At 42.9% G+C, this 144,179-nt stretch overlaps 3 protein-coding genes and 1 long non-coding RNA gene across 6 annotated transcripts in view; 3 read left to right on the forward strand and 1 right to left on the reverse strand.

Moving 5' to 3' along the window:
* LOC139754709 (neuroglobin-like) overlaps positions 1-17,233 on the forward strand; it is a 408,931-nt gene extending 391,698 nt beyond the window's left edge. The window contains exons 2-3 of the mRNA XM_071672280.1: positions 11,779-12,010; positions 15,346-17,233. Of these exons, the coding sequence (XP_071528381.1) occupies positions 11,779-12,010; positions 15,346-15,555 (442 nt within the window). The 3' untranslated portion in view covers positions 15,556-17,233. The remainder of the gene's footprint in view (positions 1-11,778; positions 12,011-15,345) is intronic.
* An 8,959-nt stretch (positions 17,234-26,192) lies between these two features.
* On the forward strand, positions 26,193-33,495 carry LOC139754710 (uncharacterized). Its single transcript, XR_011713931.1, has 2 exons — positions 26,193-26,330; positions 27,003-33,495. It is a non-coding gene; the product is annotated as an uncharacterized lncRNA (long non-coding RNA).
* Positions 33,496-41,218: 7,723 nt separating this feature from the next.
* On the forward strand, positions 41,219-88,358 carry Sf3a1 (splicing factor 3a subunit 1). Its single transcript, XM_071672281.1, has 5 exons — positions 41,219-41,390; positions 61,512-61,679; positions 61,979-62,166; positions 74,184-74,411; positions 83,071-88,358. Exons 1-5 carry the CDS (start codon positions 41,312-41,314, stop codon positions 84,886-84,888), a joined length of 2,481 nt encoding a protein of 826 aa, XP_071528382.1. The 5' UTR covers positions 41,219-41,311; the 3' UTR covers positions 84,889-88,358.
* A 35,680-nt stretch (positions 88,359-124,038) lies between these two features.
* The window catches only part of LOC139754712 (uncharacterized), a 77,737-nt gene continuing 57,596 nt past the window's right edge, over positions 124,039-144,179 (reverse strand). Inside the window, exons 7-11 of one of the 3 annotated variants that reach the window (XR_011713932.1) lie at positions 141,571-141,768; positions 135,617-135,769; positions 133,775-134,051; positions 128,560-128,634; positions 124,902-124,964 (exon numbers count right to left, since the gene is read on the reverse strand). Coding sequence is in view for 1 of the 3 variants with exons in the window: in XM_071672282.1 (XP_071528383.1) it covers positions 124,692-124,964; positions 128,560-128,634; positions 135,617-135,769; positions 141,571-141,768 (699 nt within the window). In the remaining 2 variants the exon portion in view is untranslated. Of the gene's footprint in view, positions 124,965-128,559; positions 128,635-133,774; positions 134,321-135,616; positions 135,770-141,570; positions 141,769-144,179 lie in introns of all 3 variants that reach the window. The other 2 variants (XR_011713933.1, XM_071672282.1) reach the window with 2 other exon arrangements.

Raw genomic sequence — 144,179 nt, forward strand, 5'->3', positions numbered from 1 at the left:
CGCTCCCTCCCCTTTTAGTCGCCTTCTACGACACGCAGGGAATACGTGGGAAGTATTCTTTCTCCCCTATCCCCACCCAGGTATAATATATATATATATATATATATATATATATATATATATATATATATATATATATATATATATATATATATATATATATATAACATGTGAGGGAACTTTTTGAGCCCCCCAACTTGCCATATATAACATTAACAAATTCGAGGACATTTGTTAGACGTGATATATAGGTATAGTGGAAGCCATACTGGTCGTCTGCTATTGTATCTCGACCTCGAGAGAGAGAGAGAGAGAGAGGGAGAGAGAGAGAGGGGGGGAGAGAGAGAGAGAGAGGGAGGGAGAGAGAGAGAGAGAGAGGGAGGGAGAGAGAGAGGGTTCGTAAGCGACCACCACCTTCTGGCGATGGTCTCTGCTGGCTAAGTATGGAAGACGCCAAGCAGCAGGATGTGGCCCGAACACACACACACACACACACACACACACACACACACACACATACACACACACACACACACACACACACACACACGACCATTGTCTGGTCCCTCCCTCCCTCCTTCCCTCCTTCCCTCCCTCCCTCTTGCCTTCTCTCAGCGATGGCCCGTTGGCGCCAGCAGCCAACCCCGCCTCCCTCTCGCTTTCTCTCTCTCTCCTCCCTCCTCCCTCTCGCTTCCTCTCTCTCCTCCCTCCCTCCCTCTCGCTTCCTCTCTCTCCTCCCTCCCTCCCTCTCGCTTCCTTTCTCTCCTCCCTCCCTCCCTCTCGCTTCCTTTCTCTCCTCCCTCCCTCCCTCCCTCCATCTCCATCCCCGCGCCCCGCCTCCCTCTCGCTTCCTCTCTCTCTCCTCCCTCCATCCCTCTCCATCACCAACCCCGCGCCCCTCCACACACACACACCCTCTAGCGAGCGAACAGACCGCCCACCTCCCTCCCTCCCTCCCTCCCTCCATCCCTCCTTCCCTCCCTCACACCCCATCCCTCCTTCCCTCTCACACCCCATCCCTCCTTCTCTCTCTCACACCCCATCCCTCCTTCCCTCACACACCCCATCCCTCCTTCCCTCTCACACTCCTCCCTCCTTCCCTCTCACACTCCTCATCCCTCCTTCCCTACCTCACACACCCCCTCCCACCTCATTACCTCACGACCGGTCGTATGGGATGTTATATTTAGCGGAGTTATGAGGAAATGAACCCAACCACCCACCGTCCCAGGCTCTCGTATCCCAGTGGGTTACATCCCAGGCTCTCGTATCCCAGTGGGTTACATCCCAGGCTCTCGTATCCCAGTGGGTTACGTCCCAGGCTCTCGTATCCCAGTGGGTTACGTCCCAGGCTCTCGTATCCCAGTGGGTTACGTCCCAGGCTCTCGTATCCCAGTGGGTTACATCCCAGGCTCTCGTATCCCAGTGGGTTACATCCCAGGCTCTCGTATCCCAGTGGGTTACATCCCAGGCTCTCGTATCCCAGTGGGTTACGTCCCAGGCTCTCGTATCCCAGTGGGTTACGTCCCAGGCTCTCGTATCCCAGTGGGTTACGTCCCAGGCTCTCGTATCCCAGTGGGTTACGTCCCAGGCTCTCGTATCCCAGTGGGTTACGTCCCAGGCTCTCGTATCCCAGTGGGTTACAGTCCCAGGCTCTCGTATCCCAGTGGGTTACGTCCCAGGCTCTCGTATCCCAGTGGGTTACGTCCCAGGCTCTCGTATCCCAGTGGGTTACGTCCCAGGCTCTCGTATCCCAGTGGGTTACGTCCCAGGCTCTCGTATCCCAGTGGGTTACGTCCCAGGCTCTCGTATCCCAGTGGGTTACGTCCCAGGCTCTCGTATCCCAGTGGGTTACGTCCCAGGCTCTCGTATCCCAGTGGGTTACGTCCCAGGCTCTCGTATCCCAGTGGGTTACATCCCAGGCTCTCGTATCCCAGTGGGTTACGTCCCAGGCTCTCGTATCCCAGTGGGTTACGTCCCAGGCTCTCGTATCCCAGTGGGTTACGTCCCAGGCTCTCGTATCCCAGTGGGTTACGTCCCAGGCTCTCGTATCCCAGTGGGTTACGTCCCAGGCTCTCGTATCCCAGTGGGTTACGTCCCAGGCTCTCGTATCCCAGTGGGTTACGTCCCAGGCTCTCGTATCCCAGTGGGTTACGTCCCAGGCTCTCGTATCCCAGTGGGTTACGTCCCAGGCTCTCGTATCCCAGTGGGTTACGTCCCAGGCTCTCGTATCCCAGTGGGTTACGTCCCAGGCTCTCGTATCCCAGTGGGTTACGTCCCAGGCTCTCGTATCCCAGTGGGTTACGTCCCAGGCTCTCGTATCCCAGTGGGTTACGTCCCAGGCTCTCGTATCCCAGTGGGTTACGTCCCAGGCTCTCGTATCCCAGTGGGTTACGTCCCAGGCTCTCGTATCCCAGTGGGTTACGTCCCAGGCTCTCGTATCCCAGTGGGTTACGTCCCAGGCTCTCGTATCCCAGTGGGTTACGTCCCAGGCTCTCGTATCCCAGTGGGTTACGTCCCAGGCTCTCGTATCCCAGTGGGTTACGTCCCAGGCTCTCGTATCCCAGTGGGTTACGTCCCAGGCTCTCGTATCCCAGTGGGTTACGTCCCAGGCTCTCGTATCCCAGTGGGTTACATCCCAGGCTCTCGTATCCCAGTGGGTTACGTCCCAGGCTCTCGTATCCCAGTGGGTTACGTCCCAGGCTCTCGTATCCCAGTGGGTTACGTCCCAGGCTCTCGTATCCCAGTGGGTTACGTCCCAGGCTCTCGTATCCCAGTGGGTTACGTCCCAGGCTCTCGTATCCCAGTGGGTACGTCCCAGGCTCTCGTATCCCAGTGGGTAGCATCCCAGGCTCTCGTATCCCAGTGGGTTACGTCCCAGGCTCTCGTATCCCAGTGGGTTACGTCCCAGTCTCTCGTATCCCAGTGGGTTACGTCCCAGGCTCTCGTATCCCAGTGGGTTACGTCCCAGGCTCTCGTATCCCAGTGGGTTACGTCCCAGGCTCTCGTATCCCAGTGGGTTACGTCCCAGGCTCTCGTATCCCAGTGGGTTACATCCCAGGCTCTCGTATCCCAGTGGGTAGCATCCCAGGCTCTCGTATCCCAGTGGGTTACGTCCCAGGCTCTCGTATCCCAGTGGGTTACGTCCCAGGCTCTCGTATCCCAGTGGGTTACGCCCCAGGCTCTCGTATCCCAGTGGGTTACGTCCCAGGCTCTCGTATCCCAGTGGGTTACGTCCCAGGCTCTCGTATCCCAGTGGGTTACGTCCCAGGCTCTCGTATCCCAGTGGGTTACATCCCAGGCTCTCGTATCCCAGTGGGTTACGTCCCAGGCTCTCGTATCCCAGTGGGTTACGTCCCAGGCTCTCGTATCCCAGTGGGTACGTCCCAGGCTCTCGTATCCCAGTGGGTTACGTCCCAGGCTCTCGTATCCCAGTGGGTTACGTCCCAGGCTCTCGTATCCCAGTGGGTTACGTCCCAGGCTCTCGTATCCCAGTGGGTTACGTCCCAGGCTCTCGTATCCCAGTGGGTTACATCCCAGGCTCTCGTATCCCAGTGGGTTACGTCCCAGGCTCTCGTATCCCAGTGGGTAGCGTCCCAGGCTCTCGTATCCCAGTGGGTAGCATCCCAGGCTCTCGTATCCCAGTGGGTTACGTCCCAGGCTCTCGTATCCCAGTGGGTTACATCCCAGGCTCTCGTATCCCAGTGGGTTACATCCCAGGCTCTCGTATCCCAGTGGGTTACGTCCCAGGCTCTCGTATCCCAGTGGGTTACATCCCAGGCTCTCGTATCCCAGTGGGTTACATCCCAGGCTCTCGTATCCCAGTGGGTTACGTCCCAGGCTCTCGTATCCCAGTGGGTTACGTCCCAGGCTCTCGTATCCCAGTGGGTTACATCCCAGGCTCTCGTATCCCAGTGGGTAGCGTCCCAGGCTCTCGTATCCCAGTGGGTTACGTCCCAGGCTCTCGTATCCCAGTGGGTTACTTCCCAGGCTCTCGTATCCCAGTGGGTTACATCCCAGGCTCTCGTATCCCAGTGGGTTACATCCCAGGCTCTCGTATCCCAGTGGGTTACGTCCCAGGCTCTCGTATCCCAGTGGGTTACGTCCCAGGCTCTCGTATCCCAGTGGGTTACATCCCAGGCTCTCGTATCCCAGTGGGTAGCGTCCCAGGCTCTCGTATCCCAGTGGGTTACATCCCAGGCTCTCGTATCCCAGTGGGTAGTGTCCCAGGCTCTCGTATCCCAGTGGGTTACGTCCCAGGCTCTCGTATCCCAGTGGGTTACGTCCCAGGCTCTCGTATCCCAGTGGGTTACGTCCCAGGCTCTCGTATCCCAGTGGGTTACGTCCCAGGCTCTCGTATCCCAGTGGGTTACATCCCAGGCTCTCGTATCCCAGTGGGTAGCATCCCAGGTTCTCGTATCCCAGTGGGTTACGTCCCAGGCTCTCGTATCCCAGTGGGTAGCATCCCAGGCTCTCGTATCCCAGTGGGTTACGTCCCAGACTCTCGTATCCCAGTGGGTTACGTCCCCGGCTCTCGTATCCCAGTGGGTTACGCCCCAGGTTCTCGTATCCCAGTGGGTTACGTCCCAGGCTCTCATATCCCAGTGGGTTACGTCCCAGGCTCTCGTATCCCAGTGGGTTACGTCCCAGGCTCTCGTATCCCAGTGGGTAGCATCCCAGGCTCTCGTATCCCAGTGGGTTACGTCCCAGGCTCTCGTATCCCAGTGGGTTACGTCCCAGGCTCTCGTATCCCAGTGGGTTACGTCCCAGGCTCTCGTATCCCAGTGGGTTACGTCCCAGGCTCTCGTATCCCAGTGGGTTACGTCCCAGGCTCTCGTATCCCAGTGGGTAGTGTCCCAGGCTCTCGTATCCCAGTGGGTTACGTCCCATGCTCTCGTATCCCAGTGGCTTACATCCCAGGCTCTCGTATCCCAGTGGGTAGCGTCCCAGGCTCTCGTATCCCAGTGGGTAGTGTCCCAGGCTCTCGTATCCCAGTGGGTAGCGTCCCAGGTTCTCGTATCCCAGTGGGTTACGTCCCAGGCTCTCGTATCCCAGTGGGTTACGTCCCAGGCTCTCGTATCCCAGTGGGTTACCACCCTCAGCCCTCACCTCACACCACCTTAACCCAGTGGGTTAAGGTGGTGTGAGGTGAGGGCTGAGGGTGAGGTTAAGTTGTGGTCAGAAGTGAGGACTGAAGTTGTGTGGCTGGTCTGCTAGTGTGACATTGTTTTCCCTCTCTCACACACACACACACACACACACACACACACACACACACACACACACACACACACACACACACACACACTCCACTACACCTGCTAGAGTATCATTATAATGTCTTCACCAGGCGACTCAGTCGGGTTTGACCGTGTTCCACCTTTCCGAGCCGTGTTCACCACTCATCCACCCCGAGCTCACACTAGCCACTAACTTATCTACCTCAGTCGTCCATAAATCACAAATATATCCACTCCAGGCGCTGAATAAGCCTTCAGAATCTCCAGTGCTTATCATATAAGCCTAAATTGTCGAATCCAATCCATGCAAATCGAAACCCCCACACACGGGGCACTAGGATTCAATAAGCACGCTAAACGTGTGTGTGTGTGTGTGTGTGTCTTTTATTTTCCTTCAGTTGTACCTCCGCGGTGTGGGGGACTGGCTGTGTTGTGGAGGCAACCTCCAAGCATCCACCCACACCCCCACACACCACAGCGGAGGTGTGGTATGTCGGCCAGGACGAACCGACCACGGTGAACAATGAGATACAAAAGACGCTGGACTGGCTCACCCTCCACTCGTCTTTGTCAGCGAGGGAGATCCATGATGTGTTGTGTGGTCTCTTGTGTCAAGGGATGAGGGGTCGTGTGTGTGTGTGTGTACCAGGGGAGGAGGGGTTTGTATGTGTATGTGTGTGTGTGTGTGTAAGACAGGCTATAGAATAGCCATTGGACCATGTCTGTCTAGGTTATCTGTTTTTAAGGACATGAATCTAATTCTGTCAGTTTCTATACTCAGTGGATGAGGTAAGGTTAGAACAGCAAAGGAACCTCGTATTTTCTTTCTTTTTACCAGGTCAATATTACGTGTTTCAGCCTTCCTGTGTCTCTTCCATTTCTCCCAGTAACTGCATTCTCTTGTCCTTCAAATCTTCCTCATTTATGCAGTTTTCGAAAACTTGTATTAGGCCACCGCAGTGTTAATGTTTTTCTTCTTTTTTGAAGACCAAAGATTTCTAAACTTCTATGTAGCCTTTTCTAACAGCTCTTAACCATCTCGCTTTGTGTCGTCCATAAATTTGGAGACTGTATTTGCGAAACCCAATTCCCGATTGTGAAATGTATGTCATGAAAAGAATAAGTCTGAGATGTGATTCATGTGGTACAACGCTTGACACATCCAGCCAGGCTGAGGTGTGATTCATGTGGTACAACACTTGACACGTCCAGCCAGGCTGAGGTGTGATTCATGTGGTACAACACTTGACACGTCCAGCCAGGCTGAGGTGTGATTCATGTGGTACAACACTTGACACGTCCAGCCAGGCTGAGATGTGATTCATGTGGTACAACACTAGACACGTCCAGCCAGGCTAGTGAGGTAGGGAGGAAGCTATGCACATGGGTCGTTCCCTGTGATGTCAAATTCATAACTTTCTCGTCCGTGTTGCACTCCATCAAATGCTTCGTGAAAGTCCAATTATATATTACATCACAGGGTAATTTTGAGCCCCAGTGAGCATCCTTGTGAGACAAGATGTTTTCTAGCAGATGCCTTGTTGATAGTCTGATACCATTTTGAGATAAAGATCACAACATTTTTTTATTTGTGATTTTAATCACCTTCCGTTAATGATGTGTTTGATATCCACATTATGCAAGATATTAATTAACTGGTCGTTTGACCTGCCTCCCCCAAAATGTTAATTGCTGGGTCATTAAGATCAACAGTTCATTTGGGTTTCACTAAACTTAGTATCTGTTACAACTTCGTAAGTCTGAATTCCCTTTACTTTTGTTTCTCTCATATCAGACCCTCGGCTGTCTTATTCATCCATGTTTGTGTACTTCCCCCTCCCAAAAGACCTCTTTCTAAGGGCCTTGAAGTTTATCTAGGCCACATTCCACAGGCGCCAGCCTAACCCAAACTAAGAGCTACGCTACCTTCCAGTAGCAGGGTAAGTGTGGAGAGCTGCGCTACCTTCCAGTAGCAGGGTAAGTGTGGAGCGCTAAGGTACCTTCCAGTAGCAGGGGAAGTATGGAGAGCTGCGCTACCTTCCAGTAGCAGGGGAAGTGTGGAGAGCTACGCTACCTTCCAGTAGCAGGGTAAGTGTGGAGAGCTAAGCTACATTCCAGTAGCAGGGTAAGTGTGGAGAGCTAAACTACCTTCCAGTAGCAGGGTAAGTGTGGAGAGCTACGCTACCTTCTAGTAGCAGGGGAAGTGTGGAGAGCTAAGCTACATTCCAGTAGCAGGGTAAGTGTGGAGCGCTAAGGTACTTTCCAGTAGCAGGGGAAGTGTAGAGAGCTGCGCTACCTTCCAGTAGCAGGGTAAGTGTGGATTACTTCTTCGAAGTGTGAAGATCTCTCACGAAGCTCTGTACTCTTTAATATTACAGTCTGACCAAAGGGCGACCATCTTCACTCGCGCTGACACCAGTAACACCAACTGTGTGTATAAATATACAGAGGATGTATATATATACATTGGTGGATGTATACTATACGTACTTTAACACGGTCGGGTTATGAGTGATGCTATTTTGTCTTTTACATTCTTCCTCTGTCTTACATTAACTGAAGAATTCATTACAGTTCATTGTTAACATTGAACGAAGTTCTTGTTCTACCATGTTTCTCTCTCTTTCGTGGATGAGTTCTTCTGTTCTACAGCGCCCTATACTCGTTCTATTTATCATCCTTGGACTGTGTTTACTTTCACTAATAAACAATTGGAGTTTTAGAAACACTTCAGATCCCTTTATACTCTATGAGCATCAAGGAGGTTTTAATCCCCTTCATGTGGTGGGTTTCTATGTCTTATTGTCTCAAGAAGTGCTCGTCTGTGATCTAGGTATAAGGGTATGTTGTCATTCATATTATATATATCTTGTATCTGTCTCTATATCATGTTTGCCAGCGCCCCGTCTACCTCATAAGAGGTGATCGAATCTCTTTAGTGAGGACAAAGATATAGTGTCCTCCAGTTGGTTTATTTAATGAACTTCTTAAGAATAATGTTTTCAAGTGAATTCGTCTGTTTTGCCTCTCGACCATCCCGTGGGGGTTCGCATTCCAATGTATACTTTAGAGTGTTCAAATCACCGTTTTTAGAGTGTTCAAGTCACCTTCAGTGATAGGATTTTGTTGTTCACAGTCGATTTCTTTTCGTCATGTATTGCATATTCTTTTCCCCCGATCCCCTTTTCCTTAAAGAGGCTTTGGATCCGACGCCATTAAAACAGTTTACACTGATCCATGTCGACCATCTTAATAGAAGGAGGATCATAGAGCACGGAGTCTCATTTGCATATATTACCTGTGCCTAGGATGTTTTGAATATGGATCAAGACACCAGTTCCTGTCTGTTTAAAATTACCTTTTTCGTAAATAGATTCTTGTCAGCTACTGTTAATTCCGCGAGTAAAAAACAAGGGAGGTTCATATGTGAACCAGAAGATGTTCAAGTGGTTAATCTAGTTCATGTGTCGCACATCTTCAGCCCATGTGTCCCACATCTTCAGCCCATGTGTCCCACATCTTCAGCCCATGTGTCCCACATCTTCAGCCCATGTGTCCCACATCTTCAGCTCATGTGTCCCACATCTTCAGCCCATGTGTCCCACATCTTCAGCCCATGTGTCCCACATCTTCAGCCCATGTGTCCCACATCTTCAGCCCATGTGTCCCTGGTATAGGGAGGAATCCAGGCTGGGTTAAACCAGGCGGGGGCTAATCCAGGTTGGAGGAGACTGGAGGAACTGGATCCAAAAATTCTCCTTCTGACGAAGTGAGGCGTGAGGGGAAATGAGAGCCGAGCAGAGGCTGCTCACACACGACCCCGAAAGGAACCATCTGTACGAAAGAGGTGGTGCTGGAAGGCGGCGCCCCACGAGGCACAGGTCTTAGCTAGCTGTACATTTCAAGGTTCCTGAGAGTAACCAGTCTTTGACTTGCTTCCTCAACAACACTCCCCAGACAGGTTAGGGACTGTCATTCTTCCAGGTCGCTTCCGCACACAAACGTATTACAGACTCGAACCCAGACATTCCGTGAATGCGTCAAGGTCAGCAAACTCTTAACCGCTACCTACGCCACGGGGGTCTGTGATCAACTCTTAACCCATCTGTGCAGTTTGTCCAAGACCCTGTGTTAAGAAGATGCATTCTTCCTTTCTACTTCCTCTATCCCCAAAACCTTCGGCATCATCTGCAAACTGAAGAATGGATACCACCCAACTAGCAAGGGTTATAATTAGCTCAGACCAGGAGGAAATGTTGGGAGAGGCTTGGGGGGGCTGGAGATGCTGGCTGGGGCTGGAGATGCTGGCTGGGGCTGGAGGCTGCTGGGGCTGGAGGCTTCTGGGGCTGGAGGCTGCTGGGGTGAAGATGCTGGGCTGGAGGCTGCTGGGGCTGGAGGTTGCTAGGGCTGGAGATGCTGGGGCTGGAGATGCTGGGCTGGAGGCTGCTGGGGCTGGGGGATGGGGCTGAACCCTCCTTCCAACCCCCCCAACCCACCTCTCTCTCTCTCTCTCTCAATCTCTCTCTCTCTCTCTCTCTCTCTCTCTCTCTCTCTCTCTCTCTCTCTCTCTCTCTCTCTCTCTCTCCCTCCCCAGAACTCCCTTGCAAGTTTGTGTTGACCAGCCTCCAGGGCTGGCCCTCCGCCAAGCACATCATCCACTAAGGGTCTCATGGGGCGCCGCGCCCCCCTAGACACCACTAGAATTGTCCAGTCCAATCTTGCCTCCCTGTGCCACACCAGAACGATGAATGAAGGTGGAGGGAACGCGTCGAATCCACCACCATCAGGTCCTCCAGCTATCGTCTCCATGAGTTCAGTGCAGTTTGGACAACCTATTCCTGAACTCAAGGACGATCACTCGACTCTTTTCATCTTCCCAGTCACCTTATTTCCTTCCCCTTGCTTTGGACTTCCTCCCTGCTCACCACACGACAGGGGATACTAGAAAAGGTGCAAAAAAAAGGGTGTACAGGATCATTCTCACTCTCTCGTATCCTCTAACTTAAGATTTAGTGACATAGCAGTCTTCTGGGATGACAGTCCACTGGTGATGATTGGTAATTAGACACTTAATGACTGTAATTTGACGTTGACGGCTTTTTAATGATCCTAGCAGTCCATGGGCCTCACTAAACCTACTCGCTTAAAGATTGGAATCGTGGTGGACGTTCCCGCGCCAGTGTTGTCGAGGGTAACTCAAGGGTAGGCCGTTTTGATAACTGTTTCTTCACCTACGCGTCAAAGCCTTGGATCTCTCTACCTTCTCATGTCCTTCCCAGTACCTATGCCCTGGCACATTTTAAAAGACAGGCTCACCTCCAAAATTCGTATATACTTTCCCTCGTCTTTTCCTTTTACTGTTTCATAATCATCTCTGTATTTCAGTTGAGACACAAGATACTCTTGTGAAATATGTATAAAAAAAAAAAGAGTAACCCATCCCACCCGCTACTGTCGCGTCCGCCAAGCCATTTGGCTAACAGTGCGAATAACCACAAGTGTTCTGTGCATGAGAAGGACTTTGGACGAAATATTGTGTGCTTTTGATGTCTGGCGTCTGGGTGTGGCCCACCCTGAGCTACAGGGTCAGTGAAAAGCCATCTTCTCACTTCAAAGGAGTCTCCATTCCCCTGCTACTGGGTGTAGCGCACCTTTGGACTGCAAGGTCGTTTAGAAAGGTCCTGGCATATCACCAGGGCACTCATTCATAGATATTGCTCTTGAGATGAGTTTGAATAAATAGATGAATGATAATGATACGTGTGTGTGGGGGTGTGTGTGTGTGTGTGTGTGTGTGTGTGAAGTGTTGTCTGATGTAGAACACGGGTGTTAATTGGTAATGAACTTTGTCATTTAGGCAATCGACATACGTAAATACTAATATATTTCGTAATGTAAACATTTCGTTTCTGAGTGTGTATCAAACGTGTTGTGATCCATAGAAACAAAACATGTTGGATTTGGACATAATATTTATATTTCATTATTCCATATATTTTTTTTTTAATTTACAATTTATTTACAATTTATCCTCCGTCTATCATATGGTTTGAATAACGTCAAAACGTAAGTGGGTCATGAACGTTCTTCTGTTCTTCTCACGTTCTCCTGTTCTACATACCATTCTTCTGTTCTTCTATTCACTGTTCTTCTGTTCTACTCACCATTCTTCAGTTCTTCTATTCACCGTTCTCCTGTTCTTCTATTCACCGTTCTCCTGTTCTTCTATTCACCATTCTCCTGTTCTACTCACCGTTTTTCTGTTCTACTCACCGTTCTTCTGTTCTTTTATTCACCATTCTTCTGTTCTACTGACCGTTCTTCTGTTCTACACACTGTCCCGCTTGTTCTACTCCCCATTCTTCTGTTCTACTCCCCATTCTTCTGTTCTACACACTGTCCCCCTTGTTCTACTCACCGTTCTCCTGTTCTACTCACCGTTCTTCTGTTCTACTCACCGTTCTTATGTTCTACACACTGTCCCCCTTGTTCTACTGACTGTTCTCCTGTTCTACTCACCGTCCCCCCTCCTCCACAGGTTGTTCGAGAACCACTCGGAGCTGATCGGGTTGTTCACCAAGTTCAAGCAGCTGCACACCCGGGATGAACAGGCCGAGTCACTGGAGCTGGCCGAACACGCCACCATTGTGATGAACTCCATTGATGAAGGCATCAAAGCCATGGACAACGTCGACTTCTTCTTCGACCTCCTCCACCAGATCGGGGCCTCCCACCGTCGCATCCCAGGCTTCAAGAAGGAGTATTTCTGGGTAAGGAAGACCTGGTGATGGGAGGGAAGAGGAGGAGGTGGTGGTGATGGGAGGGAAGAGGAGGAGGTGGTGGAGGTGGTGGTGATGGGAGGGAAGAGGAGGAGGTGGTTGAGGTGGTGGTGATGGGAGGGAAGAGGAGGAGGTGGTGGTGATGGGAGGGAAGAGGAGGAGGTGGTTGAGGTGGTGGTGATGGGAGGGAAGAGGAGGAGGTGGTTGAGGTGGTAGTGATGGGAGGTGGTGGTGATGGGAGGGAAGAGGAGGAGGTGGTGGTGGTGATGGGAGAAGCCCTTGGCCACCTACCTCTGGCCTGCCCATCTTCTGGTTAAGGAAGAGGAGGTGGTGATGGGAGGGAAGAGGAGGTGGTGGTGATGGGAGGGAAGAGGAGGAGGTGGTTGAGGTGGTGGTGATGGGAGGGAAGAGGAGGAGGTGGTGGAGGTGGTGGTGATGGGAGGGAAGAGGAGGAGGTGGTGGAGGTGGTGGTGATGGGAGGGAAGAGGAGGAGGTGGTTGAGGTGGTGGTGGTGATGGGAGGGAAGAGGAGGAGGTGGTGGAGGTGGTGGTGATGGGAGGAGCCCTTGGCCACCTACCTCTGGCCTGCCCATCTTCTGGGTAAGGAAGAGGTTGTGGTGGTGATGGGAGGGAAGAGAAGGTGGTGATGGGAGGCAGGTTACCAGGCCACTTACCTCTGGCCTGCCCATCATCTGGTTAAGGAAGAGGAGGAGGAGGATGGAAGAGGTGGAGGTGGTGATGGGAGGGAAGAGGAGGTGGTGGTGATGGGAGGGAAGAGGTTGTGGTGGTGATGGGAGGGAAGAGGAGGTGGTGGTGATGGGAGGGAAGAGGAGGTGGTGGTGATGGGAGGGAAGAGGAGGTGGTGATGATGGGAGGGAAGAGGAAGTGGTGGTGATGGGAGGGAAGAGGAGGTGGTGGTGATGGGAGGGAAGAGGTGGAGGTGGTGATGGGAGGGAGAGGAGGTGGTGGTGATGGGAGGGAAGAGGAGGTGGTGGTGATGGGAGGCAGGTACCAACCACTTTTGGCCACCTACCTCTGACCTGCCCATTCTATGTCCGAAGTGGGACATAATGGTTTTTGTGAGAGGAGAGGGTTTTCAGTGAGAGGGAAGTGCCTATTGTGTGAGAGAAGAGGAGCTTGAGTGAGAGGAAGGTGGCTTGTGTGAGAGGAAGGTGACTTGTGTGAGAGGAAGGTGGCTTGTGTGAGAGGAAGGTGGCTAGTGTGAGAGGAAGGTGGCTTGTGTGAGAGGAAGGTGGCTTGTGTGAGAGGAAGGTGGCTTGTGTGAGAGGAAGGTGGCTTGTGTGAGAGGAGAGGGTTTTGTGTGAGAGGAGAGGGGTTTGAGTGAGAGGAAAGTGGCTAGTGTGAGAGGAGAGGGTTTTGTGTGAGAGGAGAGGGGTTTGAGTGAGAGGAAAGTGGCTAGTGTGAGAGGAGAGGGTTTTGTGTGAGAGGAGAGGGGTTTGAGTGAAAGTGGCTCCTGTGTGAGAGGAAAGTGGCTCGTTGGCTTGTGTGAGAGGAAAGTGGCTATTGTGTGAGACGGAAGTGGCTTGTGTGAGATGGAAGTGGCTTGTGTGAGATGGAAGTGGTTTGTGTGAGAGGGAAGTGGTTTGTGTGAGAAGAAAGTGGCTATTTTGTGAGAGGAAAGTAGCTTCTGTGAGAGGAGAGTGGCTTGTGTGAGAGGAAAGTGGTTTATGTGAGAGGAAAGTAGCTTGTGTGAGAGGAAAGTGGTTTATGTGAAGGGGAAGTTGTTTGTGTGAGAGGGAAGTGGCTGGTGTGAGAGTAAAGTAGCTGGTGTGAGAGGAAAGTAGCTGGTGTGAGAGGAAAGTGGCTTGTGTGAGAGGGAAGTAGTTTGTACGAGGAGAAAGTAGCTGGTGCTGAAAGGAAATAGTTTGAAAACCTGCTTTAAAAAGTATGATAGGTAAAAAAAAAAAAAAAGTATTGCTTCTTATTCCTCATCTCATTCTGGCACATCTCGATCACTCGCAGGCTCAGAGAGCTGTGAGAAGATGTGTTCCCTATTGGTCAAATGATTCAGACTCGAACCCATCCCTCCAATTTTCATGTCAGTCGAAACGGGACGGATTTGATGGCCTAGTCAGCCTATGTAGGGGTAGAATTTTGACCTTTATAGAGTCATTTGTCATCCTCATTCCCAATATATCTTGTCCAATGCTCCTCTCTACCCACAGCCCGCCCCCCATGTACCTCAACTCCAGCTTATCTTTTTTTCTCACATTTTTTTCTAACCGATCGTTGAGCCGGAGGGAGAGGTGGGTAGGGAGGTGCTTTCTATTTTGTTATCCAGCTTCCACCATTACATTTAGTTATATTTTCTTCAGATGAACCTCATTATTGATCATCAGGTGTCATGTCGTTATGTATTCCAATGTATGTGGGCAACCTGCCACCACTTATCTATTACCTACCACTCCACATTTGCTTGCAGCGGCTCATCTATTATCCATAAGTCCACCTTTGTTGTCATGTGTCGCTCCATCATCAATCAACTTCATTGGCATAAGTACATAAAAAAAACACACACTTCTCACAACCCCTTCCCATATTCAAGTCAATTCTAAACCTCACAAGTACTCAACATATTAGATCATTTCTTATTCCACCCCCTTCTATCGACACACACACACACACACACACACACACACACACACACACACACACACACACACACACACACACACCTCACACCATTGGGGTACAAACACCACCACGGCTCATAAGCAAACCTCACCATCTATATGTGTCATTCCTTATTCCTCCCCCTTCTACCCATACACACACACACACACACACACACACACACACACACACACACACACACACACACACACACACACACCTCACACCATTGGAGTACAAACACCACCACGGCTCATAAGCAAACCTCAACATCTATATGTGTCATTCCTTATTCCACCCCCTTCTACCCACACACACACACACACACACACACACACACACACACACACACACACACACACACACACCTCACACCATTGGGGTACAAACACCACCACGGCTCATAAGCAAACCTCAATATCTATATGTATCATTCCTTATTCCAACCCCTTCTACCCACACACACACACCTCACACCATTGGGGTACAAACACCACCACGGCTCATAAGCAAACCTCAATATCTATATGTATCATTCCTTATTCCAACCCCTTCTACCCACACACACACACCTCACACCATTGGGGTAGAAACACCACCACGGCTCATAAGCAAACCTCAACACATCTCTATGCGTATGTCTCCAGCTCCTCCTCCTCCACACTACCTGACCCTCTCGTATCTCTCCTGCAGAAGATCGAACACCCGTTCCTGGAGGCCGTCCGCTTAACCCTAGGCGACCGCTACACAGACAACATGGACAACATCTACAGAATCACCATCAAGTTCTTGATCGAGACGGTGGTCAAGGGTTACGAACTGGCGGAGGAGCGCGAACCCAACGACAATGTCAAGGCTTCCATGAACTCGGCCGAGGGGAGCAAGGCGGCCAAGGGCTCCTGAAGAAGGCACCGAAGTGCATAAGAAGATGAAGAACCACTGATAGAAATATATATATATATATATATATATATATATATATATATATATATATATATATATATATATATATATATATATATATATATATATATGCCTATGAGTCCATGGGGACTCATAGGAATATCTTGATCACGCGCAAAATTGTGATCCTTTCCAATATATATATATATATATATATATATATATATATATATATATATATATATATATATATATATATATATATGCTAGCTACACTGCCATTGTGGCTTGTACTAGATATGTATTCTTGTCATTCACTAGAACATAAGTTAAAAGAGATTTATAAGATAGCAGCAGTGTCCAATCTCTCGTAGTGGAGAAGGGAAATGAGGATGATGATATATATATATACACACAAAATGGTCTGCTTCTCTGTCGCCCATTTGCTGTCCCATGTACCTTTCTGTTGAGAATCGAATTCTATCCTAGGAGGATAAGAACTAAAAAAAAAAAATATATATATAAGATTTGTAATGACCAAATATTTATTATTACATGTGTACAAAAAAAATATTCAAAAAAAAATTAGATTTTCTTTTTTAGGGAAGATTTTTTTGTTTTGTTTTGAAGTCATAGAGATCTACTTTTAAGGCAGATAGTTAAGATAATTTTTTTTCCATTTAGTAGTTAAGATATGAATAATGTTTTCCATGTTGTTAATATATTTTTTTCTGTTTTTTCAAATTGCACTTTCTGTATTTTTGACACGAGTGGGGGAAAAAAAGGAGTATTTTTCAAAAAAGGGGAAAATGTATCCACAAGTGTGTGTGAATATTCCATATTATACATGTTGGTTGTGTTGTTGGGAAAACACACACACACACACACACACACACGTACACACACACAAGATATGCTGAAGGGCAAATATTGTACAATGTCATGAAGGACTTTGTCATTCATTACACATGTGTTGTACGTGTATATATATATATATATATATATATATATATATATATATATATATATATATATATATATTCCTGTGAGTCCAGGGGGAAAATGAAACACGGTAAGTTCCCAAGTGCACTTTCGTGTCATAATCACATCATCAGGGGGATACATAGAGAGAGAGAGAGGGGGGGGCTGATGGTGATATTATGTGCTTTTTTATTTGTTTGTTTGTTTGTTTTTTGGGGGGTTGTCAGCCAGTCGGGTGAAAATACAGTGTTGTGTGTTACAGTTATTACAGAAATGGAAGGTGACAGTGGCATGTGTTTCGTGGGTCCTGATGTCCATGTCAAACACCATTTTATTTCGCCTTTGCAAACACCTTTGTAATATATATATATATGTATATATATATAAATTTTAGGGAGAATAAAAAGATGTTCTGGAAGGAGGTAAATAGGGTGCGTAAGACAAGGGAGCAAATGGGAACTTCAGTGAAGGGCGTAAATGGGGAGGTGATAACAAGTAGCGGTGATGTGAGAAGGAGATGGAATGAGTATTTTGAAGGTTTGTTGAATGTGTCTGATGACAGAGTGGCAGATATAGGGTGTTTTGGTCGAGGTGGTGTGCAAAGTGAGAGGGTTAGGGAAAATGATTTGGTAAACAGAGAAGAGGTAGTAAAAGCTTTGCGGAAGATGAAAGCCGGCAAGGCAGCAGGTTTGGATGGTATTGCAGTGGAATTTATTAAAAAAGGGGGTGACTGTATTGTTGACTGGTTGGTAAGGTTATTTAATGTATGTATGACTCATGGTGAGGTGCCTGAGGATTGGCGGAATGCGTGCATAGTGCCATTGTACAAAGGCAAAGGGGATAAGAGTGAGTGCTCAAATTACAGAGGTATAAGTTTGTTGAGTATTCCTGGTAAATTATATGGGAGGGTATTGATTGAGAGGGTGAAGGCATATACAGAGCATCAGATTGGGGAAGAGCAGTGCGGTTTCAGAAGTGGTAGAGGATGTGTGGATCAGGTGTTTGCTTTGAAGAATGTATGTGAGAAATACTTAGAAAAGCAAATGGATTTGTATGTAGCATTTATGGATCTGGAGAAGGCATATGATAGAGTTGATAGAGATGCTCTGTGGAAGGTATTAAGAATATATGGTGTTGGAGGCAAGTTGTTAGAAGCAGTGAAAAGTTTTTATCGAGGATGTAAGGCATGTGTACGTGTAGGAAGAGAGGAAAGTGATTGGTTCTCAGTGAATGTAGGTTTGCGGCAGGGGTGTGTGATGTCTCCATGGTTGTTTAATTTGTTTATGGATGGGGTTGTAAGGGAGGTAAATGCAAGAGTCCTGGAAAGAGGGGCAAGTATGAAGTCTGTTGGGGATGAGAGAGCTTGGGAAGTGAGTCAGTTGTTGTTCGCTGATGATACAGCGCTGGTGGCTGATTCATGTGAGAAACTGCAGAAGCTGGTGACTGAGTTTGGTAAAGTGTGTGGAAGAAGAAAGTTGAGAGTAAATGTGAATAAGAGCAAGGTTATTAGGTACAGTAGGGGTGAGGGTCAAGTCAATTGGGAGGTGAGTTTGAATGGAGAAAAACTGGAGGAAGTGAAGTGTTTTAGATATCTGGGAGTGGATCTGTCAGCGGATGGAACCATGGAAGCGGAAGTGGATCATAGGGTGGGGGAGGGGGCGAAAATTTTGGGAGCCTTGAAAAATGTGTGGAAGTCGAGAACATTATCTCGGAAAGCAAAAATGGGTATGTTTGAGGGAATAGTGGTTCCAACAATGTTGTATGGTTGCGAGGCGTGGGCTATGGATAGAGATGTGCGCAGGAGGATGGATGTGCTGGAAATGAGATGTTTGAGGACAATGTGTGGTGTGAGGTGGTTTGATCGAGTAAGTAACGTAAGGGTAAGAGAGATGTGTGGAAATAAAAAGAGCGTGGTTGAAAGAGCAGAAGAGGGTGTTTTGAAATGGTTTGGGCACATGGAGAGAATGAGTGAGGAGAGATTGACCAAGAGGATATATGTGTCAGAGGTGGAGGGAACGAGGAGAAGAGGGAGACCAAATTGGAGGTGGAAAGATGGAGTGAAAAAGATTTTGTGTGATCGGGGCCTGAACATGCAGGAGGGTGAAAGGAGGGCAAGGAATAGAGTGAATTGGAGTCATATGGTATACAGGGGTTGACGTGCTGTCAGTGGATTGAATCAGGGCATGTGAGGCGTCTGGGGTGAACCATGGAGAGCTGTGTGGGTATGTATATTTGCGTGTGTGGACGTGTGTATGTACATGTGTATGGGGGGGGGGGGTTGGGCCATTTCTTTCGTCTGTTTCCTTGCGCTACCTCGCAAACGCGGGAGACAGCGACAAAGTATAAAAAAAAAAAAAAAAAAAAAAAATATATATATATATATATATATATATATATATATATATATATATATATATATATATGCAGTACGATAGTGCAGTAAAGGCCCATTGAAACCAAAATAAAAGGCCATAGAGCAGTGGTTATGAATAGATAGTGGAGTAAAAGGCCACTAAAAAAATGGCCAGAGAGTTAATGGGTTTGATGGTAGAAGAGATGGCTCACTTTTATGAGAGATGTGAGTATGGTTGATGATGAGGGGGGGGAGGGGTTGTGGTGGGCAAACAGGAGCTTGTGAGCTGGATGGGTTGTGAGTTAGAAAATGATTCTGTTCATTGTTCTAACAAATGGCCTTCCTTTGTAGTCGTCAAAGAAAAGGAGTTGAAACGAAGGCGTCCGTGATTGTAAGGGATGTTTTGAGAGTATGAGGGACCTCATGACTCACAACCAGACGCACACATAACTCATAACCAGACGCACACATAACTCATAACCAGACCCACACAAAACCAGACGAATACGTAACTCATAAGCAGACGCACACATAACTCACAACCAGACCCACACATAACTCATAACCAGACCCACACATAACTCACAACCAGACCTACACATAACTCACAACCAGACCCACACATAACTCACAACCAGACCCACACATAACTCATAACCAGACGCACACATAACTCATAACCAGACGCAGACATAACTCACAACCAGACCCACACATAACTCATAACCAGACGCAGACATAACTCACAACCAGACGGACACATAACTCATAACCAGACCCACACATAACTCATAACCAGACGCACACATAACTCACAACCAGACCTACACATAACTCATAACCAGACGCACACATAACTCACAACCAGACCCACACATAACTCAACCAGACCCACACATAACTCATAACCAGACGCACACATAACTCACAACCAGACCCACACATAACTCACAACCAGACGCACACATAACTCACAACCAGACCCACACATAACTCACAACCAGACCCACACATAACTCATAACCAGACGCACACATAACTCACAACCAGACCCACACATAACTCACAACCAGACGCACACATAACTCACAACCAGACCCACACATAACTCACAACCAGACCCACACATAACTCACAACCAGACCCACACATAACTCATAACCAGACCCACACATAACTCACATACAGACGCACACATAACTCATAACCAGACCCACACATAACTCATAACCAGACGCACACATAACTCATAACCAGACGCACACATAACTCACATACAGACGCACACATAACTCATAACCAGACCCACACATAACTCATAACCAGACGCACACATAACTCACATACAGACGCACACATAACTCACATACAGACGCACACATAACTCATAACCAGACCCACACATAACTCACAGACGCACACATAACTCATAACCAGACCCACACATAACTCATAACCAGACCCACACATAACTCATAACCAGACGCACACATAACTCATAACCAGACCCACACATAACTCACAACCAGACCCACACATAACTCACAACCAGACCCACACATAACTCACATACAGACGCACACATAACTCATAACCAGACCCACACATAACTCATGACCAGACCCACACATAACTCATAACCAGACCCACACATAACTCATAACCAGACCCACACATAACTCATAACCAGACCCACACATAACTCACAACCAGACCCACACATAACTCATAACCAGACCCACACATAACTCACAACCAGACCCACACATAACTCATAACCAGACGCACACATAACTCACAACCAGACCCACACATAACTCATAACCAGACCCACACATAACTCACAACCAGACCCACACATAACTCATAACCAGACCCACACATAACTCACAACCAGACCCACACATAACTCACAACCAGACCCACACATAACTCACAACCAGACCCACACATAACTCACAACCAGACCCACACATAACTCATAACCAGACCCACACATAACTCACAACCAGACCCACACATAACTCACAACCAGACCCACACATAACTCACAACCAGACCCACACATAACTCACAACCAGACCCACACATAACTCATAACCAGACCCACACATAACTCACAACCAGACCCACACATAACTCATAACCAGACCCACACATAACTCACAACCAGACCCACACATAACTCATAACCAGACCCACACATAACTCACAACCAGACGAAGCCAATACTGTGTCACTCAAAGATGTGTTTCAGTGTTGGGTCACGCTGTCTTAACACACACACACAATTACCAATACGTTATAGTGCCGACAAACGGCTCGCTGAACGCTTTCTTACTGACATGTCACGTATGACAGGTTCATGACCCCCCCCCCCCCCCAAAAAAAAAAAAAAAACATCGGCCGTGGGTCAGTCACGAAGAGCGGTGGTCCACAGATCAAGTCCCTGTGGCACGCCACTTCTCACCCTCCACCCATTTTGGAAAAGACGGTGGTCCACAGATCAAGTCCCTGTGGCACGCCACTTCTCACCCTCCACCCATTTGGAAAAGACGGTGGTTCACACATCAAGTTCCTGTGGCACGCCACTTCTCACCCTCCACCCATTTTGGAAAAGACGGTGGTCCACAGATCAAGTCCCTGTGGCACGCCACTTCTCACCCTCCACCCATTTGGAAAAGACGGTGGTCCACAGATCAAGTCCCTGTGGCACGCCACTTCTCACCCTCCACCCATTTTGGAAAAGACGGTGGTCCACAGATCAAGTCCCTGTGGCACGCCACTTCTCACCCTCCACCCATTTTGGAAAAGACGGTGGTCCACAGATCAAGTCCCTGTGGCACGCCACTTCTCACCCTCCACCCATTTGGAAAAGACGGTGGTCCACAGATCAAGTCCCTGTGGCACGCCACTTCTCACCCTCCACCCATTTGGAAAAGACGGTGGTTCACACATCAAGTCCCTGTGGCACGCCACTTCTCACCCTCCACCCATTTTGGAAAAGACGGTGGTCCACAGATCAAGTCCCTGTGGCACGCCACTTCTCACCCTCCACCCATTTTGGAAAAGACGGTGGTCCACAGATCAAGTCCCTGTGGCACGCCACTTCTCACCCTCCACCCATTTGGAAAAGACGGTGGTCCACAGATCAAGTCCCTGTGGCACGCCACTTCTCACCCTCCACCCATTTTAAAAAAGACGGTAGTTCACACATCAGGTCCCTGTGGCACGCCACTTCTCACCCTCCACCCATTTTGGAAAAGACGGTGGTCCACAGATCAAGTCCCTGTGGCACGCCACTTCTCACCCTCCACCCATTTTGGAAAAGACGGTGGTCCACAGATCAAGTCCCTGTGGCACGCCACTTCTCACCCTCCACCCATTTTGGAAAACGCAGATCTTTGAACATATATTCTTTGTCTCCGCTCCACTGATTTCTTAGCGAAGACCACATTCCCCAGGGTCGTGTATGTATACACCCTGTTCGCACCCCACCCTCTTGCCTGTGGTCTATGCTAGTTGATGGGGGGTCTTTATTAAGAATAGATTTGATAAGGATAATGAAGAATTTATTTGATATGAATCACACAGCCAAAGACAGAATGTACAAAGTAGAGCGATCAAAGACGCGGGTCTGTACCAAAAGATGGTGGGTCTGTTGCTGTGGTGGTCAATACGAGGGTTGGTGATGGGTCTGTTGCTGTGGTGGTCAATACGAGGGTTGGTGATGGGTCTGTTGCTGTGGTGGTCAATACTGGGATGGGTCTGTTGCTGTGGTGGTCAATACTGGGATGGGTCTGTTGCTGTGGTGGTCAATACTGGGATGGGTCTGTTGCTGTGGTGGTCAATACTGGGATGGGTCTGTTGCTGTGGTGGTCAATACTGGGATGGGTCTGTTGCTGTGGTGGTCAATACGAGGGTTGGTGATGGGTCTGTTGCTGTGGTGGTCAATACTGGGATGGGTCTGTTGCTGTGGTGGTCAATACGAGGGTTGGTGATGGTCTGTTGCTGCGGTGGTCAATACTGGGATGGGTCTGTTGCTGTGGTGGTCAATACGAGGGTTGGTGATGGTCTGTTGCTGTGGTGGTCAATACTGGGATGGGTCTGTTGCTGTGGTGGTCAATACGAGGGTTGGTGATGGGTCTGTTGCTGTGGTGGTCAATACGAGGGTTGGTGATGGGTCTGTTGCTGTGGTGGTCAATACGAGGGTTGGTGATGGGTCTGTTGCTGTGGTGGTCAATACGAGGGTTGGTGATGGGTCTGTTGCTGTGGTGGTCAATACGAGGGTTGGTGATGGTCTGTTGCTGTGGTGGTCAATACGAGGGTTGGTGATGGGTCTGTTGCTGTGGTGGTCAATACGAGGGTTGGTGATGGGTCTGTTGCTGTGGTGGTCAATACGAGGGTTGGTGATGGGTCTGTTGCTGTGGTGGTCAATACGAGGGTTGGTGATGGGTCTGTTGCTGTGGTGGTCAATACGAGGGTTGGTGATGGGTCTGTTGCTGTGGTGGTCAATACGAGGGTTGGTGATGGTCTGTTGCTGTGGTGGTCAATACGAGGGTTGGTGATGGGTCTGTTGCTGTGGTGGTCAATACGAGGGTTGGTGATGGGTCTGTTGCTGTGGTGGTCAATACGAGGGTTGGTGATGGGTCTGTTGCTGTGGTGGTCAATACGAGGGTTGGTGATGGTCTGTTGCTGTGGTGGTCAATACAAGGGTAGTGATGGGTCTGTTGCTGTGGTGGTCAATACGAGGGTTGGGATGGGTCTGTTGCTGTGGTGGTCATAGCGAGGGTTGGTGATGGGTCTGTTGCTGTGGTGGTCAATACGAGGGTTGGGATGGGTCTGTTGCTGTGGTGGTCAATACAAGGGTTGGGATGGGTCTGGTGCTGTGGTGGTCAATACGAGGGTTGGTGATGGGTCTGTTGCTGTGGTGGTTCAATACGTGGGTTGGTTGATGGGTCTGTTGCTGTGGTGGTCAATACGAGGGTTGGTGATGGGTCTGTTGCTGTGGTGGTCAATACAAGGGTTGGGATGGGTCTGTTGCTGTGGTGGTCAATACAAGGGTTGGGATGGGTCTGTTGCTGTGGTGGTCAATACGAGGGTTGGTGATGGGTCTGTTGCTGTGGTGGTCAATACGAGGGTTGGTGATGGGTCTGTTGCTGTGGTGGTCAATACAAGGGTTGGGATGGGTCTGTTGCTGTGGTGGTCAATACGAGGGTTGGGATGGGTCTGTTGCTGTGGTGGTCAATACGAAGGGTTGGGATGGGTCTGTTGCTGTGGTGGTCAATACAAGGGTTGGGATGGATCTGTTGCTGTGGTGGTCAATACGAGGGTTGGTGATGGGTCTGTTGCTGTGGTGGTCAATACGAGGGTTGGGATGGGTCTGTTGCTGTGGTGGTCAATACAAGGGTTGGGATGGGTCTGTTGCTGTGGTGGTCAATACAAGGGTTGGGATGGGTTTGTTGCTGTGGTGGTCAATACGAGGGTTGGTGATGGGTCTGTTGCTGTGGTGGTCAATACGAGGGTTGGTGTGGGTCTGTTGCTGTGGTGGTCAATACGAGGGTTGAGATGGGTCTGTTGCTGTGGTGGTCAATACGAGGGTTGGGATGGGTCTGTTGCTGTGGTGGTCAATACAAGGGTTGGGATGGGTCTGTTGCTGTGGTGGTCAATACGAGGGTTGGTGATGGGTCTGTTGCTGTGGTGGTCAATACGAGGGTTGGTGTGGGTCTGTTGCTGTGGTGGTCAATACGAGGGTTGAGATGGGTCTGTTGCTGTGGTGGTCAATACGAGGGTTGGTGATGGGTCTGTTGCTGTGGTGGTCAATACGAGGGTTGGTGATGGGTCTGTTGCTGTGGTGGTCAATACGAGGGTTGAGATGGGTCTGTTGCTGTGGTGGTCAATACGAGGGTTGAGATGGGTCTGTTGCTGTGGTGGTCAATACAAGGGTTGGGATGGGTCTGTTGCTGTGGTGGTCAATACGAGGGTTGGTGATGGGTCTGTTGCTGTGGTGGTCAATACGAGGGTTGGGATGGGTCTGTTGCTGTGGTGGTCAATACGAGGGTTGATGATGCGTCTGTTGCTGTGGTGGTCAATACGAGGGTTGGTGATGGGTCTGTTGCTGTGGTGGTCAATACGAGGGTTGGTGATGGGTCTGTTGCTGTGGTGGTCAATTCGAGGGTTGGTGATGGGTCTGTTGCTGTGGTGGTCAATACGAGGGTTGGGATGGGTCTGTTGCTGTGGTGGTCAATACTGGGATGGGTCTGTTGCTGTGGTGGTCAATACTAGGATGGGTCTGTTGCTGTGGTGGTCAATACTGGGATGGGTCTGTTGCTGTGGTGGTCAATACTAGGATGGGTCTGTTGCTGTGGTGGTCAATACGAGGGTTGGTGATGGGTCTGTTGCTGTGGTGGTCAATACGAGGGTTGAGATGGGTCTGTTGCTGTGGTGGTTAATACGAGGGTTGGTGATGGGTCTGTTGCTGTGGTGGTCAATTCGAGGGTTGGTGATGGTCTGTTGCTGTGGTGGTCAATACGAGGGTTGGGATGGGTCTGTTGCTGTGGTGGTCAATACGAGGGTTGATGATGCGTCTGTTGCTGTGGTGGTCAATACGAGGGTTGGTGATGGGTCTGTTGCTGTGGTGGTCAATACGAGGGTTGGTGATGGGTCTGTTGCTGTGGTGGTCAATTCGAGGGTTGGTGATGGGTCTGTTGCTGTGGTGGTCAATACGAGGGTTGGGATGGGTCTGTTGCTGTGGTGGTCAATACTGGGATGGGTCTGTTGCTGTGGTGGTCAATACTAGGATGGGTCTGTTGCTGTGGTGGTCAATACTGGGATGGGTCTGTTGCTGTGGTGGTCAATACTAGGATGGGTCTGTTGCTGTGGTGGTCAATACGAGGGTTGGTGATGGGTCTGTTGCTGTGGTGGTCAATACTAGGATGGGTCTGTTGCTGTGGTGGTCAATACGAGGGTTGGGATGGGTCTGTTGCTGTGGTGGTCAATACTAGGATGGGTCTGTTGCTGTGGTCAATACGAGGGTTGGTGATGGGTCTGTTGCTGTGGTGGTCAATACTGGGATGGGTCTGTTGCTGTGGTGGTCAATACTGGGATGGGTCTGTTGCTGTGGTGGTCAATACTAGGATGGGTCTGTTGAACGGTTGGTGATGGTCAGTAGCTGAGGTGGTCAATACTGGGATGGGTCTGTTGCTGTGGTGGTCAATACGGTGGGATGGGTCTGTTGCTGTGTGTGGTCAAAACTAGGATGGGTCTGTTGCTGTGGTGGTCAAACTAGGGTGGTGATGGTCTGTTGCTGTGGTGGTCAATACGAGGGTTGGTGATGGGTCTGTTGCTGTGGTGGTCAATACGAGGGTTGGGATGGGTCTGTTGCTGTGGTGGTCAATACGAGGGTTGGTGATGGGTCTGTTGCTGTGGTGGTCAATACGAGGTTGGTGATGGGTCTGTTGCTGTGGTGGTCAATACTGGGATGGGTCTGTTGCTGTGGTGGTCAATACTGGGATGGGTCTGTTGCTGTGGTGGTCAATACGAGGGTTGGTGATGGGTCTGTTGCTGTGGTGGTCAATACGAGGGTTGGTGATGGGTCTGTTGCTGTGGTGGTCAATACTGGGATGGGTCTGTTGCTGTGGTGGTCAATACGAGGGTTGGGATGGGTCTGTTGCTGTGGTGGTCAATACGAGGATTGGTGATGGGTCTGTTGCTGTGGTGGTCAATACGAGGATTGGTGATGGTCTGTTGCTGTGGTGGTCAATACGAGGGTTGGTGATGGTCTGTTGCTGTGGTGGTCAATACGAGGATTGGTGATGGGTCTGTTGCTGTGGTGGTCAATACGAGGGTTGGTGATGGTCTGTTGCTGTGGTGGTCAATACGAGGATTGGTGATGGTCTGTTGCTGTGGTGGTCAATACGAGGGTTGGTGATGGTCTGTTGCTGTGGTGGTCATTACGAGGGTTGGTGATGGGTCTGTTGCTGTGGTGGTCAATACGAGGATTGGTGATGGGTCTGTTGCTGTGGTGGTCAGTACGAGGATTGGTGATGGTCTGTTGCTGTGGTGGTCAATACGAGGGTTGGGATGGGTCTGTTGCTGTGGTGGTCAATACTAGGATGGGTCTGTTGGGTGGTCAATACAGATGGGACTCATCATCAAGTGGTCTGTACGAGCTGGGATCGCCTTGATAAGGTAATAGTGCCGAACTGCAACAAGGGGACGAGGGATCTCCGGTGAGAGAGAGTGGCGGTGATGGTGGCGGGGTCGGGATAGTCGCTATTGTCTAGAATGTCTCATTAGGAGTAGGGAATGGTCGTTAAGAGCTGGGGAATGGTAATGGGAATGGAGGACCAGTACGGGAGACACCCATTTAACGACCAGTCCCAAAAAGACGAGGAGGAGGGTAATGAGGAAGACCAGATGGAAGGGTAGCATAGTCCACCCTCCTTCTGATCTCCGTTTTCTGTCGTTCGAGGTTATTCAAAAGCCTCACCTGGTTTTTTTTTTATATATATATATACCTTTTAAGACCCAGTGTCGCCTGATGGCTGCCCATTAGGACTATTAACAATGGAATCAGTCTTACGTGGAAGTGAACCAAGAACAATTTTAAATTGAATATAGCCATAGGTTTTATTCCCGTTTTCTGTCATCTCTTTACACACATACACAATTTCCAGTCCACATACACTCACTTATTTAATCTGATTTACGAAAGAAAAAGAAATAATTAGCAAACATAATAGCTGATAAATTCTCTTATAAAAATCTTCCTTCTCTCATATAGAAATCTTCTTTCTGATAAATTCTCATATAGAAATCTTCTCTCTGATAAATTCTCATGTAGAAATCTCCTTTCTGATAAATTCTCATATAGAAATCTCTCTGATAAATTCTCAGACAGAAATCTTCTCTGATAAATTCTCATATAGAAATCTCTCTGATAAATTCTCATATAGAAATCTTTCTTATAGAAATCTTCTCTGATAAATTCTCATATAGAAATCTTCTTTCTGATAAATTCTCATATAGAAATCTTCCTTCTGATAAATTCTCATATAGAAATCTTCTTTCTGATAAATTCTCATATAGAAATCTTCCTTCTGATAAATTCTCATATAGAAATCTTTCTGATAGATTCTCATATAGAAATCTTCTTTCTGATAAATTCTCATAGAAATCTTCCTTCTGATAAATTCTCATATAAAAATCTTCTTTCTGATAAATTCTCATATAGAAATCTTCTTTCTGATAAATTCTCATATAGAAATCTTCCTTCTGATAAATTCTCATATAGAAATCTTCTTTCTGATAAATTCTCATATAGAAATCTTCCTTCTGATAAATTCTCATAAAGAAATCTTTCTGATAAATTCTCATATAGAAATCTTCTTTCTGATAAATTCTCATATAGAAATCTTCCATCTGATAAATTCTCATATAGCAATCTTCTTTCTGATAAATTCTCATATAGAAATCTTCTCTGATAAATTCTCATATAGAAATCTTTCTGATAAATTCTCATATAGAAATCTTCCTTCTGATAAATTCCCATATAGAAATCTTCCCTCTGATAAATTCATATAGAAATCTTCTCTCTGATAAATTCTCATATAGAAATCTGTCTGATAAATTCTCATATAGAAATCTTCTTTCTGATAAATTCTCATATAGAAATCATCTTTCTGATAAATTCTCATATAGAAATCTCTCTGATAAATTCTCATATAGAAATCTTCTCTCTGATAAATTCTCATATAGAACTCTTCTCTCTGATAAATTCTCATATAGAAATCTTCCTTCTGATAAATTCTCATATAGAAATCTTCCTTCTGATAAATTCTCATATAGAAATCTTCCTTCTGATAAATTCTCATGTAGAAATCTTCCTTCTGATAAATTCTCATATAGAAATCTTCCTTCTGATAAATTCTCATATAGAAATCTTATTTCTGATAAATTCTCATATAGAAATCTTATTTCTGATAAATTCTCATATAGAAATCTTCCTTCTGATAAATTCTCATATAGAAATCTCTTTCTCATATAGAAATCTTTGATAAATTCTCATATAGAAATCTTCTCTCTGATAAATTCTCATATAGAAATCTTATTTCTGATAAATTCTCATATAGAAATCTTATTTCTGATAAATTCTCATATAGAAATCTTCCTTCTGATGAATTCTCATATAGAAATCTTCTTTCTGATAAATTCTCATATAGAAATCTTATTTCTGATAAATTCTCATATAGAAATCTTTGATAAATTCTCATATAGAAATCTTTTTTCTGATAAATTCTCATATAGAAATCTTCCTTCTGATAAATTCTCATAGAAATCTTCTTTCTGATAAATTCTCATATAGAAATCTTCTTTCATATAGAAATCTTTCTGATAAATTCTCATATAGAAATCTTCCTTCTGATAAATTCTCATATAGAAATCATCTTTCATCTTCTCCTTGGAATTATGGTAAGTATTAATACACACAAGACTCTGGTATTTCATTCATACGACATCCAATATTGACCAACTGGATACACAAGGTTTGGTTTGCATTAAGGTCAAGGTGGATGAGCATTTGTTGAGTATTTGTTGAGCATTAATACATTTACGAAGGTCCTCCATATTACCATGTACCCTCCCACTTGGAGAGAGGGTGGAGGAGACATGGCCTAGGACGACCAAAACCAATGACTGAGGACTTATCCAAACTTAAGATTTATATATATATATATATATATATATATATATATATATATATAGCAGAGGATGCCACTATAGGTTCGGTAATATACATACATTTCCACCAGTAATAATAATCTCTCTCTTTTTAAGGTCTTTGTAACAAAGAAAAAATTCATCAACAAAGTTTTGAAAGAGTTTGTTGACCGCGACCTCGAATTCACGAGGCTCGTTGTTGGAACCACTTGTATACGTGAGGCTTATTCTGGCAGCCCTTTGCCGCTTCGCTGTAAATACTTTTAGAATAAGTCGTACAACTCATCCTCGGATACTTTTAAGGATTCGCCCAAGTCCCCTCGGTGTTTGAATGTTAACATTAGCCTCGTCTTAGGTATTGCATGTGATTTAAACGCGTAAAAGCATAATGAAAACGCAGGGAACGCCACCAGTGGTCGAATGCACCTAGACTATCGTAGAATGAGCCCAACCTGCGCACACGGCTGGTAGGAGACGTGTAATGTGTGCGCAGCTTATAGTGTGTTGTTTCCCGCCAAAAACTAATTCAAAAAAAAAAAAAAAATAAAAAAGGACATAAAAGTAATGAAAGTGGAACACTGCAAGTAGAGTTGCCCATAAGGATTTCAGTGACATATTTATAAACGCGTAGACACACGGAAGGGTAACGTGTATCAAAGCAACGATACGGCAATGTTCCACAGTCATAGATGAAAGCATTGGATCCTATTGGTATCTCGTACTAAGGTTTAGGATTTTAGACTTAAGATGTGGTAACGATCCTCAGCTGTTACTAAAGTTAGATTCATATCAGAGAGCTGGCATCCCCTTTACCTTAATACAAATCCAAAGTTGTTGTATCGTACAAAATAACATTTTGTTATTTTTTTTATCTTGACTACATCATATCGGCCATTATCAGGAGAAGGCAGAAGAAATTATACATATAATTATCTCTCTAACAAAAGAAATTTTCATTTAGGTGACTAGAGTAAAGGCATTACTGTATACGTATTGTAACTAGACTGCAATAAAGAATTTACTGTATCATCACTATAACTGGACTAGTAACATTATAACTGTATCATCACTATAACTGGACTAGTAACATTATAACTGTATCATCACTACAACTGGACTAGTAACATTATAACTGTAGACGACACTTCCATTCCCTCAGTATCTCTCCCACACTTGCGCTACTGTATCTTCACTACAGGCCATACCTGTCTGACCTCCTATGGACATTCCTGCATGACAAATGACATGGGTGAGGGGGGAGGTCAGCCTCCTCTTGTATGACCCTCCCACACGAAGTTTGAGGTCACAGCCAAATAACAGCACCTAAAAGACCCTTCACAGTTGCATTTGAATGGAGCCTAGAACTCGGCCCTTTCATTCAGTCAAAATAGACACGTTTGGCATTGTCTTCAGCCTATGATGAATAGGAACATCTTATATCTATGTTTTCCTAACCATCTATCAAGGTTACATTTGAGGACTGGGTGATGTATATATAGGATTACTGTAGCGTGAGGCAGGGTTGTAAACTACATCATTTGCATACAGATTTCTGGGGTCTTGGGCATGGCTTTGGGTGGAGGAGGTGATGGGTGGTTTGGTGACGTTGCATAGCATTGGCTTGGCCCATCTCAGTGATGTGGGGATTGTACTGGTAAGTGTTATAGTCCCATTGTGTAGTTCCTGTATGCCTGAATTGTGAGGGACTTGAAGAGGATGATGGTGTGTGTGAAGAGCTTAGATACAGGTGTAGTTATGATGAAACATTAGCAGTGTTATGATCCATGGTGCCATGCCAAGTTTCCCTTCCTTCCTCTCCCAGATGCAGGCTCATTGGCGTGGTCCACTGTTGACGTAGGGGAAGTCCTGACCCGCTATCAGTAGCCAAGAAGAGAGGGAAGAGCTATTGAGATAAGCTGGAGGGAAGAGCCATTAAGATAAGCTGGAGGGAAGAGCCATTAAGATAAGCTGGAGGGAAGAGCCATTGAGAGCTATTGAGGTAGCTGGGAGGGAAGAGACACTGAGGTAGCTGGAGGGAAGAGCCATTGAGATAAGCTGAAGGGAAGAGCCATTGAAATAAGCTGGAGGGAAGAGCCATTGAGATAAGCTGGAGGGAAGAGCCATTGAAATAAGCTGGAGGGAAGAGCCATTAAGATAAGCTGGAGGGAAGAGCCATTAAGATAAGCTGGAGGGAAGAGCCATTGAGATAAGCTGGAGGGAAGAGCCATTGATGTAGCTGGAGGGAAAAGCCATTGGAGTAAGCTGGAGGGAAGAGCCATTTAGATAAGCTGAAGGGAAGAGCCATTGAGATAAGCTGGAGGGAAGAGCCATTGATGTAGCTGGAGGGAAGAGCCATTGAGATAAGCTGGAGGGAAGAGCCATTGAGATAAGCTGAAGGGAAGAGCCATTGAGATAAGCTGGAGGGAAGAGCCATTGAGGTAGCTGGGGGGAAAAGCCATTGGGGTAAGCTGGAGAAAAGAACCATTAGGGTAGCTGGAGGGAAAAAGCTATTGAGGTAGCTGGAGAGGAAGAGCCATTGAGGTAGCTGGAGGGAAAAGCTATTGAGGTAGCTGAAGAGGAAGAGCCATTGAGGTAACTGAAGGGAACATCCATTGGGGTAAGCTGGAGGGAAGAAGCTATTGAGGTAGCTGGAGAGGAAGAGCCATCGAGGTAGCTGGAGGGAAAAGCTATTGAGGTAGCTGAAGGGAAGACTCATTGAGATAGCTGGAGGGAACAGATATATATATATATATATATATATATATATATATGTATATACCAATGACGTCTTAGCTGCGTCTCTTCCTTCTATATCAACTGACTGTTTTCCCTCTCTTGTGTCTCCCCTGATGATGTGATCATCACACGAAAGTGCACTTGGGAACTTGTTTCATTTTCTAGTGGATTTATCAGCATTCAACGAGATCACGCACACTTTGTGATTTCTTGCAATATATATATATATATATATATATATATATATATATATATATATATATATATATATATATATATATATATGCTCTCAAAATGTCTTAACATCCAACACAAACACGCAGACCTAAACACACCCTCCTACCGCCTTCTCTGAATAGAAATTAAGATGTATCTATTCATATATATATATATATATATATATATATATATATATATATATATATATATATATATATATGTATATATATGTTCATGTCTGGGCTTTCGTCTTCGTCAACACCACTAATCTATATACATCATAAACACCGACTTAACCTATTCCATTTATATAAGTCCACCATGCAACAGCCACACATCAAGACGTCAAACGCTGAAATGCTCAGATCCCAACCCCTCCTGGGGTCGAACGGGAGCCCATATATATATATATATATATATATATATATATATATATATATATATATATATATATATATATACACAAGCAACTAAATGTCATTGGAAGCTCATTAATCATTTAATATGTATTGTATTATTTTTTGGGGGTGGGCTTGCCAACTGGAGACTAGGTTTTGTATCACCCACAAGAGTTCATTGTCTTTGTAATTTTGCTGCACAGTCTATCCTTCGTTCTAAAGCTCCATCTCTTGTCTATCTTGTGTTCGATGGTACTTCACTAGCCATTTTCAATGTGTTGTAGGGTCTTACGTAGCTTAGTCTATCAATATCTTTTTTTGGGTCAAGGTTAAGTCTGTCTTTGATTATTTTTCCCTTTTTTTTTCGCCTCACACGTGTACGTACTTGTATGCAGCTTGGGCTGCTGACTGAGCCTTTGTACTGCCGTCGCTCACTGAGGAAAGTGGAAAAAAAGAAAGACGTGGTAGGAGTATTCCGGCAAACGTCTGACTGTGAGCTAATGGAGCATGTATTAAAGGATGATAAGTGTAGCAACCTGTGTTTGATTAACCTTTCTCTATTCAGGAGGCGATCCAACTCCCCAAGCAGAAAAATCGACCTCCAGGAATATATATGTACATATATATATGATTTATGTACACGTATATATATGTATATGCCTTTGTATGTATGTATTTGTATATGTACGTGTGTGGACGTGTATGTATAGACATGTGTATGTGGGTGGGTTAGAAAATTCTTTCGTCTGTTTGTATATATATATATATATATATATATATATATATCCTCCCTGGGGATAGGGGAGAAAGAATACTTCCCACGTATTCCCTGCGTGTCGTAGAAGGCGACTAAAAGGGAAGGGAGCGGAGGGCTGGAAATCTTCCCCTCTCATTTTTCTTCCCAAAAGAAGGAACAGAGAAGGGGGCCAGGTGAGGATATTCACTCAAAGGCCCAGTCCTCTGTTCTTAACGCTACCTCGCTAATGCGGGAAATGGCGAATAGTATGAAAGAAAGATATATATAGTGGATCATAGGGTGGGGGAGGGGGCGAAAATTTTGGGAGCCTTGAAAAATGTGTGGAAGTCGAGAACATTATCTCGGAAAGCAAAAATGGGTATGTTTGAGGGAATAGTGGTTCCAACAATGCTGTATGGTTGCGAGGCGTGGGCTATGGATAGAGATGTGCGCAGGAGGATGGATGTGCTGGAAATGAGATGTTTGAGGACAATGTGTGGTGTGAGGTGGTTTGATCGAGTAAGTAACGTAAGGGTAAGAGAGATGTGTGGAAATAAAAAGAGCGTGGTTGAGAGAGCAGAAGAGGGTGTTTTGAAATGGTTTGGGCACATGGAGAGAATGAGTGAGGAGAGATTGACCAAGAGGATATATGTGTCGGAGGTGGAGGGAACGAGGAGAAGAGGGAGACCAAATTGGAGGTGGAAAGATGGAGTGAAAAAGATTTTGTGTGATCGGGGCCTGAACATGCAGGAGGGTGAAAGGAGGGCAAGAAATAGAGTGAATTGGAGTCATGTGGTATACAGGGGTTGACGTGCTGTCAGTGGATTGAAGCAAGGCATGTGAAGCGTCTGGGGTAAACCATGGAAAGCTGTGTAGGTATGTATATTTGCGTGTGTGGACGTGTGTATGTACATGTGTATGGGGGGGGGGGGGTTGGGCCATTTCTTTCGTCTGTTTCCTTGCGCTACCTCGCAAACGCGGGAGACAGCGACAAAGTATAAAAAAAAAAAAAAAATATATATATATATATATATATATATATATATATATATATATATATATATATATATATATATATCTGTTCCTTCTTTTGGAAAATTCCCTCAAAGGCCCAGTCCTCTGTTCTTAATGCTACCTCGCTAACGCGGGAAATGGCGAATAGTTTAAAAGAAAAAAAAATATATACATAGAGAGAGACTTTTGGATGTTAATGTGCTGAGAGGTGCAACTGGAGGGATGTCTCATGATCAATATCTTGTGGCGGCGAAGGTGAAGATTTGTAGAGGTTTTAAGAGAAGAGAGAATGTTGGGGTTAAGAGAGTGGTGCGAGTAAGTGAGCTTAAGAAGGAGACTTGTGTGAGGAAGCACCAGGAGAGATTGAGTGCAGAAAGGAAAAAGATGAGAACAAAGGAGGTAAGGGGAGTGGGGGAGGAATGGGATGTTTTTAGGGAAGCAGTGATGGCTTGCGCAAAAGATGCTTGTGGCATGAGAATCGTGGGAGGTGGGCAGATTAAAAAGGGTTGTGAGTGGTGGGATGAAGAAGTAAGATTATAAGTGAAAGAGAAGAGAGAGGCGTTTGGACGATTTTTGCAGGGAAGTAATGTATATGACTGGGAAATGTATAAAAGAAAGATACAGGAAGTCAAGAGAAAGGTGCAAGGGGTGAAAAAAAGGGCAAATGAGAGTTGGGGTGAGAGAGTATCATTAAATTTTAGGGAGAATAAAAAGATGTTCTGGAAGGAGGTAAATAAAGTGCGTAAGACAAGGGAGCAAATGGGAACTTCAGTGAAGGGGGCTAATGGGGAGGTGATAACACTACAGTAGTGGTGATGTGAGAAGGAGATGGAGTGAGTATTTTGAAGGTTTGTTGAATGTGTTAGATGATAGAGTGGCAGATATAGGGTGTTTTGGTCGAGGTGGTGTGCGAAGTGAGAGGGGTCAGGGAGCTTTGCGGAAGATGAAAGCCGGCAAGGCAGCGGGTTTGGATGGTATTACTGTGGAATTTATTAAAAAAGGGGGTGACTGTATTGTTGACTGGTTGGTAAGGTTATTTAATGTATGTATGACTCATGGTGAGGTGCCTGAGGATTGGCGGAATGCTTGCATAGTGCCATTGTACAAAGGCAAAGGGGATAAAAGTGAGTGCTCAAATTACAGAGGTATAAGTTTGTTGAGTATTCCTGGTAAATTATATGGGAGGGTATTGATTAAGAGGGTGAAGGCATGTACAGAGCATCAGATTGGGTAAGAGCAGTGTGGTTTCAGAAGTGGTAGAAGATATGTGGATCAGGTGTTTGCTTTGAAGAATGTACGGGAGAAAAACTTAAAAAACAGATCGATATGTATGTAGCATTTAAGGATCTGGAGAGGGCATATGATAGAGTTGATAGAGATGCTCTGTGGAAGGTATTAAGAATATATGGTGTGGGTGGCAAGTTGTTAGAAGCAGTGAAAAGTTTTTATCGAGGATGTAAGGCATGTGTACGTGTAGGAAGAGAGGAAAGTGATTGGTTCTCAGTGAATGTAGGTTTGCGGCAGGGGTGTGCGATGTCTCCATGGTCGTTTGATTTGTTTATGGATGAGGTTGTTAGGGAGGTAAATGCAAGAGTTTTGGAGAGAGGGGCAAGTATGTAGTCCGTTGTGGATGAGAGAGCTTGGGAAGTGAGTCAGTTGTTAGCTGATGATACAGCGCTGGTGGCTGATTCATGTGAGAAACTGCAGAAGCTGGTGACTGAGTTTGGTAGTGTGTGAAAGAAGAAAGTTGAAAGTAAATGTGAATAAGAGCAAGGTTATTAGGTACAGTAGAGTTGAGGGGCATGTTGATTGGGAAGTAAGTTTGAATGGAGAAAAACTAGAGGAAGTTAAGTGCTTTAGATACCTGGGAGTGGATTTGGCAGCGGATGGAACCATGGAAGTGGAAGTGAGTCACACGGTGGGGGAGGGGTCGAAAGTTCTGGGAACGTTGAAAAATGTGAGGAAGGCGAGAACGTTATCTCGGAAAGCAAAAATGGGTATGTTTGAAGGAATAGTGGTTCCAACAATGTTATATCGTTGTGAGGCATGGGCTATAGACAGGGTTGTGCGGAGGAGGATGGATGTTTTAGAAATGAGATGTTTGAGGACAATATGTGGTGTGAGGTGGTTTGATCGAGTAAGTAATAATAGGGTAAGAGAGATGTATGGAAATAAAAAGAGTGTGGTTAAGAGAACAGAAGAGGGTGTTTTGAAATGGTTTGGTCATATGGAGAGAATGAGTGAGGAAAGATTAACCAAGACAATATATGTGTTAGAGGTGGAGGGAACGAGAGAGAAGTGGGAGACCAAATTGGAGGTGGAAAGATGTAGTGAAAAAAATTTTGAGTGATCGGGGCCTGAACATGCAGGAGGGTGAAAGGCGAGCAAGGAATAGAGTGAATTGGAACGATGTGGTATACCAGGGTCGACGTGCTGTCGATGGATTGAACCAGGGCATGTGAAGCGTCTAAAGTAAACCTTGGAAAGTTTTGTGGGGCCTGGCTGTGGAAAGGGAGCTGTGGTTTCGGTGCATTATACATGACAGCTAGAGACTGAGTGTGAATGTATGTGGCCTTTGTTGTCTTTTCCTAGCGCTACCTCGCCCGCGTGGGGAGGGGGGGGCGGGTGCTGTTTTTCATATGTGGCGGGGTGGCGACTGAAATGGATGAAGGCAGCAAGTATGAATTATGTACATGTGTATATAGGTATATGTCCGTGTATGTATACGTTGAAAAGTATAGGCATGTATATGTGCGTGTGTGGGCGTTTATGTATATACATGTGTATGTGGGTGGGTTCAATAGATAAATGAAATATATATATACATATATATATGTATGTGGTATGGGAGGAAAGGTATTGCAAGCAGTGAGTACTTTAAAAAGGATGAGTAAAGCGTATGTGTGAAATTTGGGAGGGAGGAAAAGGCTGGACATTTATTTTTAGTGTAGTTCACCATCATCAATGGACGAAAATGGAGATTGAATTTCTTCAGCGGAGACGAAAGGAAATGAAGTATTTTCATCTCTTGTTGTCTATGATAATAATTATGATAATAATGATAATGACAATAATGAAAATGATGAAGATTATAATAAAAGTAATAATAAAGGCAATGATGATTATAATAATAATAATGATTGATGATAATATTAATAATGATAATAAGACGACGACGAAGAAGAAGAGGAAGAAGAAGAAGAAGAGGAAGAGGAAGAAGAAGAAGAAGAAGAGGAAGAAGAGGAAGAAGAAGAAGAAGAAGAGGAAGAAAATAATGAGAATCATGAGGTTTGTGAGACACCACGACGCGAGAGAGGGATGAGGACTGATTTAGAAAAATAAATAAGAAATCTTTCGTTTTTCTTTTTAAAAATTGTGAGGGAGGAAGAAGTCCACTTTGATTGGTCAGGAATGGACGAGATGAGATGGTGGTGATCAGACAGAAGTGGAGGGACTGAGATGTGTTGTTGTCATGATTGGAAATGAGGGAGAAAAGGAAAATGTTTAGGAGGAACATGAGAAGGGGGCAAGTGAGGATATTCCCCCATAAGGCTCAGTCCTCTGTTCTTGGCGCTACTTTGCTAACGCGGGAAATGGTGAATAGTATGAAAAAGATATAAACGAAAGAGGTGAAGGATTTTAGAGTGGAAGGGAAAACAGGATGGGAAAGGAGGTCGGTGGGAGAGATGGGAAATACAGTGGAAGGGAAGATAACAAACACTATGGGAAAGGGAGATGTGTATGGGGAAAGGAAGAGGGGTAGAATGGAATGGGGGTGATGGGAGAGATTCTCCCATTCCTACCCCACCCATCCCCCAACCCATCACCCACCCATCACCCCCCTCCCTTTTCCCCCTTCCCCCTAACACCTCCCCAGGTTAGGGGGATCCTACAGAGAAAGGGGGAGGGAGGGAAGGGGAGGGGACGAACATGACGTCAGAGATGGGGGAGGGGACGAACATGACGTCAGAGATGGGGCGGCGAACATGACGTCAGAGATGGGGGAGGGGACGAACATGACGTCAGAGATGGGGGCGGCGAACATGACGTCAGAGACGGGGGGCCAACATGACGTCAGAGATGGAGATAAACACGTATGGTCGATCTGGTCGAGAGACACCAACACACACACACACACACACACACACACACACAAGCCCGACCTGGCCTTTTCGAAGGGGAGGGGAAAAAATAATAAAAATGTCCACATTCTCATCCCTGGCATGTAAACTAAGTCAATAAATGACTTATCAAAGTCACTTACTGTTAAAAAGGCTCACGTCCTGGTTGATCCTCCGCCCAGATAAATGATAAATGGCTCTGGAGACGTTAAATAACCAATTATTTATCTCTGGCTTCTCCTACTTGGCCATGAACTGTCCATTATTATGTATCATTATTATGTATCATTCAGCTTACAAAATACAGTTACAGGCCAACACAGAACAGAGACTCCACTAATACAGTGCTGGACTGCACACCCAAGTTCTTGGTGTTACAAAATAACTGTAACTAATTTCAGGTCTTGTGTATGGCTATGATTCAATATGGCTTCCTTTACTGTACTATATATATATATATATATATATATATATATATATATATATATATATATATATATATATATATATACACACACATGGAATGTTAAACAATAAAGATAAAGGAGAATATTTCTTGTATTTTATTGATAAACCCAAAAATGAACATATATAGCTTGTCGTAAGCAGTTATCATATATCTGTGAAAGAGATATAAATAAAAAACACTCCCCACACACGCCTCTCTCTCATCTCTTTTTTGACATGACGAGAATAGCTAAGTGTGCCCCTAAGAAAATGGGGTGTCCTGTTTGAATGTGGGAAACTTCATCTCTTTGGAACAGTTGCTCCATTTATATAAAGGGATGGATTGGTCCTTATTTAGAACACTGCTCTTACATTTCACACTTTATAAACTGTCCAAGGCTAATTTCCAAACTTGATTCCCCTCCCTTTTCCCCTACGCCACAATGTTGGTTCATTTCCCCCTCTTCTCTAGGTATGACTTCGGTGTTTTTTTCAGCTCCCGAGTGTTGGCTGCCTGTGTGCCCCCCACCACCACTAGCTAGGCCACGCAATACTCATCAAACTGCTGTGGTTGAGTCACATGATTACTGTGTGGCCATTGGTAACTCAAGGATGGGCCGCTTTGATACCTGTTTCTTTCCCTACATGTCCAAGCTTTGGAAATCTCTCGCTCTCTCTCTCCCTTCTCATGTCTTTCCCCATTAACTATAACCTGGACCATTTCAACAGACAAGGTTTTTGCTCCTCTCTCTCTCTCTCTCTCTCTCTCTCTCTCTCTCTCTCTCTCTCTCTCTCTCTCTCTCTCTCTATTCCACTGAAGGCCCGGCCCTGATGTAGGGAGCATAATTGGACAGATGTATACCGTTTGAAACAGAATAGGCAAAGATTTAAGGTACAACCTAAGACATGGAGGCCTGTCATATACTAGCCCATCAGAGGCCCATCATACACCAGCCCATCAGAGGTCCTTCGTGATGTAATCCAATCAGATCAATTGTGGAGGAGATAAACATATACATCAACGGATTTAATACAAATCGTCGCTTTAATGTAGATGCTGATGAAGGAACCCTTTATTCATGATTAATTTGATGAATATACATTATAATTTCAGCAGGGACAGCACAGAGAATATGATTACAATTATCTATTTCCACTTCGGTTCACATGTCCAGGATTTGGGTTGATGTAAATAGAAAATAGAATGACGTCATAATGACGGCAAAAATTTAATCTAGAATAGATTGAGTATAGTTACTAGACCAAGATAGAACCATTAGATGATTAGTTACATACTCAATGAGGTCATTAGTGCTTCATTCGTATCCATAAAAACGATTTCATTTGGTTATCAATTACGTCTTTAACGAAATGCATACGGTCGTTTTATTGGAGTATGTTATGAGTTAATTATCTTTGAGTGTATGTAGGTAATTTTGAACTCTTCTACATTGGTTTAGCGCCTGTTTTCAACTCTTTCAAACTAGTTTTTTGGGGACATATTGAAATCATGCCATGTTGAAATCAGTTGTACTTTATACTCACTTAATATTGTTCCTTTATCCTCAATCTTTCCTCTGAAAATATTTCCGGCCCATATATTATTATTTTATTATTATTATTATTGTTTTCATTAGTATTATGTTAATCATTATTATTATTGATTTAATTATTATTATTATCATCAGTTATATTAATGCTATCTCGAATATTTTCCTCTCGCTCCCAGTCTAGAAAATCGAGAAATTGCGCTTCCGGAACAATGAACTTTCTTTCGCCTAAGAATTAATCCCAGAAGGAGAAATCATGCTAAGAATCCTTTGCATTTTATAAAAAAAATATTTCTTTTATGTTAATAATAATATATTATGCTTTAATTCATTATTTTGGGTCAGGTGATTAAATTCGAGCAACATTCCTGAATACTGTAAGGGTCGTCCACGCCAGTTATCGGATCCTCGTCTTGGGAAGGTTGTGTCCTATGTCGCTTGCCGGCCCCGGCATTTAACGTCAAATCTACCTCTTCACAATGCCGCCCGTCGAGGCACCGGCCACCGACGAGAAGAAAAATGTAGTGGGGTTCATCTACCCGCCACCTGAAGTGAGGAGTATCCTTTTAATGCCAGAAATTCTCTTTATTATGTAAGTGACTCGATCCCCCTCACCCCCCAACTCCCAAGGTTACCGTCGGATGTAAATAAATCGTGGAAATGGCTTCTTCCTCCTCCTCCTCCTCCTCCTTTTTTTTTTTTTAGCATTAAACATACCGGTAGAGGTGGTTGCAGTGCCTTGACGGCTCTGGTTAAGGAAGTGTGGTCATAACTTGAACACACCCCAAACCAGCTAGGAAAGGTCGGTAGTGTCATACGCATATACGCACGTTGGGTTCCATGTTTACTGAACGCATCTGTGATGCGTCGAGTGAACATGGGAGCCAATCCGACGTGTGGTCTGTGGTGCCCTAACCTGCACGTGGTGATGTGAAGGGATATTTGTAGTTACTGGAGAATGCATATTTGAAAAGAACGTGCCAATTTGCGTTTCTTTGACGCCTAATTAGGTAGGTAAACTACCACTTTGTACGTGTGTGTGTGTGCACGATATGGCTTGGGTTTGTGTGTGAAAATCTTAATCTGTGGACACCATGTACTTTGTGGATGTAAGTTAATCAGCTGGACCAGCACTTGCATGATTAGGAACATTATTATATTGGAGGATTATTATGGTAGTGGGGAGGGCCATGTAGGCCGAGGAGAATGTTGGGTTTGTGGTCAGGTTTTTATGGTTACGAGACATGACACAAAATAACTCTTGGAATTACATGAAATGCATTGGTCTATGACGTAGAATAGAGAGTTTGATTTACACGCGTTAATTTGCGATTATAACTTTAAGGAGCAAGGTTATTAGGTACAGTAGGGTTGAGGGTCAATTCAGTCGGGAGGTGAGTTTGAATGGAGAAAAACTGGAGGAAGTGAAGTGTTTTAGATATCTGGGAGTGGATCTGGCAGCGGATGGAACCATGGAAGCGGAAGTGGATCATAGGGTGGGGGAGGGGGCGAAAATTCTGGGGGCCTTGAAGAATGTGTGTAAGTCGAGAACATTATCTCGGAAAGCAAAAATGGGTATGTTTGAAGGAATAGTGGTTCCAACGATGTTGTATGGTTGCGAGGTGTGGACTATGGATAGAGTTGTGCGCAGGAGGATGGATGTGCTGGAAATGAGATGTTTGAGGACAATGTGTGGTGTGAGGTGGTTTGATCGAGTAAGTAACGTAAGGGTAAGAGAGATGTGTGGAAATAAAAAGAGCGTGGTTGAGAGAGCAGAAGAGGGTGTTTTGAAATGGTTTGGTCACATGGAGAGAATGAGTGAGGAAAGATTGACCAAGAGGATATATGTGTCGGAGGTGGAGGGAACGAGGAGAAGAGGGAGACCAAATTGGAGGTGGAAAGATGGAGTGAAAAAGATTTTGTGTGATCGGGGCCTGAACATGCAGGAGGGTGAAAGGAGGGCAAAGAATAGAGTGAATTGGAGCGATGTGGTATACCGGGGTTGACGTGCTGTCAGTGGATTGAATCAAGGCATGTGAAGCGTCTGGGGTAAACCATGGAAAGCTGTGTAGGTATGTATATTTGCGTGTGTGGACGTGTGTATGTACGTGTGTATGGGGTTGGGCCATTTCTTTCGTCTGTTTTCCTCGCGCTAACCTCTCGCAAACGCGGGAGACAGCGACAAAGTATAAAAAAAAAAAAAAAAAAAAAAAAAAAAAAATATATACGTACAGAAGGCTCAGACTGGGGTGTCTAAATGTGTGTGGATGTAACCAAGATGTGAAAAAAGGAGAGATAGGTAGTATGTTTGAGGAAAGGAACCTGGATGTTTGGCTCTTAGTGAAACGAAGCTCAAGGGTAAAGGGAAGAGTGGTTTGGGAATGTCTTGGGAGTAAAGTCAGGGGTTAGTGAGAGGACAAGAGCAAGGAAGGAGTAGCAGTACTCCTGAAACAAGAGTTTGTTGGAGTATGTGATAGAATGTAAGAAAGTAAATTCTCGATTAATAATGGGTAAAACTGAAAGTTGATGGAGAGAGATGGGTGATTATTGGTGCATATGCACCTGGCATGAGAAGAAAGATCATGAGAGGCAAGTGTTTTGGGAGCAGCTGAATGAATGTGTTAGTGGTTTTGATGCACGAGACCGTTTAATAGTGATGGGTGATTTGAATGCAAAGGTGAGTAATGTGGCAGTTGAGGAATAATTGGTATACATGGGGTGTTCAGTGTTGTAAATGGAAATGGTGAAGAGCTTGTAGATTTATGTGCTGAAAAAGGACTGGTGATTGGGAATACCTGGTTTAAAAAGCGAGATATACGTAGTATACGTATGTAATAGGGGAGATGGCCAGAGAGCAATTATTGGATTACGTGTTAATTGACAGCGCGCGAAAGAGAGACTTTTGGATGTTAACGTCCTGAGAGGTGCAACTGGAGGGATGTCTGATCAATTTTGTTGTGGAGGCTAAGGTGAAGATTTGTATGGGTTTTCAGAAAAGAGGGGTGAATGTTGGGGTGAAGAGGGTGGTGAGAGTAAGTGAGCTTGGAAGGAGACTTGGTGAGGAAGTACCAGGGAGAGAGGTACAGAATGGAAAAGGTGAGAACAATGGAAGTAAGGGGAGTGGGGGAGGAATGGATGTATTTAGGGAATCAGTGATGGATTGCGCAAAAGATGCTTGTGGCATGAGAAGAGTGGGAGGTGGGCTGTTTAGAAAGGGTAGTGAGTGGTGGGATGAAGAAGTAAGAGTATTAGTGAAAGAGAAGAGAGAGGCATTTGGACGATTTTTGCAGGGAAAAAATGCAATTGAGTGGGAGAAGTATAAAAGAAAGAGACAGAAGGTCAAGAGAAAGGTGCAAGAGGTGAAAAAAAGGGCAAATGAGAGTTGGGGTGAGAGACTATCAGTAAATTTTAGGGAGAATAAAAAGATGTTCTGGAAGGAGGTAAATAGGGTGCGTAAGACAAGGGAGCAAATGGGAACTTCAGTGAAGGGCGTAAATGGGGAGGTGATAACAAGTAGTGGTGATGTGAGAAGGAGATGGAATGAGTATTTTGAAGGTTTGTTGAATGTGTCTGATGACAGAGTGGCAGATATAGGGTGTTTTGGTCGAGGTGGTGTGCAAAGTGAGAGGGTTAGGGAAAATGATTTGGTAAACAGAGAAGAGGTAGTAAAAGCTTTGCGGAAGATGAAAGCCGGCAAGGCAGCAGGTTTGGATGGTATTGCAGTGGAATTTATTAAAAAAGGGGGTGACTGTATTGTTGACTGGTTGGTAAGGTTATTTAATGTATGTATGACTCATGGTGAGGTGCCTGAGGATTGGCGGAATGCGTGCATAGTGCCATTGTACAAAGGCAAAGGGGATAAGAGTGAGTGCTCAAATTACAGAGGTATAAGTTTGTTGAGTATTCCTGGTAAACTATATGGGAGGGTATTGATTGAGAGGGTGAAGGCATGTACAGAGCATCAGATTGGGGAAGAGCAGTGCGGTTTCAGAAGTGGTAGAGGATGTGTGGATCAGGTGTTTGCTTTGAAGAATGTATGTGAGAAATACTTAGAAAAGCAAATGGATTTGTATGTAGCATTTATGGATCTGGAGAAGGCATATGATAGAGTTGATAGAGATGCTCTGTGGAAGGTATTAAGAATATATGGTGTGGGAGGCAAGTTGTTAGAAGCAGTGAAAAGTTTTTATCGAGGATGTAAGGCATGTGTACGTGTAGGAAGAGAGGAAAGTGATTGGTTCTCAGTGAATGTAGGTTTGCGGCAGGGGTGTGTGATGTCTCCATGGTTGTTTAATTTGTTTATGGATGGGGTTGTTAGGGAGGTAAATGCAAGAGTCCTGGAAAGAGGGGCAAGTATGAAGTCTGTTGGGGATGAGAGAGCTTGGGAAGTGAGTCAGTTGTTGTTCGCTGATGATACAGCGCTGGTGGCTGATTCATGTGAGAAACTGCAGAAGCTGGTGACTGAGTTTGGTAAAGTGTGTGGAAGAAGAAAGTTAAGAGTAAATGTGAATAAGAGCAAGGTTATTAGGTACAGTAGGGTTGAGGGTCAAGTCAATTGGGAGGTGAGTTTGAATGGAGAAAAACTGGAGGAAGTGAAGTGTTTTAGATATCTGGGAGTGGATCTGTCAGCGGATGGAACCATGGAAGCGGAAGTGGATCATAGGGTGGGGGAGGGGGCGAAAATTTTGGGAGCCTTGAAAAATGTGTGGAAGTCGAGAACATTATCTCGGAAAGCAAAAATGGGTATGTTTGAAGGAATAGTGGTTCCAACAATGTTGTATGGTTGCGAGGCGTGGGCTATGGATAGAGTTGTGCGCAGGAGGATGGATGTGCTGGAAATGAGATGTTTGAGGACAATGTGTGGTGTGAGGTGGTTTGATCGAGTAAGTAACGTAAGGGTAAGAGAGATGTGTGGAAATAAAAAGAGCGTGGTTGAGAGAGCAGAAGAGGGTGTTTTGAAATGGTTTGGGCACATGGAGAGAATGAGTGAGGAAAGATTGACCAAGAGGATATATGTGTCGGAGGTGGAGGGAACGAGGAGAAGAGGGAGACCAAATTGGAGGTGGAAAGATGGAGTGAAAAAGATTTTGTGTGATCGGGGCCTGAACATGCAGGAGGGTGAAAGGAGGGCAAGGAATAGAGTGAATTGGAGCGATGTGGTATACAGGGGTTGACGTGCTGTCAGTGGAGTGAATCAAGGCATGTGAAGCGTCTGGGGTAAACCATGGAAAGCTGTGTAGGTATGTATATTTGCGTGTGTGGACGTGTGTATGTACGTGTGTATGGGGGTTGGGCCATTTCTTTCGTCTGTTTCCTCGCGCTACCTCGCAAACGCGGGAGACAGCGACAAAGTATAAAAAAAAAAAAAAAAAAAAAAAAAAAAAAATATATACGTACAGAAGGCTCAGACTGGGGTGTCTAAATGTGTGTGGATGTAACCAAGATGTGAAAAAAGGAGAGATAGGTAGTATGTTTGAGGAAAGGAACCTGGATGTTTTGGCTCTTAGTGAAACGAAGCTCAAGGGTAAAGGGGAAGAGTGGTTTGGGAATGTCTTGGGAGTAAAGTCAGGGGTTAGTGAGAGGACAAGAGCAAGGGAAGGAGTAGCAGTACTCCTGAAACAAGAGTTGTTGGAGTATGTGATAGAATGTAAGAAAGTAAATTCTCGATTAATATGGGTAAAACTGAAAGTTGATGGAGAGAGATGGGTGATTATTGGTGCATATGCACCTGGGCATGAGAAGAAAGATCAAGAGAGGCAAGTGTTTTGGGAGCAGCTGAATGAATGTGTTGGTGGTTTTGATGCACGAGACCGGGTTATAGTGATGGGTGATTTGAATGCAAAGGTGAGTAATGTGGCAGTTGAGGGAATAATTGGTATACATGGGGTGTTCAGTGTTGTAAATGGAAATGGTGAAGAGCTTGTAGATTTATGTGCTGAAAAAGGACTGGTGATTGGGAATACCTGGTTTAAAAAGCGAGATATACATAAGTATATGTATGTAAGTAGGAGAGATGGCCAGAGAGTATTATTGGATTACGTGTTAATTGACAGGCGCGCGAAAGAGAGACTTTTGGATGTTAACGTGCTGAGAGGTGCAACTGGAGGGATGTCTGATCATTATCTTGTGGAGGCTAAGGTGAAGATTTGTATGGGTTTTCAGAAAAGAGGAGTGAATGTTGGGGTGAAGAGGGTGGTGAGAGTAAGTGAGCTTGGGAAGGAGACTTGTGTGAGGAAGTACCAGGAGAGACTGAGTACAGAATGGAAAAGGTGAGAACAATGGAAGTAAGGGGAGTGGGGGAGGAATGGGATGTATTTAGGGAATCAGTGATGGATTGCACAAAAGATGCTTGTGGCATGAGAAGAGTGGGAGGTGAGTTGATTAGAAAGGGTAGTGAGTGGTGGGATGAAGAAGTAAGATTATTAGTGAAAGAGAAGAGAGAGGCATTTGGACGATTTTTGCTGGGAAAAAATGCAATTGCGTGGGAGATGTATAAAAGAAAGAGACAGGAGGTCAAGAGAAAGGTGCAAGAGGTGAAAAAGAGGGCAAATGAGAGTTGGGGTGAAAGAGTATCATTAAATTTTAGGGAGAATAAAAAGATGTTCTGGAAGGAGGTAAATAAAGTGCGTAAGACAAGGGAGCAAATGGGAACTTCAGTGAAGGGTGCAAATGGGGAGGTGATAACAAGTAGTGGTGATGTGAGAAGGAGATGGAGTGAGTATTTTGAAGGTTTGTTGAATGTGTTTGATGATAGAGTGGCAGATATAGGGTGTTTTGGTCGAGGTGGTGTGCAAAGTGAGAGGGTTAGGAAAAATGATTTGGTAAACAGAGAAGAGGTAGTAAAAGCTTTGCAGAAGATGAAAGCCGGCAAGGCAGCAGGTTTGGATGGTATTGCAGTGGAATTTATTAAAAAAGGGGGTGACTGTATTATTGACTGGTTGGTAAGGTTATTTAATGTATGTATGACTCATGGTGAGGTGCCTGAGGATTGGCGGAATGCGTGCATAGTGCCATTGTACAAAGGCAAAGGGGATAAGAGTGAGTGCTCAAATTACAGAGGTATAAGTTTGTTGAGTATTCCTGGTAAATTATATGTGAGGGTATTGATTGAGAGGGTGAAGACATGTACAGAGCATCAGATTGGGGAAGAGCAGTGTGGTTTCAGAAGTGGTAGAGGATGTGTGGATCAGGTGTTTGCTTTGAAGAATGTATGTGAGAAATACTTAGAAAAGCAAATGGATTTGTATGTAGCATTTATGGATCTGGAGAAGGCATATGATAGAAGCAGTGAAAAGTTTTTATCGAGCATGTAAGGCATGTGTACGTGTAGGAAGAGAGGAAAGTGATTGGTTCTCAGTGAATGTAGGTTTGCGGCAGGGGTGTGTGATGTTTCCATGGTTGTTTAATTTGTTTATGGATGGGGTTGTTAGGGAGGTGAATGCAAGAGTTTTGGAAAGAGGGGCAAGTATGAGGTCTGTTGTGGATGAGAGAGCTTGGGAAGTGAGTCAGTTGTTGTTTGCTGATGATACAGCGCTGGTGGCTGATTCATGTGAGAAACTGCAGAAGCTGGTGACTAAGTTTGGTAAAGTGTGTGAAAGAAGAAAGTTAAGAGTAAATGTGAATAAGATCTTGCAAGGTTATTAGGTACAGTAGGGTTGAGGGTCGAGTCAATTGGGAGGTAAGTTTGAATGGAGAAAAACTGGAGGAAGTAAAGTGTTTTAGATATCTGGGAGTGGATCTGGCAGCAAATGGAACCATGGAAGCGGAAGTGGATCATAGGGTGAGGGAGGGGGCGAAAATCCTGGGAGCCTTGAAGAATGTGTGGAAGTGGAGAACATTATCTCGGAAAGCAAAAATGGGTATGTTTGAAGGAATAGTGTTTCCAACAATGTTGTATGGTTGCGAGGTGTGGGCTATGGATAGAGTTGTGCGCAGGAGGATGGATGTGCTGGAAATGAGAAGTTTGAGGACAATGTGTGGTGGTTTGATCGAGTAAGTAACTTAAGGGTAAGAGAGATGTGTGGAAATAAAAAGAGCGTGGTTGAGAGAGCAGAAGAGGGTGTTTTGAAATGGTTTGGGCACATGGAGAGAATGAGTGAGGAAAGATTGACCAAGAGGATATATGTGTTGGAGGTGGAGGGAACGAGGAGAAGTGGGAGACCAAATTGGAGGTGGAAAGATGGAGTGAAAAAGATTTTGTGTGATCGGGGCCTGAACATGCAGGAGGGTGAAAGGAGGGCAAGGAATAGAGTGAATTGGATCGATGTGGTATACCGGGGTTGACGTGCTGTCAGTGGATTGAATCAGGGCATGTGAAGCGTCTGGGGTAAACCATGGAAAGCTGTGTAGGTATGTATATTTGCGTGTGTGGACGTGTATGTATATACATGTGTATTGGGTGGGTTGGGCCATTTCTTTCGTCTGTTTCCTTGCGCTATCTCGCAAACGCAGGGAGACAGCGACAAAGAAAAAAAAAAAAAAAAAACAGAATAAATAAGTACTAGTTATCCTTCCATCTCCAATTTGGTCCCCCACTTGTTCCCACCACTTCAGACACGCACACCATCTTTGTCAATTTTTCTTGAATCTGCCACCTGTGCTGCATCATCAAGAAAACCATCTCACCTCACAGGCACCCCAGACTCCCAAAAGACTGCTCCTTTCTATGAAAACATTGCATTCACCTTCCTTCACCTGGAACCATTCTCCCTCCACTCTTATCTACTCTCACACATTCCTTATTCTCTTGATGAAATCTCGTCACTGCATCTTATGGCTTTCCTAAGCCTTAAAAAGTGGCCTTTGTGGACTTGAAAGTCCAGGTACTGGTACCCTTGGGTATTAACCTTAGGTCAGCTTAGTTGACTGCTTTGAATGGGTATCATGAACTAAGTGCAATCTATATGGTTGAGATGCCTTAAAACCTTGCCCCAATTCTTAAACACACAAAATTTGCAGCCTCCAGGTGCCACATAAAGTTATAGCATATCTCAACCTTAAAAAGAATCTTTTGTTAGCCTTTAAAACCATGGTCCAGTATTCTTTAGATCCTGCAGTACCTTAATCATAATCTATAGCTGCAAGGCTGCTTATCTGGAATGCGTACAGTGGATCTGGATAGAGTACAGAGACGTAGAATCTATTAAGTTAGAGGTGGCCTCAATATGGCCTTCAAGGCCAACATGTGGTAGCCTTAAAATTGGCCCATATTCTAAGCTTAAGAACCTACACCAAATTGTGTGCTTCTCAGAGCACCAGTTTGGCCTGAAAAAAGGTGTGCATAAATACAAACTCATTAACATTTGTAACCAGATTTTTCTTACCTCCAGCTTCTTTTCTTAACTGTTAGTCTGTCCACCCAATTGCATTAGAAATTAAACAAAAGGCATTGTTCTAGATTGCATCAACATCTTTTTTCCCTGCTCTTAGTAAATATAACTAATCCTAAAGGGGTGTAACCAAATACTGATAAATTCCATATGGAATACGTATATTACATTAAATTTTAATACTTCTTGCGCTGCCTCACTGACGCTGGAGAGAGTGATCAAGTATAGTTAATACACACACACACACACACACATGCATATATATTTTCATTTTTATTTTTTTATTTAGCTTTGTCGCTGTCTCCCGCGTTTGTGAGGTAGCGCAAGGAAACAGACGAAAGAAATGGCCCAACCCACCCCCATACACAATGTATACACACACACACATCCACACACGCAAATATACATACCTATACATCTCAATGTACACATATATACATACACAGACACATACATATATACCCATGCACAGAATTCACACTGTCTGCCCCCATTCACTCCCATCGCCACCTACCACACATGGAATACCATCCCCCTCCCCCCTCATGTGTGCGAGGTAGCACTAGGAAAATGACAACAAAGGCCCCATTCGTTCACACTCAGTCTCTAGCTGCCACGCAATAATGCCCGAAACCACAGCTCCCTTTCCACATCCAGGTCCCACACAACTTTCCATGGTTTACCCCAGACGCTTCACATGCCCTGATTCAATCCACTAACAACACGTCAATCCCGGTATACCACATCGATCCAATTCACTCTATTCCTTGCCCTCCTTTTACCCTCCTGCATGTTCAGGCCCCGATCACACAAAATCTTTTTTACTCCATCTTTCCACCTCGAATTTGGTCTCCCGCTTCTCCTCGTTCCATCCACCTCCGACACATATATCCTCTTGGTCAATCTTTCCACACTCATTCTCTCCATGTGCCCAAACCATTTCAAAACACCCTCTTCTGCTCTCTCAACCACGCTCTTTTTATTTCCACACATCTCTCTTACCCTTACATTACTTACTCGATCAAACCACCTCACACCACACATTGTCCTCAAACATCTCATTTCCAGCACATCCATCCTCCTGCGCACAACTCTATCCATAGCCCACGCCTCGCAACCATACAACATTGTTGGAACCACTATTCCTTCAAACATACCCATTTTTGCTTTCTGAGATAATGTTCTCCACTTCCACACATTCTTCAAGGCTCCCAGGATTTTCGCCCCCTCCCCTACCCTATGATTCACTTCCGCTTCCATGGTTCCATCCACTGCCAGATCCACTCCCAGATATCTAAAACACTTTACTTCCTCCAGTTTTTCTCCATTCAAACTAACCTCCCAATTGACTTGACCCTCAATCCTACTGTACCTAATAACCTTCCTCTTATTCACATTTACTCTTAACTTTCTTCTTTCACACACTTTACCAAACTCAGTCACCAGCTTCTGCAGTTTCTCACGTGAATCAGCCACCAGCGTTGTATCATCAGCGAACAACAACTGACTCACTTCCCAAGCTCTCTCATCCACAACAGACTGCATATTTGCCCCTCTTTCCAAAACTCTTGCATTCACCTCCCTAACAACCCCATCCATAAACAAATTAAACAACCATGGAAACATCACACATCCCTGCTGCAAACTTACATTCACTGAGAACCAATCACTTTCCTCTCTTCCTACACATACACATGCCTTACATCCTCGATAAAAACTTTTCACTGCTTCTAACAACTTGCCTCCCACACCATATATTCTTAATACCTTCCAAAGAGCATCTCTATCAACTGTATCATATGCCTTCTCCAGATCCATAAATGCTACATACAAATCCATTTGCTTTTCTAAGTATTTCTCACATACATTCTTCAAAGCAAACACCTGATCTACACATCCTTCAAAGCAAACACCTGATCTACACATCCTCTACCACTTCTGAAACCACATTGCTCTTCCCCAATCTGATGCTCTGTACATGCCTTCACCCTCTCAATCAATACCCTCCCATATAATTTACCAGGAATACCCAACAAACTTATACCTCTGTAATTTGAGCACTCACTCTTATCCCCTTTGCCTTTGTACAATGGCACTATGCAAGCATTCCGCCAATCCTCAGGCACCTCACCATGAGTCATACATACATTAAATAACCTTACCAACCAGTCAACAATACAGTCACCCCCTTTTTTAATAAATTCCACTGCAATACCATCCAAACCTGCTGCCTTGCCGGCTTTCATCTTCCGCAAAGCTTGTACTACCTCTTCTCTGTTTACCAAATCGTTTTCCCTAACCCTCTCACTTTGCACACCACCTCGACCAAAACACCCTATATATGCCACTCTATCATCAAACACATTCAACAAACCTTCAAAATACTCACTCCATCTTCTCACATCACCACTACTTGTTATCACCTCCCCATTTGCACCCTTCACTGAAGTTCCCATTTGCTCCCTTGTCTTACGCACTTTATTTACCTCCTTCCAGAACATCTTTTTATTCTCCCTAAAATTTAATGATACTCTCTCACCCCAACTCTCATTTGCCCTCTTTTTCACCTCTTGCACCTTTCTCTTGACCTCCTGTCTCTTTCTTTTATACATCTCCCACTCAATTTCATTTTTTCCCAGCAAAAATCGTCCAAATGCCTCTCTCTTCTCTTTCACTAATAATCTTACTTCTTCATCCCACCACTCACTACCCTTTCTAATCAACCCACCTCCCACTCTTCTCATGCCCAAGCATCTCTTGCGCAATCCATCACTGATTCCCTAAATACATCCCATTCCTCCCCCACTCCCCTTACTTCCATTGTTCTCACCTTTTTCCATTCTGTACTCAGTCTCTCCTGGTACTTCCTCATATAAGTCTCCTTCCCAAGCTCACTTACTCTCACCACCCTCTTCACCCCAACATTCACTCTTCTTTTCTGAAAACCCCTACAAATCTTCACCTTAGCCTCCACAAGATAATGATCAGACATCCCTCCAGTTGCACCTCTCAGGACGTTAACATCCAAAAGTCTCTCTTTCGCGCGCCTGTCAATTAACACGTAATCCAATAACGCTCTCTGGCCATCTCTCCTACTTACATACGTATACTTATGTATATCTCGCTTTTTAAACCAGGTATTCCCAATCACCAGTCCTTTTTCAGCACATAAATCTACAAGCTCTTCACCATTTCCATTTCTAACACTGAACACCCCATGTATACCAATTATTCCCTCAACTGCCACATTACTCACCTTTGCATTCAAATCACCCATCACTATAACCCGGTCTCGTGCATCAAAACCACTAACACGCTCATTCAGCTGCTCCCAAAACACTTGCCTCTCATGATCTTTCTTCTCATGCCCAGGTGCATATGCACCAATAATCACCCATCTCTCTCCATCAACTTTCAGTTTTACCCATATTAATCGAGAATTTACTTTCTTACATTCTATCACATACTCCCACAACTCCTGTTTCAGGAGTACTGCTACTCCTTCCCTTGCTCTTGTCCTCTCACTAACCCCTGACTTTACTCCCAAGACATTCCCAAACCACTCTTCCCCTTTACCCTTGAGCTTCGTTTCACTCAGAGCCAAAACATCCAGGTTCCTTTCCTCAAACATACTACCTATCTCTCCTTTTTTCACATCTTGGTTACATCCACACACATTTAGACACCCCAGTCTGAGCCTTCGAGGGGGATGAGCACTCCCCGCGTGACTCCTTCTTCTGTTTCCCATTTTAGACTTTAAAAATACAAGGAGGGGAGGATTTCTGGCCCCCCGCTCCCGTCCCCTCTAGTCGCCTTCTACGACACGCGAGGATATATGTATATATATTTTTTCATACTATTCGCCATTTCCCGCATTAGCGAGGTAGCATTAGGATCAGAGGACTGGGCCTTTGAGGGAATATCCTCACCTGGCCTCCTTCTCTGTTCCTTCTTTTGGAAAATTAAGAAAAAAACGAGAGGGAAGGATTTCCGGTCACCCGCTCCCTCCCATTTTAGTCGCCATCTACGACACGCAGGGAATACGTGGGAAGTATTCTTTCACCCCTATCCAGGGATAGGGGATATATTTTTTTTTTTTTTTATACTTTGGCGCTGTCTCCCGCGTTTGCGAGGTAGCGCAAGGAAACAGACGAAAGAAATGGCCCAACCCCCCCCCCCCCCATACACATGTATATACATACGTCCACACACGCAAATATACATACCTACACAGCTTTCCATGGTTTACCCCAGACGCTTCACATGCCTTGATTCAATCCACTGACAGCACGTCAACCCCGGTATACCACATCGCTCCAATTCACTCTATTCCTTGCCCTCCTTTCACCCTCCTGCATGTTCAGGCCCCGATCACACAAAATCTTTTTCACTTCATCTTTCCACCTCCAATTTGGTGTCCCTCTTCTCCTTGCTCCCTCCACCTCCGACACATATATCCTCTTGGTCAATCTTTCCTCACTCATCCTCTCCATGTGCCCAAACCACTTCAAAACACCCTCTTCTGCTCTCTCAACCACGCTCTTTTTATTTCCACACATCTCTCTTACCCTTACGTTACTCACTCGATCAAACCACCTCACACCACACATTGTCCTCAAACATCTCATTTCCAGCACATCCATCCTCCTGCGCACAACTCTATCCATAGCCCACGCCTCGCAACCATACAACATTGTTGGAACCACTATTCCTTCAAACATACCCATTTTTGCTTTCCGAGATAATGTTCTCGACTTCCACACATTCTTCAAGGCCCCCAGAATTTTCGCCCCCTCCCCCACCCTATGATCCACTTCCGCTTCCATGGTTCCATCCGCTGCCAGATCCACTCCCAGATATCTAAAACACTTCACTTCCTCCAGTTTTTCTCCATTCAAACTCACCTCCCAATTGACTTGACCCTCAACCCTACTGTACCTAATAACCTTGCTCTTATTCACATTTACTCTTAACTTTCTTCTTCCACACACTTTACCAAACTCAGTCACCAGCTTCTGCAGTTTCTCACATGAATCAGCCACCAGCGCTGTATCATCAGCGAACAACAACTGACTCACTTCCCAAGCTCTCTCATCCACAACAGACTTCATACTTGCCCCTCTTTCCAAAACTCTTGCATTTACCTCCCTAACTACCCCATCCATAAACAAATTAAACAACCATGGAGACATCACACACCCCTGCCGCAAACCTACATTCACTGAGAACCAATCACTTTCCTCTCTTCCTACACGTACACATGCCTTACATCCTCGATAAAAACTTTTCACTGCTTCTAACAACTTGCCTCCCACACCATATATTCTTAATACCTTCCACAGAGCATCTCTATCAACTCTATCATATGCCTTCTCCAGATCCATAAATGCTACATACAAATCCATTTGCTTTTCTAAGTATTTCTCACATACATTCTTCAAAGCAAACACCTGATCCACACATCCTCTACCACTTCTGAAACCACACTGCTCTTCCCCAATCTGATGCTCTGTACATGCCTTCACCCTCTCAATCAATACCCTCCCATATAATTTACCAGGAATACTCAACAAACTTATACCTCTGTAATTTGAGCACTCACTCTTATCCCCTTTGCCTTTGTACAATGGCACTATGCACGCATTCCGCCAATCCTCAGGCACCTCACCATGAGTCATACATACATTAAATAACCTTACCAACCAGTCAACAATACAGTCACCCCCTTTTTTAATAAATTCCACTGCAATACCATCCAAACCTGCTGCCTTGCCGGCTTTCATCTTCCGCAAAGCTTTCACTACCTCTTCTCTGTTTACCAAATCATTTTCCCTAACCCTCTCACTTTGCACACCACCTCGACCAAAACACCCTATATCTGCCACTCTATCATCAAACACATTCAACAAACCTTCAAAATACTCACTCCATCTCCTTCTCACATCACCACTACTTGTTATCACCTCCCCATTTGTGCCCCTTCACTGAAGTTCCCATTTGCTCCCTTGTCTTACGCACTTTATTTACCTCCTTCCAGAACATCTTTTTATTCTCCCTAAAATTTAATGATACTCTCTCACCCCAACTCTCATTTGCCCTTTTTTTCACCTCTTGCACCTTTCTCTTGACCTCCTGTCTCTTTCTTTTATACATCTCCCACTCAATTGCATTTTTTCCCTGCAAAAATCGTCCAAATGCCTCTCTCTTCTCTTTCACTAATACTCTTACTTCTTCATCCCACCACTCACTACCCTTTCTAATCAACCCACCTCCCACTCTTCTCATGCCACAAGCATCTTTTGCGCAGTCCATCACTGATTCCCTAAATACATCCCATTCCTCCCCCACTCCCCTTGCTTCCATTGTTCTCACCTTTTTCCATTCTGTACTCAGTCTCTCCTGATACTTCCTCACACAGGTCTCCTTCTCAAGCTCACTTACTCTCACCACCCTCTTCACCCCAACATTCACTCTTCTTTTCTGAAAACCCCTACAAATCTTCACCTTAGCCTCCACAAGATAATGATCAGACATCCCTCCAGTTGCACCTCTCAGCACATTAACATCCAAAAGTCTCTCTTTCGCACGCCTGTCAATTAACACGTAATCCAATAACGCTCTCTGGCCATCTCTCCTACTTACATAAGTATACTTATGTATATCTCGCTTTTTAAACCAGGTATTCCCAATCATCAGTCCTGTGTAAATAAAGGTAAATAAAGTGCGTAAGACAAGGGAGCAAATGGGAACTTCAGTGAAGGGGGCTAATGGGGAGGTGATAACAAGAAGTGGTGATGTGAGAAGGAGATGGAGTGAGTATTTTGAAGGTCTGTTGAATGTGTTTGATGATAGAGTGGTAGATATAGGGTGTTTTGGTCGAGGTGGTGTGCAAAGTGAGAGGGTTAGGGAAAATGATTTGGTAAACAGAGAAGAGGTAGTAAAAGCTTTGCGGAAGATGAAAGCCGGCAAGGCAGCAGGTTTGGATGGTATTGCAGTGGAAGCTATTAAAAAAGGGGGTGACTGTATTGTTGACTGGTTGGTAAGGTTATTTAATGTATGTATGATTCATGGTGAGGTGCTTGAGGATTGGCGGAATGCTTGCATAGTGCCATTGTACAAAGGCAAAGGGGGTAAGAGTGAGTGCTCAAATTACAGAGGGATAAGTTTGTTGATTATTCCTGGTAAATTATATGGGAGGGTATTGATTGAGAGGTTGAAGGCATGTTCAGTGCATCAGATTGGGGAAGAGCAGTGTGGTTTCAGAAGTGGTAGAGGATGTGTGGATCAGGTGTTTGCTTTGAAGAATGTATGTGAGAAATACTTAGAAAAGCAAATGGATTTGTATGTAGCATTTATGGATCTGGAGAAGGCATATGATAGAGTTGATAGAGATGCTCTTTGGAAGGTATTAAGAATATATGGTGTGGGAGGCAAGTTGTTAGAAGCAGTGAAAAGTTTTTATCGAGGATGTAAGGCATGTGTATGTGTAGGAAGAGAGGAAAGTGATTGGTTCTCAGTGAATGTAAGTTTGCAGCAGGGATGTGTGATGTTTCCATGGTTGTTTAATTTGTTTATGGATAGGGTTGTTAGGGAGGTGAATGCAAGAGTTTTGGAAAGAGGGGCAAGTATGCAGTCTGTTGTGGATGAGAGAGCTTGGGAAGTGAGTCAGTTGTTGTTGGCTGATGATACAGCGCTGGTGGCTGATTCATGTGAGAAACTGCAGAAGCTGGTGACTGAGTTTGGTAAAGTGTGTGAAAGAAGAGAGTTGAGAGTGAATGGGAATAAGAGCAAGGTTATTAGGTACAGTAGGGTTGAGGGTCAAGTCAATTGGGAGGTAAGATTGAATGAAGAAAAACTGGAGGAAGTAAAGTGTTTTAGATGTCTGGGAGTGGATCAGGCAGCGCATGGAACCATGGAAGCAGAAGTGAATCATAGGGTGGGGGAGGGGGCGAAAATTCTGGGAGCCTTGAAGAATGTTTGGAAGTCGAGAACATTATCTCGGAAAGCAAAAATGGGTATGTTTGAAGGAATAGTGGTTCCAACAATGTTGTACGGTTGCAAGGTGTGGGCTATGGATAGAGTTGTGCGCAGGAGGGTGGATGTGCTGGAAATGAGATGTTTTAGGACAATATGTGGTGTGAGGTGGTTTGATTGAGTTAATAATGTAAGGGTAAAAAAGATGTGTGGAAGTAAAAAAGAGTGTGGTTAAGAGAGCAGAAGAGGGTGCTTTGAAATGGTTTGGTCACATGGAGAGAATGAGTGAGGTAAGATTGGCCAAGAGGATATATGTGTCAGAGGTGGAGGGAACGAGAAGTGGGAGGCCAAATTGGAGGTGGAAAGATGGAGTGAAAAAGATTTTGAGTGACCGGGGCCTGAACATGCAGGAGGGTGAAAGGCGTGTAAGGAATAGAGTGAATTGGAACGATGTGGTATACCGGGGTCGATGTGCTGTCAATGGATTGAACCAGGGCATGTGAAGCGTCTGGGGTAAACCATGGAAAGTTCTGTGGGGCCTGGATGGGGAAAGGGAGCTGTGGTTTCGGTGCATTATTACATGACAGCTAGAGACTTGGGTGTGAACAAAAGTGGCCTTCGTTGTCTTTTCCTAGTGCCACCTCGCACACATGAGGGAGGAGGGGGTTGTTATTCCATGTGTGGCGAGGTGGCGATGGGAATAAATAAAGGCAGACAGTATGAATTATGTGCATGTGTATATATGTATGTCTGTGTGTGTATATATATGTATACATTGAGATGTATAGGTATGTATATTTGCATGTGTGGACGTGTATATATATATACATGTGTATGTGAGGGGTTGGGCCAATCTTTTGTCTGTTTCCTTGCGCTGCCTCGCTAACGCGGGAGATGGCGACTAAGCAAAATAAAATATATATAAAATAAATATATATTTTTATATTTGTTTTTTATAGTTTGTTGCTGTCTCCCACGTTAGCTAGGTAGCACAAGGAAACAGATGAAAGAATGGCCCAACCCACCCACATACACATGTATATACATGCATGCCCACACACGCACATATACATACCTATGTATTTCAATGTATACATACATATACATACACAGACAAATGCATATATCCACACGTACATATTCATACTTGCTGCCCTCAGTCATTCCTGTTCCACCCTGACACACATGAAATGGCACCCCCTCCCCCCATACGTGCACGAGGTAGCACTAGGAAAAGACAACAAAGGATACATTCATTCACACTCAGTCTCTAGCTGTCATGTGTAATGCGCTGAAACCGCAGCTCCCTTTCCACATCTAAGCCCCACTAAACTTTCCATGGTTTACCCTACACACTTCACATGCCCTGGTTCAATCCATTGACAGCATGTCAACCCCGGTATACCGCATCATTCCAACTCACTCTAGTCCTTGCATGCCTTTCACCCTCCTGCATGTTCAGGCCCTGATCGCTCAAAATCTTTTTCACTTTATCCTTCCACCTCCAATTTGGTCTCCCACTTCCTGTTCCCTCCACCTCTGACACATATATACTCTTTGTAAATCTTTCCTCACTCATTCTCTCAATGTGACCAAACCATTTCAATACATGTATCCCTCTTCTGCTCTCTCAACCACACTCTTTTTTTGTACCACACAACTCTCTTACCCTTTCATTACTTACTCGATCAAACCACCTCACCCCATGTATTGTCCTCAAACATCTCATTTCCAACACATCCACCCTCTGCACAACCATATCTATAGCCCACGCCTTGCAACCATATAACATTGTTGGAACCACTCTTCCTTCAAACATACCCATTTTTGCTTTCCAAGATAATGTTCTCGTCTTCCACACATTCTTCAATGTTCCCAGAATCTTCACCCCCTCCCCAACACTGTGACTCACTTCCACTTCCATGGTTCCACCCGCTGTTAAATCCACTCCCAGATATCTAAAACACTTCACTTCCTCCAGTTTTTCTCCATTCAAACTTACCTCCCAATTGACTTGTCCCTCAACCCTGTTGAACCTAATAACCTTGCTCTTATTCACATTTACTCTCAGCTTTCTTCTTTCACACACTCTACCAAACTCAGTCACCAGCTTCTGCGGTTTCTCACCCAAATCAGCCACCAGTGCTATATCATCAACGAACAACAACTGACTCACTTCCCAAGCCCTCTCATCGATAACAGACTGCATACTTGCCCCTCTCCAAAACTCTTGCATTCACCTCCCTAACAACCCCATCCACAAACAAGTTAAACAACCATTTAGACATCACACACCCCAGCCGCAAACTGACATTCACTGGGAACCAATCACTTTCCTCTCTTCCTACTCGTACACATGCCTTACATCCTCGATACAAACTTTTTACTGCTTCTAGCAACTTACCTTCCACACCATATACTCTTAATACCTTCCACAAAACATCTCCATCAACTCTTATCATATGCCTTCTCCAGATCCATAAATGCTACATACAGATCCATTTGTTTTTTTAAGTATTTCTCACGTACATTCTTCAAAGCATACACCTGATCCACACATCCTCTACCACTTCTGAAACCACACTGCTCTTCCCCAATCTGATGCCTTGTACATGCCTTCACCCTCTCAATCAATACCCTCCTATATAATTTCCCAGGAATACTCAGCAAACTTATACCTCTGTAATTTGAACACTCACCTTTATCCCCTTTGCCTTTGTACAATGGCACTATGCATGCATTCTGCCAATCCTCAGGTACTTCACCATGAACCATACATACGCTGAATATCCTCACCAACCAGTCAACAACACAGTCACCCCCTTTTTAATGATTCCACTGCAATAGCTTCCAAACCCGCCTCCTTGCCTGCTTTCATCATCCGCAAAGCTTTCGCTGCCTCTTCTCTGTGTACCAAACCATTCTCCCTGACCCTCAACAAAATTTAAAACTTATCATTAGAGGATAGTGCTTGGAAGAGACTCCACTTTTGTTGTTGGAGCAAATGTCCTGAGGTTTACAGTCAGATTGTTATTGCCATTGAGTGGAACAAGCTGATAAACATGTGTCATCATTTATATCTTTGGTATGTATTCTATGAAACTTGAATGATCGACAAAGAAATGGCTAAATGTTGAAGAAGGAAATTGTGGAGTTAAGCTGGAAATTCTTTGTTCTTTTCTGAAGTCATCTTTCTCTTTTGCAGGATAGTTTCTTATTAAATACAAATTACATGTACGGTACCTGGTAATATATTCCTAGCAGAATACAATTTTGGAATTGCAGTTTATTTCACAAATCAGTGTATGGGTGTTTCCATTTGCTGTTTAGAGGGCTTTACCTTACTAAAAGTTTTTTCCTTAATTCCATGCCTCAGATATTGTTGACAAGACTGCCAATTTTGTAGCTCGTAATGGGCCTGAATTTGAGGCTCGTATCCGTCAGCATGAACAGAATAACCCCAAGTTTAACTTTCTCAATCCTGGTGACCCATACCATGCTTACTACCAACACAAGGTTAATGATTGCCGCACAAGTAAACCAGGTCAGTTGTTGATTCATTAATTACTTTTGTTTTGCAGCAGCTCATATTGTCCATTATAATCTTGTACCATACATATTGTTTTGGTGAAATGGTGTTTTACTGTAAGTAACATTAACATTTCTTTGCTAGTTGAATGTTGTATTATCTTTTTAGCTTTTCAGTGGAAAACTTACTCATTTTCTAATTATTATCATCTTTATTGTGATTCACTCGTGGTTAAAATTTTCGCATTTTATTTTTTTTTTTTTTTCTTATAAAAGGCTTGTTGAACAGTGGTTAATGATTCATTTTTTGGTTAGGAGACAAAGACGCTTCAGCTACAACAGTTGGGCGAACACCACAGCAGTCTGCATCCCAGGTTCAGCAGCAGAAGCAGCAGGAGTTACTGCGCTCTGCTGTTTTGGAAGCAACTGCACCCAAAGAACCTCCACCAGATTATGAATTTATTGCTGATCCACCATCCATCTCTGCATTTGATCTAGATGTGGTAAGTCTTTGTGTAATGAAGCGAGATGTGTCATTTGATGTTTCCATAACAGCATGCAAATTTTTCACATGTCATAAGGGAATATATTGCTGGTACTGGTATTTGTGTTAAGACATATATGCCAAGACTGAAGTCTGCTCTGATCCTTTCTGCTGCTATAACTTTTGCTGTGTGCAAGGTCTTTGAAGCTCTCCTTAATTCTCTTTTCTTCAAATGCCTTGAAACCTGTTTCCTTCTTTCTTATCACAAACATGGCTTTTTCAGTGCAAAGTATCTCTTTTGATTTTAGCAGAGATGACTCGACCATCCCCAAGGGGAGGATGAACATTTAGGCTGAATGTGGACTGACTCCTTTGACCAGGATTTATACCTATGCAGGCTCAACCCTGGTCACCCCTGGTGTATGTCGCAGTGCTAACTGCTACTCCGTGGGGTTTTCTCTGGTGCTCCTCTCTCAGGGATTATGGTGAAACTTTTGTTGTGATCCTCAACATCAATGCTTTTGACAGTGTATTACAGAAGTGTTTGCTTTCCAGACATCCTTGCTTTGGTATAATGATCTCCCCTGATCACTAATGGAGCATTTTTTCCCTCTTATCATATCAATATTGGTTACCATCAGGGTTGTCTTATCACATATGCTCTGTCTTCTCTCCGAAAATGATCCTTTTACTGTTCGACTTTTCTTACAGTTCACTCATATGCAGATGACTCCACTTTATGCTCTTAAACTCACTCTCCCTCTCCTCCATATTCTAATATTTGTCCATTTTCTCATAATGAACATATTTCCTCTTTGACTAAGGACCTGTGCTACGTCTCAGGATGGGGGAGTAGTTACATGGTGAAATTCATCAATGCTAGAATGCAGTACCTCTCTTCATATCTTCTGATTTTGTCTGTTTCAGAATATCATAATACCACAATTCAACACTATATTAACAGAGGTATTTTGAGAATAACCATATCCTCCTGTTTGGGAGACCCTACATTGTCAGCATTCAGCATCACAAGTGGATATCGTACAGGTACCGTAGTTATTTTCTTGATAACACCTATTTTGTATTTATATGGGTGATGTTCTCTCAGGTATGAAGTACTGATCACATATCTGGGATGGCTTTTATGTTTGCCTCTGTTTTATCAATAGTAGAATCAGAATCCTTTTTAATTCTCCTTACATCACATCATTCTGTATGCAGTGACGATGGTGCCCCCTCTGTGTTCTGCAGGTGTTATTTTGGCCACTGCTCTCGTAATCATTCCACATGTGTCCCTGCCACCATGACTTGTAGCACAGGCATTCATCTGGTTGCTGCTTTCCGCAGTTTCCTTGTGGTGATGGCTAGTCAACGATTAACCATTATGATACTGCTTTCCTTCCTCGCAGTATCATCTTTCATCTTTAACTCTTCGTAGCATTTCTGCCTTTAATATCCTGGTCTACAAGAACCAGCAGAGTCCTGGTTAATTTCTACATTTTTTTTTTCTTTTTTTCCCAAGTTGACCTTGATTGGGGCGTGTTTTTCCTGTGCCATGTTGTTCACTATTAGAAAAAGTTATAAAAAAAAAGGATGCTTATTGATAACCCCTTCAACATCCCACCTAAATTTGGCCACCTTGTCTAATATTTTACACCTCAAAGGCAAACTGCATAATCAGCTATTTCGTATGTTAAGTAGGTTTTGAGTTGGTGGCAAAGGGCTTTTCTTGGTGGTTTTAGATAAGATAAGATTAGCACAGACTTCTACCTTACTTTGAAAGCCCATACTGTGGACATCTGTGGCGGCTGCAGTTAATACACAGCATTTTTTTGTGGTGTGCGCTGTTTATCAGGGGTCACTCAATAACAAGCATCAAAGGTCAGTTTCTTTCACTTATGTAAACCACTATTCTTAGGATAATTTAATGTTGATTAAAGCACAGAATTCTTTAAGTTGCTGGTATGTAACTTCCAGGAAGCTATTGGTATAAAACCAGATGTACTTTTTCTCAACATTCACTCCTGTTTCATGAGGACATCGTTATCCAAAAGGCTTGAGACAGTTCAAATGATTGGATATTTTACCATGAATACCTCTTACGTATGTAAGTAGGAGAGATGGCCAGAGAGCGTTATTGGATTACGTGTTAATTGACAGGCACGCAAAAGAGAGACTTTTGGATGTTAATGTGCTGAGAGGTGCAACTGGAGGGATGTCTGATCATTATCTTGTGGAGGCTAAGGTGAAGATTTGTAGGGGTTTTCAGAAAAGAAGAGTAAATGTTGGGGTGAAGAGGGTGGTGAGAGTAAGTGAGCTTGGGAAGGAGACTTGTGTGAGGAAGTACCAGGAGAGACTGAGTACAGAATGGAAAAAGGTGAGAACAATGGAAGTAAGGGGAGTGGGGGAGGAATGGGATGTATTTAGGGAGTCAGTGATGGATTGCACAAAAGATGCTTGTGGCATGAGAAGTGTGGGAGGTGGGTTGATTAGAAAGGGTAGTGAGTGGTGGGATGAAGAAGTAAGATTATTAGTGAAAGAGAAGAGAGAGGCATTTGGACGATTTTTGCAGGGAAAAAATGAAATTGAGTGGGAGATGTATAAAAGAAAGAGACAGGAGGTCAAGAGAAAGGTGCAAGAGGTGAAAAAGAGGGCAAATGAGAGTTGGGGTGAGAGAGTATCATTAAATTTTAGGGAGAATAAAAAGATGTTCTGGAAGGAGGTAAATAAAGTAAGACAAGGGAGCAAATGGGAACTTCAGTGAAGGGTGCAAATGGGGAGGTGATAACAAGTAGTGGTGATGTGAGAAGGAGATGGAGTGAGTATTTTGAAGGTTTGTCGAGTGTGTTTGATGATAGAGTGGCAGATATAGGGTGTTTTGGTCGAGGTGGTGTGCAAAGTGAGAGGGTTAGGGAAAATGATTTGATAAACAGAGAAGGGGTAGTAAAAGCTTTGCGGAAGATGAAAGCCGGCAAGGCAGCAGGTTTGGATGGTATTGCAGTGGAAGCTATTAAAAAAGGGGGTGTCTGTATTGTTGACTGCTTGGTAAGGTTATTTAATGTATGTATGATTCATGGTGAGGTGCCTGAGGATTGGCGGAATGCGTGCATAGTGCCATTGTACAAAGGCAAAGGGGATAAGAGTGAGTGCTCAAATTACAGAGGTATAAGTTTGTTGAGTATTCCTGGTAAATTATATGTGAGGGTATTGATTGAGAGGGTGAAGGCATGTACAGAGCATCAGATTGGGGAAGAGCAGTGTGGTTTCAGAAGTGGAAGAGGATGTGTGGATCAGGTGTTTGCTTTGAAGAATGTATGTGAGAAATACTTAGAAAAGCAAATGGATTTGTATGTAGCATTTATGGATCTGGAGAAGGCATATGATAGAGTTGATAGAGATGCTCTGTGGAAGGTATTAAGAATATGTGGTGTGGGAGGCAAGTTGTTAGAAGCAGTGAAAAGTTTTTATCGAGGATATAAGGCATGTGTACGTGTAGGAAGAGAGGAAAGTGATTGGTTCTCAGTGAATGTAGGTTTGCGGCAGGGGTGTGTGATGTGTCCATGGTTGTTTAATTTGTTTATGGATGGGGTTGTTAGGGAGGTGAATGCAAGAGTTTTGGAAAGAGGGGCAAGTATGAAGTCTGTTGTGGATGAGAGAGCTTGGGAAGTGAGTCAGTTGTTGTTGGCTGATGATACAGCGCTGGTGGCTGATTCATGTGAGAAACTGCTGAAGCTGGTGACTGAGTTTGGTAAAGTGTGTGAAAGAAGAAAGTTAAGAGTAAATGTGAATAAGAGGAAGGTTATTAGGTACAGTAGGGTTGAGGGTCAAGTCAATTGGGAGGTAAGTTTGAATGGAGAAAAACTGGAGGAAGTAAAGTGTTTTAGATATGTGGGAGTGGATCTGGCAGCGGATGGAACCTTGGAAGCGGAAGTGAATCATAGGGTGGGGGAGGGGGCGAAGATCCTGGGAGCCTTGAAGAATGTGTGGAAGTCGAGAACATTATCTCAGAAAGCAAAAATGGATATGTTTGAAGGAATAGTGGTTCCAACAATGTTGTATGGTTGCGAGGCGTGGGCTATGGATAGAGTTGTGTGCAGGAGGGTGGATGTGCTGGAAATGAGATGTTTGAGGATAATGTGTGGTGTGAGGTGGTTTGATCGAGTAAGTAATGTAAGGGTAAGAGAGATGGGTGGAAATAAAAAGAGCGTGGTTGAGAGAGCAGAAGAGGGTGTTTTGAAATGGTTTGGGCTCATGGAGAGAATGAGTGAGGAAAGATTGACCAAGAGAATATATGTGTCAGAGGTGGAGGGAACGAGGAGAAGTGGGAGACCAAATTGGAGGTGGAAAGATGGAGTGAAAAAGATTTTGAGTGATCGGGGCCTGAACATGCAGGAGGGTGAAAGGAGGGCAAAGAATAGAGTGAATCGGATCAATGTGGTATACCGGGGTTGACGTGCTGTCAGTGGATTGAATCAGGGCATGTGAAGTGTCTGGGGTAAACCATGGAAAGTTGTGTGGGGCCTGGATGTGGAAAGGGAGCTGTGGTTTCAGGCATTACTGCATGACAGCCTAGAGACTGAGTTTGAACGAATGGGGCCTTTGTTGTCTTTTCCTAGTGCTACCTCGCACACATGAGGGGGGAAGGGGATGGTATTCCATGTGTGGCGAGGTGGCGATGGGAATGAATAGGGGGAGACAATGTGAATTGTGTGCATGGGTATATATGTATGTGTCTGTGTGTGTATATATATGTGTACATTGAGATGTATAGGTATGTATATTTGCGTGTGTGGACGTGTATGTATATACATGTGTATGGGGGTGGGTTGGGCCATTTCTTTCGTCTGTTTCCTTGCGCTACCTCGCAAACGCGGGAGATAGCGACAAAGCAAAATAAATAAATAAATATAACCTCTTATTTATATTATGATTAGTGGATATAAGGCAGGACAGTTGGTATGAGGTAAAATGTAAGGAAAAATATGAAAAGTGACATGGAACATTTGTGTAAATTAATCTTGCCGCAAGAACTAGTTATTATTTGTGGTCCATATATGACCTTGGATGATAGCACTGATTTGGTTACTCCACTTGGATAAGCGGTATCAAGAATCCATCATAACTATAAGTGCAATTTTCTTGTTATTTCCTTTGACTTGGTGATTATTAAGATCATCTCGGAAGTAGATATTATTGTAGGGTTACAGTGTTTGGAGTGGTAATTTAAATTTATCCGTAATCTTAATGAAGGTACCTTCATGCTAGTAGATTTTACCTGTGATGTGCTTGTAATTTTGAATTTGGCTTGATGAAGAGAGGCGCAGCATACTCCTTCATGAGTTCAAGGTTTGGCGTCAAATATTCTGAGGTATCTCTCTCTGTAAATTGTGACACCATTCGTTACAGTCTTCTGGCTCTTTGCCTACATCTAGATATCAAGTTCATATAAATGGTAAATATTTTTTAGTGTAAGTCTGATATCAGAAAGGCCAGTCATCATATGAGGCTACAGTTTCTAGACATACATGGTAAACCTGATTAGAATGCATTGATCAACAGCAGTTATTGAATCCTGATATGGCTGATTTACTGTTACTGTAATGTTAAGATTACTTGCAGTAAACATTGCATTTAGACGGCAGACCAAGAACTGATAATTATCCGGGCATTGTCCAGCTAAAAGATTACAGCAGGATGTGATAAAGCTTTTCCTTCTTAAGCAGGAGAGTTTTGAAACCAAAAAATTTTACACCAAGGGTGCCTGACTGTTGCCATATTAGATCTTTTGCTTCTAACATTAGCACCCACAAACTTTTCTTTGGTTTCCCCTGATCACTTCATATGCCCTTGTTTAGCCCATTTATAGCACTTATACCACATGACTCCAATTTGCTCTGGTGCATGTATGCCTCACCTTCCTGCATGATCAATTCCTGATATGTAAAAGGATCTTTCACTCCATACTTCAACTTCCAAATTGGTTCCCCCCCTTTTTTTTGTGTGTTTCCTCCACTTCTGATATGTATACCATCTTAGTTATCCTTTCCATATATGTAAACCATATCAGTACACCCTCCTCAGCTGTCTCATGCATACTGCTCTTGCTAACACATCTTTACCTTGTCATTTCTTAATGTATGAATCCATTTCATACCATATGTTTTCCCAAACACTTTACTTCCAGCATATCCACCCTGTTTTGTAATTTTTGTACGTAATGCCCATGCTTCCAATCCATATAACACTCCCAGTACTACACTGCCGTTAAACCTGCTCATCTTTGCCTTCTCTTTCCACACATTCTACTGTGCATTTAGGACCTTAGCTTCCTTGGCCCACCCAATGGCTTACTTCTGTTCTCTTGATTCCGTTTGCTGCCATATCCTCTCCTTAGTATCTAAGACACTCCAGTTTCTGCAGATTTTCTCCATTCAAACCCATGCTCCAACTAGCCTGACTCTCTCTTTGCTTTGAAATGTAGTATCCTTGTCTATTTGTATTTGCTCTTGACTTTCTTGTTTCACGCACTGCCAGATAAAGACATCAGCTGCTTCATTTTCTCACTCTAATCTGTCACTAGCACTGCGTCATCTGGAAACAGGAGCTGATTCATTTCCTCAGCTCCCACTATACTGCAGACCTTTCCTCTCTGTGATACCCTCACATTCATCTCCCTCCACCCCATCCATAAACAAATTGAACAGCCATGGTGACACCACACACCTCTTCTGCAGATCCATGTTCTCCTGGAACCACTCACTGTATTCTTATACTATGACACACACGTTATAAGCTGTCTGATGGAATTAGAGCTATCTACATAAATCTACAATTTTTAAGTATATTTTAAGAAATATTTGGTTCAAAAAGAAAAGAATTGCTATGAGATTTGGATGACCTAACAAATTGTGGCAGCATGCTGCCATGCTGGTGAATTTTCTTAAACCTGTATGACAATTTGTGAATTATTGTACATCAACCAGAGAATCATCTTCTAAGAATGTATATTGAAATCTCTTTCACGGAATGATTACTTTTATTATACTTCGTTGCTGTCTCCCACGTTAGTGAGGTAGTGCAAGGAAACAGATGAAAAAATGGCCCTACCCACTCACATACACATGTTTATACATAAATGCCCACACACTCACATATTCGTGCCTATACATTTCAATGTATACATACCTATACATACACAGACATGTACATATTCATACTTGCTGCCTTTATTCATTCCTCTTGCCACCCCGCCACACATGAAATAGCATTCCCCCTGTGAGATAGCACTAGGAAAAGACAAAAGGCCACATTCGTTCACACTCAGTCTCTTTCTGTCATGTGTAATGCACTGAAACTACCGCTACCTTTCCACATCCAGGCCCCACAAAACTTTCCATGGTTTGCCCCAGACCCTTCACATGCCTTGGTTCAATCCATTGACAGCATGTCGACCCTGGTATACCACATCGTTCCAAGTCACTCTATTCCTTGCACGCCTTTCACCCTCCTGTATGTTCAGGCCCCGATCGCTTAAAATCTTTTTCCCTCCATCCTTCCACCTCCAGTTTGGTCTCCCACTCCTTGTTCCCTCCACCTCTGACACATATATCCTCTTTGTCAATCTTTCCTCTCTCATTCTTTCCATGTGACCAAACCATTTCAATACACCATCTTCTGCTCTCTCAACCACACTCTTTTTATTACCGCACATCTATCTTACCCTTTCATTGCTTACTCGTTCAAACTACTACTCACCACATATTGTCCTCAAACATTTCATTTCCAGCACATCCACCCTTCTCCACACAACCCTGTCTATAGCCCACACCTCACAACCATTGTTGGAACCACTATTCCTTCAAACAGAACCTTCGCCCCCTCCCCAACCCTGTGACTCACTTCTGCTTCCATGGTTCCATACAGTGCCAAATCCACTCCCAGATATCTAAAACACTTCACTTCCTCCAGTTTTTCTCCATTCAAATTACCTCCCAATTGAGATGTCCCTCAACCCTACTGAACCTAATAACCTTGTTCTTATTCACATTTACTCTCAACTTTCTTCTTTCACACACTTTACCAAACTCAGTCACCAACTTCTGTAGTTTCTCACCCAAATCAGCCACTAGCACTGTATCATCAGCAAACATCAACTGACTCGCTTTCCAAGCCCTTTCATCGACAGCAGACTGCATACTTGCTGCTCTCTCCAAAATTCCTGCATTCACCTCCCTAACAACCCCATCCATAAACAAATTAAACCAACATGGAGACATCACGCACCCTTGCCGCAAACTGACATTCACGGGGAACCAATCACATTCCTCTCTTCTTACTCATACACATACCCTGCATCCTTGAAAACTTTTCACTGCTTCTGGCAACTTACCTCCCACACCATATATCCTTAGTACCTTCCACAGAGCATCTCTTTCAACTCTATCCTATACCTTCTCCAGATCCATAAATGCTACATACAAATCCAATTTTTTTTTCTGAGTATTTCTCACGTACATTCTTCAAAGCAAACACCTTATCCACACATCCTCTACCACTTCTGAAACCGCACTGCTCTTCCCCAGTCTGATGTTCTGTACATGCCTTCACCCTCTCAATCAGTACCCTCCCATATAATTTCCCAGGAATACTCAACAAACTTATACCTCTGTAATTTGAACACTCACCTTTCTCCCCTTTGCCTATGTTCAATGGCACTATGCATGCATTCCGCCAATCCCCAGGTACTTCACCATAAACCATACATACATTGAATATCCTCACCAACCAGTCAACAACACAGTCACCCCCTTTTTTAATAAATTCCTCTGCAATACCATCCAAACCCGCTGCCTTGCCGGCTTTCATCTTTCGCAAAGCTTTCAGAATGGTATAGATGCTTATTTGCGTGTATGATGGTGTCACCAGGATGAATTTATATTATTCATCTAAAGGGGGAATTTATTTTGTTGAAAAAGATACTATTTGGTGACTGACATGTTCAATGTTTCAATGACTGATAAAGTATTTTTTTTGGGGGGGGAGGAGTTGCCTGTTGAGATCTGTCTTGATGCAAGCAGGGAAGTAAGGCACTTCAAGTTGTTTTCCTTGTCTATGGTTCCATTGGAGGCCACAAGTTTGAGTCAAACCCTGATACTTCTTGCTGTGGGGCAGTTTGGGAATTATTCTTTTTTTCTTTTTTTTTAAACTATTCGCCATTTCCCACATTAGCGAGGTAGTGTTAAGAACAGAGGACTGGGCCTTTTTTGGAATATACTCACCTGGCCCCCTCTGTTCCTTCTTTTGGAAAATTAAAAATAAAAAACTAGAGGGGAGGATTTCCAGTCCCCCGCTCCCTCCCCTTTTAGTCGCCTTCTACGACACGCAGGGAATACGTGGGAAGTACTCTTAATCCCATATCCCCAGGGATAAGTTATAAGTTATTCTATACTAAGGAATTCCATAGTATGTTAGGATGAATTTACTCGGGATTGTTTCTTCCTTTTTATGGTATTTCATGTGAAATGTGTTCAAAATGCATAAACTTTTTTTTTTCTTTCAAAATGTAAGATTAACTAGATGGATTTTAGTGGGGATTTTTTCTTATGTTTTCATATTTTTTTTATTTATTTTGCTTTGTCGCTGTCTCCCAGGTTTGCGAGGTAGCACAAGGAAACAGACGAAAGAAATGGCCCAACCCACCCCCACACACATGTATATACATACACGTCCACACACGCAAATATACATACCCATACATCTCAATGTACACATATATATACACACACAGACACATACATATATACACATGCACACAATTCACACTGTCTGCCTTTATTCATTTCCATCGCCACCCCGCCACACATGGAATAACATCCCCCTCCCCCCTCATGTGTGCGAGGTAGCGCTAGGAAAAGACAACAAAGGCCCCATTTGTTCACACTCAGTCTCTAGCTGTCATGCAATAATCCCCGAAACAACAGCTCCCTTTCCACAGCCAGGCCCCACAGAACTTTCCATGGTTTACCCCAGAAGTTTCACATGCCCTGATTCAATCCATTGACAGCCCGTCGACCCTGGTATACCACATCGATCCAATTTACTCTATTCCTTGCCCACCTTTCAACCTCCTGCATGTTCAAGCCCCGATCACTCAAAATCTTTTTCACTCCATCTTTCCACCTCCAATTTGGTCTCCCACTTCTCCTCATTCCCTCCACCTCCGACACATATATCCTCTTGGTCAATCTTTCCTCACTCATTCTCTCCATGTGCCCAAACCATTTCAAAACACCCTCTTCTGCTCTCTCGACCACGCTCTTTTTATTTCCACACATCTCTCTTACCCTTACATTACTTACTCGATCAAACCACCTCACATCACACATTGTCCTCAAACATCTCATTTCCAGCACATCCACCCTCCTGCGCACAACTCTATCCATAGCCCACGCCTCGCAACCATACAACATTGTTGGAACCACTATTCCTTCAAACATACCCATTTTTGCTTTCTGAGATCATGTTCTCGACTTCCACACATTCTTCAAGGCTCCCTGGATTTTCGCCCCCTCCCCCACCCTATGATTCACTTCCGCTTCCATGGTTTCATCCGCTGCCAGATCCACTCCCAGATATCTAAAACACTTTACTTCCTCCAGTTTTTCTCCACTCAAACTTACCTCCCAATTGACTTGACCCTCAACCCTACTGTACCTAATAACCTTGCTCTTATTCACATTTACTCTTAACTTTCTTCTTTCACACACTTTACCAAACTCAGTCACCAGCTTCTGCAGTTTCTCACATGAATCAGCCACCAGCGCTGTATCATCAGTGAACAACTGACTCACTTCCCAAGCTCTCTCATCCCCAACAGACTTCATACTTGCCCCTCTTTCCAAAACCCTTGCATTCACCTCCCTAACAACCCCATCCATAAACAAATTCAACAACCATAGAGATATCGCACACACCTGCCGCAAACTACATTCACTGAGAACCAATCACTTTCCTCTCCTCCTACACGTACACATGCCTTACATCCTCGATAAAAACTTTTCAGTGCTTCTAACAACTTGCCTCCCACACCATATATTCTTAGCACCTTCTACAGAGCATCTCTATCAACTCTATCATATGCCTTCTCCAGATCCATAAATGTTACATACAAATCCATTTGCTTTTCTAAGTATTTCTCACATACATTCTTCAAAGCAAACACCTGATCCTCACATCCTTTACCACTTCTGAAACCACACTGCTCTTCCCCAATCTGATGCTCTGTACATGCCTTCACCCTCTCAGTCATTACCCTCCCATATAATTTACCAGGAATACTCAACAAACTTATACATCTGTAATTTGAGCACTCACTCTTATCCCCTTTGCCTTTGTACAATGGCACTATGCACGCATTCCGCCAATCCTCAGGCACCTCACCATGAATCATACATACATTAAATAACCCTACCAACCAGTCAACAATACAGTCACTCCCTTTTTTAATAAGTTCCACTGCAATACCATCCAAACCTGCTGCCTTGCCGGCTTTCATCTTCCGCAAAGCTTTTACTACCTCTTCTCTGTTTACCAAATCATTTTCCCTAACCCTCTCACTTTGCACACCATCTCGACCAAAACACCCTATATCTGCCACTCTATCATCAAACACATTCAACAAACCTTCAAAATACTCACTCCATCTCCTTCTCACATCACCACTACTTGTTATCACCTCCCCATTAGCCCCCTTCACTGAAGTTCCCATTTGCTCCCTTGTCTTACGCACTTTATTTACCTCCTTCCAGAACATCTTTTTATTCTCCCTAAAATTTAATGATACTCTCTCACCCCAACTCTCATTTGCCCTCTTTTTCACATCTAGCACCTTTCTCTTGACCTCCTGTCTCTTTCTTTTATACATCTCCCACTCATTTGCATTTTTTCCCTGCAAAAATCGTCCAATTGATGGTATTATTTCATGGGAGAGATTGAAATTGCACAACTTTCTCTTATTTTTTTTTCTTCTTTCAACAGGTTAGGCTAACTGCCCAGTTTGTTGCACGTAATGGCCGGCAGTTCTTAACAACCTTGATGAACCGTGAGCAGCGGAATAACCAGTTTGACTTCCTGCGTCCACAGCATTCTCTTTTCCAGTACTTCACACGACTCCTGGAACAGTATACTAAAGTCCTCATTCCGCCCAAAGACCTTATGAAGCGGCTCACAGAGGAAGCTCAGAGTGCCCAAGCTGTTATGAAGCAGGTATGTAGGAGAATGCTTTGTTATATATGTAGTTCTTGGCTTGATAGGGTATTTGAAAGCTCCTACACTTAGCAGACCTTCAGTGTATCCCAAAGTTGCATTTCATGTGCCATATATGGAAAATTTAATTGATTATGACCTTTTTGTATGATTAGATGTGGTGATCATGTAAATCTATGGTAGGATATGCTCCTTTCACAAACAATTTGCATCAGTGATTGAACCCCACGAAGGGATGCATCCTTCTAAGTGCTACATCCTCACTGAAAATCGATCAGAGTGACTCCAAGGTTTAATGTTTAGGTCTGTTGATAGTGTATCTGAGTCTTTGGTAAAAGTTCATTGAAAATATTCCTTTGTACTCAGGATGATGAGGATTATCCTCGTGTGGATTGCTCATAGAATATATGTATTTGTACTGGTCATACATGACTCTATATACATAAAAGGATCATAATGTATTTGTATGAAATGAAAGATACTCTTGCAGTTTATTTTCAGTGAAGACAGGAGTCCATGTATTTCACTGGGGCTCCCAGTAATCTAGTGTGACTTTTAGGAATAGCGATCGCCTCTTCTGTAGCAGTTACTGTACTAGTTTCATTGGTTATCATAAGTTCAAGCCAGCCTTTTCTTTGTTGCCAGTTCAGCAGATGGGATCACCCAATACTTTTTTTGCTCATTCTGAATTGCATAGTCATGAGACACATAAAACCACATTCATTTTAGGAAAAGAAATATGCAATTTGAATTGATAGATTTGCTAGCAGTAGTAAGAAGAATGTTCTGGAACTTCAAGTAATGTAACTGATGTTTGTGTTAGCTTATTGGTGCACTGAGTTGGAGGGAGAAGGGGTTGTTGCATCCCTATCCTGCCTCACTGACTGGACTCTGAAGTTTGGTTTGGTTTTTCTTGGACTTGGTATTACCTTTTACGCGTTACACATTGGTGGTGAATGCATGGTAATTCAAACAGCAACAGACCATTGGGTCTTTTTTGAGGCTGTGTATGGTAGTGGAAGATATCAGAATCTCACAGATTAGTTTGTTAAAAGTTAGAAGGCATACAGATGATCCATAGAGAATAACTGGCGAATTGTCATGTTGACTATTGGGGCGCAGTTGATAAAAGTCATTGATTTGACGTGAATTATTTACTGAGTCTCTTAGATAAATCTGTAGTAGTGATTTTTACCCACTTTACTTGGCAAATAGTTCCTTACATGAACAGTTCAACAGCCTGTTGAAGAAAAAGTACTTCACCTCATTCAAGATAAGTCATTTGCCCTCGAGTTTGCATCCATTTCTATGAATTAAGTCTGACGAGTCAAATCAGGCAACTTGATAAATCAAGATTGTCAAAGTCTTTGATCATTTTGAATCCTTTTAGTCTATCACGTCAACCTCTTCTCTTCTAATCTAGATAGATTTTTGGCACTACAATATGATATACAAAGATTTTTGGCACTACAATATGATATACAACTAGATGAGTACTTCAAACCACACAAATATTTCACTTGAAAAGATGCAGTGATAGAACACTGAAAAATCATGATGAAAAGGATATTAGATCCACTCCAGTAAATCGTTCTGTGAAGCATACACAGGCATGTCTGACTGCTAGAAAGGATAATGCCAAATAGACAGATGTAACACTGAGCATGTAAACAGATTTATTGTAATAATATACATTTAAGCACCTTACTAATGGTTTAATACTTGCTTTGAGTGTGATAATCATTGAAGCAGTAACCCACAAACCAACATCACACTCCATACGCTATGCACTAACTACATTTCTCCTTTGTTCTCATCTTGTGGAGTATGTGCAATCATGTCACTTTTCCTATTGTATTGTTTTCTTTTCCTGCTTTTTGATACAGTTTTGGGAAAGTGTCAATGGAAAATTTCCTTGCCTTTGAGTATGTATGGGTCATGACTACTACCCATTTGTCATTTGAGTGGGAAAGAGTCACTATGCTGCACTTCTCCAGTAATTGCAGCACCACAGTGTGAGTGAAATGTCTTTGTGATGTATTCTTACCACATTTCACCTACATGCATTAGAAGGGAAATATCAACCACATGGAAGAACAATTATTCATGCCATTTGATTGATTTAAGTGCACATTTCACTGACACAGTTGGTGCATAAGATCTGCTGAAGAGAATTGTGTTGAAGAAACAAGTGAAAAATAAAAATTTCAGATTCGCTTGGTAAAAGAAATACATTTTGAACTCATAAATGATCAATCACTCCTCTGCAATTGTTTTTTGCAATTATTTTTCTTTGTGTGAAATATGTTTTTATAGCAAGAATTAGCAAAGAACCTACTTGACGAGAATTATAATGAAAAAATACTCAATACAATATGATTTACCACATCATTCACCAGTTGAATTATGATTGTTTTGAAGAAAAGGGAAGATGTGTTTGAAGCATGCTCAAGTCCATCTGGTATTTTCACTTTCTTCTCAAAATTAGAGGTACTCTTTCTCACCGTGGCAGATGCACTTACAGAAGGGGCACTTGCTGGATGCTTAGGCATCCTGGGTGTGCAAGTATAGAATTATACGTGTGGCAAACAATGTTTCCTACACTGTAGATGCTGGCAGAAAACTGATGCTGTGTGCAATATGGCTTGGACATTCAGGCAGAGATGTGGGTTGTATAGCATAATCAAAGTGGCTGTGTTTAGCTTTGAGTGTGCAGCGTGTCTACGATGCACACCATAGCCAGCTAGGCTTGCATTTTATCACAGTGGCTCATGATGAAATGAGAAAATGGGAATAAGCACTTTTGAATATACAAAAATTGATTTCAAGTAATACTTGTGACCCATCTGTGGGAGGCGACTTACTATCATTTAGTTGAGCCAGGGCATATGAAGTGGGAAAGATAAATCATGGAGTTGTCTGTGGGATTTAGCTATGGATGGGGCACTTTGATTCTGGTGCATTATAAATGACAGAGCTAGGAACTGAGTGTCACATTGTGCTTTTGATCTGGATGCTGCCTTGCTAACACTGGTTTCCCAATTAGGTTATTTATTTATGTTTTTTATTTTGCTTTGTCGCTGTCTCCTGCGTTAGCGGGGTAGCGCAAGGAAACAGACGAAAGAATGGCCCAACCCACCCACATACACATGTATATACATACACGTCCACACACGCAAATATACATACCTATACATCTCAATGTACACATATATATACACACGCAGACATATACATATATACACATGTACATAATTCATACTGTCTGCCTTTATTTATTCCCATCGCCACCTCGCTACACATGGAATAACAACCCCCTCCCCCCTCATGTGTGCGAGGTAGCACTAGGAAAAGACAACAAAGGCCCCATTCGTTCACACTCAGTCTCTAGCTGTCATGTAATAATGCACCGAAACCACAGCTCCCTTTCCACAGCCAGGCCCCACAGAACTTTCCATTGTTTACCCCAGACGCTTCACATGCCCTGGTTCAATCCATTGACAGCACGTCGACCCCGGTATACTACATCGTTCCAATTCACTCTATTCCTTGCACGCCTTACACCCTCGTGCATGTTCAGGCCCCGATCACTCAAAATCTTTTTCATTCCATCTTTCCACCTCCCATTTGGTCGCCCACTTCTCCTCGTTCCCCCCACCTCTGGCACATATAACCTCTTCGTCAATCTTTCCTCACTCATTCTCTCCATGTGACCAGACCATTTCAAAACACCCTCTTCTGCTCTCTCAACCACACTCTTTTTATTTCCACACATCTCTCTTACCCTTATATTACTAACTCGATCAAACCACCTCACACCACATATTGTCCTCAAACATCTCATTTCCAGCACATCCACCCTCCTGCACACAACTCTATCCATAGCCCACGCCTCGCAACCATACAACATTGTTGGAACCACTATTCCTTCAAACATACCCATTTTTGCTTTCCGAGATAATGTTCTTGACTTCCAAACATTCTTCAAGGCTCCCAGAATTTTTGCCCCCTCCCCCACCCTATGATTCACTTCCACTTCCATGGTTCCATCCGCTGCCATATCCACTCCCAGATATCTAAAACACTTTACTTCCTCCAGTTTTTCTCCATTCAAACTTACCTCCCAATTGACTTGACCCTCAACCCTACTGTACCTAATAACCTTGCTCTTATTCACATTTACTCTCAACTTTCTTCTGTCACACGCTTTACCAAACTCAGTCACCAGCTTCTGCGGTTTCTCACATGAATCAGCCAATAGCGCTGTATCATCAGCGAACAACAACTGACTCACTTCCCAAGCTCTCTCATCCACAACAGACTGCATACTTGCCCGTCTTTCCAAAACTATTGCATTCACCTCCCTAACAACCCCATCCATAAACAAATTAAACAACCATGGAGACATCACACATCCCTGCCGCAAACCTACATTCACTGAAAACCAATCACTTTCCTCTCTTCCTACACGTACACATGCCTTACATCCTCGATAAAAACTTTTCACTGCTTCTAACAACTTGCCTCCCACACCATATATTCTTAATACCTTCCACAGAGCATCTCTATCAACTGTATCATATGCCTTCTCCAGATCCATAAATGCTACATACAAATCCATTTGCTTTTCTAAGTATTTCTCACATACATTCTTCAAAGCAAACACCTGATCCACACATCTTCTACCACTTCTGAAACCACACTGCTCTTCCCCAATCTGATGCTCTGTACATGCCTTCACCCTCTCAATCAATACCCTCCCATATAATTTACCAGGAATACTCAACAAACTTATACCTATGTAATTTGAGCACTCACTCTTATCCCCTTTGCCTTTGTACAATGGCACTATGCAAGCATTCTGCCAATCCTCAGGCACCTCACCATGAATCATACATACATTAAATAACCTTACCAACCAGTCAACGATACAGTCACCCCCTTTTTTAATGAATTCCACTGCAATACTATCCAAACCTGCTGCCTCATCGGCTTTAATCTTCCGCAAAGCTTTTACTACCTCTTCTCTGTTTACCAAATCATTTTCCCTAACCCTCTCACTTTGCACACCATCTCGACCAAAACACCCTATATCTGCCTCACTATCATCAAACATATTTAACAAACCTTCAAAATACTCCTCACTCCATCTCCTTCTCACATCACCACTACTCGTTATCACCTCCCCATTAGCCCCCTTCACTGAAGTTCCCATTTGCTCCCTTGTCTTACACACTTTATTTACCTCCTTCCAAAACATCTTTTTATTCTCCCTAAAATTTAATGATACTCTCTCACCCCAACTCTCATTTGCCCCACCCCAACTCTCATTTGCCCTCTTTTTCACCTCTTGCACCTTTCTCTTGACCTCCTGCCTCCTTCTTTTATACATCTCCCACTCATTTGCATTTTTTCCCTGCAAAAATCGTCCAAATGCCACTCTCCTCTCTTTCACTAATAATCTTACTTCTTCATCCCACCACTCACTACCCTTTCTAATCAACCCACCTCCCACGCTTCTCATGCCACAAGCATCTTTTGCGCAAGCCATCACTGCTTCCCTAAATACATCCCATTCCTCCCCCACGCCCCTTACCTCCTTTGTTCTCACCTTTTTCCATTCTATACTCAGTCTCTCCTGGTACTGCCTCACACAAGTCTCCTTCCCAAGCTCACTTACTCTCACCACTCTCTTCACTCCAACATTCTCTCTTCTTTTCTGAAAACCCCTACAAATCTTCACCTTCACCTCCACAAGGTAAAGATCAGACATCCCTCCAGTTGCATCTCTCAGCACATTAACATCCAAAAGTCTCTCTTTCACGCGCTTATCAATTAATACATAATCCAATAACGCTCTCTGGCCATCTTTCCTACTTACATACGTATACTTATGTATATCTCGCTTTTTAAACCAGGTATTCCCAATCACCAGTCCTTTTTCAGCACATAAATCTACAAGCTCTTCACCATTTCCATTTATAACACTGAACATCCCATGTATACCAATTATTCCCTCAACTACCACATTACTCACCTTTGCATTCAAATCACCCATCACTATAACCTGGTCTCGTGCATCAAAACCACTAACACACTCATTCAGCTGCTCCCAAAACACTTGCCTCTCATGATCTTTCTTCTCATGCCCAGGTGCATATGCACCAATAATCACCCATCTCTCTCCATCAGCTTTCAGTTTTACCCATATCAATCTAGAATTTACTTTCTTACACTCTATCACATACTCCCACAACTCCTGTTTCAGTAGTGCTACTCCTTCCCTTGCTCTTGTCTTCTCACTAACCCCTGACTTTACTCCTAAGACATTCCCAAACCACTCTTCCCCTTTACCCTTGAGCTTCGTTTCTCTCAAAGCCAAAACATCCAGGTTCCTTTCCTCAAACGTACTATCTATCTCTCCTTTTTTCTCATCTTGGTTACATCCACACACATTTAGACACCCCAATCTGAGCCTTCGAGGAGGATGAGTACTCCCCGCGTGACTCCTTCTTTTGTTTCCCCTTTTAGAAAGTTAGAATACAAGGAGGGGAGGGTTTCTAGCCCCCAGCTCCCATCCCCTTTAGTCGCCTTCTACGACACGTGAGGAATGCGTGGGAAGTATTCTTTCTCCCCTATCCCCAGGGATAAGAAAATATTGTTGCTATCAGAACTTTTGTGCACCAATTCAAAAAGCTTTTAATGTCACTTTTTTTTTGCTTTTAGCTAAGGATGCACTGTAGTCTTTTATAAAGAGATATTTTTCAAAAAACATCACTTTCCTCTTGTTTCTGATTTGTAGTTTCTTCATGTTTTAAGAGGGACCATTTAATCCATGAGTATGTCATAGCTGTATGTAGTCTTTATTACGTGTGATTTCTGTCTTGAACTATTCAATAGATTTGCATATTCCAAGCAGAACCAGGCTTTTGTAGTTTTCTTCTTGATGCTCGGTAAAATAACACTTGAAGGAGTTGCTTTGGCAATCAGTAAGTTGACAAAAGGACATGAAGCATCTCACACTTTCTTATTCAGGTTTTGTGATTTATTGACAGCTTTGACATAAAATTTGTATTACAATTGTGGTAGATCAATAGGTCATATATAAAATGTTGGGAAGTATTGTAAAATTTTTGACTGTACAGTCTTGACCAGTCGTGAAACATCATATTGGATTTCCAGAGGTTTTCTGTGTAAAAAGTCTTTGCCCACCACAACCACCATCCACCTGGGACCAGCCATATGATTTGTTTTAATCTTTTTTGGGGTGCAATGGAAATGGTTGTACAGTACTGCTTTTCCCCTGCCATTATCCAGGTTGGGTGTATGATTGTTTATACAGCACATGGGCTTTCGCATATATTTTTTTTCATTTTTTTATTATTGTTATCCAGGTGGTATTTTGTAAGACTTGTGCTTTTTTTTCCCCTCCAGTCTCTCTTGGGTAGAGATTGGGCACCCTTGTATGCTTAGAATAAGTTAATGTTTAAAAGATGAATTTAGATAGTAGATAAGCATGTGGTCTTTGCCCTGCTTGTTGATTTGTTTACCTAATTAGTAAGAGCACACTTACCCTAAGCTAGCCTCCTGCTTATTAGGGGACTGAATTTAACTTCTGAAAGGATTGTTTTCAGAACCTACTTAGAAGAGCAAGTCAAAGATACACACATGATTCTACCTAACCATAAGTTCACAAAGCCTTGTCAGAGACACTCTTATTGCTTAGTCATCTAAGAATGGCATGAGTCCAGGCAACACCACCTGTTGGTGGCCCTTCACAGTGTGCTATGGTTTTCTACATCAAAAGCAAAAATGGGTATGTTTGAAGGAATAGTGATTCCAACAATGTTGTATGGTTGCGAGGCGTGGGCTATGGATAGAGTGGTGTGCAGGAGGATGGATGTGCTGGAAATGAGATGTTTGAGGACAATGTGTGGTGTGAGGTGGTTTGATTGAGTAAGTAACATAAGGGTAAGAGAGATGTGTGGAAATAAAAAGAGCGTGGTTGAGAGAGCAGAAGAGGGTGTTTTGAAATGGTTTGGGCACATGGAGAGAATGAGTGAGGAAAGATTGACCAAGAGGATATATGTGTCGGAGGTGGAGGGAACGAGGAGAAGAGGGAGACCAAATTGGAGGTGGAAGGATGGAGTGAAAAAGATTTTGTGTGATCGGGGCCTGAACATGCAGGAGGGTGAAAGGAGGGCAAGGAATAGAGTGAATTGGAGCGATGTGGTATACCGGGGTTGACGTGCTGTCAGTGGATTGAATCAGGGCATGTGAAGCGTCTGGGGTAAACCATGGAAAGCTGTGTAGGTATGTATATTTGCGTGTGTGGACGTATGTATATACATGTGTATGGGGGTGGGTTGGGCCATTTCTTTCGTCTGTTTCCTTGCGCTACCTCGCAAACGCGAGAGACAGCGACAAAGCAAAAAAAAAAAAAAAAATATTAATAACTGACTTTTAGAATTTAGTTATTATTAAGGATTTGAATGCTACAAAGTATTCTGCATAAGGTTTTTTTTATGTTTAGTCCAACTGAATGCTGGATATGTTTTTAGCACCACCATCCTCAGGCTGCCTTTTGTAGATGCAGAGATGAGTGTTCAAAAGAGTAACATCCACTTTTCATTCCAAGAAGTGATTTTTGTCTTCGTAGGTTAACCAACGCGTGGAATGGGAACGTCACCAGGCTGCTGTACGGAAGCGTGAGGAAGAAGATGCTGAACGTGAGCGACTTGAATATGCTGCTATTGACTGGCATGACTTCACTGTTGTAGAAACCATTGACTACCAGCCATGGGAAGTTGGCTCATTTCCTCCACCAACTACTGCAGCAGAGGTGGGTCGGCGTGTCCTTTTACAGGAGCGCATAGAAGAGGGTGTGAATCCTGATACAGACATGGTATTAGGGAGTGATGATGAGGAGGAACCCGAAGAAGACCAGGGAGCTCCAGGTGACCGAGATGACACTCAGGTGCAGGACATGGACGAAGAGAGCAGTGAGGAAGAAGATTCTGATGATGATGAGTCACCACCTTCACAGCAGCCACAGCAGCAGCAGCAGCAACAACAGCAGCAGACACAGCAGCAGCAACAGCAGCAGCAGCAGCCAGAGGTGAAAGTACCGCAGCCACCTTTGCCACGTGAACCACCTCAGCCAGCTCCTGCACCACCTGTAGCAGGACAAGTGGTAGTTAGGGATTACAACCCTCATCAGCAACAGCGCACTTCTGCAACTACAGCTGGCTCCTCTGACCAGTACCTTGTATCACCCATTACGGGAGAGCGCATTGCACCAGACAAAGTAGGTCAGCATTTGCGTATTAACATGTTGGATCCACGATGGCTTGAAGACCGTGACCGTCAGCTAGCCGAGCGCTCCAACCAGGAATCAGTTTTTGCAACGGGAGAGTCAATTCGCTCCTCTCTGAAACAGTTGGCAGAACGCCGTACTGATATTTTTGGAGCAGGAGATGAAGAGACCATTATTGGTAAGAAGATAGGTGAGGAAGAAAAACGAGAAGAAAAAGTTACTTGGGATGGACACACTGGTTCCATGGAAGCAGCTACACGTGCTGCTCGGGCTAATATTTCCATTAATGAACAGATTCATCAGATCCATAAAGTCAAAGGTCTGCTTCCAGATCAAGAGAAAGAGAAGATTGGGCCTCAGCCTAAGCTTCCAGCTTCCTCAGCTCCTCCCACTACCACAAATAATACCCGTCCTGCTCCATCACCACCTAAACCACAGCAGCCCCCTGCTAAGCCACAGCCACCACCTCCTCCCCCTCCTAAATCTGTTCCACAGCCAGCCCCTGCTCCTCCTCCTCCAAAACCTTCAGTGGTTACACCTTCTCAGTCTATGATGACTGTCAATATTGGTGGACCTTTACCACCGCCAATGGCCCCCATGGTCCCCCCTGGTGGTGGTGTAATGGTGGTGCCCCGTCCTCCAGTCATGATGGCTCCTCGACCGGGTGGTTTTATGCCTGGACCCCCTGCTGCTCCTGTGCCTGGATTTATGCCCTCACAGCCTCAGCCAGCACCACCTGCTGCACCACAACCTGCTGTTCCTGGCCCTCCTATGGGAGCTGTGGGAAGTGGACCAGAAAAAGATGATGATGAAGGTCCTGCAGCTAAGCGAGCCCGCACAGAAGAGACTTTGGTGCCTGAAGCAGAGTGGACTCGACGTTTCTCAGGTCCTGTCAAATTCCAGGTTGCTGTACCAGTTGTGGCTGATAAGCCAGAATGGCGGTTAGCTGGTCAAACTCTCTCACTGACTCTTCCACTAACTGATCCAGTCTCTGTGGTAAAGGCCAAAATTCACGATGAAACTGGATTGCCACCTGGCAAACAAAAATTGGCCCGAGATGGTCTTTTCTTCAAAGATTCCCAGTCACTGGCCTTTTACAATGTTGGTCATGGTACTGTGATACAACTGCAGCTGAAGGAACGTGGTGGTCGTAAGAAATAAGGCATCATGAGAGTTGCTGTTATCATAGGATTTGTTTTGCAGTTTCGTATAGCCCACTGTTTCATGACATACACGTACAGTAACAATAGAGGATATAAGTTATATCACAATCTTTATGAAATGCCTTAGAAGTTCTGCTTGTTCATGATGAATATGTGAAGTTTATAGGGTATTTAGAACCTTAAGTCATAGATTTACAGTCATAGTCAAATTGCAGCCCCACTTAAATTTCTTGCTGCTGGTTGCAGCAAAGGTTTTACCTTAGAAATCCCTGCCAATATAAAAGCACGACATACAAACAGTTTGCCAGGAAAGAAAGGCAACATTAGGAGGAACTTTACAGGAAACATGTAGGCTCCAAAATGTAAAACTGTTTAATCACATTGATAGAAGCTCTCTGTCATGGGTATGGTACATTTATAAACACATTTTATGAGTTACTTTTTTCATATACTAAATTTGCTGTAGTATGCCTTGTTTATCAAATACATTTTTGGTGTATAAGCCCTGACTCATTCAGATGTATGGCATTTGAATGACAAGATTTGGTATTAGAATAAGAATACAGTATGTGTGTTGGTAGATGAATGAATGTGGATGAATCAGCACCAAAAACTTGGAAAGGTTAAATCAGGTGAGGTCTTGTGCTGCATGTCATTCATGTGTGTGAGGAACAAAGCAATACAGGACTGTTCCAAAGGTTATTTGACCCTTTCATTGTGTCTAGCTACATTTTTGGTTTGACTTGGTTAATTGCACCAAGACACATTTGTGGTCGGACATGGCATAGTGCATCTGAACCACATATGTGGCTTTAAATCTTCATGCCATCATTTGAATTCCCACCCTATATATGACTCCCCATTTTATCCATAGATATCAGTCAACTTAACAGCACAGCTGGAGAAATATAATACGGATTATAGTTAACCTTAAATCGTTAGTATAGCTGTATCATCTCGGTGGAAAACTAGATTTATCTGCTGTTGCACTGTAGTCATTTTACAGAAAAAATTCTTTTTATATTTTTTATGAAAGTTTTTCATTCACGTAAGTAATGTTTTGCTTGTGTAAATGATTGTAAGTACATAAGAACGTGTATGGAATATGAAAAATATGTGTATTATGTAAAGATATATAAATGACATGTAAAGGATGTAAAGATATATAAATGACATGTAAAGGATGTGTGAAATCGTGCCTGGTAAAATATTTTTGTGTATAAGGTGTTTTGCTTACAGAATGTAAAAGGAAATCCATTAAAAGATAATGATTACGTACTTATTTAGATAAGGTAGAGCCATGCAGGTAACATATAGTCATGCTGCCTGCAAAGGCCTGTTTCACCACTTGGCACCTTCCCACAGCAACTTTAAGGAATTAGTACCTTTTTTTTTCCCTTGTTGATATATGATATAGAGGCATTCTGTATTGGGAAATATTTTTCATACTCTGGGAGAGACATTTCAGAATGAATGACTCTGAGGGAGTGTCATCTATGAGTAAATGCACAGTGAAAGGGGCCCAAATTGGAGGCTGTATATCATCTCGGCTTTAGATTGTGTGAGCGAGATCTGAGAGCTCTAGCACACCCTGTGACCATGCATCTTATCGCTGCTTAAAGTCCCAGAAGGTCAAATCAGATCAAGTTAGGTGTATTATGCAGGATAGTGAAACAGAACGTGTGAGTCGTCCATAGGCCACATCAAGTCTAGCACTTTGTCGTGGCATGGGTTGGTTTTTCATCTTCATAAAGCAAGATTGTAAAGGTACAGTGTTTGGTTGAATATGCATCGAGAGGTAAACTGGTGAAAAAGATCAACTTGATATTGCAGTGAGTGCATTATTAAAGGTACTTTAAGGTTGACTAGGTGGAAGTGGTAATGGGATTGATATTCATATTTTTACCATATACAGAATAAATAACTAAAGACCACTGTAGTGGTGTGGAGCGGTTCACACGAGTGAGAATATAACAAAATGAGCCAAGAACTTATTTAAATTTTATTCATCTCATGTAAATGAGAATTATGTTGAAGATTAGTGAATGGAGATACTGTATTTTACATGACAGACTGTCCGATTTGGAATTGGCATGAAAAGAGAATTACGTCAACTGAATCTTGACACGACCAAATTCCACCATACAGTATCCCAACCATCTGATGTGTGAATTTTTGTCAAGTCTTTAGGATTACCCTTGGGGACTGTGTCCATATAATGTTATCACATTTAATATCCCATTGTACACCTACTTACAACCAACACATTAATAATATCACTTAAAGAACTTATCTGTCGGAGAGAATTTGCTATATATATCATAAGTATAATGTTTATTGTTTTTGGGTGTTGAATTACAAACAGCACAAACTGCCTGAGTGTAATATTTTGTTGTTTTCCTACCCTCCATTTTAAGTAACCTTTTTATGACAAACTTAAGAATATATAGAATACTGTCAGTTTTTAGAATGTGTGTTTATTGAAAGTACTAATTTCATCATAACAGGATGGCACACTGTCATGGGTAGTTGATGAGCAAATCATGAGTGAGATAGATATTTACTCACATTTCTTTATTGTCCTTCACTGTCAGTTTGCAAATGGCTTAGTGTTTATGCTTCAGTTTGTAGAACATTGAAAAGCAACAGACAAGATGTTGCTTAAAGACCCTGTTGACTATGTTGTCCTTCACTGTCAGTTTGCAAGTGGCCTAGTGGTTATGCCTCAGTTTGTAGAACAGTGAAAAGCAATGGACAAGATGTTGCTTAAAAACCCTGTCGACTATGTTGAATTTGTGGTTTTTGTGTTCATGTTGAAGAACCTTGAGAATTTGGTACACTGAACAAAAACCTTTAGAAACCAGGGTAAATGATTTACCTAATCTGGGAAATTTATGTAAATCATTCTTATCTCTAGATCTTTTAACAGAGAAAACAGGAAAGGGAGGGAAACAAGAAATTGAAGAAAAGATATTGGGTGAGATATAGCGCTTTTGATTGATGATTATAATTTTAAACATGAAAAATGGTTACCCTTTGTGTAAAACTTTGGAGCATGTGATGTACATCATTATACCATTGATATTGGTATGGTTTGTTTTTTCCTATAACATCTTTCTGAAGTATTTTTCATGTTATTACCATGTAGGCTAAGGAAAAAATTCATGTAAATGAAGATTCTATTTTATGAAAAATGGCTTTCAGTACTTTTGGATTTTTATGGAAATTATTTGTAAATCATGGAATTTTATCTTTTCTGTTAGTTTAGGATTTAAACTCTAATTTTATCATAGTAACGGCATAGAATGATATATTTTTTCATTCTTATTGCCATATACACTTTCTGTATACACATTTTTTTTATATCATGATAGGATTAAGGTAGTAAATTTTCTGATGGTTTGAGTGAAAAAGCAATGAATCCCATGTAAAGTAGGCATTGTGTACAGATTAAAGGCCTTGATTAGAGACTGGAACTTATTTCATTACTCAAAAGCTCGAATTACATTTAATTTCTAGTTATATAACCTTAGGATCCCTCTTATGGTGCTCCTGCAGCATCAAGGTTGCATTGCAGTCAGTAGCAGGGAAAGGATGGGACTCCTTTGGGTTTGAAGTTCCTCAAGAAAAGGTACTCCTTTTTCTCAATTGAAGATGATGCAACCTCACTTAAAGCTGACTTTTCTCTCACAGTATGACCACTGAACGGTGGAATCCAGTCAACCCATTTTTGTATACTTGCTTGAGAAGTCCCTTGTGTCATTATGGGGTTCCTGCAGTATTCAGGACGATGGCCACGTCCACAGTTTGGGACCACGGTTAATGAGAGGTAGTGATGTGTACACGTCTATGGCAGGAGAGTGCAGGGCCACTAAACAGTAAGTATTTGGTGTCTTTATTTTGGTTGTTGCATGAATGGGCTTGGTATGTCTTGAATCTGTGTTTATAGTGTTGTGGACAGGAGTGACACCCCAAGCATAGATGAGAGACTTTGACTATTGTATGTCAGTGAAGTATGGTTTCAGTAGCTGTATGCCTGATGGGATGATGGTGGGTCATGTCAGCAGGTGTGTGTTTTGTCAGTGTTATGTTTGTTGGGGATGGGGAAATCTGAGGTTAAAGGTTGCTGAAGTGTGAAGCAGGAGTAAGCTTATTTTTTTCTACTTGGAGGTTGGTGGTTATATTTAGAGTGATTTGGATAGGAGGGTTTAGAGTTGATGCAAAAAATTGAGCTTTTTATATTTGCTGTTGAGAAGATGGATGACCAAACAGGTGAGGCATAGTTGCCATAGTGTAGATGAAGTGTTTTTGTGGATGCTAAGGGAATTTTTTTTTCTTGTTCGCAATTGATATATGTTAGTGTTATGGGTGCATGTTGCTTTTGTGTTGATATTTGTGCTGTTTGAAGTTTATGTTGTGTATATCAAATGTAATGCTTAGAATGTGGTTGGTGTTTTGGTTTTGTAGGAGTGATAGTCCATTCAGTGTAACTGGAGGGTGTGAGTGAGACTCATGTCTGTTTGGGATTAAAACAGCACTTGAAGACTTATTTGGAGACAAAGGTATTTTCTTCAGGGTGAGTAAATTGTTTCAACAATATAATGAAATGCTGCATGCTGTTGTTGTTATTATGGTGACTTTGAGGTTGTATATATGAGAGCATCTTCATGTTAGGGTTTGCTGAAGCCAATGGGAGGTCATTTTGGATGATATTAGAGAGTTGGAGAAAGAACTACTTCTTGGGGAGCTTCATTGTAGAGCTAAAGGGTTTTTTATCCACTGTGACTGGCATGTAGCACACCCAGCCATTTTTTGTCATTGTTGTGGAGTGTGGTGTCAATTATCTTTATTGTGAGTGAGTCTTTCCGAACAATGTCAAATGTGTTTTTTGGTTTTTCAGGTTAGCCCATTTTGACTAGCATGGCAACCAGCTATGAATGAAGTTCACCAACCATTTTTCATCATTCTTGTAGTATCGTGGTAATTATCCTTTGTTTGAGGATGTCTCAGAAACATTGTCAACTGTATTTTCATCGTCTGTCTATGGCCACATATTTGTGCTTTTTGTTGTTTATGGCCATTCATATTGTGTGAAACAGTGGTTATGTTTGATATAAGCCAACTACAGTAAGATATGTTTTACTTAGAACTTGAAGGTTTCAGTGGAGAGGTGGTTGTGTGTGACCAGACAAAGTCTTCGTCTGTTTCCTGGTGCTACCTCGTTGACGCGGGAAACCGCAATTAAGTATAGTAAATAAATAAAATAAATGAAACAGGAGTTGTGGGAGTATGTGATAGAGTATAAGAAAGTAAATTCTAGATTGATATGGGTAAAACTGAAAGTTGATGGAGAGAGATGGGTGATTGTTGGTGCATATGCACCTGGGCATGAGAAGAAAGATCATGAGAGGCAAGTGTTTTGGGAACAGCTGAATGAGTGTGTTAGTGGTTTTGATGCACAAGACCAGGTTAGAGTGATGGGTGATTTGAATGCAAAGGTGAGTAATGTGGCAGTTGAGGGAATAATTGGTATACATGGAGTGTTCAGTATTGTAAATGGAAATGGTGAAGAGCTTGTAGATTTATGTGCTGAAAAAGGACTTGTGATTGGGAATACCTGGTTTAAAAAGCGAGATATACATAATTATACGTATGTAAGTAGGAGAGATGGCCAGAGAGCGTTATTGGATTACGTGTTAATTGATAGGCACGCGAAAGAGAGACTTTTGGATGTTAATGTGCTGAGAGGTGCAACTGGAGGGATGTCTGATCATTATCTTGTGGAGGCGAAGGTGAAGATTTGTAGGGGTTTTCAGAAAAGAAGAGAGAATGTTGGGGTGAAGAGAGTGGTGAGAGTAAGTGAGCTTGGGAAGGAGACTTGTGTGAGGAATTACCAGGAGAGACTGAGTACAGAATGGAAAAAGGTGAGAACAAAGGAGGTAAGGGGAGTGAGGGAGGAATGGGATGTATTTAGGGAAGCAGTGATGGCTTGCGCAAGAGATGCTTGTGACATGAGAAGCGTGGGAGGTGGGTTGATTAGAAAGGGTAGTGAGTGGTGGGATGAAGAAGTAAGATTATTAGTGAAAGAGAAGAGAGAGGCATTTGGACGATTTTTTGCAGGGAAAAATGCAAATGAGTGGGAGATGTATAAAAGAAAGAGGCAGGAGGTCAAGAGAAAGGTGCAAGTGGTGAAAAAGAGGGCAAATGAGAGTTGGGATGAGAGAATATCATTAAATTTTAGGGAGAATAAAAAGATGTTTTGGAAGGAGGTAAATAAAGTGCATAAGGTAAGGGAGCAAATGGGAACTTCAGTGAAGGGGGCTAATGGGGAAGTGATAACAAGTAGTGGTGATGTGAGAAGGAGATGGAGTGAGTATTTTGAAGGTTTGTTGAATGTATTTGATGATAGAGTGGCAGATTTAGGGTGTTTTGGTCAAGGTGGTGTGCAAAGTGAGAGGGTTAGGGAAAATGATTTGGTAAATAAAGAAGAGGTAATAAAAGCTTTGCGGAAGATGAAAGCCGGCAAGGCCGCAGGTTTGGATGGTATTGCAGTGCAATTTATTAAAAAAGGGGGTGACTGTATTGTTGACTGGTTGGTAAGGTTATTTAATGTATTTATGATTCATGGTGAGGTGCCTGAGGATTGGCGGAATGCTTGCATAGTGCCATTGTACAAAGGCAAAGGGGATAAGAGTGAGTGCTCAAATTACAGAGGTATAAGTTTGTTGAGTATTCCTGGTAAATTATATGGGAGGGTATTGATTGAGAGGGTGAAGGTATGTACAGAGCATCAGATTGGGGAAGAGCAGTGTGGTTTCAGAAGTGGTAGAGGATATGTGGGTCAGGTGTTTGCTTTGAAGAATGTATGTAAGAAATAATTAGAAAAGCATATGGATTTGTATGTAGCATTTATGGATCTGGAGAAGGCATATGATAAGAGTTGATAGAGATGCTCTGTGGAAGGTACTAAGAATATATGGTGTGGGAGACAAGTTGTTAGAAGCAGTGAAAAGTTTTTATCGAGGATTGGTTCTCAGTGAATGTAGGTTTGCGGCAGGGGTGTGTGATGTCTCCATGGTTATTTAATTTGTTTATGGATGGGGTTGTTAGGGAGGTAAATGCAAGAGTTTTGGAAAGAGGGGCAAGTATGAAGTCTGTTGGGGATGAGAGAGCTTGGGAAGTGAGTCAGTTGTTGTTCGCTGATGATACAGCGCTGGTGGCTGATTCATGTGAGAAACTGCAGAAGCTGGTGACTGAGTTTGGTAAAGTGTGTGGAAGAAGAAAGTTAAGAGTAAATGTGAATAAGAGCAAGGTTATTAGGTACAGTAGGGTTGAGGGTCAAGTCAATTGGGAGGTGAGTTTGAATGGAGAAAAACTGGAGGAAGTGAAGTGTTTTAGATATCTGGGAGTGGATCTGGCAGCGGATGGAACCATGGAAGCGGAAGTGGATCATAGGGTGGGGGAGGGGGCGAAAATTCTGGGGGCCTTGAAGAATGTGTGGAAGTCGACAACATTATCTCGGAAAGCAAAAATGGGTATGTTTGAAGGAATAGTGGTTCCAACAATGTTGTATGGTTGCGAGGCGTGGGCTATGGATAGAGTTGTGCGCAGGAGGATGGATGTGCTGGAAATGAGATGTTTGAGGACAATGTGTGGTGTGAGGTGGTTTGATCGAGTGAGTAACGTAAGGGTAAGAGAGATGTGTGGAAATAAAAAGAGCGTGGTTGAGAGAGCAGAAGAGGGTGTTTTGAAGTGGTTTGGTCACATGGAGAGAATGAGTGAGGAAAGAATGACCAAGAGGATATATGTGTCGGAGGTGGAGGGAACGAGGAGAAGAGGGAGACCAAATTGGAGGTGGAAAGATGGAGTGAAAAAGATTTTGTGTGATCGGGGCCTGAACATGCAGGAGGGTAAAAGGAGGGCAAGGAATAGAGTGAATTGGAGCGATGTGGTATACCGGGGTTGACGTGCTGTCAGTGGATTGAATCAAGGCATGTGAAGCGTCTGGGGTAAACCATGGAAAGCTGAGTAGGTATGTATATTTGCGTGTGTGGACGTATGTATATACATGTGTATGGGGGGGTGGTTGGGCCATTTCTTTTGTCTGTTTCCTTGCGCTACCTCGCAAACGCGGGAGACAGCGACAAAGTATAATAATAAAATAAAATATAAAATATGTAAGGCATGTGTACGTGTAGGAAGAGAGGAAAGTGATTGGTTCTCAGTGAATGTAGGTTTGTGGCAGGGGTGTGTGATGTGTCCATGGTTGTTTAATTTGTTTATGGATGGGGTTGATAGGGAGGTGAATGCAAGAGTTTTGGAAAGAGGGGGAAGTATGCAGTCTGTTGTGAATGAGAAAGCTTGGGAAGTGAGTCAGTTGTTGTTCGCTGATGATACAGCGCTGGTGGCTGATTCATGTGAGAAACTGCAGAAGCTGGTGACTGAGTTTGGTAAAGAGTGTGAAAGAAGAAAGTTAAGAGTAAATGTGAATAAGAGCAAGGTTATTAGGTACAGTAGGGTTGAGGGTCAAGTCAGTTGGGAGGTAAGTTTGAATGGAGAAAAACTGGAGGAAGTAAAGTGTTTTAGATATCTGGGAGTGGATCTGGCATCGGATGGAACCATGGAAGTGGAAGTAAATCATAGGGTGGGGGAGGGGGTGAAAATCCTGGGAGCCTTGAAGAATGTGTGGAAGTCGAGAACATTATCTCGGAAAGCAAAAATGGGTATGTTTGAAGGAATAGTGGTTCCAACAATGTTGTATGGCTGTGAGGCTTAGACTATGGATAGAGTTGTGCGCAGGAGGGTGGATGTGCTGGAAATGATATGTATGAGGACAATATGTGGTGAGGTGGTTTGATCGAGTAAGTAATGTATGGGTAAGAGAGATGTGTGGAAATAAAAAGAGCGTGGTTGAAAGAGCAGAAGAGGGTGTTTTGAAATGGTTTGGGCACATGGAGAGAATGAGTGAGGAAAGATTGACCAAAAGGATATATGTGTCAGAGGTGGAGGGAATGAGAAGTGGGAGACCAAATTGGAGGTGGAAAGATGGAGTGTGATTGGGGCCTGAACATGCAGGAGGGTGAAAGGCGGGCTAGGAATAGAGTGAATTGGATCGATGTGGTATACCAGGGTCGACGTGCTGTCAATGGATTGAATCAGGGCATGTGAAGCGTCTGGGGTAAAACATGGAAGTTCTGTGGGGCCTGGATGTGGAAAGGGAGCTGTGGTTTCAGGCATTATTACATGACAGCTGGAGAATGAGTGTGAGCGAATGGGGCCTTTGTTGTCTTTTCCTGTCGCTGCTTCGTGCACATGAGGGGGGAGGGGGATGTTATTCCGTGTGTGGCGGGGTGGGGATGTTATTCCGTGTGTGGCGGGGTGGCGATGGGGGTGAGTAGGGGCAGACAGTGTGAATTGTGTGTATATGTGTGTGTATATATGTGGGTACGTTAGGATGTATGGGTGTGTATGTTTGCGTGTGTGGACGTGTGTGTGTGTGCATGTGTGTGGGGGTGGGTTGGGCCATTTCTTTCGTCTGTTTCCTTGCGCTACCTCGCAGGCGCGGGAGACAGCGACAAAGCAAAATTTATATAATAATAATAAATATAACCTTAGGTTCCCTCTTATGGTTCTTCTGCAGCGTCAAGGTTGCATTGCAGTCAGTAGCAGGGAAAGGACGGGACTCCTTTGGGGTTGAAGTTCCTCAACAAAGGGTACTCCTTTTTGTCAATTGAAGATGATGCAACCTCACTTAAAGCTGACTTTTCTCTCACAGTATGACCACTGAACGGTGGAATCCAGTCAACCCATTTTTGTATACTTGCTTGAGAAGTCCCCTCTGTCATTATGGGATTCCTGCAGTATTCAGGACGATGGCCATGTCCACAGTTTGGGACCTCGGTTAATGAGAGGTAGTGATGTGTACACGTCTATGGCAGGGGAGTGCAGGGCCACTAAACAGTAAGTATATGGTGTCTATTTTGGTTGTTGCATGAATGAGCTTGGGATGTCTTGAATCTGTGTTTATAGTGTTGTGGACAGGAGTGACACCCCAAGCATAGATGAGAGACTTTGACTATTGTATGTCAGTGAAGTATGGTTTCAGTAGCTGTATGCCTGATGGGATGATGGTGGGTCATGTCAGCAGGTGTGTGTTTTGTCAGTGTTATGTTTGTTGGGGATGGGGAAATCTGAGGTTAAAGGTTGCTGAAGTGTGAAGCAGGAGTAAGCTTATTTTTTTCTACTTGGAGGTTGGTGGTTATATTTAGAGTGATTTGGATGGGAGGGTTTAGAGTTGATGCAAAAAATTGAGCTTTTTATATTTGCTGTTGAGAAGGTGGATGACCAAACAGGTGAGGCATAGTTGCCATAGTGTAGATGAAGTGTTTTTGAGGATGCTAAGGGAATTTTTTTTTTCTTGTTCGCAATTGATATATGTTAGTGTTATGGGTGCATGTTGCTTTTGTGTTGATATTTGTGCTGTTTGAAGTTTATGTTGTGTATATCAAATGTAATGCTTAGAATGTGGTTGGTGTTTTGGTTTTGTAGGAGTGATAGTCCATTCAGTGTAACTGGAAGGTGTGAGTGAGACTCATGTCTGTTTGGGATTAAAACAGCACTTGAAGACTTATTTGGAGACAAAGGTATTTTCTTCAGGGTGAGTAAATTGCTTCAACTATATAATGAAATGCTGCATGCTGTTGTTGTTGTTATGGTGACTTTGAGGTTGTATATATGAGAGCATCTTCATGTTAGGGTTCGCTGAAGACAATGTGAGGTCACGTTGGATGATATTAAAGAGAGTTGGAGAAAGAACTACTTCTTAGGGAGCTTCATTGTAGAGCTAAAGGGTTTTTTATCCACTGTGACTGGCATGTAGCACACCCAACCATTTTTTGTCATTGTTGTGGAGTGTGGTGTCAATTATCTTTATTGTGAGTGTGTCTTTCCGAACAATGTCAGTGTGTTTTTTGGTTTTTCAGGTTAGGCCATTTTGACTAGCATGGCAACCAGCTATGAATGAAGTTCACCAACCATTTTTCATCATTGTTGTAGTATGATGTTGAGTATCCTTTGTTTGACGATGTCTCAGAAACAGTCAAATGTTTTTTCATCGTCTGTCTATGGCCACATATTTGTGCTTTTTGTTGTTTATGGCCATTCATATTGTGTGAAACAGTGGTTATGTTTGATATAAGCCAACTACAGTAAGATATGTTTTACTTAGAGCTTGAAGGTTTCAGTGGAGAAGTGGTTGTGTGTGACCAGACAAAGTCTTCGTCTGTTTCCTGGTGCTACCTCGTTGACGTGGGAAACCGCAATTAAGTATAGTAAATAAATAAGATAAATGAAACAGGAGTTGTGGGAGTATATGATAGAGTATAAGAAAGTCAATTCTACATTGATATTGGTAAAACTGAAAGTTGATGGAGAGAGATGGGTGATTATTGGTGCATATGCACCTGGGAATGAGAAGAAAGATCATGAGAGGCAAGTGTTTTGGGAACAGCTGAATGAGTGTGTTAGTGGTTTTGATGCACAAGACCGGGTTAGAGTGATGGGTGATTTGAATGCAAAGGTGAGTAATGTGGCAGTTGAGGGAATAATTGGTATACATGGGGTGTTCAGTGTTGTAAATGGAAATGGTGAAGAGCTTGTAGATTTATGTGCTGAAAAAGGACTGGTGATTGGGAATACCTGGTTTAAAAAGCGAGATATACATAACTATACGTATGTAAGTAGGAGAGACTGCTAGAGAGCGTTATTGGATTACGTGTTAATTGATAGGCGCGCGAAAGAGAGACTTTTGGATGTTAATGTGCTGAGAGGTGCAACTGGAGGGATGTCTGATCATTATCTTGTGGAGGCGAAGGTGAAGATTTGTAGGGGTTTTCAGAAAAGAAGAGAGAATGTTGGGGTGAAGAGAGTGGTGAGAGTAAGTGAGCTTGGGAAGGAGACTTGTGTGAGGAAGTACCAGGAGAGACTGAGTACAGAATGGAAAAAGGTGAGAACAAAGTAGGTAAGGGGAGTGGGGAGGAATGGGATGTATTTAGGGAAGCAGTGATGGCTTGCGCAAGAGATGCTTGTGACATGAGAAGCGTGGGAGGTGGGTTGATTAAAAAGGGTAGTGAGTGGTGGGATGAAGAAGTAAGATTATTAGTGAAAGATAAGAGAGAGGCATTTGGACGATTTTTGCAGGGAAAAATGCAAATGAGTGTGAGATGTATAAAAGAAAGAGGCAGGAGGTCAAGAGAAAGGTGCAAGAGGTGAAAAAGAGGGCAAATGAGAGTTGGGATGAGATAGTATCATTAAATTTTAGGGAGAATAAAAAGATGTTATGGAAGGAGGTAAATAAAGTGCATAAGATAAGGGAACAAATGGGAACTTCAGTGAAGGGGGCTAATGGGGAAGTGATAACAAGTAGTGGTGATGTGAAAAGGAGATGGAGTGAGTATTTTGAAGGTTTGTTGAATGTATTTGATGATAGAGTGGCAGATTTAGGGTGTTTTGGTCAAGGTGGTGTGCAAAGTGAGAGGGTTAGGGAAAATGATTTGGTAAATAGAGAAGAGGTAGTAAAAGCTTTGCGGAAGATGAAAGCAGGCAAGGCAGCAGGTTTGGATGGTATTGCAGTGGAATTTATTATAAAAGGGGGTGACTGTATTGTTGACTGGTTGGTAAGGTTATTTAATGTATTTATGATTCATGGTGAGGTGCCTGAGGATTGGCGGAATGCTTGCATAGTGCCATTGTACAAAGGCAAAGGGGATAAGAGTGAGTGCTCAAATTACAGAGGTATAAGTTTGTTGAGTATTCCTGGTAAATTATATGGGAGGGTATTGATTGAGAGGGTGAAGGTATGTACAGAGCATCAGATTGGGGAAGAGCAGTGTGGTTTCAGAAGTGGTAGAGGATATGTGGGTCAGGTGTTTGCTTTGAAGAATGTATGTAAGAAATAATTAGAAAAGCATATGGATTTGTATGTAGCATTTATGGATCTGGAGAAGGCATATGATAAGAGTTGATAGAGATGCTCTGTGGAAGGTACTAAGAATATATGGTGTGGGAGACAAGTTGTTAGAAGCAGTGAAAAGTTTTTATCGAGGATTGGTTCTCAGTGAATGTAGGTTAGCGGCAGGGGTGTGTGATGTCTCCATGGTTATTTAATTTGTTTATGGATGGGGTTGTTAGGGAGGTAAATGCAAGAGTTTTGGAAAGAGGGGCAAGTATGCAGTCTGTTGGGGATGAGAGAGCTTGGGAAGTGAGTCAGTTGTTGTTCGCTGATGATACAGCGCTGGTGGCTGATTCATGTGAGAAACTGCAGAAGCTGGTGACTGAGTTTGGTAAAGTGTGTGGAAAGAAGAAAGTTAAGAGTAAATGTGAATAAGAGCAAGGTTATTAGGTACAGTAGGGTTGAGGGTCAAGTCAATTGGGAGGTGAGTTTGAGTGGAGAAAAACTGGAGGAAGTGAAGTGTTTTAGATATCTGGGAGTGGATCTAGGCAGCGGATGGAACCATGGAAGCGGAAGTGGATCATAGGGTGGGGGAGGGGGCGAAAATCTGGGGGCCTTGAAGAATGTGTGGAAGTCGAGAACATTATCTCGGAAAGCAAAAATGGGTATGTTTGAAGGAATCGTGGTTCCAACAATGTTGTATGGCTGCGAGGCGTGGGCTATGGATAGAGTTGTGCGCAGGAGGATGGATGTGCTGGAAATGAGATGTTTGAGGACAATGTGTGGTGTGAGGTGGTTTGATCGAGTGAGTAACGTAAGGGTAAGAGAGATGTGTGGAAATAAAAGAGCGTGGTTGAGAGAGCAGAAGAGGGTGTTTTGAAGTGGTTTGGTCACATGGAGAGAATGAGTGAGGAAAGAATGACCAAGAGGATATATGTGTCGGAGGTGGAGGGAACGAGGAGAAGAGGGAGACCAAATTGGAGGTGGAAAGATGGAGTGAAAAAGATTTTGTGTGATCGGGGCCTGAACATGCAGGAGGGTAAAGGAGGGCAAGGAATATAGAGTGAATTGGAGCGATGTGGTATACCGGGGTTGACGTGCTGTCAGTGGATTGAATCAAGGCATGTGAAGCGTCTGGGGGTAAACCATGGAAAGCTGGTAGGTATGTATATTTGCGTGTGTGGGACGTATGTATATACATGTGTATGGGGGGGTGGTTGGGCCATTTCTTTTGTCTGTTTCCTTGCGCTACCTCGCAAACGCGGGAGACAGCGACAAAGTATAATAATAAAATAAAATATAAAATATGTAAGGCATGTGTACGTGTAGGAGGAGAGGAAAGTGATTGGTTCTCAGTGAATGTAGGTTTGCAGCAGGGGTGTGTGATGTCTCCATGGTTGTTTAATTTGTTTATGGATGGGGTTGTTAGGGAGGTGAATGCAAGAGTTTTGGAAAGAGGGGCAAGTATGCAGTCTGTTGTGGATGAGAGAGCTTGGGAAGTGAGTCAGTTGTTGTTCGCTGATGATACAGCACTGGTGGCTGATTCATGTGAGAAACTGCAGAAGCTGGTGACTGAGTTTGGTAAAGTGTGTGAAAGAAGAAAGTTAAGAGTAAATGTGAATGAGAGCAAGGTTATTAGGTACAGTAGGGTTGAGGGTCAAGTCAATTGGGAGGTAAGTTTGAATGGAGAAAAACTGGAGGAAGTAAAGTGTTTTAGATATCTGGGAGTGGATCTGGCATCGGATGGAACCATGGAAGTGGAAGTAAATCATAGGGTGGGGGAGGGGGTGAAAATCCTGGGAGCCTTGAAGAATGTGTGGGTCGAGAACATTATCTCGGAAAGCAAAAATGGGTATGTTTGAAGGAATAGTGGTTCCAACAATGTTGTATGGTTGCGAGGCTTGGGCTATGGATAGAGTTGTGCACAGGAGGGTGGATGTGCTGGAAATGAGATGTATGAGGACAATATGTGGTGTGAGGTGGTTTGATCGAGTAAGTAATGTAAGGGTAAGAGAGATGTGTGGAAATAAAAAGAGCGTGGTTGAGAGAGCAGAAGAGGATGTTTTGAAATGGTTTGGGCACATGGAGAGAATGAGTGAGGAAAGATTGACCAAGAGGATATATGTGTCGGAGGTGGAGGGAACGAGAAGTGGGAGACCAAATTGGAAGTGGAAAGATGGAGTGAAAAAGATTTTGAGTGATCGGGGCCTGAACATGCAGGAGGGGAAAGGTGGGCAAGGAATAGAGTGAATTGGATCGATGTGATATACTGGGGTCGACGTACTGTCAATGGATGGAATTAGGGCATGTGAAGCGTCTGGGGTAAAACATGGAAAGTTCTGTGGGGCCTGGATGTGGAAAGGGAGCTGTGGTTTCGGGCATTATTGCATGACAGCTGGAGACTAAGGTGAGCGAATGGGGCCTTTGATGTCTTTTCCAGGCGCTGCCTCGCACACATGAGGGGGGAGGGGGGATGTTATTCCGTGTGTGGCGGGGTGGTGATGGGGGTGAGTAGGGGCAGACAGTGTGAATTGTGTGCATGTGTGTATATGTGTGTGTATATATGTGGGTACGTTAGGATGTGTGGGTGTGTATGTTTGCGTGTGTGGAAGTGTGTGTGTGCCTGTGTGTGGGGGTGGGTTGGGCCATTTCTTTCGTCTGTTTCCTTGCGCTACCTCGCAGGCGCGGGAGACAGCGACAAAGCAAAATATATATAATAATAATAAATATAACCTTAGGATCCCTCTTATGGTGCTCCTGCAGCATCAAGGTTGCATTGCAGTCAGTAGCAGGGAAAGGATGGGACTCCTTTGGGTTTGAAGTTCCTCAACAAAAGGTACTCCTTTTTCTCAATTGAAGATGATGCAACCTCACTTAAAGCTGACTTTTCTCTCACAGTATGACCACTGAACGGTGGAATCCAGTCAACCCATTTTTGTATACTTGCTTGAGAAGTCCCTTCTGTCATTATGGGGTTCCTGCAGTATTCAGGACGATGGCCATGTCCACAGTTTGGGACCTCGGTTAATGAGAGGTAATGATGTGTACACGTCTATGGCAGGGGAGTGCAGGGCCACTAAACAGTAAGTATATGGTGTCTATTTTGGTTATTGCATGAATGAGCTTGGGATGTCTTGAATCTGTGTTTATAGTATTGTGGACAGGAGTGACACCCCAAGCATAGATGAGAGACTTTGACTATTGTATGTCAGTGAAGTATGGTTTCAGTAGCTGTATTCCTGGTGGGATGATGGTGGGTCATATCAGCGGGTGTGTGTTTTGTCAGTGTTATGTTTGTTGGGGATGGGGAAATCTGAGATTAAAGGTTGCTGAAGTGTGAAGCAGGAGTAAGCTTATTTTTTTCTACTTGGAGGTTGGTGGTTATATTTATAGTGATTTGGATGGGAGGGTTTAGAGTTGATGCAAAAAATTGAGTCTTTTTATATTTGCTGTTGAGAAGGTGGATGACCAAACAGGTGAGGCATAGTTGCCATAGTGTAGATGAAGTGTTTTTGAGGATGCTAAGGGAATTTTTTTTTTTTCTTGTTCGCAATTGATATATGTTAGTGTTATGGGTGCATGTTGCTTTTGTGTTGATATTCGTGCTGTTTGAAGTTTATGTTGTGTATATCGAATGTAATGCTTAGAATGTGGTTGGTGTTTTGGTTCTGTAGGAGTGATAGTCCATTCAGTGTAACTGGAAGGTGTGAGTGAGACTCGTGTCTGTTTGGGATTAAAACAGCACTTGAAGACTTATTTAGAGACAAAGGTATTTTCTTCAGGGTGAGTAAATTGTTTCAACAATATAATGAAATGCTGCATGCTGTTGTTGTTATTATGGTGACTTTGAGGTTGTATATATGAGAGCATCTTCATGTTAGGGTTTGCTGAAGCCAATGGGAGGTCATTTTGGATGATATTAGAGAGTTGGAGAAAGAACTACTTCTTGGGGAGCTTCATTGTAGAGCTAAAGGGTTTTTTATCCACTGTGACTGGCATGTAGCACACCCAACCATTTTTTGTCATTGTTGTGGAGTGTGGTGTCAATTATCTTTATTGTGAGTGTGTCTTTCCGAACAATGTCAAATGTGTTTTTTGGTTTTTCAGGTTAGGCCATTTTGACTAGCATGGCAACCAGCTATGAATGAAGTTCACCAACCATTTTTCATCATTCTTGTAGTATGGTGGTAATTATCCTTTGTTTGAGGATGTGTCAGAAACATTGTCAACTGTATTTTCATTGTCTGTCTATGGCCACATATTGGTGCTTTTTGTTGTTTATGGCCATTCATATTGTGTGAAACAGCGATTATGTTTGATATAAGCCAACTACAGTAAGATATGTTTTACTTAGAACTTGAAGGTTTCAGTGGAGAAGTGGTTGTGTGTGACCAGACAGAGTCTTCTTCTGTTTCCTGGTGCTTCCTTGTTGATGCGGGAAACCGCAATTAAGTATAGTAAATAAATAACATAAATGAAACAGGAGTTGTGGGAGTATGTGATAGAGTGTGAGAAAGTAAATTCTAGATTGATATGGGTAAAACTGAAAGTTGATGGAGAGAGATGGGTGATTATTGGTGCATATGCACCTGGGAATGAGAAGAAAGATCATGAGAGGCAAGTGTTTTGGGAACAGCTGAGCTGAATGAGTGTGTTAGTGGTTTTGATGCACAAGACCGGGTTAGAGTGATGGGTGATTTGAATGCAAAGGTGAGTAATGTGGCAGTTGAGGGAATAATTGGTATACATGGGGTGTTCAGTGTTGTAAATGGAAATGGTGAAGAGCTTGTAGATTTATGTGCTGAAAAAGGACTGGTGATTGGGAATACCTGGTTTAAAAAGCGAGATATACATAACTATACGTATGTAAGTAGGAGAGATGGCCAGAGAGCGTTATTGGATTACGTGTTAATTGATAGGCGCGCGAAAGAGAGACTTTTGGATGTTAATGTGCTGAGAGGTGCAACTGGAGGGATGTCTGATCATTATCTTGTGGAGGCGAAGGTGAAGATTTGTAGGGGTTTTCAGAAAAGAAGAGAGAATGTTGGGGTGAAGAGAGTGGTGAGAGTAAGTGAGCTTGGGAAGGAGACTTGTGTGAGGAAGTACCAGGAGAGACTGAGTACAGAATGGAAAAAGGTGAGAACAAAGGAGGTAAGGGGAGTGGGGGAGGAATGGGATGTATTTAGGGAAGCAGTGATGGCTTGCGCAAGAGATGCTTGTGACATGAGAAGCGTGGGAGGTGGGTTGATTAGAAAGGGTAGTGAGTGGTGGGATGAAGAAGTAAGATTATTAGTGAAAGGAAGAGAGAGAGGCATTTGGACGATTTTTGCAGGGAAAAAATGCAAATGAGTGGGAGATGTATAAAAGAAAGAGGCAGGAGGTCAAGAGAAAGGTGCAAGAGGTGAAAAAGAGGGCAAATGAGAGTTGGGATGAGAAAGTATCATTAAATTTTAGGGAGAATAAAAAGATGTTTTGGAAGGAGGTAAATAAAGTGCATAAGATAAGGGAGCAAATGGGAACTTCAGTGAAGGGGGCTAATGGGGAGGTGATAACAAGTAGTGGTGATGTGAGAAGGAGATGGAGTGAGTATTTTGAAGGTTGTTGAATGTATTTGATGATAGAGTGGCAGATTTAGGGTGTTTTGGTCAAGGTGGTGTGCAAAGTGAGAGGGTTAGGGAAAATGATTTGGTAAATAGAGAAGAGGTAGTAAAAGCTTTGCGGAAGATGAAAGCAGGCAAGGCAGCAGGTTTGGATGGTATTGCAGTGGAATTTATTAAAAAAGGGGGTGACTGTATTGTTGACTGGTTGGTAAGGTTATTTAATGTATGCATGATTCATGGTGAGGTGCCTGAGGATTGGCGAAATGCTTGCATAGTGCCATTGTACAAAGGCAAAGGGGATAAGAGTGAGTGCTCAAATTACAGAGGTATAAGTTTGTTGAGTATTCCTGGTAAATTATATGGGAGGGTATTGATTGAGAGGGTGAAGGCATGTACAGAGCATCAGATTGGGGAAGAGCAGTGTGGTTTCAGAAGTGGTAGAGGATGTGTGGATCAGGTGTTTGCTTTGAAGAATGTATGTGAGAAATACTTAGAAAAGCAAATGGATTTGTATGTAGCATTTATGGATCTGGAGAAGGCATATGATAAGAGTTGATAGAGATGCTCTGTGGAAGGTACTAAGAATATATGGTGTGGGAGGCAAGTTGTTAGAAGCAGTGAAAAGTTTTTATCGAGGATGTAAGGCATGTGTACGTGTAGGAAGAGAGGAAAGTGATTGGTTCTCAGTGAATGTAGGTTTGCGGCAGGGGTGTGTGATGTCTCCATGGTTGTTTAATTTGTTTATGGATGGGGTTGTTAGGGAGGTGAATGCAAGAGTTTTGGAAAGAGGGGCAAGTATGCAGTCTGTTGTGAATGAGAGAGCTTGGGAAGTGAGTCAGTTGTTGTTCGCTGATGATACAGCGCTGGTGGCTGATTCATGTGAGAAACTGCAGAAGCTGGTGACTGAGTTTGGTAAAGAGTGTGAAAGAAGAAAGTTAAGAGTAAATGTGAATAAGAGCAAGGTTATTAGGTACAGTAGGGTTGAGGGTCAAGTCAATTGGGAGGTAAGTTTGAATGGAGAAAAACTGGAGGAAGTAAAGTGTTTTAGATATCTGGGAGTGGATCTGGCATCGGATGGAACCATGGAAGCGGAAGTAAATCATAGGGTGGGGGAGGGGGTGAAAATCCTGGGAGCCTTGAAGAATGTGTGGAAGTCGAGACCATTATCTCGGAAAGCAAAAATGGGTATGTTTGAAGGAATCGTGGTTCCAACAATGTTGTATGGCTGCGAGGCTTAGGCTATGGATAGAGTTGTGTGCAGGAGGGTGGATGTGCTGGAAATGAGATGTATGAGGACAATATGTGGTGTGAGGTGGTTTGATCGAGTAAGTAATGTAAGGGTAAGAGAGATGTGTGGAAATAAAAAGAGCGTGGTTGAGAGAGCAGAAGAGGGTGTTTTGAAATGGTTTGGGCACATGGAGAGAATGAGTGAGGAAAGATTGACCAAGAGGATATATGTGTCGGAGGTGGAGGGAACGAGAAGTGGGAGACCAAATTGGAGTGGAAAGATGGAGTGAAAAAGATTTTGAGTGATCGGGGCCTGAACATGCAGGAGGGTGAAAGGCGGGCAAGGAATAGAGTGAATTGGATCGATGTGATATACTGGGGTCGACGTACTGTCAATGGATTGAATCAGGGCATGTGAAGCGTCTGGGGTAAAACATGGAAAGTTCTGTGGGGCCTGGATGTGGAAAGGGAGCTGTGGTTTCGGGCATTATTGCATGACAGCTGGAGACTAAGTGTGAGCGAATGGGGCCTTTGATGTCTTTTCCAGGCGCTGCCTCGCACACATGAGGGGGGAGGGGGGATGTTATTCCGTGTGTGGCGGGGTGGTGATGGGGGTGAGTAGGGGCAGACAGTGTGAATTGTGTGCATGTGTGTATATGTGTGTGTATATATGTGGGTACGTTAGGATGTGTGGGTGTGTATGTTTGCGTGTGTGGAAGTGTGTGTGTGCATGTGTGTGGGGGTGGGTTGGGCCATTTCTTTCGTCTGTTTCCTTGCGCTACCTCGCAGGCGCGGGAGACAGCGACAAAGCAAAATATATATAATAATAATAAATATAACCTTAGGTTCCCTCTTATGGTGCTCCTGCAGCGTCAAGGTTGCATTGCAGTCAGTAGCAGGGAAAGGATGGGACTCCTTTGGGTTTGAAGTTCCTCAACAAAGGGTACTCCTTTTTGTCAATTGAAGATGATGCAACCTCACTTAAAGCTGACTTTTCTCTCACAGTATGACCACTGAACGGTGGAATCCAGTCAACCCATTTTTGTATACTTGCTTGAGAAGTCCCTTCTGTCATTATGGGGTTCCTGCAGTATTCAGGACGATGGCCATGTCCACAGTTTGGGACCTCGGTTAATGAGAGGTAATGATGTGTACACGTCTATGGCAGGGGAGTGCAGGGCCACTAAACAGTAAGTATATGGTGTCTATTTTGGTTATTGCATGAATGAGCTTGGGATGTCTTGAATCTGTGTTTATAGTATTGTGGACAGGAGTGACACCCCAAGCATAGATGACAGACTTTGACTATTGTATGTCAGTGAAGTATGGTTTCAGTAGCTGTATTCCTGGTGGGATGATGGTGGATCATATCAGCGGGTGTGTGTTTTGTCAGTGTTATGTTTGTTGGGGATGGGGAAATCTGAGGTTAAAGGTTGCTGAAGTGTGAAGCAGGAGTAAGCTTATTTTTTTCTACTTGGAGGTTGGTGGTTATATTTAGAGTGATTTGGATGGGAGGGTTTAGAGTTGATGCAAAAAATTGAGCTTTTTATATTTGCTGTTGAGAAGGTGGATGACCAAACAGGTGAGGCATAGTTGCCATAGTGTAGATGAAGTGTTTTTGAGGATGCTAAGGGAATTTTTTTTTTCTTGTTTGCAATTGATATATGTCAGTGTTATGGGTGCATGTTGCTTTTGTGTTGATATTCGTGCTGTTTGAAGTTTATGTTGTGTATATCGAATGTAATGCTTAGAATGTGGTTGGTGTTTTGGTTCTGTAGGAGTGATAGTCCATTCAGTGTAACTGGAAGGTGTGAGTGAGACTCGTGTCTGTTTGGGATTAAAACAGCACTTGAAGACTTATTTGGAGACAAAGGTATTTCCTTCAGGGTGAGTAAATTGTTTCAATAATATAATGAAATGCTGCATGCTGTTGTTGTTATTATGGTGACTTTGAGGTTGTATTTATGAGAGCATCTTCATGTTAGGGTTTGCTGAAGCCAATGGGAGGTCATTTTGGATGATATTAGAGAGTTGGAGAAAGAACTACTTCTTGGGGAGCTTCATTGTAGAGGTAAAGGGTTTTTTATCCTCTGTGACTGGCATGTACCACAACCAACCATTTTTTGTCATTGTTGTGGAGTGTGGTGTCAATTATCTTTATTGTGTGTCTTTCCGAACAATGTCAAATGTGTTTTTTGGTTTTTCAGGTTAGGCCATTTTGACTAGCATGGCAACCAGCTATGGATGAAGTTCACCAACCATTTTTCATCATTCTTGTAGTATGGTGGTAATTATCATTTGTGTGAGGATGTGTCAGAAACATTGTCAACTGTATTTTCATCATCTGTCTATGGCCACATATTGGTGCTTTTTGTTGTTTATGGCCATTCATATTGTGTGAAACTGATTATGTTTGATATAAGCCAACTGCAGTAAGATTTGTTTTACTTAGAACTTGAAGGTTTCAGTGGAGAAGTGGTTGTGTGTGACCAGACAGAGTCTTCTTCTGTTTCCTGGTGCTACCTCGTTGATGCGGGAAACCGCAATTAAGTCTAGTAAATAAATAAAATAAATGAAACAGGAGTTGTGGGAGTATGTGATAGAGTGTCAGAAAGTAAATTCTAGATTGATATGGGTAAAACTGAAAGTTGATGGAGAGAGATGGGTGATTATTGGTGCATATGCACCTGGGAATGAGAAGAAAGATCATGAGAGGCAAGTGTTTTGGGAACAGCTGAATGAGTGTGTTAATGGTTTTGATGCACAAGACTGGGTTAGAGTGATGGGTGATTTGAATGCAAAGGTGAGTTATGTGGCAGTTGAGGGAATAATTGGTATACATGGGGTGTTCAGTGTTGTAAATGGAAATGGTGAAGAGCTTGTAGATTTATGTGCTGAAAAAGGACTTGTGATTGGGAATACCTGGTTTAAAAAGCGAGATATACATAACTATACGTATGCAAGTAGGAGAGAAGGCCAGTGAGCGTTATTGGATTACGTGTTAATTGATAGGCGTGCGAAAGAGAGACTTTTGGATGTTAATGTGCTGAGAGGTGCAACTGGAGGGATGTCTGATCATTATCTTGTGGAGGCGAAGGTGAAGATTTGTAGGGGTTTTCAGAAAAGAAGAGAGAATGTTGGGGTGAAGAGAGTGGTGAGAGTAAGTGAGCTTGGGAAGGAGACTTGTGTGAGGAAGTACCAGGAGAGACTGAGTACAGAATGGAAAATGGTGAGAACAAAGGAGGTAAGGGGAGTGGGGGAGGAATGGGATGTATTTAGGGAAGCAGTGATGGCATGCGCAAGAGATGCTTGTGACATGAGAAGCGTGGGAGGTGGGTTGATTAGAAAGGGTAGTGAGTGGTGGGATGAAGAAGTAAGATTATTAGTGAAAGATAAGAGAGAGGCATTTGGACGATTTTTGCAGGAAAAAATGCAAATGAGTAGTAGATGTATAAAAGAAAGAGGCAGGAGGTCAAGAGAAAGGTGCAAGAGGTGAAAAAGAGGGCAAATGAGAGTTGGGATGAGAGAGTATCATTAGATTTTAGGGAGAATAAAAAGATGTTTTGGAAGGAGGTAAATAAAGTGCATAAGATAAGGGAGCAAATGGGAACTTCAGTGAAGGGGGCTAATGGGGAAGTGATAACAAGTAGTGGTGATGTGAGAAGGAGATGGAGTGAGTATTTTGAAGGTTTGTTGAATGTATTTGATGATAGAGTGGCAGATTTAGGGTGTTTTGGTCAAGGTGGTGTGCAAAGTGAGAGGGTTAGGGAAAATGATTTGGTAAATAGAGAAGAGGTAGTAAAAGCTTTGCGGAAGATGAAAGCCAGGCAAGGCAGCAGGTTTGGATGGTATTGCAGTGGAATTTATTAAAAAAGGGGTGACTGTATTGTTGACTGGTTGGTAAGGTTATTTAATGTATGCATGATTCATGGTGAGGTGCCTGAGGATTGGTGGAATGCTTGCATAGTGCCATTGTACAAAGGCAAAGGGGATAAGAGTGAGTGCTCAAATTACAGAGGTATAAGTTTGTTGAGTATTCCTGGTAAATTATATGGGAGGGTATTGATTAAGAGGGTGAAGGCATGTACAGAGCATCAGATTGGGGAAGAGCAGTGTGGTTTCAGAAGTGGTAGAGGATGTGTGGATCAGGTGTTTGCTTTGAAGAGTGTATGTGAGAAATACTTAGAAAAGCAAATGGATTTGTATGTAGCATTTATGGATCTGGAGAAGGCATATGATAAGAGATGATAGAGATGCTCTGTGGAAGGTACTAAGAATATATGGTGTGGGAGGCAAGTTGTTAGAAGCAGTGAAAAGTTTTTATCGAGGATGTAAGGCATGTGTACGTGTAGGAAGAGAGGAAAGTGATTGGTTCTCAGTGAATGTAGGTTTGCGGCAGGGGTGTGTGATGTGTCCATGGTTGTTTAATTTGTTTATGGATGGGGTTGTTAGGGAGGCGAATGCAAAAGTTTTGGAAAGAGGGGCAAGTATGCAGTCTGTTGTGAATGAGAGAGCTTGGTAAGTGAGTCAGTTGTTGTTCGCTGATGATACAGCGCTGGTGGCTGATTCATGTGAGAAACTGCAGAAGCTGGTGACTGAGTTTGGTAAAGAGTGTGAAAGAAGAAAGTTAAGAGTAAATGTGAATAAGAGCAAGGTTATTAGGTACGGTAGGGTTGAGGGTCAAGTCAATTGGGAGGTAAGTTTGAATGGAGAAAAACTGGAGGAAGTAAAGTGTTTTAGATATCTGGGAGTGGATCTGGCATCGGATGGAACCATGGAAGCGGAAGTAAATCATAGGGTGGGGGAGGGGGCGAAAATCCTGGGAGTCTTGAAGAATGTGTGGAAGTCGAGAACATTATCTCGGAAAGCAAAAATGGGTATGTTTGAAGGAATAGTGGTTCCAACAATGTTGTATGGCTGCGAGGCTTAGGCTATGGATAGAGTTGTGCGCAGGAGGGTGGATGTGCTGGAAATGAGATGTATGAGGACAATATGTGGTGAGGTGGTTTGATCGAGTAAGTAATGTAAGGGTAAGAGAGATGTGTGGAAATAAAAAGAGTGTGGTTGAGAGAGCAGAAGAGGGTGTTTTGAAATGGTTTGGGCACATGGAGAGAATGAGTGAGGAAAGATTGACCAAGAGGATATATGTGTCGGAGGTGGAGGGAATGAGAAGTGGGAGACCAAATTGGAGTTGGAAAGATGGAGTGAAAAAGATTTTGAGTGATCGGGGCCTGAACATGCAGGAGGGTGAAAGGCGGGCAAGGAATAGAGTGAATTGGATCGATGTGGTATACCGGGGTTGACGTGCTGTCAATGGATTGAATCAGGGCATTTGAAGCGTCTCGGGTAAAACATGGAAAGTTGTGTGGGGCCTGGATGTGGAAAGGGAGCTGTGGTTTCAGGCATTATTACATGACAGCTGGAGACTGAGTGTGAGCGAATGGGGCCTTTATTGTCTTTTCCTGTCGCTGCCTCGTGCACATGAGGGGGGAAGGGGGATGTTATTCCGTGTGTGGTGGGGTGGCGATGGGGGTGAGTAGGGGCAGACAGTGTGAATTGTGTGCATGTGTGTATATGTGTGTTTATATATGTGGGTACGTTAGGATGTATGGGTGTGTATGTTTGCGTGTGTGTGTGTGCATGTGTGTGGGGGTGGCTTGGGCCATTTCTTTCGTCTGTTTCCTTGCGCTACCTCGCAGGCGCGGGAGACAGCGACAAAGCAAAATATATATAATAATAATAAATATAACCTTCGGTTCCCTCTTATGGTGCTCCTGCAGCGTCAAGGTTGCATTGCAGTTAGTAGCAGGGAAAGGATGCGACTCCTTTGGGTTTGAAGTTCCTCAACAAAGGGTACTCCTTTTTGTCAATTGAAGATGATGCAACCTCACTTAAAGCTGACTTTTCTCTCACAGTATGACCACTGAACGGTGGAATCCAGTCAACCCATTTTTGTATACTTGCTTGAGAAGTCCCTTCTGTCATTATGGGGTTCCTGCAGTATTCAGGACGATGGCCACGTCCACAGTTTGGGACCTCGGTTAATGAGAGGTAGTGATGTGTACACGTCTATGGCACGGGAGTACAGGGCCACTAAACAGTAAGTATATGGTGTCTGTTTTGGTTGTTGCATGAATGAGGTTGGGATGTCTTCAATCTGTGTTTATAGTGTTGTGGAGAGGAGTGACACCCCAAGCATAGATGAGAGACTTTGACTATTGTATGTCAGTGAAGTATGGTTTCAGTAGCTGTATGCCTGATGGGATGATGGTGGGTCATGTCAGCAGGTGTGTGTTTTGTCAGTGTTATGTTTGTTGGGGATGGGGAAATCTGTGATTAAAGGTTGCTGAAGTGTGAAGCAGGAGTAAGCTTATTTTTTCTACTTGGAGGTTGGTGGTTATATTTAGAGTGATTTGGATGGGAGGGTTTAGAGTTGATGCAAAAAACTGAGCTTTTCATATTTGCTGTTGAGAAGGTGGATGACCAAACAGGTGAGGCATAGTTGCCATAGTGTAGATGAAGTGTTTTTGAGGATGCTAAGGGAATTTTTTTTTTCTTGTTTGCAATTGATATATGTCAGTGTTATGGGTGCATGTTGCTTTTGTGTTGATATTCGTGCTGTTTGAAGTTTATGTTGTGTATATCGAATGTAATGCTTAGAATGTGGTTGGTGTTTTGGTTCTGTAGGAGTGATAGTCCATTCAGTGTAACTGGAAGGTGTGAGTGAGACTTGTGTCTGTGTGGGATTAAAACAGCACTTGAAGACATATTTGGAGACAAAGGTATTTTCTTCAGGGTGAGTAAATTGTTTCAACAATATAATGAAATGCTGCATGCTGTTGTTGTTATTATGGTGACTTTGAGGTTGTATATATGAGAGCATCTTCATGTTAGGGTTTGCTGAAGCCAATGGGAGGTCATTTTGGATGATATTAGAGAGAGTTGGAGAAAGAACTACTTCTTGGGGAGCTTCATTGTAGAGCTAAAGGTTTTTTTATCCACTGTGACTGGCATGTACCACAACCAACCATTTTTTGTCATTGTTGTGGAGTGTGGTGTCAATTATCTTTATTGTGAGTGTGTCTTTCCGAACAATGTCAGATGTGTTTTTTTGTTTTTCAGGTTAGGCCATTTTGACTAGCATGGCCCATAACCAGCTATGAATGAAGTTCACCAACCATTTTTCATCATTCTTGTAGTATGGTGGTAATTATCCTTTGTTTGAGGATGTGTCAGAAACATTGTCAACTGTATTTTCATCGTCTGTCTACGGCCACATATTTGTGCTTTTTGTTGTTTATGGCCATTCATATTGTGTGAAACAGTGGTTATGTTTGATATAAGCCAACTACAGTAAGATATGTTTTACTTAGAACTTGAAGGTTTCAGTGGAGAAGTGGTTGTGTGTGACCAGACAAAGTCTTCGTGTGTTTACTGGTGCTACCTCGTTGACGTGGGAAACCACAATTAAGTATAGTAAATAAATAAAATAAATGAAACAGGAGTTGTGGGAGTATGTGATAGAGTGTAAGAAAGTAAATTCTAGATTGATATGGGTAAAACTGAAAGTTGATGGAGAGAGATGGGTGATTATTGGTGCATATGCACCTGGGAATGAGAAGAAAGATCATGAGAGGCAAGTGTTTTGGGAACAGCTGAATGAGTGTGTTAGTGGTTTTGATGCACAAGACCGGGTTAGAGTGATGGGTGATTTGAATGCAAAGGTGAGTAATGTGGCAGTTGAGGGAATAATTGGTATACATGGAGTGTTCAGTATTGTAAATGGAAATGGTGAAGAGCTTGTAGATTTATGTGCTGAAAAAGGACTTGTGATTGGGAATACCTGGTTTAAAAAGCGAGATATACATAAGTATACGTATGTAAGTAGGAGAGATGGCCAGAGAGCGTTATTGGATTACGTGTTAATTGATAGGCACGCGAGAGAGACTTTTGAATGTTAATGTGCTGAAAGGTGCAACTGGAGGGATGTCTGATCATTATCTTGTGGAGGCAAAGGTGAAGATTTGTAGGGGTTTTCAGAAAAGAAGAGAGAATGTTGGGGTGAAGAGAGTGGTGAGAGTAAGTGAGCTTGGGAAGGAGACTTGTGTGAGGAAGTACCAGGAGAGACTGAGTACAGAATGGAAAAAGGTGAGAACAAAGGGGGTAAGGGGAGTGGGGGAGGAATGGGATGTATTTAGGGAAGCAGTGTAAATGGAAATGGTGAAGAGCTTGTAGATTTATGTGCTGAAAAAGGACTTGTGATTGGGAATACCTGGTTTAAAAAGCGAGATATACATAAGTATACGTATGTAAGTAGGAGAGATGGCCAGAGAGCGTTATTGGATTACGTGTTAATTGATAGGCGCGTGAAAGAGAGACTTTTGAATGTTAATGTGCTGAGAGGTGCAACTGGAGGGATGTCTGATCATTATCTTGTGGAGGCGAAGGTGAAGATTTGTAGGGGTTTTCAGAAAAGAAGAGAGAATGTTGGGGTGAAGAGAGTGGTGAGAGTAAGTGAGCTTGGGAAGGAGACTTGTGTGAGGAAGTACCAGGAGAGACTGAGTACAGAATGGAAAAAGGTGAGAACAAAGGGGGTAAGGGGAGTGGGGGAGGACTGGGATGTATTTAGGGAAGCAGTGATGGCTTGTGCAAGAGATGCTTGTGACATGAGAAGCGTGGGAGGTGGGTTGATTAGAAAGGGTAGTGAGTGGTGGGATGAAGAAGTAAGATTGTTAGTGAAAGAGAAGAGAGAGGCATTTGGACGATTTTTGCAGGGAAAAATGCAAATGAGTGGGAGATGTATAAAAGAAAGAGGCAGGAGGTCAAGAGAAAGGTGCAAGAGGTGAAAAAGAGGGCAAATGAGAGTTGGGATGAGAGAGTATCATTAAATTTTAGGGAGAATAAAAAGATGTTTTGGAAGGAGGTAAATAAAGTGCATAAGATAAGGGAGCAAATGGGAACTTCAGTGAAGGGGGCTAATGGGGAAGTGATAACAAGTAGTGGTGATGTGAGAAGGAGATGGAGGGAGTATTTTGAAGGTTTGTTGAATGTATTTGATGATAGAGTGGCAGATTTAGGGTGTTTCGGTCAAGGTGGTGTGCAAAGTGAGAGGGTCAGGGAAAATGATTTGGTAAATAAAGAAGAGGTAATAAAAGCTTTGCTAAGATGAAAGCCGGCAAGGCCACAGGTTTGGATGGTATTGCAGTGCAATTTATTAAAAAAGGGGGTGACTGTATTGTTGACTGGTTGGTAAGGTTATTTAATGTATTTATGATTCATGGTGAGGTGCCTGAGGATTGGCGGAATGCTTGCATAGTGCCATTGTACAAAGGCAAAGGGGATAAGAGTGAGTGCTCAAAATACAGAGGTATAAGTTTGTTGAGTATTCCTGGTAAATTATATGGGAGGGTATTGATTGAGAGGGTGAAGGCATGTACAGAGCATCAGATTGGGGAAGAGCAGTGTGGTTTCAGAAGTGGTAGAGGATGTGTGGATCAGGTGTTTGCTTTGAAGAATGTATGTAAGAAATAATTAGAAAAGCAAATGGATTTGTATGTAGCATTTATGGATCTGGAGAAGGCATATGATAAGAGTTGATAGAGATGCTCTGTGGAAGGTACTAAGAATATATGGTGTGGGAGGCAAGTTGTTAGAAGCAGTGAAAAGTTTTTATCGAGGATGTAAGGCATGTGTACGTGTAGGAAGAGAGGAAAGTGATTGGTTCTCAGTGAATGTAGGTTTGCGGCAGGGGTGTGTGATGTCTCCATGGTTGTTTAATTTGTTTATGGATGGGGTTGTTAGGGAGGTGAATGCAAGAGTTTTGGAAAGAGGGGCAAGTATGCAGTCTGTTGTGAATGAGAGAGCTTGGTAAGTGAGTCAGTTGTTGTTCGCTGATGATACAGCGCTGGTGGCTGATTCATGTGAGAAACTGCAGAAGCTGGTGACTGAGTTTGGTAAAGAGTGTGAAAGAAGAAAGTTAAGAGTAAATGTGAATAAGAGCAAGGTTATTAGGTACAGTAGGGTTGAGGGTCAAGTCAATTGGGAGGTAAGTTTGAATGGAGAAAAACTGGAGGAAGTAAAGTGTTTTAGATATCTGGGAGTGGATCTGGCATCGGATGGAACCATGGAAGTGGAAGTAAATCATAGGGTGGGGGAGGGGGTGAAAATCCTGGGTGCCGTGAAGAATGTGTGGAAGTCAAGAACATTATCTCGGAAAGCAAAAATGGGTATGTTTGAAGGAATAGTGGTTCCAACAATGTTGTATGGCTGCAAGGCTTAGGCTATGGATAGAGTTGTGCGCAGGAGGGTGGATGTGCTGGAAATGAGACGTATGAGGACAATATGTGGTGAGGTGGTTTGATCGAGTAAGTAATGTAAGGGTAAGAGAGATGTGTGGAAATAAAAATAGCGTGGTTGAGAGAGCAGAAGAGGGTGTTTTGAAATGGTTTGGGCACATGGAGAGAATGAGTGAGGAAAGATTGACCAAAAGGATATATGTGTCGGAGGTGGAGGGAATGAGAAGTGGGAGACCAAATTGGAGGTGGAAAGATGGAGTGAAAAAGATTTTGTGTGATCGGGGCCTGAACATGCAGGAGGGTGAAAGGCAGGCAAGGAATAGAGTGAATTGGATCGATGTGGTATACCGGGGTCAACGTGCTGTCAATGGATTGAATCAGGGCATGTGAAGCGTCTGTGGTAAAACATGGAAAGTTCTGTGGGGCCTGGATGTGGAAACGGAGCTGTGGTTTCAGGCATTATTACATGACAGCTGGAGACTGAGTGTGAGCGAATGGGGCCTTTGTTGTCATTTCCTGTCGCTGCCTCGTGCACATGAGGGGGGAGGGGGATGTTATTCCGTGTGTGGCAGGGTGGCGATGGGGGTGAGTAGGGGCAGACAGTGTGAATTGTGAGTAAATGTGTGTGTATATATGTGGGTACGTTAGGATGTATGGGTGTGTATGTTTGCGTGTGTGGACGTGTGGGGGTGGGTTGGACCATTTCTTTCGTATGTTTCCTTGCGCTACCTCGCAGGCGCGGGAGACAGCGACAAAGCAAAATATATATAATAATAATAAATATAACCTTAGGTTCCCTTTTATGGTGCTCCTGCAGCGTCAAGGTTGCATTGCAGTCAGTAGCAGGGAAAGGATGGGACTCCTTTGGGTTTGAAGTTCCTCAACAAAGGGTACTCCTTTTTGTCAATTGAAGATGATGCAACCTCACTTAAAGCTGACTTTTCTCTCACAGTATGACCACTGAACGGTGGAATCCAGTCAACCCATTTTTGTATACTTGCTTGAGAAGTCCCTTCTGTCATTATGGGGTTCCTGCAGTATTCAGGACGATGGCCATGTCCACAGTTTGGGACCTCGGTTAATGAGAGGTGGTGATGTGTACACGTCTATGGCAGGAGAGTGCAGGGCCACTAAACAGTAAGTATTTGGTGTCTTTATTTTGGTTGTTGCATGAATGAGCTTGGGATGTCTTGAATCTGTGTTTAAAGTGTTGTGGAGAGGAGTGACACCCCAAGCATAGATGAGAGACTTTGACTATTGTATGTCAGTGAAGTATGGTTTCAGTAGCTGTATGCCTGATGGGATGATGGTGGGTCATGTCAGCAGGTGTGTGTTTTGTCAGTGTTATGTTTGTTGGGGATGGGGAAATCTGAGATTAAAGGTTGCTGAAGTGTGAAGCAGGAGTAAGCTTATTTTTTTCTACTTGGAGGTTGGTGGTTATATTTAGAGTGATTTGGATGGGAGGGTTTAGAGTTGATGCAAAAAATTGAGTTTTTTATATTTGCTGTTGAGAAGGTGGATGACCAAACAGGTGAGGCATAGTTGCCATAGTGTAGATGAAGTGTTTTTGTGGATGCTAAGGGAATTTTTTTTTTTTTGTTCGCAATTGATACATGTTAGTGTTATGGGTGCATGTTGCTTTTGTGTTGATATTTGTGCTGTTTGAAGTTTATGTTGTGTATATCGAATGTAATGCTTAGAATGTGGTTGGTGTTTTGGTTCTGTAGGAGTGATAGTCCATTCAGTGTAACTGGAAGGTGTGAGTGAGACTTGTGTCTGTTTGGGATTAAAACAGCACTTGAAGACTTATTTGGAGACAAAGATATTTTCTTCTGGGTGAGTAAATTGCTTCAACAATATAATGAAATGCTGCATGCTGTTGTTGTTATTATGGTGACTTTGAGGTTGTATATATGAGAGCATCTTCATGTTAGGGTTTGCTGAAGCCAATGGGAGGTCACGTTGGATGATATTAAAGAGAGTTGGAGAAAGAACTACTTCGTGGGGAGCTTCATTGTAGAGCTAAAGGGTTTTTTATCCACTGTGACTGGCATGTAGCACACCCAACCATTTTTTGTCATTGTTGTGGAGTGTGGTGTCAATTATCTTTATTGTGAGTGTGTCTATCCGAACAATGTCAAATGTGTTTTTTGGTTTTTCAGGTTAGGCCATTTTGACTAGCACGGCAACCAGCTATGAATGAAGTTCACCAACAATTTTCCATCATTGTTGTAGTATGGTGTTAAGTATCCTTTGTTTGAGGATGTCTCAGAAACATTGTCAACTGTTTTCCCATCGTCTGTCTATAGCCACATATTTGTGCTTTTTGTTGTTTATGGCCATTCATATTGTGTGAAACAGTGGTTATGTTTGATATAAGCCAACTTCAGTAAGATATGTTTTACTTAGAGCTTGAAGGTTTCAGTGGAGAAGTGGTTGTGTGTGACCAGACAAAGTCTTCGTCTGTTTCCTGGTGCCACCTCGTTGACACGGGAAACCACAGTTAAGTATAATAGATAAATAGAATATTATTATTATCTTTTTTATTTTCCTTTGTCGCTGTCTCCCACGTTTGCGAGGTAGCGCAAGGAAACAGACGAAAGAAATGGCCCAACCCACCCCCATACACAATGTATATACATACACGTAAATATACATACCTATACATCTCAATGTACACATATATATACACACACAGACACATACATATATACCCATGCACACAATTCACACTGTCTCCCTTTATTCATTCCCATCACCACACATGGAATACCATCCCCCTCCCCCCTCATGTGTGCGATGTAGCACTAGGAAAAGACAACAAAGGCCTCATTCATTCACACTCAGTCTCTAGCTGTCATGCAATAATGCCCGAAACCATAGCTCCCTTTCCACATCCAGGCCCCACACAACTTTCCATGGTTTACCCCAGACGCTTCACATGCCCTGATTCAATCTACTGACAGCACGTCATATATATATATATATATATATATATATATATATATATATATATATATATATATATATACATGAGGGGGGAGGAATTTGGATGATTTTTGCAGGGGAAAAATGCAAATAAGTGGGAGATGTATAAAAGAAAGAGGTAGGAGGTCAAGAGAAAGGTGCAAGAGGTGAAAAAGAGGGCAAATGAGAGATGGGGTGAGAGAGTATCATTAAATTTTAGGGAGAATAAAAAGATGTTCTGGAAGGAGGTAAATAAAGTGTGTAAGACAAGGGAACAAATGGGAACTTCAGTGAAGGGGGCTAACGGGGAGGTGATAACAAATAGTGGTGATGTGAGAAGGAGATGGAGTGAGTATTTTGAAGGTTTGTTGAATGTGTTTGATGATAGAGTGGCATATATAGGGTGTTTTGGTCGAGGTGGTGTGCAAAGTGAGAGGGTTAGGAAAAATGATTTGGTAAACAGAGAAGAGGTAGTAAAAGCATTGCGGAAGATGAAAGCTGGTAAGGCAGCGGGTTTGGATGGTATTGCAGTAGGATTTATTAAAAAAGGGGTTGACTGTATTGTTGACTGGTTGGTAAGGTTATTTAATGTATGTATGCTTCATGGTGAGGTGCCTGAGGATTGGCGGAATGCTTTCATAGTGACATTGTACAAAGGCAAAGGGGATAAGAGTGAGTGCTCAAATTACAGAGGTATAAGTTTGTTGAGTATTCCTCGTAAATTATATGGGAGGGTATTGATTGAGAGGGTGAAGGCATGTACAGAGCATCAGATTGGGGAAGAGCAGTGTGGTTTCAGAAGTGGTAGAGGATGTGTGGATCAGGTATTTGCTTTGAAGAATGTATGTGAGAAATACTTAGAAAAGCAAATGGATTTGTATGTAGCATTTATGGATCTGGAGAAGGCATATGATAAAGTTGATAGAGATGCTCTGTGGAAGGTATTAAGAATATATGATGTGGGAGGCAAGTTGTTAGAAGCAGTGAAAAGTTTTTATCGAGGATGTAAGGCATGTGTACGTGTAGGAAGAGAGGAAAGTGATTGGTTCTCAGTAAATGTAGGTTTGCGGCAGGGGTGTGTGATGATGGTTGTTTAATTTGTTTATGGATGGGGTTGTTAGGGAGGTGAATGCAAGAGTTTTGGAAAGAGGGGCAAGTATGCAGTCTGTTGTGGATGAGAGGGCTTGGGAAGTGAGTCAATTGTTCGCTGATGATACAGCACTGGTGGCTGATTCATGTGAGAAACTGCAGAAGCTGGTGACTGAGTTTGGTAAAGTGTGTGAAAGAAGAAAGTTGAGAGTAAATGTGAATAAGAGCAAGGTTATTAGGTACAGTAGGGTTGAGGGTCAAGTCAATTGGGAGGTAAGTTTGAGTGGAGAAAAACTGGAGGAAGTGAAGTGTTTTAGATATATGGAAGTGGATTTGGCAGCGGATGGAACCATAGAAGCGGAAGTGAATCATAGGTTGGGGGAGGGGGCGAAAATTCTGGGAGCCTTGGAGAATGTGTGGAAGTCGAGAACATTATCTCGGAAAGCAAAAATGGGTATGTTTGAAGGAATGCTGGTTCCAACAATGTTGTATGGTTGCGAGGCATGGGCTATGGATAGAGTTGTGCGGAGGAGGGTGGATGTGCTGGAAATGAGATGTTTGAGGACAACTTGTGGTGTGAGGTGGTTTGAACGAGTAAGTAATAATAGGGTAAGAGAGATGTGTGGTAACAAAAAGAATGTGGTTGAGAGAGCAGAAGAGGGTGTTTTGAAATGGTTTGGTCACATGGAGAGAATGAGCTAGGAAAGATTGACCAAGAGGATATATGTGTCAGAGGTGGAGGGAACGAGGAGAAGTGGGAGACCAAATTGGAGGTGGAAAGATGGAGTTAAAAAGATTTTGAGTGATCGGGGCCTGGACATGCAGGAGGGTGAAAGGCGTGCAAGGAATAGAGTGAATTGGAACAGTGTTGTATACCGGGGTCAACGTGCTGTCAATGGATTGAATCAGGGCATGTGAAGCGTCAGGAGTAAACCATGGAAAGTTCTGTGGGTCGTGGATGTGGAAAGGGAGCTGTGGTTTCGGTGCATTATTACATGACAGCTAGAGACTGAGTGTGAACGAATGGGGCCTTTGTTGTCTTCCTAGCGCTACCTCACACACATGAGGGGGGAAGGGGGTTGTTATTACATGTGTGGCGGGGTGGCGATGGGAATGAATAAAGGCAGACAGTATGAATTATGTACATGTGTATATATGTATATGTCTGTGTGTGTATATATATGTATACATTGAGATGTATAGGTATGTATTACTTGTGTGTGTGGACATGTATGTATATACATGTGTATGTGGGTGGGTTAGGCCATTCTTTTGTCTGTTTCCTTGCGCTACTTCGCTAACGCGGGAGACAGCGACAAAGCAAAATAGAAATAGAAAAAAAATGTCTGTGTGTATATATATGTATACGTTGAGATGTATAGGTATGTATATTTGCGTGTGTGGATGTGTATGTATATACATGTGTATGTGGATGGGTTGGGCCATTCTTTCGTCTGTTTCCTTGCGCCACCTCGCTGATGCAGGAGACAGCGACAAAGCAAAATAAATAAATAAATATATATATATATATATTATTTCTGGAGAAGGCATATGATAAAGTTGATAGAGATGCTTTGTGGAAGGTCTTAAGAGTATATGGTGTTGGAGTTAAGCTGTGAAATGTTTTTATCAGGGATGTAAGGCTTGTGTACGAATGGAAGAGAGGAGAGTGACTGGTTCCCAGTGAAGGTCAGTCTGTGGCATGGGTGTGTGTGATATCTCCATGGTTGTTTAATTTGTTTATGGATGAGGTGGTTAGGGAGGTTGTTAGAATGCAGTCTGTTGGGGATGAGAGGGCCCGGGGAGTGTCATTTGCTGTTCGCTGATGGTACAGCACTGGTGGCTGATTCAAGTGAGAAACTGCAGAAGTTGGTGACTGAGTTTGGAAAAGTGTGTGAGAGGAGGAAGTTGAGAGTAAATGTGAATAAGAGCGAGGTTATTAGGTTCAGCAGGGTTGAGGGACAAGTTAATTGGGATGTAAGTTTGAATGGAGAAAGGGAGGAAGTGAAGTGTTTTAGATATCTGGGAGTGGACTTTGCAGTGAATGAAATCATGGATGTGGAAGTGAGTCACAGGTTGGGAGAGGGCGTGAAGGTTCTGGGAATGATGAAGAATGTGTGGAAGGAGAAAAGGTTATCTCGGAGAGTAAAAATGGGTATATTCGAAGGAATAGTAGTTCCAACAATATTATAAGGTTGCGAGGTATAGGCTGTAGATTGGGTTGTACAGAGGAGGGTGGATGTGTTGGAAATGAAATGTTTAAGGACAATGTGTGGTGTGAGGTGGTTTGATCGAGTAAGTAATGAAAGGGTAAGAGAGATATGTGATAATAAAAAGAGTGTGGTTGAGAGAGCAGAAAAGGGCGTGTTGAAATGATTTGGACATATGGAGAGAAAGAGTGAGGAAAGGTTGACAAAGAGGATATATGTGTCAGAGGTGGAGGGAACAAGAAATGGGGAAACCAAATTGGAGGTGGAAGGATGGAGTGAAAAAGATTTTGAGCTATTGGGGCCTGAACATACAGGAGGGTGAGAGGTGTGCGAGGAATAGAGTGAATTAGAATGATGTGCTATACCGGGGTCGACGTGCTGTCAGTGGAGTGAACCAGGGCATGTGAAATGTCAGGGGTAAACCATAGAAAGGTCTGTAGGGCCTGGAGGTGGATATAGAGCTGTAAACCCTCAATTTAATCGACCTCAATATAATGGATTCTGGATTTAACAAATTATAGTACAGTACATTAATAATACTTTTATAAATTAGAAAAAAAAAAAAATTAAAAATCTCAAACGCCACACCATGCACATTTCATATCACACTTATTTTTAGTAGACTCGTATTGTTTCAGTCTCAGTCTGCCTTAAGCTATCATGTGGTCAGGTTGTATGTTGAGTGTCTCATATTTCAGAACTGTGACTTTGTAAGAGGTGCAATGAGAGCAGGTAGTCTGTTGTCACTCTATTATGATAATGTATCCTTTAACAGGAGAAGGTTTGGCATCACCTCTGGCTCAGTCTGACTCCTGTCTCCAACTGCTTGGTGATCATTCCCATGCTGCTAGGTGCCTGTCGCCCAACTATTGCACCACACACTAAACCCTACAACCCCCACAAGGTTTTGGTAACTTAAGTGTGACATTTTGTTACTACAAAAACAAAAGCAAGACTAAAATCAAAACAAAAGAGATCGTTGAAACTGAAATTCAACAAGGCATAAGGCAAATATACACATAAATCACTGCTGAGGAACAATACATTTCCTTTACATGTGAACAGAACAAAAATGACAACAAATTAATGTTTACTCTTCACAGGAGCTACCACAAACATAATCTCGCAAGTGTGCAGGGCGGTCTCTCACATGATGAGGATGTCGCTGCCTGAGGCTGGGTGTCACTACAACTGGGGGCGAAGCCACTACTAGTGGTTACTCCCTTTGACCCACAGGTGTCGTGGGGATTGGTGAAACCCAGGGGCATAGGTGTTGCAGTTTTGCAGACAGGCAGCCACTGCTGTCCAGCTTCACTGAGTGTTATCTCTTTGGCATCATCTCCACTACCACGCCCAACTCGTCCTACACCTTCAAAGCGACACGTCTTCCTGGACGCACATGGGTGCCCACAGACAGCTGGGGGAGCATAGCGACTTCACCCACTGGACCACTCTGCATGCAAGCCTGGCTCTCTGCTATGGCCCACTCCCCTTCTGTTTCACAAAGCAATTCTCCGTTGCCAGTTTATCAGATGATGTTGCTGGGGCACCAGGACACCATCTTGCAACTGTCTTCCTGCTGCTAGCTGTGCGGGTAACTTATCCCCCTCTGTTAGGGGTGTGTTGAGATACTGAAGCACAGTCTGAGTTGCTTTGCTGTTGTGCCAGCTACCTCCAACACCCGTGTTACCCCTCAACACCCGTTTGGCTGCCTTTACTGATGCTTCGGCACATCCGCTGGACTAGGGGAAGTTGGGCTCGAGATGCAGGCCGTGATCCCCCCCGCCTTTTTTAGAAAGCTTCCATCTCTGTGTATAGAGGCGATTTCTTTAGGTGTGCCCCATTTCCTGAAGAAGGTGAGCAGCCTCATTTATATATATGTATACACAGTAAAAGCAGTGACAAGCTTTTATCAAGGGTGGAAGGATTGTGTACAAGCAGGAAGAGAGGACAGTGAATGTTTCCAAGTGAGGGTTGGTCTGCAGCAGGGTGTGCCATGACCATGGTTGGTCAAAATGTTTATGGTTGTGGTAGTGAAGGAGGTAAATGCGAGTCTTGAAGAGATGGGGGAGTATGCTGACTGTAGGGGATGGGAGTGCCTGGATAGTGCGCCAGTTATTGTTATTAGCTGTTGATACAGTATTGTTGGAAGATGTAAGGGACAAAATGCAGAAGTTAGTGTCTGAATTGGAAGTATGTAAGAGGAGGAAACAGTAAATGTGAATAAAAGCATGGTCATTAGCTTTAGCAGGGTTGATGGAAAAGTTAGTTGGGGTGTGAGTTTGAATGGAGAAACCTTGAAGGAAGTGAAGTATTTTAGATGTTTACAATTGGACACGGCAGCGAATGAAGCCACAGAAGCAGAAGTTAGTCATAGGGTGGGTAAGGGAGCGAAATTTTTGAAGGAATAGTTGTCCTAAAAATATTACATTGATGCGAGGCATGGGCTGTAAATAAGGCTGTACAGAGGAGGGTGGATGAATTGGAAATGTGCGTTAGGATAACATGTGGTGTGAAGTAGTTTAGTCACATAAGGAATAAAAGAGTAAGAGAGATGTGTGGTAATAAAACCAATGTGATTCATGCTGAAGTGTGTGTTGAAATGGTTTGGACATGAGAGTATGAGTGAGGAATGGTTGATAAGGAGGATATACATATTAGAAGTGGAGGGAACAAGGAGAATGAGGAGACCAAATTGGAGGTGGAAGGATGGAGTGAAAAAGATTTTGAGCTATCAGGGGCATGAAAGTGCTACTGACATGGCCCACATTCTTGCAAATGCCCATAAGATGAGGTTTAACCAAATAAATGTTGCTCAAAATCATAGTATAATCACAACAAACATATTAAATGTCTTTCCATCACACACCATATGTGTAATGAAAGTAAGGTTTTATTAGCATTTCAAACGAACATTACCATAGGGTGAAAATGATGTTATCTACTTGTAGGAGCAATTGGGCACTGATAATAAATGCACATGCTGCAGGATTCAGGTCGAAATATATCTCATAACTTGATTATCTGAAAACCCTTTATATGATCCAATTACCTTTAATCAACATGCATATGTGCAAATCAAAATGATTTTTTCTTCCACTCTGGTTAAGGATGATTGTGCAAAAGATACCACAGCGAACTGTTTAAGGACAATTGTGCAGTAAAATGCTCTCCATTACATGGCAGTGGTGCTCTAGTCATCAGTAATGTAATTTACTTTCCATATCCCTGAGTGCTTCCTTCTACTTAGGAAAAGCTACATTATGGAGAATGACTTCAGAAATTTCTCCAAAGTCAAAAGAATACCAGTGCTGCAGGATTCGTCAAAATATATCTCATAACCTCAAAGCACCATATTATCTGAAAATCCTTTATATGATCCTGCTATTAATGAACCTGCATATGTGCTGAAACAATAATTGTGTTTTCTCTTTGGTTAAAAATTGCAAGTAAAATGCTTTCCACTACTCGTTGGCATTAGTGCTCCAGTCATATGAAATGTAATTTAATTTCCATTTCCTTGAGTTAATGACTTTCATTAGTGCTTCCTTTTTCTCTGGAAAAGCTACATTTTGAAGAACCCATTGGAGAACGCCTTCAGAAGTATCTCCAAAGTCAGAAGAATACCAGCGCAGCAGAGATGACAGGTGGACAACAGCCTGGTCTTCATCTATCTGAAGAGCTTCATCGGTTTCAAGGAAGGCCTCTGTTGCTACACGTAATTCCTTGTTGATGTTCTGTAAAAAGAGAAGCAAAATGAAAAGACAAAACTGTGCTCTCAGAATAATCACTGGCTGCCTTGCAACCACGAACACTCAAATACTTACTCAATGAAAGATCCTCCCAAAACAATCCCACCTCAACATGCTTGGTACTCACTTCCATGCAACAACACTAGACCCCTCTCAACCAAAACATAAGTAACCACCATCCCCACTCCAAAGTAGAAATAAAAAGCTTACCACTGCCTCACCCTTTAGTAACCTCTACACACAGATCCCAACAAATATAAATCTGACAAAATATACATGCACTGAAATAACCCGAGAAGCACTAAAAATATGCCCTTCCAACCCACCAGACTTACTACACCTATTAGAAGTTACATTTTTCTGTCTATGCTCAGGACATCACCCAACCTTACAACACTAGAAACACTGTCTCAACGTCTCCAAAGACCCATCATGCCCATAATGCAACTACTTCAACAAAGACACAAAGCACTTCTACTCAGCTGACCTGCACTCTCTGTACATGAACACACACACACAATATGGGACCCCTTGGGCAGGATGTATGCAAGGAAAACCACAAGATGGAAAATACGAAGTGTCAAGCACTTTTGCATAATTATATCGTCAGTAATGAGTACAAATAGAATGAACTAGAATATGATATATACCCAGATGTCACTGGGCAGGGCAGGCAGAAGAATTAAGAAACAGGTAAAGGGATTAGGGCACAGGCCACCCCCTGTGACCTCACCTCTCTTAAGGTACAAGCTCGAGAAAATATCTGAGAAAGGTGTTTAAAGTTTTATTTACCTGTAAAGTTATCTAATTGTATAAACCATTTGGATTCATATTAATATCTGTTATGTTTGTTAAGAGTTGATTCAACAATTTCTATCCATTACTGAGTTATTTTATGTGACAACACTGCTCCTGCCAGTCTGATGACCAAAATCTTTTAAGATGGACAATTATTGCATTCAATTCTTGATTATACCCAACTTCAGTTTTATATTGTTTAACCCTGATACTAAGAACCTTACCATACTGACCAAAGTAAAACTGATCACACCTTTTACAAGGGGGGAATATTGTACACTCAACCCTTCTGAGAAGTTGCAGTAACTAGTTACTGAAGATGAAGACTAAGGTAATATTAAAAGTTTTTAATAGAATAGGAATATTAAGGAAGTTTTCACAATTATGTACTATTAATAAACATTTTTTCACAAATGGTTCTTTAAGTTGAACATCGTAAAAAGACCAGCATGATTACAAGCTGAATCTAGAAAGTTTGGGAACCTGGCATTTAGAACCATGTGTGTGCGATATCCCCTTTAAAGTTTGATGAGTTTTACACCTGTCAAACTGGTAAGGTTCCTAATACTAGAGTTAAACAACATAAAAATAGTGTTAGGCATGGTTAAGAATCTATTTATTCACCTTAAAGATTTTGGTCAAGCTAGTTATCACATACAATAACTTAGTATTGTAAAAAATATTGTTGAATCATCTTTTATTAAACATAGTAGAGATATTAATATGAATTTAAATGTTGGTTTATACAAATCAGATAACTTTATGAGCGAAAAAATTATAACAATTTTTCCCAGAACATAGGGAAACCTAAGTTTGCAACTTGACAAGTGAGGTTGTCAAGGATGACGTGTGCCCTAATCCTTTCACCTGTTTCTTAATTCATTTGAGAAGGCTGGTATATTATATTCTGGTTCTCTCTATCTTTACTAAATCCTGATGATGTAATTACACAAAAGTCAGTGACACTCCACGCTTTCCTTTTCCTCGTTTTACCTGCATCTCCTGTACATTCGCTATCTGTGTATTTTTTGCATATATAAATATTTACATACTTGATAAACATTTCCTGCGTTAGCGAGAATGCACCAGGAACAACAGATGAAGAAAGGTCACATACATCCATTCTCTAGCATTCATGTGTAATGCACTGAAACCACAGCTCCCTATTCACAACCAGGTCCCACAGAGGTTTCCATGGTTTACCCTGTATTCTTCACATGCCCAGGTTCAGCTTACTAACAGCACACTCGACCCCAATATATCACATCATTCCAATTTACTCTATCTTGCGCACGTCTTTCACCCTCCTGCAAATTCAGGCCGCAATTGCTCCATATCTTTTTCACTCCATCCTCCCATCTTCTGACACGTATCTTTTTGTCAACCTTTCCTCACTCATTCTCTCTATACATTCAAATTATTTCAGCAAATCCTCTTCTGCTCTCTCAACCACATTCTTTTTATTACCACAAATCTCTCTTACCCTTTCATTATTTATTTGATTAAACCACCTCCCACCACATACTGTCCTTAAATATTTCATTTCTGACACATCCACCCTCCTCTGCACAGCTTTATCTATAGCCCATGCCTTGTATTCACATAATATTGTTAGGGCTGCTATTCCCTCACACATACCCATTTTTGCCTTCCTAGATAACGTTCTTTCTTCCCAGAGCTTTCACCCCCTCCTCACCGTACAACTCAAATCCGCTTCCATGCTTCTGTTTGCTTTCATATCTATTGCCTGGTATCTAAAACACTTCACCGTGAAGAGATATATGCAACAATCACCACTGGAAGAAGAAAATTAAAAAATGATGAAAAAACACTACTTTCATTTATTACATCCTCAGCAGGGTTGAGAGACAAATTAGTTGCTATGTAAGTTTGAATGGACAAAAACCGGAGAAAGTAAATTGCTTAAAATATCTGGGAGTGGACATAAAAGCGAATGGAAGCGAGTCGTAGAGTGGGGGAGGGGGTGAGGTGGTACTTCCTCACACAAGTCTTTCCCAGCTCACTTACTCTCACCTCTATCTTCACCCCAACACTCTCTCTTCTCTGAAAACCTCTACATATCTTCAGCTTCGCCTCCTCAAGATAATGATCAGACATTAACATCCAAAAGTCTCCCTTTCATGCATCTATACTTATGTATATCTCTCTTTTTAAACCCGGTATTCCCAATCACCAGTCTTTTTTCAGCACAAAAATCTACAAGCTCTTCACCATTTCCATTTACAACACTGAACACCCCATGTACACCAATTATACCCTCAACTGTGTTAATGTACTGTGCCTGCTTAAGGTTACAATGCATGCGAAAAGTTATCTTTGATGAGACTGGATCAATGGGAGCACAGCCTCATCAAAGAACCTCTCACATGAAACAAATCTTTAGTTCCCTGCTACGAGAAGAATCACAGCTTTGGGAAGGTCCTAGGTAACACCAGGGCTCTTTCACAGAAATCGTTGCTTAAGGAGCGATGAATTAATAATGAATATGTAAAATCAAGCCTACAAAAAACGATTATTGTATACTAGCTGCCCACCTCCCTTAGTGAATCCATTCATAACCCTTCTACACCATTAAAGTGTACCACTTTTTTAGTGTTTTTCTTTACCTGTGGAAATTTCTGCTTGGAAACATTTTTTTTTTAAGATTTTTTTCTTTAAAGAAGAGAGAGATCCTTAGGTTTTATTGTGTAGTTTAAGTACTAAATATGATTTTTCATTATGCAAGAAGAACCAATAGTGAATAAAATCTCGTTGTCCTTACCTCAGCACTATATGTTTTAATAGGAGGACAGCTTCTGGCACCACAGTTCAGGGCAAAGTGAATTCTTGGATCTACCTGAAGAATCAGAAGGAAAAAATAAATCAAGGATTTTTTTCATTAAATGGAAAACAAATGTACACTTAATACCCTGTAATTACACATTTGCAATTACCTATTCATAATGCATGAGGAGGGAGTTTTACACTTCTGGGGCCCTATCTCTTGAACACTTTTTACCATCATATAACTTATAATTTGACTATGCTCTTTGCATTAACAATGTCCTCAGTTATTTTGCTTCATTCAGTCATCACCTTTATACTAAAAAGTTACTTCTTTGTATCTTGAATAACGTTTAATTTTTTTTATTATACTTTGTCACTGTCTCCCGCGTTAGCAAGGTAGCGCAAGAAAACAAACAAAAGAATGGCCCAATCCACCCACATACACATGTATATACATACACGTTCACACACGCACATATACATACCTATACATCTCAACGTATACATAAATATACACACACAGACATATAGATATATACACATGTACATAATTCATACTGTCTGCCTTTATTCTTCTTGTCGCCACCCCGCCACACATGAAATAACAACCCCCTCCCCCCGCATGTGCACAAGGTAGCGCTAAGAAAAGACAACAAAGGCCACATTCATTCACACTCAGACTCTAGCTGTCCTGAATAATGCACCGAAACCACAGCTCCCTTTCCACATCCAGGCCCCACAAAACTTTCCATGGTTTACCCCAGACGCTTAACATGCCCTGGTTCAATTCACTGACAGCACGTCGACCCTGGTATACCACATTGTTCCAATTCTCTCTATTCCTTGCACGCCTTTCACCCTCCTGCATGATCAGGCCCCGATCACCTAATATCTTTTTCACTCCATCTTTCCGCCTCCAGTTTGGTCTCCCACTTCTCCTCATTCCCTCCACATCTGACACATATATCCTCTTTGTCAATCTTTCCTCACTCATTCTCTCCATGTGACCAAACCATTTCAAAACACCCTCTTCTGCTCTCTCAACCACACTCTTTATTACCTTACATCTCTTTTACCCTTTCATTACTTACTCGATCAAACCACCTCACACCACATACTGTCCTCAAACATCTCATTTCCAGCACATCCACCCTCCTCCGCACAACTCTATCTACAGCCCACGCCTCGCAACCATATATCATTGTTGGAACCACTATTCCTTCGAAACATACCCATTTTTGTATTCCAAGATAACGTTCTTGACTTCCACACATTCTTCAACGCTCCAAGAACTTTCGCCCCCTCCCCCACCCTATGATTCACTTCCGCTTCCATAGTTCCATCCCCTGCCAAATCCACTCCCAGATATCTAAAACACTTCACTACCTCCAGTTTTTCTCCATTCAAACTTACCTCCCAATTGTCTTGTCCCTCAACCCTACTGTACCTAATAACCCTGCTCTTATTCACATTTACTCTCAGCTTTTTTCTTTCACACACTTTACCAAATTCAGTCACCAGCTTCTGCAGTTTCTCACCCAAATCAGCCACCAGTGCTGTATCATCAGCGAACAACAACTGACTCACCAAGCTCTCTCATCCACAACAGACTGCATACTTGCCCCTCTTTCCAAAACTTGCATTCACCTCCCTAACAACCCTGTCCATAAACAAATTAAACAACCATGGAGACATCACGCACCCCTGCCACAAACCAACATTCACTGAGAACCAATCACTTTCCCCTCTTCTTACACGTACAAATAACTTACATTCTCGATAAAACTAACAACTTGCCTCCCACACCATATATTCTTAATACCTTCCACAGAGCATCTCTATCAACTCTTATCATATGCCTTCTCCAGATCCATAAATGCTACATACAAATCCATTTGCTTTTCTAACAAGTATTTTGCTTAATTCCATATTATCTGCTCTAGCTGCCTTAACCCTATATCTCTTGAAGAATTGTTCTCTAACCGCACAATCAATATGTTTTAAAAACTTCGGGGTTGTCATAAAGTCACTCCTCACTCCTCTCTTCCAAGGTAGGCAAATTTAAAGCTTCTAGCCTTTCCTTGTAAATTGGCTCTCTTACTTCATGTACCATCTTTATTGCCCTCCTCTGGACCTTCTCAATCAACTCTTTGTGCGTGTTTAGGAGCAGTGACCAAACTTGAGAAGCACATTTCAGTTTTGGCCTTACGTACGACGGGAACAGCCAGCTAAATATTTCCATGTTTGCCAGAAGACGGTTTGTTTTCTTAACTTTTCTCGTGGAACTCAGGTGACAGGTTAGGGATGATGCTGACTCCCAAATCCTTCTCAAACACAGCATCCTGAGGCTTATATTATGCTTTACAGTAATAATATTGAGGCCTTCTTTCACTTTCATCCTCGTTACTTTAAATTTGCTTAGGTTGAATTTTATTAACCATGTATCAAACCAGCTTTGGAATCTATTTATGTCTCTTTGTAAGATGATGCAATCTTCCTTACATGACCTTTGCATCATCTGAAGACATATTCAGGTAGATAGAAGTCCAATAGCTTTGGTCATGTCATTTACATTGATCAAGTAGATAATGGTCCCAGAACAGAACCCTGTAGCAGTCCATCAGCCTCCTATGACAAACATCTTTTGCTCCCTTCAAATGAGATAATCTTTTGTCCATTGAAGGAGTTTCTGCCATATTCCTGTCTGGTTAGTTATGGCAGTCTAGATACAATCAATCCTTCCAGTCTTCCTTTTTGTTTAAAACATGGCTTATGCACTCTCTTGTAGAAATCTCAGAGATTTGTTACACATGACCTTTCTCTAAAACCATGCTGTCTCTCACTTGGGTAATCTCTCCTAGGTGGATTATATCATCAATTTGCTTTCTAATTATATTTTCCAGAATGCCATAGACCATACTCTTTAATTGGGACTGGTCTGTAGTTCAATGATTCTTCCCTGCCTCTCTCCATTAACATCTTGAACAGTATTTCAAGAGGTTTATCTTGTGCATCTTCAGCACATATGGTGAACTTTCATCAGGTCTATGAGCCTTGTATAGGTCAAGACGTTTTAATATTCTGTTCATGTCTTTTTTTTTTTTTTTTTTTTAGATATATCAATCTTTCTAAGACCTCCTCCACAGGTGTTGAGGTGATTGTGTCCTCCACTGTGGACACACTTCTGAACTTGTTATTCAGTTCCTTACGTATCCGTACATCACAATTCTTCCCTCTGAATCCCTTAGTCTAATTATCTGCTCTTTAACTAATGGTTGACTCCTGAAAAATTTATGAAAAATCTTTTTTTTTCTATTTTGCCTTGTCCAAAATATTCTATCCAAGTTTCTTTCTTCCTCCATTCTTACATACATGTTTGTTGCTCTTATATCTTGTGAATGCTTGGTGGCTGAAGTGCTGTTTATGCCTTTGCCGCTGCACATCTCAAAGCTTCTTTTCTTTTTGAGATCTTTTATTTAACCAATCTTTCCATTTTCTTACCATTTCCTTCATATTTAAGCCTAGAGTTACCCATATTCCTATTCCTTCACCATAAAGCTTTGGCTCCTGGTTACTGAACTCCCATTTCCCATTATATGGTACCATAGAAACTGCTGAGGTATATGAAGTTTCTACAATTATATCCCCTCTTGATGTCTTGTCTCAATTCTGCTCTTTTAATGTCCTCATTTACCAGAGTCAAACTTCATCACTTTTTCCATCTGGTTTATCATAAAAAATATTCTTGATAATAAGATATACATACATATATATATATGCATAAACATTGTACATATTCATACTTGCTCACCTTTATCCATTTCCGGCACCACCCTGCCCCACAGGAAACAGCATTGCCACCCCCTATATCAGCGAGGTAAAGCCATGAAGCATATGAAGAAAGGCCACATCTGCTCACATCCATTCAGTCATGCATGTATATATCCTGCCCCACAAGTCCTTTCTATCTTTATGGAGCTACTGCAGCACCCAGGAAGCTGGCCATGTCCACCAGTCAGGATTACAGGTCATAAAGTTTTGTGATGTGTGTCTGGACAACTGAGCAATAAGTGCTGCCCATGCCATATCCACTCATCACTCAAGTACGGCTACTCATGACCTTTCTAAAGGCTTCTGCTGCCCATGTCATATCCACTCTTATCACTAAAGTACAGCCCTCACTCATGATGAACAGTTATCTCATTCCAATGAAATCCCATCTCCCAAAGAAAATATAAATATACCTATGAAGTACTACTAAAAAGGTCAACCACACCCCATAACACGCAATTCATGAAAAACTTACAAATACTCCATCCAGAAGCAACTGACCACTGACCCTCCACTCCCATTGATACATGCAAAGCATTTTCAATCTGAGCACTTATAAATAAACATCTTCAACTACTGGCTACTTAACAAAATCTCTAACATCTAGAAAATTACCAATATAATGCCAGTCCTAAACCCTCGAATCCATCCAACTTCTACTACCACCCTCTATCACTTCTATCCTCAGTATCCAATCTCTGAAAAAATCATTCACAACTAAATCAAACTCTCACTCAGCATGGCTTTAGACCCCAGTCAACCGAGCATCCACATGCCCTTGACTGACTCAACCAATCACAGCCCCCTCCTGCACAGTATTAGTGGTGACTGACAACATTAAAACATTTAACTTTTCCTAAAACACCTTCACACAAAAACAAAAAAAATGCTTGACACACAAAAAAAAGTGTTTGGTCAATTTCACAGCCAGCTGAAATGCCAGAGTCACCCTCGACGGCTTCATCTTTAAACTGCTTAAACTCAATAACAGACAACCTCACTATCACAACACAACACCCTGACCCCATAGGTGGCAACATCAAACATGCAACACTATCTTACACAATTGGAACAATGGCTTATACAGAACAGAATGTCTGGATCACTACAAAAATCTTCAATCTCTATTTTAACACAAGACAGACATGAATCCAGCTCACACCCTCCAGTCACCCTGAGTGGACAGTCTCTCCCAGCAAGTAAAACATCAACCATTCTTGGCATCATTTACGACACACACATGACATTTACTCCCAACATAAATAATATCAACACAAAAGCATCACACAAACTAAATGTACTGGCAAAAGATCTGGACAGGCAAAAGCATACTTCAACATCCTATACATACAGTTCATCCAACCCTATTTAAACTATACCTTGCATATCTTATCTTTCACCCTCAAGCCCTCAATCAGTCCTGAGGAGCTGGGGTTCTCTTTCTGCTGGACATGGGAGAAGCAACAGTTCTTCAAATGATGTCACTGATCTCACAATGCCTGTTGAGCAGACCAACAGAACTTGTACAACTCAACTGATGTCAGCCAGCCACCTCACTGCTGCAGATGCACTAGTGTTCACAGCAGAAACATGCCGCAGAGCATGAGGGTCAAGACAAGTGCGAAGAGAAGAGTCTGGGGCAGCAACTAAGAAGTCCTGAAAATAGGTGACCTTGACAGCTTGTGTAGGAGAGCGTTCCTTCCGTGTGCATTAGTTGGATCCTGCATTGGTCCTGCACTGCTGAGGCTGTGCTTTATCTCTGATAGTGGGTCCAGCTGCATGTGGGTCCATGAAGAAAGGGGAGTGGGTAATTCATCTGTTGAGTTATCCCAAATTTAAGCTTCAAAAAGGATATTGGGATTGCTTAAACCAGTACAGCTCGGCAGGGCTTCCATCATCGTCTCAAGATGCCAGTTCAATGGAAGCTGCAGTGCAAGATAAGAAAGTTGGAATGACACTCTTAAAGGTAGTATAACAGAAAAGGATCCTTGTGTCCACTGAATGATATCCATCTTTGCAAGCTAATGACATACAAACACACAAACGTACTCAGACAGGTAGTCAAGCATTATGTAGCAGCCATGCACGATTAGAAAGGAAGACAAGAATGTATATTGAGAAGCATTTAGATTGGTAGACATGAATGCTATGAAAAACAAGCATGATCAGAGAGGAAGAGAAGCATGTATGGAAAGGAAAACAAACAAGTATTGACAAGAAAACAAGCATGTCTACTGTTGAAAAAACTGGTGCTTAGCAACATCAAGTTGGGAAACCAAGACAGCCTTTTATTTTTTGGAAGAAAATATCTACAGAATAGGATCAGGATGTGCACGTATGAGTAGGCTTGGGCAGCATGACATCTATTGACAATGTCACTAATCAAATATATTTCTTATACTAGTAAATAAAAACTATAAATGTAATTCTGCATGTGAATATAATAACATTACATTTCTAACTCACGATTTCATCTATGATTATTTATCTTTCACAGATTTCTATTGAAAAATCAAGGATAAATTATCAAGGATCATTTTTGTAAAAAAAAAAAAAAAAAGTCCTATCTCGATCAGAATGCATTCTGTTGTCATAAGTATACTTATATTTTACACTATCTGTAAGTGTGCTGGTAAGTAGTGTGAGAGGCTGGACCCACGGGTGGTTCGGTAACACAAACCACCCAAGGACATTTTAGGGAAGATAATATAACCAGAGGAATGCTACTGCTAAGCTACTTTGGACCAGTAAAGTGGCTGCCTCACTGATAAGGCTTTTGGCTACTGTCCTACCTACCAGATGTTAAAGCATTTACCTCATGGCAATAGGTCTGACGCCACCATCTTTCTTTTTCAACACATGAGAAACTACCAAAAAAAGGGGCCTTATAAGCAGCAGAATCTTGCCAGAGATATATGATGTGACAAATGTGGTTAGTTTCATAAGAAAGTTCTTGGAGACCAGACCTTACATGGGATTAATCCTTCCTTGATATGTTAGGGGTTTCACACCTGAGAAAACCCTTTTGACAAAGTTAAAAGGACTGCCAAAAGCTAAAGATTGGTACATGGACTCATACATATACTACACTATTTATGTTTTAGAATAAGAAATACTGAAAGAAAATCAAAAGAATCGTTCTATCCACTTACTATGATACTGAGCAAAAATATTAGGCAGGTATCTGCAGTTAAACCTTTAGAATGAAGCATGAGGCATACCTTAGTAAGACTTATCATATGGCGAGGATCTGACTTCCCAAAGGGAGCAAAGAGCTGGATAACTCCACGTCTGTTGGCTCGCAAAACACCATTTTCAATATCATTCAGACTATAGCTGTGACCACCGATAATATATGATGTCTTGTCAAAAAACTGAAAGTAGAAATGATTCTTATGATTCAGCAATACACCTTCTTATCATGGTAAAGAATTACAAGTGTATTTGCGTACATATCTATGTTCATTTACTGCAACTCCTGGAAAGTATAGTGCCAGGAATGAATGAAGGCAAGCAAGTATGAATATGTACATGAGTATATATGTGTATGTATGTATATGAACCAGGGCATGTGAAGCATCTGGGGTAAACCATGGAAAGGTCTGTGGGACCTGGATATGGAAAGGGAGCTGTGGTTTTGGTGCATTACACATGGCAGCTAGAGACTGGGTGTGGGCGAATGTGGCCTTTTTTGTTTTTTCCTGGTGCTACCTCGTTGTAGGGGGGCTATTTCCTGTGTGGCGGGGTAGTGATAGGAATGGATGAAGGCAGCAAGTATGAATATATACATGTGTATATATGTATGTGTATGTATATGTATGAATATGTTGATATATGTATGTATATGTGTGTGTATGGGCATTTATGTATATCTACATGTGTGTATATGAGTGGTTGGGCCATTCTTCGTCTGTTTCCTTAAGCTACCTCACTGACGCGGAAAACAGTGGTTAAGTATAATAAAAGAAATATAAATGTGTATGTGTATGTATATGTAAATATATGTGTATATGAGTGGATGGGCCATTCTTCATCTGTTTCCTGGTGCTACTTTGCTGATGCGGGAAACAGCGATTATGTATTATAATAATAATAATAATAATAATAATAATAATAATAATAATAATAATAATAATAATAACAATTATTCCTTGGGATAGAGGAGAAAGAATACTTCCCACGTATTCCCTGCATGTTGTAGAAGGCAACTAAAAGGGGGAGGGGGTCTGGAAATCCTCCCCTCTCGTTTTCAATTTTCCAAAAGGAACAGAGAAGGGGGCCAAGTGAGGATATTCACTCAAAGGCTCAGTCCTCTGTTCTTAACACTACCTCGCTGACACGGGAAATGGCGAGTAGTATGAAAGAAAGAAAAAATAATAATAAAAATAAATGCATTTATTTCATACATATTCATCATTTCCCACATCAGTGAGGTAGCATCAAGAAGAGTAGCTAAGATGTCACTGGCAAACGAGTGTTACCGGATGGTGGTGTTTGGGTAGGTGTTGTTCGGGTCTGGTATCATGCCTGTCATACAATTTTCAACATGTGAACAAGAAAGAGAAATGTTGACAAATTTTGCCCATGATGAAGCTATCCAATTCCTATAGACCTTCATTAATATTAATGTCACAATTCTCAGACTATGAGATGTGGATTTGATCATGAGGCCTGGGAAGGCTGCCATGACATTATTCGTTACTGTATGTGAAGAACCATTCTTTTCTTGTCCAAATATGGTACCAGTTAGTTATTTTGGGGGGTATTCAGTTTGTTTCTTCTGTGATTATGCTTGTGATGTGGGAGTGAATGTCATGTGCGAGCCACATGTAGTACCTAGAATAGTTGGTATTTTGGTGAGTAGGAGTGTCATGTAATCATTCCAGCTGATGAGAAGGAGCATCCACCCAACCCTAAACTATGTCTCATCTGCTTGGTCATCCACCTTATCAAACACAAATATAGCAAAGCTCCTAACTTCACAAGACAGAACACTAAGAATAATCACTGGCTGCCTCCTAACCACAAACACTTAACACCTTCACAATGAAACAAAGATCCTCCTAATACAATCCCTCCTCATCTCCTCAGCACTCAATTATTTAAATCATAACTAGACCCTTCTCAACCACTTCATAACTAACCACCAACCCAAAAGGAATAAGAAGTTTACCCCCGCTTCACACTTGAGGAACACATACTCACCGATCCCCCTACCCTGAACTAACACCAACTGACAAACAATACACACACCGAAATGATCCAATAAGCACTGAACAACCACCCTTTGAACTGGGTCTCGAACAACACTCCTCATCAGATATACACACATCAGAAACTACGCTTCCCAGACTAAATGGGTTATGCTTTTTCATCTATGCTTTGAACACCACCCAACCCCACAACAGTACAAATACCAGTTCAACATACCTGAAGATCTGTCAAGCCGTGCAACTATCAAAGTGGAAATACAAAATACTTCTCAACTTCCCTGCACACACACACACACACACACACACACACACACATTTACAGCATCACCACATTTAATGACTGTAGTCCTATCCAGTGTATGAGTGCGGCAAGGAGCCCTATAGAAGATATGGTAAAGAAACATTCAGGCTGTTGTGTCAAGGCATCTCTTTCTCCTGAAAAATGCCAGTGTATGAAATTAAGATAGCCAGTTGAACAGCTTTCTTTTCAACAAGTCTGAAAGGCATATGGAATGTCTAATTATGAAATACAGTCCCACACTACACTGCCTGTGATGTAATAGAAAAAGTGGGCTGTCTAATTCAGTAACAGTGCAGCAAAATGAAACAAAATTCTAGTTGAAGTTGTCTTCATTCTTTTTTTTACTAAGAAAGTACCAGGAGAGAATGAGTACAGAATGGAAAAAGGTGAGAACAAAGGACATAAGGGGAGGCGGGGGGAGGAATGGGATGTATTTAGGGAAGCAGTGATGGCTTGCGCAAAAGATGCTTGTGACATGAGAAGTGTGGGAGGTGGGCAGATTAGAAAGGGTAGTGAGTGGGGGATGAAGAAGTAAGATTGTTAGAGAAAGAGAAGCGAGAGGCATTTGGACGATTTTTGCAGGGAAATAATGCAAATGAGTGGGAGATGTATAAAAGAAAGAGGCAGGAGGTCAAGAGAAAGGCGCAAGAGGTGAAAAGGAGGACATATGAGAGTTGGGGTGAGAGAGTATCATTAAATTTTAGGGAGAATAAAAAGATGTTTTGGAAGGAGGTGAATAATGTTCGTAAGACAAGGGAATCAATGAGAACTTCAGTGAAGGGGGCTAATGGGGAGGTGTTAACAAGTACTGGTGATGTGAGAAGGAGATGGAGTGGGTATTTTGAAGGTTTGTTGAATGTGATTGATGACAGAGTGGCAGATATAGGGTGTCTTGGTCGAGGTGGTGTGCAAAGTGAGAGAGTTAGGGAGAATGATTTGGTAAACAGAGAAGAGGTAGTAAAAGCTTTGCAGAAGATGAAAGCCGGCAAGGTAGCAGGTTTGGATGGTATTGCAGTGGAACTTATTAAAAAAGGGGGTAGTTGTATTGTTGACTGATTGGTAAGGTTATTTAATGTATGTATGACTCATGATGAGGTGCCTGAGGATTGGCGGAATCCTTGGATAGTGCCATTGTACAAAGGCAAAGGAGATAAAAGTGAGTGCTCAAATTACAGAGGTATAAGTTTGTTGAGTATTCATGGGAAATTATATGGGAGGGCATTGATTGAGAGGGTGAAGGCATGTACAGAGCATCAGATTGGGGAAGAGCAGTGTGGTTTCAGAAGTGGTAGAGGATGTGTGGATCAGGTGTTTGCTTTGAAGAATGTATGTGAGAAATACTTAGAAAAGGCAAATGGATTTGTATGTAGCATTTATGGATCTGGAGAAGGTATATAACAGAGTTGATAGTGATGCTCTTTGGAAGGTATTAAGAATGTATGGTGTGAGAGGCAAGTTGTTAGAAGCAGTGAAAAGTTTCTATCGAGGATGTAAGGCATGTGTACGAGTAGGAAGAGAGGAAAGTGATTGGTTCTCAGTGAATGGAGGTTTGCGGCAGGGGTGTGTGATGTCTCCATGGTTGTTTAATTTGTTTATGGATGGGGTGATTAGGGAGGTGAATGCAAGAGTTTTGGAAAGAGGGGCAAGTATGCAGTCTGTGGTGGATGGAAGAGCTTGGGAAGTGAGTCAGTTGTTGTTCGCTGATGATACAGCGCTGGTGGCTGATTCATGTGAGAAACTGCAGAAGCTGGTGACTGAGTTTGGTAAAGTGTGTGAAAGAAGAAAGCTGAGAGCAAATGTGAATAAGAGCAAGGTTATTAGGTACAGTAGGGTTGAGGGACAAGTCTATTGGGAGGTAAGTTTGAATGGAGAAAAACTGGAGGAAATGAAGTGAAATATATGGGAGTGGATTTGGCAGTGGATGGAACCATGGAAGTGGAGGTGAATCATAGGGTGGGGGAGGGGGCGAAAGTTCTGGGAGCATTGAAGAATGTGTGGAAGTCGAGAACATTATCTCGGAGAGCAAAAATGGGTATGTTTGAAGGAATAGTGGTTCCAACAATGTTGTATGGTTGTGAGGTGTGGGCTATAGATAGAGTTGTGCGGAGGAGGGAGGATGTGCTGGAAATGAGATGTTTGAGGACAATATGTGGTGTGAGGTGGTTTGATCGAGTAAGTAATGATAGGGTAAGAAAGATGTGTGGTAATAAGAAGAGTGCGGTTGAGAGAGCAGAAGAGGGTGTTTTGAAATGGTTTGGTCACATAGAGAGAATGAGTGAGGAAAGATTGACCAAGAGGATATATATGTCAGAGGTGGAGGGAACGAGGAGAAGTGGGAGACCAAATTGGAGGTGGAAAGATGGAGTGAAAAAGATTTTGTGTGATCGGGGCCTGAACATGCAGGAGGGTGAAAGGCATGCAAGGAATAGAGTGAATAGGAACGATGTGGTATACTGGGGTCGACATGCTGTCAATGGATTTGAATCAGGGCATGTGAAGCGTCTGGGGTAAACTATGGAAAGTTCTGTGGGGCCTGGATGTGGAAAGGGAGCTGTGGTTTCGGTGCATTATTACATGGCAGCTAGAGACTGAGTGTGAACGAATGTGGCCTTTGTTGTCTTTTCCTAGCGCTACCTCGCACACATGAGGGGGAGGGGGCTTTTATTTCATGTGTGGCAGGGTGGCGATGGGAATGAATAATGGCAGCCAGTATGAATTATGTACATGTGTATATATGTATATGTCTGTGTATGTATATATATGTATACGTTGAGATGTTAAGGTATGTATACGTGCATGTATAGTAATAAATGGGTATGTTTGAGGGAATAGTGGTTCCAACAATGTTGTATGGTTGCGAGGCGTGGGCTATGGATAGAGATGTGCACAGGAGGATGGATGTGCTGGAAATGAGATGTTTGAGGACAATGTGTGGTGTGAGGTGGTTTGATCGAGTAAGTAACGTAAGGGTAAGAGAGATGTGTGGAAATAAAAAGAGCGTGGTTGAGAGAGCAGAAGAGGGTGTTTTGAAATGGTTTGGGCACATGGAGAGAATGAGTGAGGAGAGATTGACCAAGAGGATATATGTGTCGGAGGTGGAGGGAACGAGGAGAAGAGGGAGACCAAATTGGAGGTGGAAAGATGGAGTGAAGAAGATTTTGTGTGATCGGGGCCTGAACATGCAGGAGGGTGAAAGGAGGGCAAGGAATGGAGTGAGTTGGAGTCGTGTGGTATACAGGGGTTGACGTGCTGTCAGTGGATTGAATCAGGGCATGTGAGGGCATGTGAGGCGTCTGGGGTAAACCATGGAAAGCTGTGTAGGTATGTATATTCGCGTGTGTGGACGTGTGTATGTACATGTGTATGGGGGGGGGGGTTGGGCCATTTCTTTCGTCTGTTTCCTTGCGCTACCTCGCAAACGCGGGAGACAGCGACAAAGTATAAAAAAAAAAAAAAAAAAAAAAAAAAAAAACGTGCATGTAATGACGTGTATGTATATACATGTGTATGTGGGTGGGTTGGGCCATTCTTTCATTTGTTTCCTTGCGCTACCTCGGTAACGCGGGAGACAGCGACAAAGCAAAATAATAATAATAGTAATAATAGAAGCATAATAACATAACCCATGGAAAACTGAACACCCTTGTGGATTTGTATGTACCTTCAGTCTTGATAACCAGTTGGAAGGAGGTCCATTCTCTATTGTAGCATGAATTACAAGAGCATTGTAAATATTGATGAAGAATGCTTTACGCCCATCCTCATCCAGTTTCTCAATAGGGATTCGCTGCAATTCTCGAGAGAGCTTGACGTATTCCTTGAATCCCTCTGTGTCTTTTATTTCTCTGTAGTTTACTACCTAATAGATAAAGGGTTAGCATTAGTATGGTATTATGTTCCAAATGTTATTTTTGTATTTTACAATGTTTTTCAAACCTAAAATAAATCATCTGATTAACCTAAATGAATATTCATATCAATTATTACCGGCAATGATTTCAAGTAAGACATTTATTTCAGTAATAAAATATGTCAGGTTTGTGGCAACCCTGCTATTCTTTATTTGATGGACCAACAAATGATCAACAATAATGCAGAAATCACACTTCAAAAGCAAAATGAAATACTGGTGCCAAAATTTTCCACTCACTTATTTTAGGTGGCAAAACTTAACCAATCAGGTGCTCTGCTTTCTGTAAAACAAGTAATCACCACCAAACTCTGCCAGATGTATCAAATTCATGTAGATTACAACCTTAATTATCACTTCTGACATGTTACAATGTAACCTACAGAAAAGAAAATAAGGGGGGTAGGCAGTTCACAATACAAAAATTTCCAGTTTGATTAAAGCTCATTTCAGTAATTAGCAAAACAGTGGAAACACTTGCCAGAATGCCAAATTAGGCTACAAGAAATAACAGCTGCTAGATATTTGTCTTCAGAGTAAATGCCTGAAATTATCCAGTCAAACACACTCTAAACTCTGCAAACAGTCTGCTAATCCAAGAGACCTAAGTTACCTATCTGATATTTAGACCTCATGGATATACACAAGCTGACTTTGAATGCACAACTTGGAAAATATTTTCAAATACATAACAGGACAGCCCCCTATTCACAACCAGGCCCCACAGACCCTTCCATGGTTTCCCCCAGATGTTTCATATACCCTGGTTCAGTCCAGTAACAGCACATCGCCCCTTGTATACCATATCACTCCAATACACTCCTCATTCATGCCTCTCACCTTCACAAAAGTAAGGATGTGATATTAGACCACATGCAGCACAGTTTTGGGCCTCCCACTTAAGTAAGACCATTCTTCAATTGGAAGCAGTGCAGTGAGGAGCAACTAATTTGATTCCCTCCTTGTGTAACAAACCATCAGAGGAAAGACTGCAGAGTGGAAAAAACTACCAAAAAATTTTGTTCAGAGCAACACCCTTAATATCTTCAAAGTTAGGCTTGATAATTACTTATCACTCTCCAGTATTGAATAATTCATTTAATTAGTCATGCTAGCTTAGCCACTGATCTCTCCCTGGCAATTTTGCAGTATTATATGTACTAACATTGATTAACTCATGTCACCTGCTTCGACAGAGTAATTGAGAATTATCATTCTACAACATCACGGATAATAATGGCATGGTAAGTTAAGAGACTGGAGCTCAAGTTTATCAATATTGTCTTTATAACAAAAGTGAAGGAATGCATGTCAGTGATGGGACCCATGACATGTTCATGTTCATTCTACCTCATAATTTTCCTGTAAAAATTTTCTTTATGCTTATATACCCTGCAAGGTATTTTTTCTAACTGTTTTCCTTCTGGCATGTGCCAAAGGAAGTAGAGGATGGGGAGAGAGCCTTTGCTTTGCTATACTTTTCATCAACAGCTTACAAGGGGGCCTTTCCTTTATTTTTCTTAGTGTTAAGGCCAGACCTTGAGTCTGAGTGGTCTGTGTATCTATCTATCTATGTAACTCCTACATGTTCAGGCCCTAAGCATGCAAAATCTTTATCATTACATCCCTCCATTTTCAATATGGTCCCCTCCTTCTCCTTGTCCCCTCCACTTCTAATACACAAGTATATCCTCTTTGTGAGCCTCTCCTAACTCATTCTCTCAAAATGTGCAAACAATTTCAGTAAACCCACTTCAGCTCTCAACCACACTCTCCTTATTACCATACCTCTCGTATCTTTTTATCACTTACTTGATCGAGTGGCAAGTAATGTACATAAGACAAGAGAACAAATGGGAACATTGGTGAAGGAGGCAAGGGGGGAAGTGATGAAATGAGGAGGAGATGGAGTGAGTATTTTGAAGGTTTGTTGAATGTGTTTGATGATACAGTGGCAGAGATATAGGGTGTTTTGGTTGGGATGGTCTGTGAAGTGAGAGTCAAGGAGTAGTTTGGAGAAGAGAGAGGTGGTGAAAGCCTTGCAGAGGATGAAATCTGGCAAGGCGACAGGGTTGGATGGTACTGCAGTTCAATTTATTAAGAAAGGAGGTGACTGTGTTGTTGATTGGTTGGTAAGGATATTCAATGTATGTATGGATCATGGTGAAGTGCTTGAGGATTGGCAGAATGCATGTATAGTGCCAATGTATGGTAAGGTGAATGGTGGTATGGTGGTGATAGAGTTCTGGCCAGTGTGAAGGTAATACTGTATGTAATACAGTCCTAAAACTCACTAAATTCCTTGCAAACAATTTTAAAAGACATGCTATAATGGCCCTTAGATATGCTAACTTTGGTGA

The sequence above is a fragment of the Panulirus ornatus genome, chromosome 17 (genome assembly GCF_036320965.1).
Source record: "Panulirus ornatus isolate Po-2019 chromosome 17, ASM3632096v1, whole genome shotgun sequence".
Classification (NCBI taxonomy): Eukaryota; Metazoa; Arthropoda; class Malacostraca; order Decapoda; family Palinuridae; genus Panulirus; species Panulirus ornatus.

What these genes read in the sequence shown, in the direction of transcription:
- Sf3a1 (XM_071672281.1), top strand. Translation starts at nt 41,312, where the DNA reads ATGCCGCCCGTCGAGGCACCGGCCACCGACGAGAAGAAAAATGTAGTG. An exon ending in TTGCCGCACAAGTAAACCAG is followed by an intron (nt 61,680 to 61,978) that starts GTCAGTTGTTGA and finishes TTTTTTGGTTAG; the next exon opens with GAGACAAAGACGCTTCAGCT. An exon ending in CCCAAGCTGTTATGAAGCAG is followed by an intron (nt 74,412 to 83,070) that starts GTATGTAGGAGA and finishes TTGTCTTCGTAG; the next exon opens with GTTAACCAACGCGTGGAATG.